This window comes from Epinephelus fuscoguttatus, linkage group LG3 (assembly GCF_011397635.1).
Source record: "Epinephelus fuscoguttatus linkage group LG3, E.fuscoguttatus.final_Chr_v1".
NCBI lineage: Eukaryota > Metazoa > Chordata > Actinopteri > Perciformes > Serranidae > Epinephelus > Epinephelus fuscoguttatus.
Genome location: NC_064754.1, coordinates 2,494,048 through 2,615,943, shown reverse-complemented (window position 1 = coordinate 2,615,943; position 121,896 = coordinate 2,494,048). Strand labels below are relative to the sequence as shown.

At 42.8% G+C, this 121,896-nt stretch overlaps 2 protein-coding genes across 3 annotated transcripts; one reads left to right on the top strand and one right to left on the bottom strand.

Moving 5' to 3' along the window:
- Positions 1-3,224: 3,224 nt before the first annotated feature.
- strn (striatin, calmodulin binding protein) lies at positions 3,225-83,934 on the bottom strand. Of its 2 annotated transcripts, XM_049572487.1 has the most exons (18): positions 83,556-83,933; positions 42,273-42,376; positions 36,360-36,433; positions 33,239-33,323; positions 23,835-24,005; positions 23,606-23,741; positions 23,167-23,329; positions 17,172-17,285; positions 12,789-12,932; positions 12,546-12,682; positions 10,689-10,864; positions 10,435-10,482; positions 8,684-8,805; positions 8,436-8,603; positions 7,768-7,908; positions 7,161-7,262; positions 5,643-5,729; positions 3,225-3,562 (listed from the first exon to the last, which is right to left on the bottom strand). In XM_049572487.1, exons 1-18 carry the CDS (start codon positions 83,775-83,777, stop codon positions 3,393-3,395), a joined length of 2,364 nt encoding a protein of 787 aa, XP_049428444.1. In that variant the 5' UTR covers positions 83,778-83,933; the 3' UTR covers positions 3,225-3,392. The 2 variants fall into 2 exon arrangements, with proteins under 2 accessions (XP_049428444.1, XP_049428445.1); XM_049572488.1 differs by lacking the exon at positions 17,172-17,285 and having other exon boundaries at positions 83,556-83,934.
- A 5,293-nt stretch (positions 83,935-89,227) lies between these two features.
- Positions 89,228-96,111, top strand: map1lc3c (microtubule-associated protein 1 light chain 3 gamma). The gene is made up of 4 exons (XM_049572579.1): positions 89,228-89,391; positions 89,469-89,524; positions 89,606-89,712; positions 95,812-96,111. Exons 1-4 carry the CDS (start codon positions 89,331-89,333, stop codon positions 95,972-95,974), a joined length of 387 nt encoding a protein of 128 aa, XP_049428536.1. The 5' UTR covers positions 89,228-89,330; the 3' UTR covers positions 95,975-96,111.
- The last annotated feature ends 25,785 nt before the right edge of the window (positions 96,112-121,896 follow it).

Sequence of the window (121,896 nt, the reverse complement as noted above, 5' to 3'; positions counted from 1 at the left end):
AACTACGCAAACAGAAGAGATTCAATCCAAAATATCTCACATCCACGTGAGGGGAAATAAAACTTTAAACCGGACAAGAATTCGATCCTGAAATATTTGTTATTTCAGATGCGTTAGTTTTTTCCTCCAGATGTTTTCAGGTGAGATTTCACTTTGGAGAGAAGTTCTGTATTTGATCTACAGCTATCAAAGTGTCACATGACAGCAGGTGTGTTTACAGGTGGAGGCTCGGTACAGTATATTACAGTTATCATTAACGACGTGTCACTGTCGCTGCCGTCCAAACACACTGAAGAGTTTCATTTCAAAATGACACATCTTTGTTTTAGTGTTCATGTTCAGTCAGTATGGATAAAAAGGAATACTTCACCCCACAAGTGACAATTTGTTGATCAGTTACTCGCCCATGTTACGTTACATTCATGAAGAAAACTCTTAAATGTGGGCGGGGTTGTTGTCACTCACTGCTCCGTCCAGCACTCGCTGTATTTCCTCATCAGCGGTGACACAGATGGAAGTCTGCACCTGGTTTATCGTCCACAGAACGAGGCTGCACGCCCACATTTTCACAACAAAATAGAACAGGCTGCAGTGAGAGTCTCTCTCCATGGGATATTTAAAAATAGCAGCTTTGTGCATTTAGTCCTTCTCAGGCAAGCTCAGGGGTTTAGTGTTGCTGTAGCCCACAGGAAGTGAGGATTAGAATATATGACCTTCACATAATCCGCTCCAAATAAATCTATATTTTTAAACTCCTCTTTAAAGCCCCTCTTACACTGCTTGTTCAGGCGGGAACATGGCGCTGTCATGGCGTCCCACCATGCTGAGTTGTCTCGCCTTTAATCTGCCACGGGAGGTAATAACAGCGCAGAACCAGTACTGTGTAAAAGGGACAGCTGGCAGGATAGGTGTGACGTTTTGATGACGAGTGCGTCATCACCGCAGGAGATTTAAAAAGCAGCTGGTAGCATTTAGCAGCTAACTCAAAGCAGGTCCAGGAGCTCCTTACCCTCTGAGCAGAGGACGAGATCAGCCACCATATAACAGGGATGGTAAACCTTGCTGAACACTGAAGCTGCTCACGCCCCGCTGCCTCCATCAGTTAGTCTGTTTGTGTTATTGTGCAACTTTAGTGTTTTAAAGGGTTCGTTTGGATTCAGCAAAGTCACACAGTAACACAAATAAACTAACTGATCAAGTCAGCGGCACAGCAGCCACTCCCATGTTCAGTGAGGTACAATTACTCTTTTTGTTAATGGAGTCTGGTGGCTCTCAAGAGAGCATGGATAAATTATATTTTCAGTTCATTTCTCTGCCGGAAACTGTGTAAATAACGGACGTAGCTTCTGTGACATCACCCGTTGGTTTGGGCTCCTGTTTTGAACCCTTGAGTTCGGCATTTCAGCTGTCGCTATCTTGGTTTTCGGAGCCAGAAGTGACCATATTTGGATGAGAGGCTGGAGCTGTGGATAAGTGCGGAGTGGATCTGACTCAAGAAGAACCAGCTCATTATTATGTGTAACTTTGGGCGTTAATGACATGTAAACAGGTGAGTTATATAAAATTCAACCCCTTACAGTTGTTGTGAATGTTGAAATTAGCTACAGAGACTGAAACTATTTTTTTGTTCCAGGCTGTAAACATGTTGTGGAGACATTTTAACATGGAGGTCCTCAAGTGGACATTAGAGGAACTGCAGTTTTTGGCACTTTTGGCTTCATTTTCAGCCTCTTAGGATGCTGCTTGGTTGGAAATAGCTGTTTGTTTGGGAAGTACTGAGCATATGCCTGTCTGAGAGAGACTTGGATTGCACTGCATTAGTTATGTGAGAGTTTTCGTCGACCCCATGACTTCAATTCACCAGGAATTTTCTCTGTTTTTGTATTTTTCGTTCACCGTGGAGGCATGCGTGAAAAACAGTTTTCTTCAAGAATTCAACATAACACGGGGTGAGTAACTGATGAACAACTGATCATTCAGGGGCAGAAGTATTCCTTTAAATAGATATTAAACTCTAGGACATGTTCGTGCACGTTCTGTGCTCAGGTGGGAATGTGGAGAACATGAATGAACCTGTGCTGATTTTTTTTAAAAAGGTGCAGCAGCAGCACAGTGTCAAAATTACTCAGACCGAAAGTTTGAATAACAGCCAATTCCCTTTTTTCAGCCTCCAGCTGGTTCCTGCAGCTCTGCTACTCTCAAAGTCTCCCATGACATCTAATAAATCTGTTTGATAACATTTCTCACTGCTGCTGCTGCCAAATTTCATCGATGTACAACCACAACGCAGATTATTCTTCTCTAAGCCACACCACAGCTCACTGTGCAGAAATAAAACTCCAGTTAATTCTCTGAATCACGTCTGCACTCAGCCAAAGACTGTTTGTTAGGGAAGGACCTCCACTCTGTGACACACCTGCTCTATCAGAGCGCAGTGAGCGTTACTGTTGCTCCAAATATATGAGCAGAGCTACACATGTTGACACATGTTCCATGTGTCAGAAACCGTCTGATTTTGAAATGAAACTCTCCAGATGTTTGTGATCTGACCTGCTGACAGAGTCTCTGAGTCCACCTGACACAAGTGTCGCTGATCTGGGTCATGACCTTTGACCTCTTACCTCCTGGCGTGGGCGTTTACAGGATGAAACTTGACCAGTCTCCAAAATCCGACCGATTAAACTTCTTCTTCAGGCTGCAGGCAACGACTTGAACAGGAAATAATGAAAATCACACCAAATCAATTTAAGAAGCAAAAATCCACAGAGTCCTGCGCAGAGTGTGATGTCATCATGAGGTGAAATGAGAGCGCTCACATGAGTTCTGATCATAAATGAGTCGACTCAGTCTCCACGTGTGTGATGAGCTTGTGACACATTCGGATCTGACTTGTTAAAATTGGGTCGTCTTGTTTTGAAAGCGAAAAAGTTGATCTTCTGATGCACAAAATCATTTTCCCTCAAAACCTAAAAGAATTTATGTCGTGAAGAAAAAAGGCACATTATCATGAACAATGTTTCAAAGCAACATCGACACGCAGGCTGTTTTTACTGGAGTGTTTGGGGTCAGTGACGGTGGAGAGTTTATATGTTAAAAGAAAAAGATTCCAGCTTTACTAAAATGTACCGAGAGTTCCTGTATGGATTTTTTGCCACTTCCTGTTTCATTCATCGTCTCATCCAGAGGTTTGTTTGTTTCGGGACCCGGGCCAGCCTAAGTCCGAAGGGGGGTGGGGGGGGATATTTGACAGATCTTAAAGGAGCAGTCCGGCTATTGTCACCTTCAGTTTTCTGCTTCCTCATCCAAACTCAACAGTGGAGACCAACTCCACCCTCCTCCATCTCTGTGACGCTCCACCCGTCCTCTGAGCTCCACACTCAGCTGGTGTCAGGTCATACAAACACCTTGGCGAGCGCGTCGGCCCCGGCGCTGCCGATGTAGCACTTAGTAGGGTGGAATGCCACGTCGTGGATCGACTCCTCGAACTTCTTGCGGTGAGCGGTGAACTCCTGGATGCACGTCTTGCTCTCCATGTTCCACAAACGGATCGAGCAGTCGTGACCTGGGAGGAAGAGAGAGAGAGAGGATGATGAGGGTGGAGGAATGTGTCCGTCAGCGTCAGGGGCGTGTCCAGGGAGGGGCCTGATTGGCCAACTCATTATCCTGAAATACTGCCTCATTTTCACTGCAGGGATCGGCTCGATTCAACTCACTTTTGGTACCACGTTCTTTCCTCTATTCTATTTTCCACAGTAGATAGCACCCCCTCAGTGTAGGCGGGATTTTTAGCTGATCGCCATAGTGATGCTGCCATGACATCATCTTTAAAGGGATAGTTCACCCAAAAATGAAAATTCAGCCATTATCTACTCACCCATATGCCGATGGAGGCCCTGGTGAAGTTTTAGAGTCCTCACATCCCTTGCGGAGATCGGCGGGGGGGAGCGGCTAGCACACCTAATGGCAGACAGCGCCCCAGACTAACGTCCAAGAACACAAAATTGAATCCACAAAGTATCTCCATACTGCTCATCCATAGTGATCCAAGTGTGCTGAAGCCCCGACATAAAAAGTTGTTTGGAAAAACGTCATATGAACTCTGTTTTTAGCCTCAGTGTGGCCTGTAGCTCTGACTGCTTCTCTGTGCTCCGCATTCACGTGTGCGCGCCTGCGCGAGACCAGCAAAAGCATGAGCTTTGCTCACCCGTGTTTACATCACGTGACACGTGCACCGCAGGGAGAGACAACAGTAACCACAGAGCTAAAAGATCATTTGCACTACAGTCTTTTAGCAAAGGACAGCCCAACATGTCTGAAGACTTTGAAACTGTGGAGGAACAGCATTTCTTTGTTGAGCTGTATTTGTTTGAGCCCGAGTATACGGACGGAACTCAGGCTACTGGACGAAGCAGCCACTGCAGCTCATGAGCCTAACCCTCAGCCAGCCGCAGAATATCGGAGTCGAGCACTGGAAACCTGGTGGTGTAGTTGTTTCAAATGCAAAGCAATGCCATCGGATGAGGAAAATCTTTGCTGCTCAGACTGGGAATTGGCGATGCCTGCACTTGAGAATCTGGACATCAGTACTGACGAGACTGCTGCTCTTCAGAGATCACCGATCACCCTGAGCGCGCACACGTGAGCGCGGAGCACAAAGAAGCAGTCAGAGCTACAGGCTACAATGAGGCTAAAAACAGAGTTCATATGACCTTTTTCCAAACAACTTTTTATGTCGGGGCTGCAGCACACTTGGATCACTACGGATGAGCAGTATGGAGATACTTTGTGGATTCAATTTTGTGTTCTTGGACATTAGTCTGGGGCGCTGTCTGCCATTAGGTGTGCTAGCTGCTCCCCCGCTGATCTCCGCAAGGGATGTGAGGACTCTAAAACTTCACCGGGGCCTCCGTCGGCATATGGGTGAGTAGATAATGGCTGAATTTTCATTTTTGGGTGCACCAAACAGTCAGTGGTCTGCAGTGTTTGACCCCATCCCTCGTATCCACTCAGCTTGCTTGGAACGTTGACCAAGGTGGTACCAAAAAACGTGCCAGGTACTGTGTGCAACTATTGAGAATGGACAACCAAAAAATAGCGAGTCAAAGTGAGTAGAGCCGAGCCGTGGAAATTCGACATAAGATCTGCTGTCAGCCCGTTCAGCAGCAGGACCTTTAGTTGGTATTTTGTTGTGTTGTTTGTGTTTCATCCACTCAGGCTCACTTTTTAAAGTTTTGTTGGTACTTCACACTGTGACAGTTTTCTAATGGCTCCCATGCAGAAACAACATCAAGGGTTTAATTTCATACACTATGCTGCTAATGTCATGTACATGCTGAGACGTCCATGTGGCCTGGCTTATATCAATAAGCATGTCTGAGCACCGCAGTACTACCTACTTTAGTACTTGGTGTGTGGACTTATTCGTTTTGTACTTTGCCAGACGTGTCTTTGGTCCAGGACCCGCTCCATCAGACGCCACATGTGCGTGTCTCTTGTACCGTTTTTGAATAATCGTATTTCCCAACATTCTGAACTTGTCCATGACTAATGACTTAGAAATATATGAGACTGGTGAATCAATTAGAATATATATAAATATTACATTCTTAAATTTGTCAGACAGCGTGTGGCTGAATACTCACTTCCAGACATGAGGTACAGTCCATTTGGATCCACAGCGAGACTCGTGACAGAGTCCAGGTGAGCGACCATCGAGTGGATCAGTTTACCTTCAATTCAAAACACAAGGAAAAAAAAGAAGAGACTTTGATCCGCTTTAATCAGAATGCACGGTAAAGCAATAAAGTAAAAAACACAGAGCATTTATGTCCCCATTTCCCAGTACGTACAACTGACAGTCAGTTCCTCCATTTTTAACAGCATTGTTTAGTTTTAATAAATTTCATTTAAGTAAAACACATTTTTAACAGCATTGTTTCGTTGTTTCTTAATTCAACAAATTAATTTAATTTAAGTAAAACATGTTTTGTACAACATTCGTCCGTCTTTAATAATACTGTCTGGTTTGGTTTTTTAATTAATTAATTTTATTTAAATAAAACATTTTTTACAACATTCATCCATCTTTAACAACATGTTTTAATATTTTTTTTAATTTAATTAATTTAATTTAAGCACACTACATGTTTACAACATCCATTCATCTAGTTTTTTTAATTCAGTTATTTTATTTAATTTAAATAAAACACACTTCATCCATCTTTAACAATACTGTTTTTGCAGTATTTTTATTTTATTTATTTATTTTTTATAGTTTTTATTTAAAACAAATAATTTAAAAAACTTTTTTTTACAGCATTCCTCCAACTTAACATTGTTTAGTTGTTTGTTATTTTATTTTAATAATTTAAGTAAAACAGGTGTGTAAACTTTCGTCCATTTTTAACATTTTTTGATGTCTTTAAATTTAATCAATTAATTTAAGTACAGCACATGTTTCTTCTATCTTTATCAACATTGTTTAGTTGTTTTTTAATTTAAATAATTAATTTCCTGTCATGTTAACGGTTGTCTGTTTATTTCACTGATGGGGTTAACACTGGAATCACAACACGAGCTGGAGTTTCAGAAAAAAGAAGCTTAAATCTCACAACCAGGAATCATGAAATATGACTTACAATCCAACACAGCGTGAATAACATCATGTTTAGATGAATATTTTTGAGCTGAACCACAGTCTCAGTCTCTTAATGTGGTAATATACGCTGATTTAGTATGTTGTTTCCATAAAGTAGAGAGATGGATTAAAAGATGAACCGAAGCATCTAAAAAATCCTGAATTTTTAGTCCCTGGTGTGGGTCAATCTCCAAAAACTCTGGAGCCTACATTTCCAAAAAACGCAAAACAAAAAAACTTCACCTCTGATTCGTGAATATGTTTTCCTTTTAGGAGTGTATAGTCTGCAAGACCGAGCCAAGATGACATCTTGACCCTGATGACATCACTATGACATCATCAGGGTTATTTTCTCAGGCTTGACAGACCAGGAGCTGAGCCACCAGGGGACACCACACGACTGCTAACAGGCTGAGAGGGATTGTTCATGACAAAGTCAACAGAATGTGACATGTAAAACTGGTGGTGCGTTCCTTTAAATCAGACTCCTCCTCCTCAGCAGCAGGTGGTGTTAGTGTGTTACCTGTGTTATTATCGAAGAACTGGATGTGCCGGTCCTCCTGAGCTGTGATGGTGATTGGCAGCGTGGGATGACTCAGCACTTTGTTGATCTTGCAGGGAGCTTCTGTGAGTGGGCGGACGTGAGAAGGACAACATTAGCATTTAATACTGACAATCTGAGAGCATTTGTGGGAGACGGTTCCCTCCAACAGCAAACTCAGAGACTTGAAGCATGAAGGGAACACGCTGCAGCAGAGAGAGGGTTCTCTCTCCTCTGCTGAAGTACAGCTCTCTTTATTGAGTTAAGATTCATTTGACAGGGAAACAGCAGACAGGAAGTCAGGAAGTATTGAGAGGTGGACTAACGTGTTGGTTTGAGACTTTTCATGAGATTTTTTGACAGCAAGAAAAGTAAAGAATAATGGCAGCCTGGTCCTTTAACATGTGAGTGTGAGGAAAGAGACAGAACGTTGCACTAAATACAGGATGTATTGTCAGCTGGTGCTTGTGTAACGCTGTGGACTTGTTTTCAGCCTCAGATGGAGCTGCAGTGATGACATCAACAGGCACTAAATGCTCCCTCCATGAGTGACCCTGTTTGGACTCGTGTGATTGGTTGGCTGATTTACCTGGCGGCCCGGCGGACTCCAGCTTCAGGACGAGCTGCTGCGTCTCCATGTTGAAGAGTCCGATGTGCCCGGTGGTGAAAGATGTCACCATGTGAGCCGGCTCGCTGCTCACCAGGTCCACCGAGGTCGGCACTCCCAGCTCTGACACACACACACACACACACACACAGCAGAGGTTAACTGTGTGTGTACCAGGGCTGCCCCCTAATGGTTGACCAAGCGTTAGTTGACCACAGAGGTCATTAGTTGGCAAACTATCAGGAGCTGCACCTTCTCAGAATAAATCCAAACCTATATGACTGGATCATATGTGACTTTACTTTGAAAGGACAGGCACAGGAAGTGTCCACGCTCAGCAGTCAGACAGGAGTCAGGTTAATCTCCAGGGCTGGTACCTGCGGTTATTCCACAGGCTAGTTAATAACATGTCGGGCAGGAAATCCAAAGTGTGGGATCATTTTGAGAAGGTGAAGGACGAACCCAAGGTGATATGTAAACTCATCTTCATTGGTCGACTACAAACATGACGTATCATCTGAAACATGGAAGTAGCTACATGCCCATTAGCCCACAGCGTCATTAACAGGCGGCTCGTAGGAAATGCAAATTTGAGTCAGCATGTTAGCACACATACATGACGGAACAAATAAAGGTATCGAGTTTCTCACCTCCTCTCTCGTTAAAGACAGCGAGAGATGGCGAGGTGTCGGCAGCGTTCCACAGCCGGACCGTCCCATCAGCCGAGCAGGAGAGGAGGCGCTGGTGGGCCGAGCTGTAGACCAGACCCCACACTGAGTCTGTGTGACCTAACAGCGCCCCCCGCAGGACAGAGGGTTCTGACAGAGAGAAGGGTCACGTGTCAAAAACACATTTACTGCAGCAGCTGTTGTGCTACTTAATTACTGCTGGAACGTACCATATGAGTCGTAGGGGTCGATGTTGGGGTTGGGGGTGTTCCAGCTCTGGATGGTGCCGTCCACGCCGCCACTGAAGCACTGCTCACCGCTGGAGCTCATGGTGACGCACAGCACAGCGCCGCTACACGGAGGGAGGGAGGGAGGCAGCAAATAAACCTTTTAACTTTCTGTGAAGCATCATGACCTTAAATATCCAAACATGTAAATATTAACAACACACACGTTCTTATTAAAGCTTTAAAATGAGACGTTTAAGGTTTTGATGGGATAAAGATGATGTCAAAATTATGACTTGACTTTTAGGATTACTCTGATATTATGATTAAAAGGGAATGTTGCTATTTTCAACCTGGAAGCTTTTCTGACATGTTTTTGTGCATATGTGCACCGTCACTGTACATCCATCATTTTATTACTGTAACAGGCCACGAAATCTTCAATTTGCATTTGTAATATTAATAATTTATGTAACAAGAAGAGCAATCGTGCCACATAAAAATACTACAGCGTATCATACTACGCTGCATCAATTTTTATCACTGCTCCTAGCTTATAAAATTCATCCTGCGGGTGCACTGTCAGTGATGCATCCAGGGGTCATCGGGGGTTTTGGGTCTTTTCAGACATTAGACATCCCCACCCAGGCGATCCAGCCGGGGGTGATCAGTCCCCAGTCTGCATCCCTCAGATTTGATGGTCCTGTTCTTAGCCAGCCCCACTGTCCTCAGTTGGGTGATGACTCTGCAGAGTGACCGGCCTTCAACATCGCACCTCATTAGGCTCACAGCAGGTGTTCAAACCCTGCCTCCTGCTCTGCTCTGTCGGCTCCTGCTACTTGGTGCTCCTCCCAGGGTATAATTCATTCTATCATGAGCGCTTGTTTGGTGCATTCAGAAAAACCTGACCGTGTGTGGACGCAGGGTTGTTGAGGCGATGTGTTCTGGAAACCGCAGCTGCCTGCCAAGATCAACTCTCCGTTGCCAGTCGGCTGCTGAGGCGAGGAGGTCAGCTGCTGATCTTGGCTGTGGGGTGTTTTTCTCTCCAGCTTTAACAAAGGTGATGCTCCTCTTTGGGCAGTGGTGTTTCCTGATGGTTATGGCTGAGGCTACTGTCTCTGCAACTGCTTTCAGGACTCGATCATAGCAACTAGTGGTTTGATGCTTCATTTATGCTCTGAATGTCACAAACAGAAAGCTCTTTCTCTCTAGGGATCCTTTACATAATGCTGTTGACACTTAAACCAACAGTCTGAGCCTGTCAGTGGCAAAAACAAACACTTTTAGTGGATGTACACTGACGGTGCACAAATGCCCTCAGTGGTTACACTGCAGCCTGTCTCACTGCTGTCGTCTGCAGCGCCCTCCGTCAGAACGGGACCAATTTCAGAACTTAGTCACTTAGACATAAGAAGCTCTGGATCCAAGCTAAAAATACAGAAGTTACCCTTTAAGACAGGGAGACAGAATTCTGTCTTCTTTGTACCTTTTTTCCAATCATTTATTTACCTTTTATTTTACTGAATATAATAAAAATCAATCTTAAACCTGAGAGTACACATACATTTTTGTGCTGAGTTCAACCTCTGGCTCATATATTGAACTGTTTTTCTCTAAGATATCAGGATAAGTGTAAAACAAGAAGTGTAATAGGGAGGATGATATTACTTTGCTTGTAGGATCAAAGACAAAGTGTGTAAAGTAAAATTCGGCCAGTACTGACAACCTTTTCAGACAGGTAAACAGGATCTCACCTGTGAGCTCTGAATGTGTAGATGGGCTCCACGTCTAAAGCAGCACATCTGAAAGATTAAAACCCAGAACAGAGTTTGTATCAACAGAAAATTAAAACACATTAAAACTCTAAAATATGATCAAATATGTGTTGTAAAACAGAAGCAAAGGCCTGCCTCTAATAAAGCCTGTTACAGATCACTGCAGGTGAAGTAAATGTACAGTATATGAATGAATGAATAAATTATATTTTATATATATTCTAAAGTCTTACTTCTTGGCGGGCGCCGTCTTCTGGAGGTTCCACAGTTTGAGGGTGTGATCTTCGGAGGCGGTGACCAGGACGGGCTCCACCGGGTGGAAGGCCAGACTCCGCACCGAGTCAAAGTGGCTCCGCAGGGTGAACTTTGGGTTCCAGGTCTTCCTCAGAGCGTCTTTGTTGTTGGTGATCTGAGGAAGGAGGGACGAGTCTCACTTACAATCCATGTGAAGATGATACTTGACTCTTTAAAGCAGCATGACACAGCTCTGGATACTGATGGGTCAGCTGTAGGTGTCAACAAACTGTGTGCCAACACAACTGGACTGATTTTATACCAAAGAGTGTAAGAACATCTCTGGGGTAGTTTTCTCTGAAAGGACACCTCACGTGTCGCTGCTTGGGACTTAGTTTGGATTTTAGCTGTGGGCTGTAATTTATTCATCTTATCCATCTGCCTGTGGAGACAAAGACTGTGGTCAGAGTTTAAAGGCCCAATCCTAATATACCCCTCAGCCCTCACGCCTCGGGGTGGGGTGTCCTGGTTCTTGCTGGGATAGATGGATAGAGCAGAACGGAGGTTTTTCAGAGGCACACTCCAACAGTGTTATGAAAAATCATTGGCCAGATGGCTGCATGCCATGTGTAACCCACAAATGTATTTTCTTCGTTAATAAAGATTTAAAAATTACAACTACCATTGTCTCAAAGTATTACTGTCCTTTACTTTATTACTAGAATCACTGCCCCATGGTCGTATGACTCCGCCCACCAGTCCACCCTGTGGTTGTATGACTCCGCCCACCAGTCCACCCTGTGGTTGTATGACTCCGCCCACCAGTCCAGTGTCTCTGACAGTCTCCATCCATGTCAGTGAAAACATGGATGCTTCACACACAGAAGATCTATGCAATCAGCACAGTTTCAAGATTAGAGTCACCAATTCAGTATCTGACCAAATGTCTCCCCTTCTGTTCCTGAGATATGACGTTAAAACATGATGATGTCACAGTCAAGCTGACCTTTGACCTTTTGACCTTCATTATTTTATCCTGTTAGACATTTGTGTCAAGTTTGGTCAGAATTAGCATCTGGGCCATTAACATGTTTTGTGAGTTCACACTGACCTTGGTTTTCAAGCACAAAAGTCTTATCAGTTTATTGTTGAGTCCAAGTGGATGTTTGTGCCAAATTTGAAGAAATTCCCTCAAAGTATTCTTGAGATATCATGTTCACGAGAATGATTAAGATGAGATGACTTTCGCTTTGCCCTTTGATCTATGACCACCAAAATCTGATCAGTTCATCAATGAATCAAAGTAGATGTTTGTGCCAAATTTGAAGAAATTCCCTCAAAGCATTCTTGAGATGTTGTGTTCATGGGAATAAGATGGATGCAAGGTCACAGGGACCTTGACCTTTCTTTGACCCTTGACCACCAAAATCTAGTCCAAGTGAATATTTGTGCCAAATTTGAAGAAATTCCTTCAGTGCGTTCTTGAGGAATCGCATTCACAAGAATGTGACAGGCAAGGTCACAGTAACCTTGACTGCTGACCGCCAAAATCCTATCAGTTCATTTTTGAGTCCAAGTGAAAGTTTGTGCCAAATTGTAAGAAATTTGTTGTGTATATACGTCCGGACAACCTGGCCTCTGGCCACGGCTACTGCCGGTGCGGAGGCATAAAATAAAACAGCTGAAACTGAATTTCGTTTTTTATCCCTCTGTAAAGGAGGAGGCCTGAAGGGTGGAGCTGACAGAGGGTGGAGTTCAGTGGAGTTCGGTCAGAAACACTCTGGCTGCTAAAGAGTTTTCAGTGTTTCCTGCCTCTGATCCACCGTAAGCTGTCAGACTGTGTTCGTTTTACTCACGTCATACGCCAGGGTTTCAGCCTCGTTGGCGACCGTCAGTCCTGCCAGTTCTCCCAGTCCCAGCTCGTTAGAAACCGCCTCGTCCACTCTGCCCAGTATGAACGACTTCCCAGACGATGGCAGGAAGGTCATTGCCTCTACGGAGACAAAACAGATGGCTGGGTTCAGAAAAACATGACTGAGTGTGAGTGAGCATATTGTACAGTTGTCAAATGTGACTGACTGAGAAAAAGGGCAGGTTACCTTCTTCTGGGCGTCCCAATTCGTGCTCATTGAGTCTGGGTACAGCGGGGCGGGAGGGGGGTGTCACAGGAGGCTGCAGGGAGGGAATCTCCTCAGCATCCCGCAGGTTAGCCAGCATGTCCTGGAGCTTAGACCGGTTTGGTCCTGGAGGAGGAGGGTGAGGAGGAGAAAAGAGAACATGGGAGACAGAAATCAGAGGAGGTGACTGTCATAATGGATCAGATGTGAAAAGGATTGAGGAGAGAATAATGGATCAGAAAAATGCACTGCTGATAGAACAAAATAAGTCTCAAGAGTTCAAACTGTCACAAAAAGGGAATGAAATCAGCATGAAGGATGAGAACAAAGCAGAAGATGATGCAGCAGCAGCTCTGCAGAGGATCCGACAGAGAAGATGAAGCAAATAAAAGCAGAGAAACAAAGTGACGATATACACAGGAATGAGAAGAATCTGCTCGAGAAGTGACACAGATGAAATGTGGCAGCTGCTGTTTGTTGAACTGCAGAATTCATCATCACAAAGACATGAAGAAACAAACAGGGATATGAAGAGATGCACTGATATCGTTACTGGATATTATCATGATGCATCAACATCAGAAAACTGCACAACTGTGACATCATGTCAACAGCATAATCCATGGAAATCTACATGAAGGTAGAAAATATAAAGAGGATAAAACAAAAGCGACAGACGACACAGACGTCCACACTGGATTCAGTCAAACACTAAACCTCTGAGAAACAGAGAGGGAGAGACACTGAGACAAGCTGTGTGTCTCAAATCACATACTTCCAGTAGTACACTATGTACACTATGCACTGCTTGTGTGGTGCGCTTATTTCACCAGGGTGGTGTTGTCTTAAATCACACACGTTTTGCACTTACAGGAAGTGACGACAGCTTTTTTGTTTTTAACCGCCTCTTCCACGTCTTCGTCTTTTTTTAAATCGGCGAATTGCAAACTAACTAAAAAATTCGACTCGTGCTTGCATGTTCTGTTCTTGTTGATGTGTTCACAGACATCTCTTTTAAATTGTATGCACTGTTTTTTGTTGTATTTTTGGTACAACAAAAAACATCAATCAATCAATCAATTTTATAAATAAAACTGATTGATTGATTGATGTTTTTTGTTGTATTTTTGGCAGCCTTGTGTAACATCTTGGCCAAGAGACTACAGATTAAAAATAGGCTCTTGGCTACTTCTGGCATTTTTACACCGAGTGTATTTGTTAACCTGCACTGCCCCCTCTCAAATAAAATAAACTGAAACTGAAGGTGAAGCATTACCGCCGACATTTAACTGCTATCTCCGCCTACACATAAACCAAACTTACGCTAGAACGTCAGTGCTGAATAAAATGTGCCAGGCTAACGTTAGCACTCGCATTATTGACTGCAGTACCAAATCATTACAGACCCAACAAACATTACTGACGGCTTCTCTTTGACAATAGTAGTGGTACTTAGTGCAAAAAACATGCACAACTAACATCTGTAAAACGTGGCGGTGGTCGCTGTGACGTAGCTTCCACTACGTCATAAAGATGGTGACCGTTGAGGGTGAGAAATGTCCATCGTTCCACACTCACCTTTGGGACCGTTTCGAGTGTGCCAGTACTACACTGCACTTTCCCGTACTGTGAAGTGTGAACGCACTTAGCGCACTTGTGCACTCAGAATATGAAGTGTTCAGTCTGAAGTATGCGATTTGAAACACAACCAAAGAGTGGGAGGGTGAGATTGGAGGCTGAGTTTTAGCTCAACAAGTAGAAAGGTGATGAGGGTGAGATTACAGGGTTATATGGTTGGTGAGGCAGAATACACACATCAGCTGAAACACTGAAAGATCATCTTGTCACAATAAAATGTTCTGCTGGAAACCTTTGGACGTGGAATTCGTGTGGATGCCACTTGACATTCTCCACCCACCCAACACCATTACAGTACATCTCCTCATGGCAACAGCACTCCCCACTGGCAGTGACCTGAGGAATGTGACAAAGAGCACAAGGCGCCGACCTGGCTTCTTTGGCTCCCAGATCCAAATCTGATGGCGCATCTGTGGGACAAGGCTGTATCCCAAAGGTCCTGCGTCCACGCCTTGATAGGTCAGAGGCTGCACAGCGGAGTGGACTTGGTTCTGGCATTGATACAAGACCTCTGGGGGTATCCGGTGGTGTGTGGCACTCAGGGCGGAGGAGGCAAATTTCCGTTTCCGACTTCCGTTTATATAAAAATAAATATGCTGAATCATTGCGATGGATTCAGAGTTTGCAGTCACGCCAATTATGTTCCGCCTCGTTAGTTCACCGCACGGACTGTTTAACCTGGCAACAACTGCAGCCGGCTCAAACGTGATTGATCAATATCACGCGGACTACAAACAGCCTAGCTCCGGAAACCAGGGCTCTTCCGCTCTTCTTCTGGAGGCAAGATCTCCGGGGTTTGCCTACAGACTCTATACTCACTGAACGTAGAGTCTGTATATAGAGACTACTGGGGTGTTGAATACTGATCCTTCGAATCCTGTGGGACGTAAGATGGGTTACTGGCACGTACCACAGATGCTCCATCAGATTGGGATTTAGGGAATTTGGAGGCCAGGTTGACGCCTTGAGCTCTGTGACACGTAACTCTGGCCATTGTTGAGCAGTTTTGCAGAGAGACGTGACACATTGTCCTGCTGGAGGGGCCACTGCCATCAAGCCATCAACTTGCTTTGTAGCAGTGTTTAGGTGGGTGCAGCGTGTCAAGTGGCATCCACATGAATTCCAGGACCACAGGTTTCCCTTTAGAACATTGAACTGTAACAAGATGATCGGTGTTATTCACTTCACCTGTCAGTGGTTCAATGTTTCGGCTGATGGGTGTATATGAGTTGGTCTATTAAAACTGAGGTCCTGCAGCTGAGTCTCCGTCAGGCAGAAAACATGCTACTCTCTCCTCCTGCACCGGGTCGGGCACAGTTAAAGATGGACTAAATGCGGGCGAGCAGCAGGTGAGAGCGAAAATGATCACAGATGCCTGATGTGTCTGTGGATGCTCTGCAGCTTCTGCCTGATCTGACAACTGACAAAATATGCAGAGGATGTTTGACAAAGCATCATTTCACAGCTGAGGATGCAGCTGACTGATAACAACAGGGCAGTTACTTTGGATATATGTGACAGATGATCAGCAGAAAATCTGTTATCTTTGTGTCACTTTAAATTAAAGTAACAACCAGTGGGAGTTTACTGAGCGAGAGCTTTGCACATCTTAAAGGGACATTATGTAAAACAGGGTAACAATAAAAGGGTTTCTTTAATTACACGTCGGGGTCGAGTTGGGTTGGGGTTGCATTTGACTTGGAGATAATTACTGGTATGACTGGGGCCCTGTGCGTGGGTTTCCTCCAGGTGCTCCAGCTTCCTCCCACAGTCCAAAGACATGCAGGTTAATTGGTGACTCTAAATTGTCCGTAGGTGTGAATGTGAGTGTGAATGGTTGTCTGTCTCTATGTGTCAGCCCTGTGATAGTCTGCTGACCTGTCCAGGGTGAACCCCGCCAGACAGCTGGGATAGGCTCCACCCCCTGTGACCTTGAATAGTAGGGCTGGGTGTCGCCACTGAAATCCTGAATCGATTTCGATTTGATTGGATATTAGGGATGTTTCAGTTACTGCTTAAACGTGAAAGAGATTCTCAGAGAGATAATACTGTACATTTTACAAGAAATTATGAGAACAGCAACAACAGTAATATTAGAACAGCATATTAAAACTACTGGTGTGATTAACACGGTTAAATCTTCACACATCCATGGGAAAAAGTGTAAATTAAAAGATTGATTGGATGAATCCACTATTTTAACTCAGCCCTACTGAACAGGATAAGCAGTTACGGATAATGAATGAATGAATAATTACAGGTAATGGGTCGATTCTGGTACTGCGCTTTGTGGGTGCAGGCAGATATGCAAAACTGGACCTGTGCAGGCCTCTGCTGTAGCATGTAAATGTATTGATTTTCTTTAACCAGACTATTGCAATAACAGCAAATATGCCAGATATAACTCATTGATTTTTGCTGCTACACAACACCAACAGATCGTTGAGTGTCGGTTCGTAAAAAGCCACTAACTGGCTGCACAACCCTGTAAGCAACAATGTGACTTTAACTTAAAGTACTTTAAGTAGCTGTAATGTGATTAAATGTTGTCTGACTTTTTAAGATACTGATCAACTTTTGCATAATTGCTGATGAAAATATTAGCACAGTGAAGCCCTGAGAGACTGAGAGGAGAGGAAACGTAACAACAACAAAGAGAGTCAGAGGAACAGAAACCAAACGAGGATGAGGAGAGAGGATGAACTGCAGGCCTGCTACAGGACTTACTCTTTACCCCCTTCTTGCCCTTGCGTTCCTTCCTGTACTGCTCCTTGAGCTGGGCTATCAGTCCCTGGTCCACGTCCCAGGCCAGTTCACCCAGAGGAGACTGCTCTTCCTTCTCTACAGGCCAGCAGGAGGAGGAGGAGGAGGAGGAGGAGGAGGAGGAGGAAGGTGGGGTAGAAACCTGTTGTAAGTGTCTGGATGCACTAGAGTACATAACCAACTTTACTCTGACAAACCTACTGAGGCAGACGGGATGAGGAGGAAGTTTCTTTTACAACCTGTTTCTGGGTCTTTTGTAGTTTTGGCCATAAATTCTTTCAGATATGATATCTTGGGGTCGCACAGACTCCACTTCACTCATCTTTACACACAAGCAACCTGAACCACTGCTTATGGAAAATGCAAATACAGACAAGTAGATAAAGTAATATTGCTTTAAATAAAGTCACTTTCTTCCCACGAGGTGGACGAGAAGTTCAGTCTAATTGCTGTGTTAAAAGGACAGACCAGCCCCAAATCAAAAACTCATATTTTTCCTGCACACCAAGCCAACGGTCGCCCGTCGGTTAAGGTTGGGCTGTTGGTGAGCACCTGTTACCCTGGCTTTTGCCGTGTGTCCCGCGTTGCTGCACCGCGGCCCCTGTTGGCTTTTTTTCTTTTTCAGAAGCGCCTGTCAGTGAATGGTATCAGACTCATTTGCATATCAGCTCAGTGCAGGAGAAGAGAATTGGAACTGAGGAAAGTTAATTCATCACTGGATTGTGTTATTAATGTGCTAACGGGCTAACTAGCGTCAAAACGGTCTTCTGGTTTCCTTATTTATATGACGATTACAGACTACCGCCATCTGCTGGTATTACGAGTTATTTCCTCTCACGCAAGTGCAGAACATGCGTGCTGGTTAGCTTTTGGCTGTAGTCTTTGTGATGTGTTTATGTGCAACTTTTAGGTCGACACACAGGTGGCGTGAAGTGGCCAAACAGTTGGCTTTCATTGCCGCTAGTTCTTTCATGTTGGTTTGGTGTGTCTGGACCTAGGGACTTCAAGGAACTAGCGGCAAAGAACGGCAAAAGTTGCACATGAACTGCAAAGACTACAGCTGACAACGAACCAGCACGTATGTTGTGCGCCTGCGTGAGAGGAAATAACTCCACACCAGCAGGCGGCGGTGGGTAGGAAGTGTGCATCTACTCATGTATGAAAGGCTGGCACACGTGACAGTGTGACATATAAACATTAATGGCATCCTCCTTAGCTGAGCTGTAACGTTAGCTAGCTTAGTGGTGCTAGGTGAGTTAGCAGTAGATACACACTTTCTTCTGGTTGGTAGAATGAAAATAGTTCCTACATGAAACTGCTCACAACAAGGTCTGTGGATTATCTCTGGCAACTGGGTCATGATTTCTGGAAAGAGACTTTGAGTTTTTCAACTGTATTTTTTGGCGCTTTCAACCCCACAAGTCAAGTGCCTTCTAGTTCCATCTCTGCAGCCGATAATTCCAACACTCAGCAACTCGACAAACTATCCAAACCAGGGATACTCAATGTGCCTTGCTTGGGAGCCACTTCTGCAAAGCGACAGGAGGCCTGGGCAGCAGCCCTATATATGTACACCGGGTGTTTCTAGGATTTTAGGACATTAAGGGCTTAGCTAGCACCTCTGTCATGGAGGTGAGAACTCTCTACTGGCACTTTTTTGATAAACAAGCTCTGTTTTAAAGTGTTTTTATGCACCCTGGCACCTTATGTATACTACAAATACAAGATAGACTGATAAATAGCATTACAGATAAGAGGAAAAATATATGTTTATGTTTTAGGGGTGTACCGTCCCTTTAAGTATGGAACTGGAGTCAGGACATTGTTAGCCTAGCTTAGCATAAAGACTAGAAACAGGCGGAAACAGCCAACCTGACTCAATCTTACATCCCACAAGTCCAAAGCGAGCTTTAGAGGAGTCGATAGGTGTATTTTTTTATACTCTGGACAGAGGCAGGCTAGCTGGTTCCCCCTGCTGCCAGTCTTTGTGCTAAGCTAGGCTAACAACATCCTGGCTCCAGTAAAAACTTCAACGCTTTTTTTTCAAATTAAACTAAGGCCAAATCTACAAAAGACACAATAAAAAGAATTAAATGCCTGTAATTTTCATCCTTTCTCAATAATTAAAAACCCTGGAGTGTGTGTACGACACAATCACCACTGTATTAGTGTGTGCTACTGATAAAAACCATATAATGAAGAATATGAAACACTGTTAATGACACTTCATGTTCTTCATGTTAAATTTTAGACTGAGCTGAGGAAACAAGAGGAATGCCAACACAACACGCTAAAAGTTTCTCAAAATGTCAAACAAACAAATATGAAACATAAAGAAGGTGCAGGAAATTCGTGCTGGTGGAAGTGAACAAACACAAATGAACACAAGACGAAACAAGATGAGACACAAGAAACAAACAAATGAAAACTAACAGCTGGAATCCAAATGGATCTCTGATGGTTCTCTGCAGATCTGGAACTGAAACATTAATGCAGTAGAGCAACATGTTCTCTTCAAGATGCTATAAAACATTAAACTCGAACAGTGAAGCAAATAACATTTCACCAAAATGATCATGTCTCTCATGGGGGATGATCCTGAGAGAGACCAACATTTTAAAGTCTCAGCAGCAACGTTAGAGCCCTAAAATCTACTGAGTTCCAAAAGTCAGCTTCTGTACTGAAGTTAAAGAAGCGACTCCACAACAAAGACACATGATGTCATTAATCTGAAGTCTCTGAAAGCAGCTCAGCCAATAATCATCCACCTGCAGAGCTGCAGCAGGTTCAGACATGTTGATGGTTAAAGGTTAACTGGTGATAAACAGAGGGAAAATACTCAATCTCTGGAACAAGAAGAAATAAAGCAGCGTATAATATCCACTGGAGCTGAGTGTGACACACAGATGCTTTATTCTCAAGTATTTTGCTTTTGCTACGTGGTGGTTAAAGTGTTAAGGCCCATCAGAGAACTAGCGGCGACAACGAAGGCCCCCTGTTGCATCGCCTGATGTCGCCATGTCTCGGCAAAAAAAGTTGCACGTGAACACATCACAAAGACTACAGCTGAGGGCCAACCAGCACGTACGTTTTGCGCCTGTGTGAGAGGAAATGACTCTTCAAACCAGCAGACGGTGATTGTTTGTAATCGTATTTCAAAAAGAAAAGCCAGAAGACGCTAGCTAGCCAGTTACTTCCAGGTCACTTCCTGTTGACGTTACAGATCAGAAGTACAGAGAGTTGTTGACTAGAGATGATACGCCGTCTCATGGTGGTGACACTTGAGTGAACTAGCAGGTTTTAGAACGTTGCAGAATGGCGCATTGCAAGAAGATGCCTGTTTCAACTCGTCTCATTGTGAATCTTCAGTCTTCGGAGAAAACCTGAGGCTGTACCACTTATCACCTACAGGTGGTTCTATTGTTAAACCTTCAACAGCTGTTTGTTCCTTTGCCTGTAGGGGGTGATGTCGACACATCTTCATCTGCAGGTCTAAACCATAGATGATGCATAATGAGACCTGGATACACAGCTACAGCTTTTAAGCCCTGCACACGTCCTGTGGGCTAAACTGTAGTTAATCTCCTTTGCTGTAGGTGGTGTACGTGAGCAGGTGTAGAACTAGAACTACAGCTACAGCTCTCCCTTCTGGAGAATCAAAAAGTAGAAGTTCTCATCTCTGTCTTAGTAAGTGTTATGAAAATAAAAATTAGAGATACAGATTTGCAGCTGTCACTTGAGTGAAAGGATTTGCCTTCAACTCCTCCTGACAGCTGAGCTGGTGCTGAAAATAAACTGGGTGTGCAGATGGTCTGAGGGCTCATGAGGAGATCCAAAGATAAGAAACATGCAGAAATCACTGCTGCATAATGACTGAGCCGAGACAAACAATGGGCCTCATCATCTGTCCTGGTAGCCCGGGGCGAGTGATGTGCCAGGTCGTGGAGGTGGTTTGGGTTCAACAAGAAAAGCCTTCAGAAACCATAAATGTGTTTCATAACGCAGCCGAACACAGAGAGACTGTTTTTAACCGTGTGTTCAGCTGGTTTATCCTCACTGTCTGTGACTCTAAACAGCAGCACGGCAGATGATTGTTTCACAGCTCAGAATAAAAAGATAGAGAGAAATCCACAAAGAGTTTTCCTCTCGGGGCTTTAACGCCTTGTGTGTGTGGTGAGACCTGCTGCACTGAGTCAGCACTCCTTTACAACTATCTGGACTGTGAAGTGTTGAATCACAAACTGCGTGGGGATGCTTTTTGTCATCGGCCGAATGACACTGGATGCGTTGCTAAGAAACAGTAGAAAAAGGGGGATTTTGTGTAAACTGCGGGGGCCGCCGGGTCGCCAGCTGGGAACTTCATTTTGTAAGGAGAGTTTTATATATATAGACAGGAAATGCGTCGGTGCAGCAGCAGCCTTGTGCTGCCACTCACGAACACATTTAAAATAAGATGTTTTAATTCTGCGTGAAGCAGTCAGACTGACCCTGCAGATGAATGGCAGCATATTCACCTTGATTTATACGTCAATACAAAGTTTCTCTGCTGAGAAGATTTCAGGTTTGTGTCGGTGTTTTTTACTTTTTCTATCTGCTGCAGACTCTTGACTTTATACTTTTTACTGGTGCATTAAAGTAGAAGACATGAGTGCGAATTTAATACAAAAAATAGTCAAATTCAGATCATTTTGACTGTTGTCATATTTAAAAGTGTAATGTCTAATGCCTGGCAACATGCTTTAAACTATTAAGAGGCAACTTTTCCCTCCTGCTAACTACGGCTGGACAAGAACATGCAAACCGACCAAACTGCTCAAACTATGAAAATTGGTCAGAATCACACAGCTTCTTTACGTGAGGCGGTGTTAGCAAGAAAACAGCCACATTAAAACCATAAATCAAAACTATCTGGGATGTTTCTCAGTACGGTTTGTGGTGTCATTAGTTGAATCATCTGTGCTTCATGTGTCTTCTTGTGTTTCTTTGCCTTAAATCAAAGATTTTGGGTTTTGGACCTCGCACTATTTGGCTGTGGACGTATTTTAGCTTTGACCAACACATGGTGCACGATAACAATTAACATCACAGACTTGAGTGGGCGACGAGCAGTAAGCCTGAGAGCTAGTTTAGCCTTGCTAGCTTAGCTTGGCTGTACACCAGCCTAAAGTAAAGTACCGTGGATTTCAGACCTTGTATTGTCTGAACTGGGACCCATTCTTGGTCGTGCTTGAACAGTGAGCACTGACTTTGACCAAACAGGGCTGGTGAGCCTGCTGGCTAGCTTGGCCCGGTTGGCTTGGCTGCACCTGGCTGTGTTGACACAGGTAGCAGCTGTGAGCTTTGTTTTGCTTTCTGCAGACGCTGTTGAGTCGAACAGTTAACCATTGATTTACTAACCACCGTCCAGAGGAGACTGACGCCATGTTTCCAGCTGTTAACGTGACCAGCTGTCTGTCAGCAAAACCAACAGAAACTAAAAGGCAAAATATTTACAACAAAAAATGTTATAATTTCACCACCTGTAAATGGAAAGCACTTTGAAATGCAGCCCGAAACCTCAATGAGTCAACAGAGTGCTGCACTAAAAGGAAAGGTCTCTTATATTTCACATCGTTTTGCGTTGTTGTTTTTCCCCTTAAAAATTAACTGGTTAGTTTCCAGTCGATGGGTGTTAGGCTATCAAAAGAAAAATTAACCGTAAGTGACATCCCTAATCTCAAAGCAACAAAAACTACAACTGAGCTTTATCTCGTCTTCCTCTCATGTTGGCTGTAGATAATGTTCTTTTTTGGAATGTTTAAAACTTAAATTCTGCCCATATCTCACACATTGCACCTTTAAATGTCTTCTGGATTTAATTTCCAGCTAATCAGTGAAACCTGCAGGTGTTTGGTGTAAAATCCTGAGCGCATGATTAAAAGCCTGTCACCTGAATGTTTTTAATGTCCCCTCGTCTTACCCCACTCTCCGCTGTCCTCCCCGCTCCTGGACTCCGGAGATCCGTCCAACTCGTCTGGACTCGCCAAGAAATCAAAACCCTTCAGAGCCTCCTCTGTGTCGGGGTCGTCGCTGAGGTCAGAGGTTGTGGACGAAGGTGTAGACGACTGTTTCTTCCTCACCATCTGTTAAAAGTTACAAAAATGAGGAAGACTATTGAAAATCTGTCTCTTGTTGTTGACAACATCAGACAGGAAATGAAATCACAGGTTACCACTGTCCGTCTTCAGAATGAGAGCTGCAGGTAGAAGAATATTATTTTAACAACTGCACGTAGGAGGTCAACTCTGGGCTGCGACTTTGTTTGCTTTAAATATTAAGAGCTGTGATTTGTGTTTACATTTCACTGTGAGGTTTAACAGAATGAGTCTGTCAAAGGACTTAGTGTGTTAATGTCTTACTGTAGCCAGGTCTAAGATGGTCTTATCCCGTCCTTCACTGTCCTCGTCCTCGTCCTCGTCGCTGAATTCTGCTGCAGCGCTCTCAATGAACTTGAAGGCCTCCAACACGGTGGCTGAGTCGGACATGTCGGGTTTACTGGAAGGAGAGATTAAAGAGAGAAGGTGAGTGTAGAGGTCAAAGCAGCGAGAAAATAAAAAAATCTAAAATAAATACGGTCTCATCTCATACCTGACCATGCCGCTGTCCTTCAGGGAGGACGGTTCGGTGCCGTTGACCATCGGTTCGACTTTCTTCTCTGAGGGTTTCTCTCCTGAGTCTCCGGTCAGACCGAGCAGCGCTCTCACTCTCTGAGACTTCACATCCAGGATGGTGTCTGTGTATCCGACCTCCTGCAGGTATCTGAGGGTGGAGACAGAGACAAGAGACAAGAGACAAGAGACAGGTCAGAGGAGGCTCAGGAGTCAATGTGAAGAAAAGGAGACAATCCAAGGTTTAATCATCTCATGATAAGCCGGTCAACATCAGCCCCCCAGGAGGTGCCCCGGGCTTTGAAGCCAATTTCCATTGCGGCCAAACAGTGGTACTTCAATTTCCGGGGTCCGGCTCATGATGCCACTGGGCCCACGAAGACTTACACTGGAAGAGAGACCAGGTCTGTAAATCAGTGGATGAATATTTTTGAGCGTCACAACCCCCTTGAAATGACTTGTTTCACTATCAGGATTTGATCCATTTGGTTTTTTCTAACGTAGCAGCATGATTAAATCATTTTATCCCCATTCAAGATAGCGGTGCACTAAACTGGAAGTAGACAGCCGGGCCGGTGGAGGTCTCTAATGCGCCCGCTCCATGGGACCAATGATGCAGAAACAGTGCTGATCATCTGCGTAATCTCACACCACAGAAACTTTTTGGCTTCATGTGCCACTGAGCAACTTTCATAGGAATCAACAGAGCCCCACCTCCGATGCTGTATCCAGGGGTCTCCTTTATAAATATTGTGCATGGACAAAACGAGGCCTGAAAGAGGCGTACGCCACTCCCCATGCAAAAGTTTGACCCATACAAATATTTTGGAGATGGGGAATTGGCAGATGGTGAGGTGGAAGCCTGACTGTAGAAATAGTGAATATTTTTTTGGCGCATACCATGTTTGGCTTTTGTCCGTACGTACATTTTTAGTTTTTCTTGCCCAAGGATACTTTGACATGCAGACTGGAGGAGCTGGGGATTGAACTGACAACCTTCTCGTCAATGGATGACGTGCTCGACCTCTGAGCCACAGCCGCCCCCAAAGATCTGAAGTTCAAATCTGTGGATATCTTTCCAACTGTACCACGCTGACTGAGGCAGGAAGTCGCTATCCCCAATTCCAGGTCTTCATCAGATTACCAATTCATACTGGAAGAGTTCTGGTGGTAAAAACGAAGCAAGTCTCACCTGATTTTTACCTGAATAGGACGTTTCTTTCAAACGTGTTCATACATTAATCCTAGCTATGATATATAATTTTTTAAATATGAAACTTTTAGGTTATTTCTGAATCATGTACTGTTACTTAGCCTCCTGGACAACTGGAGTTTTCAGTTGTATATAAATAAATAAAGTCTTTAAATTTTACTGGCTTAATTTAATATTCATAAATGGAAGTCTATGGATAAAAAGCCATTTCATCGTAGTCACAGAGGATGTCAAACTGACTCAGCTCCTTTTACCATAAATCCAAAGAATGTACAAATTATAATAATAGCTCTCTCCTTATTAGGTATACTCTACATTTGTTATATATGAGAAGAAACTTGTACATATTTGTCTGAGTCAATGACTGAGGGAAAAAACTTTTATGTTTCTGTTTCTGAGATTTTATACAAAGATCCAGCTGTTTTCTTTCCTCCCTGCAGAGTGACATCCCCACTGATGGATGCAGATTCATCTCATCTGTCCAAACCAAATTCTGATGCAGGCATGACTTACATCACAAAAATGTGGAGGATCTCCACACAGGAAGTGACAAATATGTGACAAGTAGCAAAAAAAATAAGTGACAAAAAATGCAAATATCCCAGCAGGCTGATCCAGATGTCAGATGTTGGTATTAATAGTGAACAGCGTTCCATCGGTCTTCTCTGAGTTCAGCAAAGACCTCCGTATAAACGTCCTTGTGTGGCCTGAGCGTCGCTCTTCATTCTGTTTTTCAGTGTCTTCCTGCAGCGTTGGTGCCTTGCTGTACCCACTGAGCTACACAACACCACAATTATATCAATGGAGAAGTGTCTTTAAAGGGCAGTGCCACCAAGTTTAGGACCTTAGACACACTTTCTGTCCTTCCTGTGGTCTGGTAAAGTTCAGTCAATGTTTGGCAAAATAAACACAGAGAAACAAAACTGAGGAAATCTAAAGTATTTGGAATAAAACTGACAAGAAAATTCGGATTTTGCTCAACTGACAATAAGTGAGGTGCTGGTTTCTTTGACCTGTAACGCCACAATCACTCACCTTTATATCTGTTAAAAATGGATATAATAAAAAGACATGTTAAAATGTGCACCGAGTCAGTGAGTCAAGCTGTGTTTAAACTCACACTTTTCTGGCTGATTTTAAGCTTTAGTTAAGACTTCTTATATTTCAAATACTCACAAAATACTTGAGCAAAAAAGTAAAGTTTACTCCTTATCTTAAAGTATCCAATCAGAATTGAGCAACAGGCCTAAAAGACGCAACTCAGAAGAAGTTCAAACTAGTCTTTGTACTGTACCTTCAGCCCGGGACGCCAAGAGAAGCAGGAGCCTGCTGACCTGAGAGCAGCGTTTTATGGAGAGGTTTTATCCTCAGTGGACGGAGGTTTAATTCTGAATAACGACTAGTGTGTTTGTTCACAGAGACACAGAGAGAGAGGAAGGTCGGCCTCCCTCGCTCTGTACCAGCCTCTCCGATCGCAGGAGGCCTCGACGCCTCCACACAATCCTCCATTCACTGTCACCACACAGCCACTGCTGACTGACACACACACACACACACACACACACACAGTCAAAGAAAGAAGCAAAAAACACCAACCACAATCACAAACAGAAGCTCGCAGTTTTCTGTTTCTTAACAAAAGTGTCACCTGGTTACATGTTTATATTTGTTGTGTCACATGTCGCCACTGTCAGATTTTTCAGCATCGCTGCGTTTCAACTCTCCAGAAAAAAAACAAAACCAACAGCTGCTTTATTGAATTTTTACCCTCAGATTGTCACATCCCGGCTCCTGTACTTTGACTTCCTGGTGGGACTGTAAGCAACTGAAGTTTTTAAAAAATCTTGACCTTCAGCATTAAGTAAAGTCTCTGTTATAATGACCTTGGTGTGGACAACTGGCTAAATAAATATCAGTTTAAAAAAATATCTGTATACCAGTACGTGCAGACAGGGTCTTTTGACTTGTGTGGAAAAAGTGGCCTTCTTTCCCAGAAGCATCTTTAGAACAAGATGATGTAAAATCCATCTTAAAAACGTTTTTAACCTTAAAGAAATACTTCACAGCCCAAATGACCATTTGTATATCAGTCACTCACCGAGTGTTACATTGAATTTGGGAACTTTTTTTTGCGACGGTGGCACGGTGGTGCAGTGGTCAGCATTGTCACCTCACAGCAAGTGGATTCCTGGTTTGATCCCAGGGTAGGGGAGCCCCTCTGTGCGGGGTTTGCATATTCTCCCCGTGTCAGCGTGGGTTTTCCCCGGGCACTGTGGCTTCCTCCCACAGTCCAAAGACATCCGCGTTTAGACGACAACGTTTTGATAACAATCGCCGTGCACACGGATCTGCAAAAATGACCAAAAATGCTGCAGTATACATGCCAGGCCAGTAGTTGGCGGTGCATTAACAGCGATGTATAAACAAACAAAATGGCAACCGCACGAACGTTTGTCTGGACAGACGACGAGGTGGAGTTGCTACAGTAAATCTACACTATGATGGGGAAGCGCTGATAAATCCAACAGGGTGAGCAACACAAACAGAGCTCGGGAGGCCGCCATTGTTGTTGTGATGGTCGACTTTCTCACACATGCCTAGTGACTGGAAGCGTAATGCGCATGTGCGGAAAGTCTCCGTTTTCAGAGGAACTGCATATTGCAAGTTTCCATGACAACGGAGACGGTGCCGTTTCCAAAAAACTGCAGTGTGGAACCCGTTTTCAAAATGTTGCATTTTCAGTCACCCAAAACGCCGCTGTCGTGTAAACGATCAGCCAAAACGCAACTAAAGTTTACCGTTTGGGGTTGAAATCACATTAGGTGTGAATGTGAGTGTGAATGGTTGTCTGTCTCTATGTGTCAGCCCTGTGATAGTCTGGTGACCTGTCCAGGGTGAACCCTGCCTCTCACCCAGTGTCAGCTGGGATAGGCTCCGCCCCCCTGTGACCCAACAGGATAAGAGGTTCCAGAAAATTAATGAATGTATGAATGAACGAGGAACTAAACTTCAAACCAAGCGGCAACCTCCAAGGCTGAAAAATGAAGCAAACATCAAACTGTAGTTCCTCTAATGTCCACTTGAGGCTGGCTCTTAGAGCGAGTCAATCCCCTGAGACCCCCAGTGTTAAAATATCCAACTTTAAAGCAGAAGTTAACATGTTTACAGCCTGGTACAAAAAACAGTTTTGGCCTCTGTAGCTAATTTCAACATTCATGACAGCTGTACGGGGCTAGATTTTTTGCCTCACCTGTTTCCATTTTATTACAGGCTAAAGCTACGCATATTTAAGGTTGGGCATCTCTGAGTGACAGGCTGTCTGCTGACATCGTCCTCGGCCTCTCAGTCAGATCACAGATACTGGATAAAGCGAGATACCCCACTCAGCTCACTTCCTGATTCAGTGACGTCAGTGCCACGCCCCCGTAGGAGACTTGCAGCAGCTCTGAATGTATTGTCGTCAATGAGGAAAATGAACGTGATCACAATTTATGGTCAGTTCTTTCGCCCTGTAGTCACTAAAGTAAATACTGGGTTCGTTTTCCACAAGCCACACATCTTACCAACATACTGACACTAAAGCTGCATTTTTCATCCGCACAGATCAAGAGAAAGTTAACTTTGTTTGAGCCCTGTCCGTCTCAGAAAACAAGTTCTCGCGAGATCTTGTGATCTTGATAAACAGGCGGTAAAATCACAGTTAGCTTACAAACAGTTATTTACTGCTAGTAATAAATAAAAAATGCCCAAGCTTTGTGCAGCAATAGGCTGCAATAATAGGAAGAATGTATTTTCATTCCACCTGCTTCTCGATCTGCATACACAGACATCCACAGAGGTGGTGGGGAGGGGGGGATTGAGGGAGAACAGGCTCTGATTGGAGGGAGAGCTAACCACGCCCACTTAGGAGACAGGAAGAGTAACCGTTTTCTTAACATTGGATAAGCCTACAGTGGGGTATCTCCTTTATCCAATATCTCTGGTCAGATCCACCTCTCGCCCCTCCACAGCGCCACCCTCTCACCCAAATATGGTCACTCTTTCTTTTTGTATAGTTTACTTATTTTGCGGACTTACATACTGCTTTGTCACATAGATGTTACAGGATTCCTCAATGAACATGGAAGCCACTGATCTACTTCTGCCTTTTTTTGGTATAGTTTCACTTTGGTGAATTTGTATTAAAGGGACATTGTGTAACATTTTCAGTTGTTTATTGGCAAAAATTGATGTCTGCATTCATAAATATGTCATCACTGGTGTACTATTACTTCCACCAATAATCTGACTTATTCTCGTAAAAGGAGAATTTCGGATTTGTTTGTACATTGTGCGGGTAAGTCGTCTGGGGGGTATCATTACGTTTCACCATCTTGAGAATACACCCGCCAGCGAGGGACATACAGCACCGCCTTCGGCGTTTTCGTTGAGAGCCAGGCCAGCACTGCGTGACTGAGGAGCCAAAGGAGAGGAGCAAGAGGTGCTTCGCTACTACCCTGGCAAATCTGAAACAAAGTCCCACTCTCTGAGCATAATGCAGGGTCATGCATATGCAGCATCATGGGAGACAGAATCCTTGTCGCCAAGAAAGCGCAAAAGGGAATAGAAAAGGCAGCGTGACCGGCGAATTAAAAAAACGAAGGCCCACATCGGGGTAGCCTTTCCCAGGTAGAGAGAGCTGCTGAGGGAGAATGGTAATGCAATCACAGGCCAGCGCCGCTGTTGGCTGTTAGCCGCTGTTAGCAGCTGTTAGCGGCCAGTCGCTAACAGCCTCATCCCTCTCCTTGCATCACTGCGCCGCTGTTAGCCGCTGTTAGCTGCTGTTAGCGCTGGCCTGTGATTGTATTACCTTTCTCCTTCAGCAGCTCTCTCCACCTGGGAAAGGCAACCCCAATGCTGACCCTTGTTTTTTTAATTCGCCGGTCACGCTGCCTTTTTGATTCCCTTGTGCGCTTTCTTGGCGACGAGGATTCCGTCTCCCGTGATGCTGCATAATACATGATCCTGCATTATGCTCAAAGAGTGGGACTTTATTATGCGGCAGTAGTGCAGCTGGCCACTAACAGCTGTTAGCGGCGCAGTAATGCGAGGAGAGGGATGAGGTGTGTGAGGTTGAGCCACTTGTCAGTTGTCAAAGGACAAGACGTGATTGGTTTGTTTCGATTTACACCCGCCCCAACAATCCTACATTGTAAACACAGCCAGCATGGTGAGGAGAGGGTTTGTCAACTCGCGTCGCGTGTGTCTGTGTAGGAGCCTGAATGAATACTCCATGTAGTATCTGATGACATGGTCTCATCAGTGTTATCATAGCTTTTTGGTGCACAGCGGCTACAGTTGCTGCAATACGTGTTTGAAACAGTGTGGCTTTAACCCTTTAAAACACAGAAGTATTGAGGCTAAAAACAGTTTAAAAAGAAAAAGAAATGCTTGGATTTCAGAGGGTTAATCTGACTTCCACACAGGAACATGGGTTATAAAGGGCTGCAACTGTTAGCTGCACACTGAGCTTCATTTTCACACTGAACAGTTCCAAGTATGAAGCATTTCTTTGTGTCATTTATAACTCGCACTTTGTGATGTATTTTTAATAAACAACACGGCTTACAGACACTATTCAGTATTCAGCATCAGCTTCAGCTCCACAGACAGCAGATGTTAAGAGGCTCTTAACTGCTGCTTTGGGAAACGTGTTTATAAATTAAAGAGCGTTTGTAGACACACTTGTAGAAAACACTCTTAACTTGTAAGATTGATCGTTGTTGAGAGATGAGGACTGAAAGGATCATATCTGTAGTTTTAGATGTTTTATCAGAAGAAATGAAACAAACTGAAACCAATCTGGAAGGAGTGAAACTGATCCAATAACTGATGGATGATTTACAGAATGGTCAGCAGGAATATAAACATGTGATTTGTTTAACCTGAAGCTGAAACATGAAAAATTCTGGTAAAATCAGGCACATGCACAGATAGACCCCAGCTGGCGCTCAAGTACCTGCCCTTTTGGCCTCTGACGAATTAAATGCCCTGTTTTGCAAGACAGACATTTTTTTCTAATTTTATATTTTAGTTTTTAAAATTTTGGACCATGGTACCACTTCTCATTCAGAAGCGTGTTTTAATTCTGCAAGGCTGCAAGAGCCCGTGCCGCTCCCTCTTCAATTTCCCTTGTCAGAGCCAAGTTAAAGCACGCAAAGCTGCCTTCATGGACAGTCAGGTAACGACAGAGTTTGCCTTGAGCTTCCGTATCGTTTGTAACTGCTGTGAGATTAAACCACCATTAAAACGTCTCAGTACAGTCAGACTAATAAAGGCAATAATAACCCACCATTAAGTTTAAAAACAAGTTAGCTAGTCTGGTGTAAAATCACAATGTCTCCCTCCAAGTCTCAGTCGCAGATTCCACTTCACCCGCTGCCCGGTGTGAGCGGAGACAGAAGTCGAATTGCTTTCCCACTTCCACTTAAAAAAACAACATTATTTTGAAATAAGGTTTAAGTTTCCAATTACACTGCTTTATAATTAATTTAAACAAATCTGACACGGGTTTGGTGCTGCACATGCTGTGCACAAAGAGCACAGAGGAGGAGAGAAGGAGCGTGGAGCTGCAACCCTGGTTATGGTTAAAACGCTTTCTGCCTCAACCAGACAAAACTTTAGGAGAACCTTGTGTTCATTTTGACAGCTGTTTTAGATTTAGCCTGAGTCTTAAAATGAAAATGTTTGTTAGTTTTAGTCACATTTTAGCCATTTTTATCCTTCTAGTTTTAGTCACAACATTTTAGTCAACTTTATGTCATTACATTTTCTATTTCTGTTTTTATTTTCAAACTAATCCAGTGAGGCTGATTCATGGATCATAAATCAGACTCAAGGTGTCAGGTTGTATAAAATAATGTGTGTGTCATGTCTCCAGCAGTGTGTGACAGGTTTAAGGGCTGATTTACGAGCACACACTTACTGATCATCATCTGAAAAGCTCAACATCTCTCTATTTCTGCTCTCAACAAATAACTAATGTGAGCCAACTAGGATTTGTCCCCAGGTTCATTTTAAACTCTGACTTATCCATGTGACTGTTAAGAAGCAGAAACATAACTTGTTTCTTCATGTGCAACATGTTAGTCTGGAGGTTTAAACTGGTGTCCTCTCACAGAGTTGGTGATTCAAACTAAACTTTCATCTCTGTCAGAGAAAACTGATCTGAGTTCAGACTGTTTACTTACAGCACAGCTACACTCACAGATAACTGAGCCTCCTACCTGCCTGTCAAACACCATCAACCCACAAACCTTCTCCAGTCCGGACTGAGTGGAGTCCTGCGGGGTGAAGCTGTGAAGGCTGCGAGCGGAGCTAGCTGCTAACAGCCACTGCTGCAACTAACAAACTCCACAAATCCATTCAGCAGCTCCACCATCCACAGTCAGACACACACGGCTGATTATTTACTGCTGAATTACAGCTCACAACTCGCACCAACCCAAACATCCTGGTGCAGACTATTTACTGGAGTTTACCAGCCTGTCGCTCATCAGGCATCTGAAGAGAATCACAAGCACGGCCGTTCTTGACTTTCAGTGTCTGATAGTCAACCACTAACATTTTCATCTGATCTCATAAATGAAAATCAATCATTTTAGTTTTTATTATCAAGATCTATTTTAGCTCATCGTTGTCTTTTTTTTTGTCCTGGAAAAAAGGTCGTTGACAGAAAACCTTCATCATAGTTTTCATCAACAAAATTTACACTGGAAGATCCCTGAAATGCACCTTAATGCATAAGTAAGAATAATAACATTATGAAAGGTATTATTTTCTCACCTATCAGCACTTTTACTTTTGATATTTTAAATAAATTTTGCTGCTGATACTTCTGTTCTTTTACTGAAGTAAAATTAGAAATGCAGGACCTTTCTTTGTGTTCTTATAGCGTAGTATTAGTACTTTTACTTAAGTAAAGGATCTCAGTACTTCTTCCACCACTGTCAGCTCCAACTGGTCGCAGTGGATTAGTCTGTTTGATTCCCATTAAAAGTGTTAATCTCCATTAAGAAGATTGACTCTGCCGCTTTCTGCTTTTTGTTCTGAGACACACACACACAGTCAGCTGTCCCATGACACTCTGAGAGTCTAAATGAGTGTGTGTGTTCATGTGTGTGTAAACTCACTGTCTGAGCAGCTGGCGTCCTTGTTTCCAGCTGAGCTGATGGCTGCTGTTCGGAGGACTGGGAGCCTCACTGTCATTCCCCTCATCTGTGTGTGAGACAGAGAGAATTAGCAACATGTTTCTATCCATTCATTCATCCAGACTTCGTTCTCCCCAGACACATCATCCAGCTCTTCCTGGGGATCCTGACGTGTCCCCAGATGGGCTGTATAATCCTCCAGAGAGAGTTTCTGGTCTGAAACAAACTCTTCTCTTCATTAGATGAGTCCAGAATACATCCACAGGGAGGCGTCCAAGAGGCATCCTGATGCTGATCCACCTTAACTGGCTTCTCGCAACACAAAACTCATGTGAGGAGAGGACAGAGGATGATCTTTGGCTGAAAGGTTCTTCATTCTTCGTGTGTGAAATCCTTAAAGCGTTAAGTGAAATCAAATGTTTGAACATCTAATCCATCTGCTGATGAAGACCATGAGATGCAGTTCAAAGTTCCAGAATAAACCAGTAAGTGGACCTTGAGTTTAAACTGTTTTGGTGGACGTACAGTCATAAATAGCTGATCTTTGTTCTGTGGGATAATCCACAGTTCACACTACACGACGTCTAACATTGTCAGATTGCTGCACTGTTCACACAACACAACTTGCAGTTTTGTAATCGTAAGGGCCGAGACACACCTAACTGACTTCAGAGAAGTAGCAGCAACGAAAGCCAATTGCTGCATCACCTCACATCGCCTGTGTCTCGGCCAAAAGTTGCACATGAACACAACAGCCGACATCCAACCAGCACACAGGTTCTGCACCTGCTTGAGAGGAAATAACTCCACACCAGCAGACGGCGCTAATCTGTATGCGTCATTCAAAAAGGGAAATCAGAAGATCATCTTGATGCCAGTTAGCAGTTGAAAATTTACTGTACACCAGTGAACAAAACACAAACCATCAGGAAGTTTCTGCTGAAAAAAAAAAAAAAATCTAACCTTATGTAACAATTTTGTTTCGTTCTCACTCCCTCTGGACTTTAGCTCTTTGTTTACTTTCCTCACTTTTGTTTCTCTTCTTGTGCACTGGGCTGAACAGCCAATCAGAGTAATTTTGTTCACCGACAGGCTTTGCTGTCTCTAGGGATGCACTAAATATTCGGTAACCGAATATATTCAGCCGAATATTGCTAAAAAAACACACATTCGGTGTTCGGTGGAATAAGTGAAAAACAAGGCCGAATAATAGCGGCGTGTTTTGATGACGTAATCTAACAGCGTGCTGTGACAGATGGAGTAAAATGTCAGCAGTTGCGACTAAAAATAGTTTTGTGTGAGCAAAAGAAATCATCCAGGAGCACGCTGTGCGAGTACAGATTTCAACCAGCAGCAGAAACGAAAGGCGAATCCTGCTGGTTGTGGGTTGAACGGGGGTCACAGACACAGACAGGAATGTATTCCTGTCAAATACGGTGGCCATACTGCTCCGCGGTGCAAGATAACGGCTTACCGGCGACGGAGAAGTCCGGCTCCAGGTCCAATAAGACTTCATTGGTGTCATGACTGCCCAAAAGTACCTGGACAGCACACAGGTATGTCACGTGTCAGAGGAGAAACGAGCCGATCACATTACTCTTTGTGGCAGGTAACGGCCCACAAACCTCACCGCACTTTAGGGACTGCTCTTTACTTATGAAGGGACTGTTCTTTACTTGTCAGGGGAGGAGGGTGGCTGGTTGATTTTTATTTTATTTATTTATTCTATTTTGATCCCCCCTATGTTAATCACTCATTGATGCTGTTTTTGAAGTATGAATAAGTCAATAAGTAATTTATTCCATTGAAATATCAGTGATGTATTATGGAAAAATGATTTATCTTTTTATAAATGACAAAAGGCACATCTGCCTCATTTTCGCTGTGGTATCGTGATACTACTCAGAACCGTGATACTTTCACTGATATCGTACCGTGGTTCCCAATTTTGGTACCGTGACAACACTAATCAGGAGGGGGTTCATCTGCAAAAACTAATGAAAAACTAAACAACGGCATTCGGTACTCGGTATTCAGCCAAGCGCTTAATATTATTCGGCTTCGGCTTCGTTCACAAATTTTCATTTCCGTGCATCCCTAGCCGTCTCCAATGCTGATTCAACATGCTGATTCGGCCAAAACAAAAATAAAAAAGCCAACAGGGGTCAATGAGGGGCAACAGTGTGGGACGCACTGCAAATACTAGGGTGACAGACGCTCACTGACAGCCCAACAATGACCAACAGCTTGGTGATGATTGGTCAGGGAACATCATCAGGTCTGTAATATCTCTTGGTCGAGTCACAGCAAGCATTTCTGACTCTACGATCTCATAATCTGACACAGTGATCATTTAAGGAGGCTTTCACATCAGGGACTCCAGCCTGGATCCAAGTTTACTCGACCCTGAAGTCCAGTTTGTTTGATTGATGGGAACACTGTGTACCGTACTCAGACATGGTTTGTGGATCCGTATCTGGGTCTACTTGCAAAGGTGGTCTTGAGAACAGGTCATGTGTACTCAGGTGTGAAAACCTACTGTTCTAAAACACGGAAGTGGACTGCTACTTAAATGTGAGTAGCAGTCGGCGAGCAGACTTTCAAAGGTATTTCTCAACACTGCTGTTCCCCTATGAAATCTGCATATGCCCGCAGCTCGTGTCGATCTCATCCTTTGAACTGCACAGCCACGAGTGATAAAGTGGGGAGGAAGGCAAGAGGGTCATTCTCCACATTGTCTTCAAAGAAAAAACAATAGTGGGCATGATGGGAGGATTGACTCCATTGTGTGGGCTTGGGATCTTGTGATTGGTGTTGTTTTCTTAACCGTGGCGACAACATAAACGAATGTCACATAGATGATGTACTCGGTACTCGGGTATGAAACATAATTTTTACACCACATTACTTATGTGAAAGCTGAGCAGTGGGGGCGTGGATCGGGAGGGCAATCGAATCAGTCGTACCTAAACAAAAAAAAAAAAAAGACCCTGAACAGCAGCCGGGTTCGACCACAAACAATCACCACTCAGACGGCAGCATTTCAATTTTTAAAACATTTCAGCAGATCATCAACAGAGAGAACACAGACGGTTTGTCTTACCTGAATCATAACTCGGAGGTTTGATCTCTCCCTGGTTCAGTTCTGTTCCATATTTCAGCTTATGGTATTTTGCCCTGAAGGTGACACACACACACACACACACACACACAATAAATTTCCTGTTAAATTATGTCTTTTTATTTGTCATAAACTGCTCAGTGAACAACAATAACATTCACTGTGTGCATACAGGTATGATTCCGAAAACCATCAACAGTGATGCATAAACTAGAATTACCACCCTGTGGTTGTATGACTCCGCCCACCAGTCCAGTGTCTCAGCACAGTTTCAAGATTAGAGTCACCAATTCAGTATCTGACCAAATGTCTCCCCTTCTGTTCCTGAGATATGACGTTAAAACATGATGATGTCACAGTCAAGCTGACCTTTGACATTTGGATATAAAATGTCATCACTACATTATTTTATCCTGTTTGACATTGTGTCAAGTTTTGTCATAATTAGTGTAGGAATTCTTGAGTAATGGCCAAAAAGAATGATTTTTGTGAGGTCACAGTGACCTTTGACCTTTGACCGTCGACCACAAAATTCTTATCAGTTTATTCTTCAGTCCAAGTGAACGTTTGTGCCAAATTTGAAGAAATTCCATTGTGGTGTTCTTGAGATATCATGTTCACGAGAATGAGACAGGTGAGGTCACACAGACCTTGACCTTTGACCACCACAAACTAGTCAGTTCATTGTTGAGTCCAAGTGAAAATGTGTGCCATATTTGAAGAAATTCCCTCGAGCTGTTCTTGAGATATTGTGTTCAGAAGAATGAGATGGATGCAAGGTCACAGTGACCTTGACCTTTGACCCTTAAAACACCAACATCTAATCAGTTGATCCTCAAGTCCTGTTCTTGAGATATTGCGCTCAAGAGAATGAGACAGACAAGGTGACCTTGATCTTTGACCCTTGACCATAAAAAACAAATCACTTGCTCACTGAGTCCAAGTTGACATTTGTGCCAATTTTGAAGACATTCTCTTGAAGTGTTCTTGAGTTATTACATTCACAAGCATGGGATGTACGTATGGACAACATGAAAACATGATGCCTCCAGACCCTGATATCGCCAACGTGGAGGCAAAAAAACACCAGAATGGTCCTTTAAGGAGCTGCTTACACTGAACCAATAGAGCTGAAGTGTCCCATCACATCCTAAATTAAGTTTCTCAACCTTTAAATTGGTTTCAATGTGGTAATATAATGTGTTCAAGCCCTGATATTTCAGTGACTGCTAAAGTTTTTCCAGGACCCTCCTCTTCCCAACGCTTCAGTAAACAGCATCCAGACCTGCCAATCAAACACTCAGACAACCAAAGTGTGTGAAAATCTGTCGCCAGATTATGAGATTTATCACTAATAATTCCATAAGAGGATAAGCTGCTCTTTGAGGTGGAGGGATCAATTTAACACTGATTATATTCATCAATTGGAGTCACTTTGATTCCATTGAATTCCTCATCACACTGCAGATTGCAACTGATGGTTGTCAGCAACTCTGCACATTTCTATTATTGTCAACTGAACTATGAACTGATTCTAATAAGTTGGAATTAAAAGGCAACGGTGTGAGAATCAGGTTAAATCAATCTAATTCTCTGACTGCATTTTGCAAAAAGAAACATTAAATTTGAGAATTGTCTCCAAGCTTAAAAACAAGAAACAAGATTTTATTTTTGGTTCGAGTGTTTAAGGGACAGTTCACCCCAAAACCAAAAACATATTTTTTCTCCTACCTGTCATTCTGTTTATGAGTCTAGCAGGGGTCGCGTTAACCGGATATTCTCAGTCATTGACCGTTTTTTTTACAACAATGACCGGAAAATCTGAAGGCCGTCGGTCATTTTGACTGGTTGCAATTCCCACCCCTGTCCACATGGCGGCGGAGTGCACAATCAGCGGCTGCTGTTTTCACACTGCAGAGAAAAAGTCATTCATCTGCTTCATGTAGCGTTGTTGAGCCCTGGACACACCGGACGCGTAGTGCCGTGGAAGTCGCAGGCGCTTGACTGTCCACACAGGCAGCGCATTTCTCCTGCGCTCTCCGCGCCGGTTAAACATCGACTCCACTTGTCTGTTCCCGTCAGTACTCGTTTTTTCACTTCAACAGGTCATTTTAAACATGGGTAAGGCCATATTTTAATCGTTTTTTATAACGTAATAAGTTAATTACAATTTGTCATTGCATGTCCATGTATTGAGCGTGTTGGATAAACACTGAATGAATAGGGCGTATTGTTCTGACCATTTAATTTATGTAGTCTGTAGGCTCGGTGACACAAAATTAAAATTGTAATGAAGTGATTAGGGTATTGAAAAATGTGTTTGGTTATATACTGTTGTGTTATTTTAAATTATAAACACGGTATTTTCTCCTCACATTCCTCAGTGCATGCTGTTGTTATTTTATTTTGAAAGTTGGCCGGATTCTCTCGTCTTTTCTGTGTCTGACTTCCTGTTTGGTACGATCCGCTCTATCCAGCTTGACAGAAGCGCTCGCGTGAAAAATAGACCAAACGCTCAGCGGCCTGTGAGGACAGTCAGATAGGTTAACATGGGCGCCGACTGAAAACTGCCTCCGCTGCTGGACGCTGCGCTTTGGTTCCGCGTCCGGTGTGTCCAGAATGGCATGGGTGTGGATGGCTGTCCATCTTTTCGTTCATGTCCTTATTAATGCACATTTTATAACTTGCTTGTTGGATTTATTAAAAACGAACGAATGAAAACTAAATGTTGAATATCTTAAAGGAAAATTAAAATGACCGGTAAAAATACAATATGACCGGATTTTTATGACCCTGTCGGTCAAAATGACCGGCGACGAAAAGGTCTAGCGCAACGTCTGCAGTCTAGATAGTTTTGTTGTGAGTTGCAGAGTGTTGGAGTTACCGGACGTAGAGGTGTCTGCCTTCTCTCCAATTCAATGGAACCAGATGGCACTGGTCTGTAAAAACATGGATGCTCCACACACATCTTGCCCCCCGGCAGCACAGGAGATCTGTACAATCAACTAGGGCTGTAACGATCCCTAAGATTTAAAGGTCCAATATCATCCATGCAAAGTGAAAACATCGATCCATATCATCATCACCTTGCGCCTTTATTTTCAAATTCTGTGTCAATGTCAAACAGCAGCAGGCAGATGACAAGCAGCCGAAAGGAACACGATGAGAATAACTTTATTTTCTCTGGAATAAATTAGCAGCGTGGAACATAATTGACTATGGAGAAAATACAGGTCAACAGACAGAGCGCATGCCGAGTGTAAACAATGACGTTACAAGATTAAACACGATGTAACAGACAGCCCTGACATTTTGGGAAACAGATGATGGTTTGGGTTAAAATGAAAAGATTTCTTCCATAAAGCGTTACCTTATCCCATGTGCTGTTTTATCTGAGTTAGCGGAGTCAGTTTAAAGTAAGCGTTACTGCTCTTATTATTTATGAGTTGGTTTTATCTTTTATAGCCAAAAGTAAAAAAGAGGTGGGAGCTTCTTATGTAACCAATTGTGTTAAATGGGCCGTCTCATATCAACTGCAGGCCCCTAAATCACATTGAATCGAAAATGTATCGTCGCAGACTTTGTAGTATCAACAAATAACAAATCATTGTCCAGAGAATCAATATAATATTATTTCATGATGAAACTGGTGATTTACACAACCAGCACAGTTTCAAGATTAGAGTCACCAATTCAGTATCTGACCAAATGTCTCCCCTTCTGTTCCTGAGATATGACGTTAAAACATGATGATGTCACAGTCAAGCTGACCTTTGAACAGTTAGTATGAGTGAAAAACATTTTGACCTTTGACCGTCGACCACAAAATTCTAATCAGTTTATTCTTCAGTCCAAGTGAACGTTTGTGCCAATATTTGAAGAAATTCCATTGTGGTGTTCTTGAGATATCAGGCTCTAGTTTCCCGGCGCAGTGCAGGCGGTGCAGGGTGGTGAACCCCGCGCAGAGCTACTTTCGAGCAGCGCAACCCGAGGCACGCTCAGTTTGGTAGTTTGGCAGACCGAGGTGCGCTGAGATGGGTGTGGCGGCGCAGCAGGGGGAGGTGTCGACAGATCCAGCTTGGCGCAGTGACAGTTTCGTGCCAAAAGGCTTCACCGAAGGTGCGCTAAAAGCTCACCATCTGAAACCAGGTCTACTGTCAGCGCAGGGGGAGCGCAGCCGGTGTAAGCCGAAGTTTGGCTGACCGGCGGACAGTGCGCACACGTCACCAAAACCTCACAGGCAGGTTTCCAGAATATCAGGCACATTAACGATGCAATAAATACCCACAAAACCACTATTCAATGCAACTATCTGCAATCAGCACATAAATGTATCTCTATATCGACTGTCCCGTCACATCTGATGTCAGATCAAAGGAGATTGGCACCGTTTGGCACGTTTGGCACGCGTAATGGAAACCCAACTTGATTTGATTAACACAGCTGCAAACTAATGAGTTCACATCCCTCTCAGCCAACCACAAACAGCCACAGCATCAGATAGGGAGTATATATTCAGCATCTGTCATCTTAGAAAAGTCAAAAGAAAAGAAACAGAGTGAGACTGCGAGAGAGAAAGAGAGAGAGTGAGCGCGCACAAGAGAAACGCAACACTGATTTGCAATTGTGGTGACCTCCTCCCAGGCTACCTTTGCATCATCAGCCCGTGGAGGTCTGCTCGCAGTTCCGTATATTCGGACACTGCGAGCTTGGACCTCCCGGACCAAAACATAAGTTTCCTCCTGGGAGGAGTTTGGCTGTGTGACGCTGCTGCTCTCTTCTGCCATGGCGAATTGAGTAAACTCTAATTACGCCTTCGCGCGGCGCATTTAAGGGTGAGGAGAGGGGCTCGTTTGATTGGTGTGATGTGTGTAAAACCCACTCCACGCCTGCTCTCCTCCCTCTCTCCGACTTGTGCCGGTAGGAGGGACGGAGGTGGGAAAGAGGAGTAGCTGCGCCAGGCGCACGGTGTGCCAAACTTACAAAATCCGCCAGGCCACACCGAAACTAGAGCCCATCATGTTCACGAGAATGAGACAGGTGAAAGGTCACAATAACCTTGACTTTTGACCAACATCATCTGACTCTTGATCAACAAATTTTAATCAGTTCATCCTTGAGTCCAAGTGGATGGTTGTGTCAAATTTGAGGGATTGCGACATAGCGTTTGCAAAAATACGACAGACAAGATCACAGTGACCTTGACCTTTGACCACTAAAATCTCAACAGTTCATTGTTGTCTCCAAGTGGATGTTTAAAGAAGTTCCCTCAAGGGGTTCTTGAGATATTGCGTTCTCAAGAACAGGACAGATGGATGTTCGGATGGACAACCTGAAAACATGATGCCTCTTGCCACGGCTCTCACCATCGCAGCGGCATAAAAACTCAACAGCAATGTCTCTTTCCACAAATCATGACCCAGCAATTTGAGATAATCCACAGACTTTGTTCTACCAAACCCACCGACCGTATCACCGTGCAAAGGAAGTGTGCATCTACTCATGGCTAAGACGCACATGCTCATGACACCGTGTGATGTACACATTAATGGTGTCCTCTGAGCTGTAACGTTAGCTAGCTAAATGAGCTAGCAGTAGATGCACTTTCCCTCTGTGCAGGGTTGGCGGGTGTAGTTAGGTTGAAAGAGAATAGTTCCTACATGCAACGTTGAGTTTTTATTAAATTTTCAATTGTATTTTTGGTGCTTTGAGCACCACGAGTCGAGTTACATCTAGTTCCATTATACTGGAGAGAGGGCAGACATCTCTACGGCCGATATCTCCAACACTCAACAACTCAAACCAAAACTATCCAGACTGATATTCAGCTCTACAGGTGAGATTTGTAGTTTTAATTTTTGGATGAACTGTCCCTTTAAGGTTAGATGTACTCACCTCTCTTGTTTGAGAGCGTACTCCAGCATCTTGATCCGCCTCACCAGGTCTTTCTTCAGGTTCTCCTGACCTCGCCTCTCCCCCTGCAGGAAGGCGATCTGAGCCTGCAGAGAACAGAGGGAACACTGAGTGATGATGGACGGCAGGGAGAGCAGTGGAAGCCACATCTGAACTTTATTCTCTGACATCTTTTATCCCTCCAGTCATTAAGATTGGATCCCTGCTGTGTGTTTTCCATTAAACTCCAAAGTGCAGTTAATTGCATGAGGCTAAAAATCAGCAACACACAAAAGAAGCCGGGACTAACAGACAGTGTGGATGAGATTAAACAGAACCTCAGGGGGTCCATAAAAACACCTAATCTCCATTAAACATGATGACGATGATAATGATGATGATGATGATGATGAGAAACCAAAACAAAATCACTGAATCAACAAAGTCTGAATCATTTTTCTGTTGTCGCTTTTCTCTGTCGCTGTAATTATTTGCCTTGATGATCCTCGGTGCTTTTACTTTCTCTGATCTTCGTCTCCGCTCTGTGACGATGTGACTCCCCCGCAAAGATCATTAAAGCTTTATCAAGTCTAATTCTGATTTCGTTTATCTCCACTTTGGTGCTCAGCTGCACTGCGGTCCCACAGAGGTTTGAGCAGCAGCAGCAGCAGCAGCAGCAGCAGCAGCGGTGGTTTAGTGGATTTAGAAAATGGTGTGTGATTTCTCTGAGGGGAAGTGGTGTGAAGGACCATGAAGGCTAAAATAACTCCCCACAATCACAAAGCCCTCAACAGTACGGTCTTCATCTGCAATGTCACGATGTCCATTTCAATGTGTGGAGCATACAGATGGGAAATAAAAACAAGAAGGATGGACAGGATGGATCTGTCTCAGCGGTGGACTACAGAAGTGTATGCTAATACCACACTGTAACTTGAAAAGTGCACTCAGTAAAGGACAGATCTCCACCTCCATCGCCAGCCGCGGTAGCTAATATGGGCCACTCTACAAAATACATCCAGTGGAAATGTCCCTCCTGGCTCCCTTACAGTCTAGATTGCAGCGCAGATAAAAGTGTTTTTGTATTTTCCATCTTGTATCATGCCTAACTTTAGTGGATCGTAACACATCGAGCACAAAGACTGTATAAAAAAGATGGACGAAATGACAACTTGTGAAGCCCAAACATCTCGATCACCCTCTGATGGCAGATGGGACATGGGCCAGACCAAAAACCCAAAAGCATATGCCAAATAATTTTTTGGGAGAGAGTTACTGCTCCAAGCTAAGGAGGTCAAGTACCGCGGGGTGTTGTTTATGAGTGAGGGTAGAATGGAGCATGAGATGGATCAGCGGTTTGGTGCGGCGTCTGCAGTGATGCAGGCGCTGTGTCAGACTGTTATTGTGAAGAGGGAGCTGAGCCAGAAGGCAAAGCTTTCGATTCACTGGTTCATCTACGTCCCAACCCTCACCTATGGTCATGAGCTCTGGGTAGTCACTGAAAAAATGAGATCACAGATACAAGTGGCCGAAATGAGTTTCCTCTGTGGGGTGTCTGGGTTCAGCCTTAGAGATAGGGGGAGGAGTCAGACATCCAGAAAGAGCTCGGAGTAGAGCCGCTGCTCCTTTTACGTTGGAAAGGGGTCAGTTGAGATGGTTCAACATACATGCTTTGCTTGGCCTGCTGCCTCCACGACTCGGCCTTGGATCCGCGGTTAAAAATGGATGAATGGATGGAAATAAATCTGTTATTTTAGGAAGTCCTTACAATGCTGCTGTCTGTTTAAGTGTTCATTTTCTCATGAGTTTGGTTTTAATTAGTTATTTGATACTATAAAAAGGCGGTCTGTCGACATGATTGACAGCTGTGTGTGCCAATCAGCGTGCTCGCAATCTGTGGCCCTGCCTGCTACTGGTTGGACCGGTGCAGGGGCAGGAAATCAACACTGCGGAGATCACTACTGCTCAGGTCTGGCTTCACATGATGTCACCAGTACAAGATGGCAGGGACGATATCCGGGATATTTTGTCTTCACTTTTGTACAGTGGGAGGAAGTTGAGACGCGTTGTTTATCTTTAAATACAGTTTACGATCGGGTGTGGAATTAATCTGCAGATGCTACAGTTCCAAATGAGAGCAAACCTTTCCATGGATGTCAGTTTTTGCACCACAATGGAGTGAAATATGTCCTGCAGCAGACAGTAACACTTGTTTTTAGCTGAGCTGATTTCTGGAAAGCTCGCAACCCCTACCAGCCGGTTAAGAGCAGTCTGCAGTCAATGATAGCATAAAATGGGTACTTTATTTTTATCAATGCTCACTGTAACTATTTTAATTGAACATATATTTAAGTCGATGTTTCACGTTTATGTTTCACCTTTTGTTCTACATCTGCATGTATCTGAAAACGTGTCTCTGTTTCTCTCTGTTTTCCTCTCTGTTAAATTTATTTCTCATGCATGAATGAAAATGTTTACATATATATTGCATTGTAAATTTCATATCTCTAAATAAACAAATCTTTACAAACAAAGAAGAGATTTGTCTTCTCTCAGGTCAGCAGGTATCTGAGGCTCCCAAAGCCTCCTGGGAAATGGGACAGGAACTGAAAGGAAACTTGTGACCAACTAACACGTCGTGTCTCTGCGTCTGATCTGTCTTAACGTCTCCTCTCAGACATGGCTGGACGTGAGGCAGCGACTCAGTGAGCAGCGTGGGAACAGACGACATGTGACCGACCTGGAGTCAAGGTCAAATAATGAGGGAGGAGGAGGTGAGCGCAGCAGAAACCCACAGCTGTAAACTTTGTGTGTAAGCATCTAAATGTTGGTTCAGTTCGCTCCGAGTCTTAATTTAGACACATGTAAAGAAAAAGTTTTCTGGTCTAAAACAATGAAATGACAGTTTCAAAATAAATAATAATTATAGCTGCTGCGCAGCGATGGGTCAGGTCCGGGCATTTTTAGGCAATTCTGAGCAACAAGCAGAAGAATTGGAAGACATTTAGGAATTTAGCAACACAATCTGCCTTTTGCATCAGCTGAGGCTTGAACTCACAACCTCTGAGACTAAGAATCAATTTCTATCTCACTGAGCTAATTAGTCAGTGACAATTCATGTGTAGCTTCACAAATTGACTAAGCCAGACGTGCAGGTTTAGCAGCCGTCCATGCATGGAAAAGCAGATTTCAAACCACTGTAGAAAATTCAGTTATCGAAACAAAAATCTGAAAATACACATATTGAATCTAGACAGCATGGAGATGTTGGTAATTTATTTTAACAATGATTGATTTGCTTCATAAGTGAAAAACTGACGTTTAACTAGTTGAGCTATGTGCAAAGTGAGAAGCCTCAGATGGTTTCACACTGAAGTATTGACACTGGATCTTTGTGCAAAGTTTGGTTTATTTTCAAGCATGAGAAGGCAGATTTTCTAGCAGAAAAAAGACTTGCAGATGCTGCACAGTGATCAGTCACGCTCAGGCAATTTTAAGCAATAAGCTGGAGCACAAGAAGATGATTACATTACAATGTGGATTCTGCACCAGTTGAGGCTCAAACTCGCAACCTCTAGAACCTAAGACGGTCATCTACCGCTCTGAGCTAATTGGCAAGTAGCAACTCAACAGTGGCTTCACAAATTGAGTAAGCCATTCAGTGTTGTGTAGGAAAGCAGCCATCCGTGCATGGAAAGGCAGATTTCAAACCACTGTAAAAAATTCAGTTATTAAGACAAAAATCTGAAAATACACATATTGCATCTAGACAGCATGGAGATGTTGGTAATTTGTTTGTAACAGTGATTGATTTGCTCCATAAGTGAAAAACTGATGTTTAAAATTGCCATTTTTACATTGACTCCAATTGTTCACATTAGAGCAAAATTCAAAATGCTGTCAAAAATTCAGTGTCTGAGATAAAATTCTGAAATGTGCCACACATCATCTACCATGACTCTAGAATTTTGACATTTTTTTCATGAACATTGAAGATTTATTTAGCAAGAATTTGCATGTATATGTTTACAGTACCGTTTACAGTCAAACATTTTGATGCACTGTAGGCTCAAGTTTTGATAAATCAAAAATCTGAGAAACATAGTTTTTGTAGGACAGTCTGAAGATGCTCTGTAGCAAGTTTGGTGTCAACAGAGCAAAGATTGTGGGAGGAGATAGGTTTAAGAAGTTTTACAGTTTTTAAAAAAAACAGAGTGATGGACTTCATAATTTTTAATAGGTTTAAATGTACAAAAGTTTCTTCAGTATTGGGGCTACAGTTTGATGAAAGTTGTGAAGTTGTAGCACGTATGGTTGATTTGTTACAGATGAATTTTCAAAGTTTTGAACTTTAGACGCTTGCTGTAGCACCACCATCAGGACTATTGGCTTGAGTTTACAGCTGAGGATATCTGGCATGAGACTGGACCTTTGTGCAAAGTTTGGTGAGTTTTCACCCATGGGAAGTAGCTGCAGGCTCTGTGTGCAGAGACCCAGCTGTTTCCCAGCAGGATCCATGACATCAGCGCTGACATCACCACCACCCCCCCCCAACCCCTCTGCACCCCTGAGGTTCAACCTTCCTCTGCTTTACTGCTTCTCCTCCTCCTGCTCACACTGACAGTTGTTTGTGTGTACAGTCGCTATAAAAACCAGGTCAGCTGTTATATTTAATATGAGAGTTCACAACAAACAGTTCCAGCTGGCAAGAAAGCTGCGATGCTGCCATGCAGGACTGTTTTCCTCTCTGTAATCTCTGTAAACAGATATCTGCACATGAATGCAGTGTCTGTTGGCGACGGGACAAGACTCAGGTATCGGAAGTGTTCTGGTTTTAGTCTGTAGTCCGAGAGGTATCGATCAATCACATGTGAGCGCCACCTAAACAGACACATCTGAAACACTGAAATGTCGTCTCAGAACCCATCAGCTGTGATCTGACGATGATTTAGCTTTATAATGTTTTTTGTAAGTCATATGCAGATATCAGTTTATAGAGATTGGCTGAAATGACCGGCACATGGAAGAGGCTTTATTGTAGTCAGATTGATAGCCGCTGGTTTCCAAGACTGACCCCTCGTCCATATTATAATCAGCACAGTTTCAAGATTAGAGTCACCAATTCAGTATCTGACCAAATGTCTCCCCTTCTGTTCCTGAGATATGACGTTAAAACATGATGATGTCACAGTCAAGCTGACCTTTGACCTTTTGGATATAAAATGTCATCACTTCATTATTTTATCCTGTCAGACATTTGTGTGAAATTTGCTTATCATCAGTGAATTAATTCTCAACGTATGGTCAAAAACATGTTTTGTGAGGTCACACTGACCTTGACTTTTGACCACCACATTCTGGTCAGTTAATCTTTGAGTCCAACTCGATGTTTGTGTCAAATTTGAAAAAAAATCCCACATTTACAAGAATGACCTTGACCTTTGTCCACTAAATTCTAATCAATTGATCCTTGACTAAAAGCAGATGTTTGTGCAAAATTGGAAGAAATTCCCTCAAGGTGTTCTCGAGATATTGAATTCTCGAGAATGAGACGGATGCAAGGTCACTGTGGCCTTGACCCGTGACCACTTAAGTCTAATAAGTTCATCTTCATGTCCAAGTGAACGTTTGTGCCAAATTTGCAAAAATTCCCTCCAGGCGCTCTTGAGATATTATGTTCACAAGAATGAGACAGACGAGGTCACAGTGACAATGACCTTTGACCACCTAAATCTGATCAATTCACCACTGAGTCCAAGTGGATGTTTGTGCCAAATTAAAAGAAGTATTCTCAAGGCATTCTTGAGATATAACACAAGAATGGGACGGACTGACGGACAACCTAATAATTTTTGTACTGTATTTAACTGAATATAGGTCACGGAGGATTATTGCATTTTGTATTTACACTTTAAACAGCGTCCCACCTTTTTTGGAATTTGGGTTGCAAATTTGATTTTTGGCCCTTTTCCTCAGAAAATGCTGCACCAACTTTAAAACAACAAAATGAAACAATTAATCAGACATCAAAAGACTTGCTGATTCATTTTCTGTTGACTGATGAATTGATTCATCTGCAAATTGTTTCATCTCTAGTTTGAGTGCTCATAATATTCCAGAAAATGGAGGAGCAGATACTGAATACATTCATCTGTGATCGACTGTGTTGATCTGACAGATCGGACGCCGCAGGCTGCTGCTCTGACGCTTCCAGGCCGCTCTACACACTGACTGACTGGACTGCATGTTTGCAAACTAAACCCCCTCTAAACACACACACACACACACACACACACACACACACACTGAGGAGGAAGTAGGACACTCAGCCCTTCATTCATGTCAAACACACATTATAAGTGGGTCGCTCCACACTCGAGGCGACTGCATGTGAATTCACTGAGATGATGACGGTGAACGAGACGAACTCTCTGTTTGGAAACAGTTTATGTTCTCGGAGGAAAAGCTTGATCACGCGAAGCTGAACATAACGACGATTCCGTCTGATTCCAGAGTCACAGAGATCAAACCTCTCTGCACACATACAAACACAAATATCCCGTGACCGCACTGCATTCTGGTCTTTTCTTGCTCCTGTTGGTGCAGTTTTTGTCTCTGTGACTCTGTGATGGATTTCTGGATGTATGACTGTTTGAAAATCAATGCCTTTTGATGACATCATCAACGGCTGAACAACTGCTGTTGTGTTCAAGAACAATCTGACATCTGAGATATAGTGAACTGTAGTTTAAGGAAGGAAATGATCCAAATCTTACAACATATTTCAAGACGTTTCTTATGGTTTGTGTGTGATTTTTAACAATGTAGCTCATAAATGTTGGAAACTGGATAATGACGGGGATGTTCCTGGCGACTAAACAAAAATTTTAATTAGGACTAATCGACGAGTCTAAAAAAGGAAAATACTCAGAAAACAGTCAAAATTTACTATTTGGTAATAGTATCTGAAACATTGTCCCAAAAAATACTGTGTGCATTCAGAGCCCTTTGAAGCCTTTAATCACCATCTGCAACAACCATGTTGGGTTTTAAATGCTACTGAAGTACGACACACTTTGGGGCGGAGCTAAGCCCATGGAAGCCGGTGACATGAAACTAAAAACTGACGCTCGATGCACTAGAGATAAAAGCTGAGTTGACCTCAACTGTTTTCAGCTCTTGAATGACACATGAAGCATCAACCAATCATATGTTGTTTCTAGCTGCAGCAGTGTTATTCAGCTGAGTTAGCCGACACTGTGCTGGCTTTATGTGTATGGTTGCACATGGGGATGCCATGGGGCGGCAAAATGTGACGTTAAAGGAAATGACCATGTTAGAATGAAAATACAGACAGTACTTACTGACCCTCACGCCGACAAGAAGTCCAGTGTAGTTTTGTAATCCACAAAACTTGTTCGGGGTATCGGAGGATAACGGCTAGCCGGATTTTTCCATACACTTGAAGTGCACGAAACCCACGTCCAAAATCATTTTGAAAATGTAATAAAACTCTGCTAATGCATTTCAAAAACGTCAGAACAGCTTGTCCATCGTAATCCAAGTGCCCTGAAGCCGCGGCATGCAAAATTGACTTGAAAAGACGTAATTAACTCCACTTTTACAACGACCACACAGAGTACGTTTAGAGCAGCTAAACAAAAGTTGTAGTTTTTGTTTCAGTGGCTCAATGCAGACGTTTTTAAACTTCATGGTGGCTTTAAAGCAGGTGGAGGAGTTTGGGCCGGCTCAGTTTTAGAAAGAAGAACCATCTGTCAGAGGAGTCTTCACTCTAAATGCAGGACAAAGTGGGTAACCCACTTTCTTTTCTTTTTTCGGAACAAACCGGCGCTCCACATCAGATCACAGACGGAGCAGAAATGCAAATGTGCTGCTTTGATTCATAAAAGCTGCACAGAGAGGAGGAAGGTCCTTAAAGTGACAGTTCAGGTTTTTGGACATGAAGTTGTGTGAAACGCTGACCATCTGTAGCTCTGATGTGACGGTGTCACTACTCTCAACGAGCCTCCTGCTCTGAGAAATTGCCCGTTGCTTACCGGAGAAAAAGTATTTCTGAAGATGCACGGGGGACACGTAACCAAGACGTAATTAACTCCACTTTTATAGCATATAGCGACTCGAGAACGCTCAGAGACGCTCTTGTTCTCGAGTCTCACAAGTTGCCATGTAAACACAGCACGCCTGCAGGTTAACTGATCACGGTGAGAAATTATGCTATCAAAGTGGAGTAAATTACGTCTTTTCAAGTCATGGAAAAATCCAGCTGGCTGTTATCCTCCGATACCCCGAACGAGTTTTGTGCATTAAAAAACTACACTGGACTTCTTGTCGGCATGAGGGTGAGTAAGTACTGTCTGTGTTTTCATTCTAAAGTGGCCATTACCTTTAAAATGGGACTCAGACATTCGTCAAAATAAAAGATATTTATTTGACCAAATACAAGCTTTAGATGCCGTTGGGAGTCGAGGTGCTTTGTGGCAGGTAGCAGACACACACAAGCCCAGGACAACGTAACTACGTTAATGAGCGCTTGAGCAAACGCTGACTTGGCGAAAATGTAGCTGGTCACAGTGTTGCGTTGTTGTTCGTTGTGTGATCGCAGCACGAGACTATTTTAGGCCCTGATCCAAAGCATTTTAGCAGCAGCAAGCAGCTTTTTGTAATAGTCTTTAATATAAATAAAGCTTTTTGCTCGCTGTTTTTGCGTTTCTATGTGCCAGCAGTTGGCCAGCAGGGAAAAAATGTTACATTGGACACTGTCATCTATGAATTAAACACACAAATCCCATTTCTGTTCCTTCCTGGCAGCAGTGACAGGGAACTAATACACAAGACAAAAACTCACTCAATCACTACAAACTGTCAGATTCTTAAACCTCCATCACTTGAAACTTCTCCTCTCTGAAGGATTTATGATCTCTGCCTGCTGACACATCCATCTGAAGCTAGACGCGCTTACAAAACAAAATAATGCTAAATTTAAACCAGAAAAGGGGCTGCAGTCGAAGTTCACTGAGTTTTAGTCGTGTTACAGATGTAAAGAGTTTACACGCTCGCAGCGACAACATCGTCTGAGTCCCTCGTCTGTTGCCATGGCATCCGAGGATGACGGTGAACTCGGTGGGATGGGTGACGTTTAACGAGCTCGTGTGTAGGAAGGCATCTGCAGCACGTCGGGGGCGTCTTAACTTATAATTATAGATTTTACTGAAACATCTGAATGTCATGTTTTAGCAGCAGCCGGTGAAAAGCTTCACAGAGAGCAGAGCTGGACGTGGAGGCAGAGGAAACAGGCCGACAGCAGAGGTCACACCGTCACAACAACTCTGCACGATTGCAAGACTTTCCATAGATTTTCTATGAGAGCACTTTGTTGTCCTCACACTGCTCTTCTTCTCTGGTTCAGTCATGTAGTTTTGCACTCCGGTTTCCACTCCAGTTGGGCCGAAAATCAGCTGATGTAGTGAATATGTTAATCAGGTTGGAAAGTACATTGTGCTGTACACTAATTCCCTCATGTTCTCTGCCTGGAGTATTCGCTTCGAAATCCCAGGATGTGAAACACCATCAGAGAGGGAACTCTGGAGTAAAACAACGTATTATCTCACAATCAGATCTGACTGTTAAAACAGCAACTCAAAAAGAAAGCCACATCCTGAGACTTGTGATTCAGCACCCTAATGAAAGCAGCAAACGAACATGTTTCTGCTTCTCTGTTACACAAACCTGCATTATAAAACAGGAGATGTACATATTTTCATTGGCAGGATGAAAACTAAATCAGGTCAGTAAAAAGCAGACAAGTGTTCCTGTCAGTTTGTGCAGGTTAGTCAGGGATGAGGGATGATAAAACCCTGTTGTCACCTGGTGTCAGTAACGTGTGTCCATTGTCTCTGCTTCTACTTTTGTTTGTACTGCTCTCTGCCTGCTTTGTAGGGGTCGGGTAAAAAACCGATACAGCACAATGCTGCGATATTCTTGTGTGGTGATATCGTATCGTTACACAGATGCCAATTTTTATAATTATTAAATCGACACTCATCTTTCTGGAAATTTTATGCTTTTCTCTGTTTAGGTTAAAATGCTATTAATAAACTGATGGCACACTAAAATGTAAGTGAATTCCACCAGAGATAAAGATTATATCATAATTATATACATAACATATATACATATACATAATTATACCACTCTCATATGGTTCTCAGAAAACTCTGCCCATTGAAAGAGACCAGAAAGAGAGCACACATCAATTTTAAAGTCTCTGCATTGGCTTCCTCTGTGTGCTTCAGAATTGATTTTAAAATCCTTTTATTGGTATATAAAGCTCTTAATGGTCTTAGTCCTACCTGTTTATCAGATTTGCTTTTATGGTATGAACTCTCTAGAGCCCTCAGGTCTTCTGGTAGTGGCCTTTTAATCATCCCCAAAGTTAGAACAAAAACTCACGGTGAGGCATCATTTCATAGCTAACTAGCCTGCGTGAAGACCTGAGAGCTGCAGAGTGTGTTGATATTTTTAAAAGCAAACTCAAGACGTACCTTTTTAGCCTGGCTTTTAATTGAAATGTCTTTTATTTTATGATTATTATTATCATTATTATATTATTTTAATGTATTACTTTTATTTTATTTATTTTTTATTTTGTATTTATGATCATTGTGTATTTATTCATTTATTTGTATTAATCTGTCTTCTTAGCTGGCGTATTCTTCTATTTCGTCACTTATTCATTTATTAACTTATTTATTGACGGATCTAAAATTGTTTTCTATTTTAAGTTTTTTTGTTTGTTTTTTTTGAGATATTTTTTGGGCATTTTTAGCCTTTAATGTATAGGACAGATAAGCGTGAAGGGGGGAGACAGAGAGGGAGTGACATGCAGCAAAGGGCCACAGGCTGGAGTCGAACCCGGGCCGCTGCGGCAACAGCCTTGTACATGGGGCGCCTCCTCCACCATTAAGCCACCGACGCCTCCTATTTTAAGTTTTTTTTTCCTGCTTCGGGTGTTTCTCCACTCATGATAGCTTTTCCTAAGCCTGTTATAATAAGTACTTACAATTACAGTCTTTATATGTGTGTGTGTGTGTGTGTGTGTTTTTATTGTGTGAAGCACTTTGTGTTGCATTATTTTTGTATGAAAAGTGCCATATAAATAAAGTTTGATTGATTGATTGATTGGCCGAGCGTCCTGTCGGTCTTCCCCACGTGGAGGCTTCTGACTGACGTAACCGCTCGCATAACAAATAAATAAATAATAAATAAATTGTTTCTTCAGTCCACTGGACTCATGTTGCTGCAATAAAAATGAGTGAAGTGAGATGAGCAGACTGAAAACTTTACTAGATAAAACAGACGTTGACAAAGACTTCCTTTGGGGACATCATAAGAAGTTGAAAAAAGGAAATAAATCACAGTTTATCATAATATATTTTTATCGCAATACTCAGCATATCACATCACGTTTAAAATTGTAATAATATGGTGTCGTTAACATGCTTTCGCTGGTCTAGTCGCAAGCGCACACGTGAGCGCGGTGCCCAGAGAGGCAGTCAGAGCTACAGGCTACAATGAGGCTAAAAACAGAGTTCAAATGAGGTTTTTCCAAACAACTTTTTATGTCGGGGCTTCAGGACACTTGGATCACTACGGACGAGCAGTATGGAGATATTTTGTGGTTTCAATTATGTGTTTTTGGACGTTTGAATCTGGGGCGCCGTCAGCCTCCATTAGGTGGAGTTGTGTTGCTACCTCCTCTCCCCTTGGATCTCTGCAAGTGATGTGAGGACTCTAAAACTTCACCTGAGCCTCCCTCGGCATATGGGTGAGTAGATAATGGCTGAATTTTCATTTTTGGGTGCACTATCCCTAATATTGTTGATAATATCGTACCACTGACATTACTGACCTAACTTTATATACAGATCTGTTGACCGTCTTTGCTGCAGTGCGGATTTTCTGCCTCCAGCGTCTTACAAAGTCGGTGGTTACCATAAAACCCGGATTTGAAATCCCGTCAGAAACCCGAGGAGGAGCTTCATATAATGTGCTTGATTTTCATTAATGCCAAACACCCATTTCTTCCTCTGTTTGCTCAAAACACTCAAAAACTAAAAATCACTTTCTGTGCAGCAGAAACAACGACCACACAGAGTACATTTAGAGCAGCTAAACAAAAGTTGTAGTTTTTGTTTCAGTGGCTCAATGCAGACGTTTTTAAACTTCATGGTGGCTTTAAAGCAGGTGGAGGAGTTTGGGCCGGCTCAGTTTTAGAAAGAAGAACCATCTGTCAGAGGAGTCTTCACTCTAAATGCAGGACAAAGTGGGTAACCCACTTGATAAAAATTCCATCAGCCTTTTCTTTTCTTTCTTCAGAACAAACCGGCGCTCCACATCAGATCACAGACGGAGCAGAAATGCAAATGTGCTGCTTTGATTCATAAAAGCTGCACAGAGAGGAGGAAGGTCCTTAACTTCTGATAAGGAGATTTATGTTTAGAACTCCAGTTAAAGTGAAATAAATTTACTCCTGTGATCTCTGTGAAGCTAAGTCATACAGTTGCAAACATTGTTGTCGTAAAAATCTTAAATTTAGCAGCTTTAAGGAAAGTGTACCATAAAAACCTGTGTTTTCAGACTGAGCAGAAAATCAGTGTTTCACTTTGTGCTGTTTAACGTTCTAAAACATTTGGTGGATTTGAAGACAGCGACTCTGAGGTTAATCTACAGAAAGTGAACATTTCATCCTGATAATCATGTTTGCGCTCCGCTCTCCCTCACTGAGCTGCCGTCTGCTCACAGAGTGGATGTGTCGGACTACAGAGTCTTACTTTGTCTTCTTTAAGACAACAGGGATTACAGGAAGATTAAATTGTGTCAGCCTTCAGTTGCCCTCAATACAGGAAACACCACACAGAGAGCAGGACGACACGGCAGCTCTGAGCTACGACGCAGCAGCTCTGAGCTACGACACAGCAGCTCTGAGCTACGACACAGCTCTCACTGTACAGTCAGAATACTTAGATTCATCAGCCTCTCACAGTCTCACATTAGCTTCAAATAAAATTAGATAATGGTACCTTGAGTTTGGTGCCTCTTCTTAAACTTTCCTCTCTATGCAATAACAAAAATCTAATTTCTTAACAAGCTGCAGGGGTGATATAGCTTGGTGTGTCCAGACCCAATTTGCCAAACGCGAATGGGTCTGGACACGGAGTGTACATTTCCTCTATTCCCGAGGGGCGGTATCAACGGCTGTCACTCAAAGTGCCCCTTCATGCAATTGGAAAGACGGAAAACCAATCAGAGTAAACGAAATGTGTGAAGTAGGTTAGCACAACGCCACTGTGATGAGCTGTGATGATGTCTGGGAAGGAGTGTTGCCGTCTTTGCAGATTTCCTCCTCACTGTGGAGAGTTGAATGGCTGTGATTCCCAGCTTGGTCGCTTTCCTGACCTGCTGCTCCCGATCATAAATTAAACTTTTACCAAACCCCGTAGGAAGGACGGCAAACACATCATAACAGGTCACATCCATGTCTGTGAAAACATGCTTCACACACAGAGGCAGCACAGAGCGGCTAACATCCGACACCGAGCTGTTAAAAGGTCCCTCCAGTTTCACACTGAAACGGCTCAGGGGCCTCATTTATAAAGCTTGCTTACGCACAAAACAGGGCTTGAAAGTGGCGTACGCCACTTACCACGCAAAGGTTGTGATTTATAAAAATAAACTTGGCGGGAGAATACGCGCACCTGTAAGCAAACTCTGAGTCATGCGTGCTTATTTTGCGCTTGGAGTGAGTGATAATTGTTTCATAAAAACGTTGTAAAATCCAACTCAAATCCTGAATTGAAATTCTTTCTAAATACGTATTTAATCCGCACTGCCTCTAACGTCTCATTGTCCACTCTGTGAGCGCAGGAGGGGGAGAGGACAGCGCGACTGCATGGAATATATTTATTTATTTAGCTAAATATTTCCAGTGCATTTATCATGTCTCGAAATACAGCCATTAAGCACAACCGTTACACTCATTTCATCAGCCCTACTTAGACATGTGCTGTTCATGACAAAACTGGCATGAAGAAACATGTTCGCCTATTACACTTTCATCTTTGAATTGTATTTCAAATTACACATTGTATTTTGGGACAGGGATACCCCTGGTCCATGCTGTAATTCAGGCCGAGTGTCTGATCAGACTGATTGCCATAAACATATAAATACTGCGCTGACCCTCGTGCGTAATTGCGCAAGATGGCACTGGCACATCCTCCTTTTTGCCTCCACCTTTAATAAATGTGATTCTTTATGTCACACATCAATGTCAAACATCCTCAAATTTAAAAGCAACACATTAACTACATGTTGGTAAAGGAGTAGAAATATTTGGTCTACCTTTAGATCAGACCACTTTTTTTTGTTCCATCACTGTCCGTGCAGTGCCACAGACACAGCTGACAGCATCAGCAGCGCTGATGTGTTGCCACCCGTTAAAGGGTCTCGAGCTCAGTCTCGGAGAAATTCCGTTTTTTGGTTCGTTTCTCACACCTGTCGCCGTGACTCACAACGAGAGGACACTCGCATGCTGGCTTATTTATATGCAGATCGCATTCATGAGGTGATTTGCATGACCATTTATGGCTGAACTAGGGCGTGTAGAGGGCGGAATATGAGGCGGATCTGGGTGCGCACAACTCCAGGAGGTCTGTGATTTATAAAGAGAACATTGCGTGCAAGTGTGCGTGTGCACGGTTTTATAAATAAGATTATTTTTTGGTGCACGCCATTTTCAGCTTTTGGGCGCACGTCGACTTTTAGTATGAATCCTAAGCACTCTTTTATAAATGAGGCCCCAGGTCTGTCGTTAAACCCTTTATTAACTGTGCGGGGATGCTAGCTGAGTGATGCTAACAGTTAGCCCTGTTGTCCCGCAGCAGTTGTCTAATGATAAACTGATAGAAAGAGAGTGAGACAGCGGGGCTCAAGACGCTGCATGCAGCTCTACAACCACATGAGATTTTACCTGTTTAAAGAGTTGAATTTGCTGTAAAGTTGTGGTGATTGTACAGAATTGCAAGTTTTCACAGGGGTTGGCTGAATCTGTGTTAGCTGTTGGTAACACACCATCCAGGAGGGATTGAAAGGAGGACTTCCAACCATGCATGAGAGCTTAATTTTCTCAGAAGCACAAGGGATAGACCATTCGATTTGTTCGTGAGGCTCAGTTTAACAGATGCCTTCACTGATGCCTTTTGTTGAGGACACAGTTTCCAGATTATGGATGAGCACAGGCCACGGCTTCTCTACACACTAGTGGGATGACAGATTACTAAAACTGATTTTGTTTCTCCATAAAAATCAATATCCACTACTGTACGTTCCCACACACCACAGCCCCCCCGAGGAGCTGCTGCACTCCACTTCTTCACCTCTGAAAGATACTGTAAGAAACAAGCAACACCTCCGTCCTGCTGGACAGGCAGCGTGGGAGGACACACAGCCGAGCGGCTCATCACAAACAACAAATCAACTCTACCTAATGTGATCTCTGAATCAAGACTGAAACTATTTCAGTGGCGTTTCTCAGGATTAGGGCTGCAACTAACGATTATTTTCATTGTCGACTAATCTGTCGATTATTTCTTCGATTAGTCGACTAATCATTTCATCAAAAAATGTGTTAAAATGTTGAAAAATGTCGGTCTGTCTCGCCCAAACCCCAAAATTACGTCATCTAATGTCTTGTTTCATGCTCACGCCAAAGGGCTTCAGTTCACTGTCACGGGAGAGTGTGTAAAGCTGCCAATATCTGAACATAAGAAGCTGCAGTAAGAGTATTTTGGGGTGCTTTTATATGAAAAATGACTCAAACCGATTAGTCGAGTACTGAAATAGTCACCGATTATTTTAACAGTCGATTAGTCATCGATTAGTCGACTGATCGTGGCAGCCCTATTCAGGATATTCCCTCAAGGCGTTCTTCAGATATTGTGTTCATAAGAATAGGACGCACATACCTACATCCATATGTTCCTATATACGGTAGGACAATCTGAAAACATAATGCCTCCTGCCGCAGCTATCACCACTGCGGAGGCACAACAAAACTATCAGACTTAAACCGAAGAGACAAGAGAGGAACGTGACCTGATGGTGATGGAGGTCACTGGTGAGTTCAGCTTTTTTGCTTAAAAAAAAGCTGCTGTCTTCTCTCTGACGTGCAACAAGAGAGCATTAAGTTGATGGATTAGCTGTTTCCTGCAAGTTGACTTTTATGGAAATGAATGGAAACAAAAAGCTCCCTGGAAGGAACGAAATCAATCTAAAGTAGTATGATTTGGAAATCGGCAGGCAGTGATGAGCTGCAGTAAAATAAGCTAAAACATGTACAAACAAACCTCCACTTCATGCCGAGCAGAAAGGTCACACAGTTGTCTTTTCCCTCTTCATAATACAGTCACCCGAGTCTCTGTAAACCCATTTAACCACCTTCCATATTCATAAAACCCCATCATTTGCCCGACAACTGTGTATGACCCCTCACTGACGTCGCATTAATGTTGCAGCAATATTTTGGGACACAAAGAAGAGTCCTGTGGGAGAGGGATTTCCCGCTGCTTAAATCTGGAGCAGTGAGGGGATTATTCTTCCAGGGAGCCGGAGAGGAGGAGATGAAGAGACGGAGAGATGAGAGGGTGGAGGGGAGGATAAGCTGCTGAGAGAGAGGAGGGGACGGAGGGGTGGTGGTGCTGCTGGGTGAAGGGGTGGGGGGTCTGTCTGTCTGATAAACTCTGTCTGAGTCTACAGAGAGCTGGATCTTCACTCTCAGGGAGAAGCCGTCAACGCAAACACGAGGTCAGGAAGGAGCCGCCGGTGGTCAAAAAGCGACTGAAGCAGCGTAAGATCAGAATCCTTCATCAGTGACATTCATCCATCTGTGCTCGGCCGGTTAAAAGTAAATGTCAGACTCTAAAACATTGTGTGCTGTATATCCAGCATACTCTGCACCATGGCAACAAAACTTCCCTCAATCTAAACAGATGCTGGGTCGCCATAGCAACCGGGTAAAGTGGAGGTTTCTGGCACAACTTGGGCTGTTTGAAAGGTGCACAGAGACGGGGGAGCAGTCTTAAAAGGGTCAGAGGAACGAGGAAGAAAGCTTTAAAGCCAACACACGGCTGTGAGCACGACTCAGCTGGAGATTTGTACGTCTCTCTACTCGCGCTAACAAATAACTTACGCCTTTCATTCATCTGATGCTCTGGTCAGTTGGGGTGTGTTTGTAAATACAAACAAGCAGAAGTGCCTGACTGATAAACATACAGTACAGTGGTGCTGGTGTGTACCTATCAATTACACAGGGGGGTGTTTCTGTTATTTAGCCTCACTGATATAAATGGATGGACGAGCTGCTTTATAAAACACTTTTCAACAACTAAACAATTTAAACACAGAAAGGCATGAAGCAAATATATAAAGGAAACATAAGGCCATACAAAAGACACGTAAAGAGGATTTAAAAAAGAAATTAGAATTACCATGCCTCTGCGAACCGGTCAAGATGCACTCATGCCGGGTTCGCACTACATGACATTTTAGTCTGCTCCAACTCTTATTGTCAGATCAGGCGGCTGTGGGGTCATTAAAGCGTGCCGTGACTTGGCCGACAGACATGGCAGACTACATGTTGGTCCACCACCAATCACCCCTGGTCATCTTTCACGATGTGTGTGATGACATCAGATTATTCTTTTATTATCTATTCTCTATTTTTATCATAATAAGTATTATTTCAGTCACTATGGCTGTTTATGTTCCGGCCGAAATGTTACTGTAGTAACGTAAAAGTGCTGCACACAAACTATGACAGTCACTGAATCCTTCGCAACAAGTTCTGCAAATGTTTCACAATAAAAGCCTTTTTAGAAAATGGAGGGACCGGAACAGGAAGTGTTGAGATTGAAAGCTGCTGACGTACAGTTTCCATGGCAGCAGATCGCTCTGTGTTCCTATTGGTCCAAGTGACGGCTGTGACGGGAGAAGTCGTGAACTACAAAAAGAAAATCAAACATTCTAGACTTTCTGTCGGGACGTCCAGAGGCGTCCAGAGAGAATATGCTGACATGGTAGACTGGAGTTGTGCTTTCATCCAAATGTAGCTCAAAAATTGGCATAAGAAAATGCTAATTTATGCACTTTTCCATCAACTGCTGTTATGGGACTAAGAGAGCTCACAGTGACCTATGCAATGACAGTGCATCATGACTGTACATCATTTATTGAATTTATTGAATATGAATTTTCTTCCTCATTTCATTTAGAGCAACTTCACTGCGGCCTCAGCTGGTGCGATCTTTATTTTCACCATTTCTTTCATGTCTCGTCATCTCCTCCCAACACCACTCACAACCTCCACATAATCATTTAACACTTCTCTAGCAGAAGCCAGTATTCCTCTGTTTGTTCGCAGCACCATCACTGACAACTCCTCAGCGGCCTTGGGGAACACAACAAATCTGACTGTGTTTGTTGTGTTAGTGAGCTCTAATCTGTCCCTGTTATAATGAGCAGTGTTACGACTTTAATGCAAGTAAAATAACCTGGTTAAGGTGACAGTAGAAATGACTGCAGTATGGCCTTCATGAATGCATGAAAACACACCAAATTACATCACAAGAGCCTCACCGTTATGTGTGCATGGCTACATGGACTGACTGACTGACTGCTTGTTTGGTTGAAAGATTGATTAATGAAAGTGGATTTCTTTGTTCTGCATCTCTGTGGTTTACTACGCAGCTGTGATAGAACACAGAACCTCCGGAGAAACATCCGGATTGTCACGGGGGATAATCGTGTCTAGAAGGAAGATGAAAACAAAGCTTCCTTTATATAATCCGTCTTCTGCTCGTTCAAATAACGAGCTCATATTCCCCACAACCCTCCTTTCTCTTCATTTCTCTTCTGCAAAGGAGTCTTGGCACATCCGAGCTGCCGCTGGTATCACCACAACGCCGCCAAACTTCACGGCTCTTGGTTTTACAATGGAGGTGAAGCGACGGATGGAAGGAGGGGAGGCGTAAATGAGACGGAGGATGATGGGAGGAAGTCGTTTGATATGAAGCCCTGAGGAGCAGAGATCAAGCAAGAGGCAGAGATGGGGAAGGCGAAGGGGGGGAAGGGGAAGCGTTGGGATGAACAGGAATAGCGGCGTGACGAAGCCCCTTGCCCACTTACGTCTTTCCCTCAGGGAGCGTCGACGACACGCGCGCTCCTCTGAAGCCCACAAGACTTTAATTAGAACAACATAAAGCCTTCAAGAGTGGAGCAGAGGAGGAGGAGGAGGACGAGGAGGAAGCAGAACAATGAAAGTCCTCACAAACCATCCAGTCTGTCTCAGCTCAGTCATCACAGAATGTCTGCAGAGAGTTCTTGTCATGTCTTGCAGGGTAAAAAAAGAAAACAACGATGCAGGTTTATTTAAACATGCTGATGTGTATCCGTAACCACCAGTTTAACTGTTGTGTTACCAAACAAGGTACAGGTTTCTTAGTGAAATAAAACTTTTATCTTCTCTCTTGTCACCAGTAAGAGTAGCGCTAATTTGGCAAGTGCGGTATGTATTTTGTCATACCGTAAATACCTTCCAGTTACTGTGTTTTTGACGGTATTGAAAATTATACCCTCGGGATCTCTAAATACCGTGATTTACCATAGTACCATGATACTGCCCAAGCCTAGCATTCGTCCACCATAATCCACCACGTGATCGTCATCACATTCAGTCCTCTAACCCCTCCCAGCCTCCTAAAATGCTCGTCAGATGTATTAACAGCAACACAGAAGTGGTCTGCTGAGCAGACACTCAGCAAGGTAACAGACATTATCACCATCTAAGCATCAAATTAGTCCGAGCTGTCAGTGATGGAATGATCAGAAACAGACCTGTATTTCTGGTATTTTTCAAGAGTTTTACTCTCGTTGGACAAAAGAGAACGAAGCCTCGACTGAAACCTTTCTCGAATAACTTGTAACTCCACCTGAACTTAATGCAAACAACTTTTGACTTGATTTCTGGACTTTTAAATACTTTGACACTTGACTTTGGCTTGCCGAAAGGCGGAGCCCTCAATTTACCTGTCTATCTACATTTCAACCATCACCTATAGTCATGAGCTTTGGGTTGTGACAGAAAGAATGAGAATGTGGATACAAGTGGCCGAAACGAGTTTCCTCCATAGGGCGGCTGGGCTCAGCCTCATAACATTTTTCCACCAATATCAGCGCAGGTCTGCAGGTTTTTCTGGAAAATCTGCTAAAAACAGACAATCACATCCGATCACATTGCGAGTAGACCAAAGCCATGTACACAGATCTGCAGCAGGTGAGTATGCCTTTCTGTTGTTGTTTTTTTTGTCACGAACAGGTCGACAACAGTTTAGTAAACAGTACAAAGTCCATGGAGGCCTGCGAAAATGTTACAGTGGTTACTTCATTTTTTTTTTTATCTCTTACTTATTCAGTCTCTCTCTCAAACTCACTGCTGACTAATTTGGAACGATGTTCGAACACTGCTCAGACGGAGATGGATGGTATTCTGTAGCGACCTGTCGTTGCATTGTGCGTGCAGGGGGGCTAAAACTGGAAGCTGGAGCCAATAAATACCTGAGTATTTTACTGTGCTTCTGTCTGTCCTGGAAGAAGGATCCCTCCTCAGTTGCTCTTCCTGAGGTTTCTAGTGCCAACTCTAAATTTGCGAGTTTTTGCAGGTCCATGAAAGCAACGCAGGCGGAACTCTACTTTTTTTCCTCAGCAGCAGTTTGTGGAATTTTAAGTCACGGGGTGGATAATTGATTAGTCGATTCGATAGAGCTGATCAGATCAGATCGATAGATGAGAGGAGCACCTGTGTGTGAGTGAAAGCAAAACTTCACTTTAAACCACGTGCAATGAACGGATAAGTTTCACTTTCACTGTGACTGTGGGCTCTGCTGCTCCGTCTGCTCCCAGGGTCCACTCTGCACTGCGAGAATCAGGAGCAATCAATAATTAGGCGGTGTATATATTCTGACAGCGCTCCTAAGGAACAGTCCAGCTCCAAAAAATAGAAAGTCAAAACGTGGTGGCAGATGTTTTAATTGTGGCGGGCCGCCACAAATAAATGAATGTGTGGGAAACCCTGTCAGAGATATAGTAAGGAGCCCAGACATCTGGAGGGAGCTCAGAGTAGAGCCAGTGCCTATTCACATTGAAAGGAGCCAGCTACGATTGTTTGGGTGTCTGATCAAGATGCCTCCTGGGTGCCTCTGCTTCAAGGTTTTCCAGGCACATTCAACTGGTAGGAAGCCCCGGGGTAGACCCAAAACTTGGTGGAGGGATTATATATCTAATCTGGCCTAGTAACGCCTTGGGATCCCTCAGAAGGAGCCGGAAAGTGTTGCTGGGGAGAGGGACGTCTGGAGCACTTTGCTCAGCCTGCTGCTCGCGCAACACAGCCCCGAATAAACGGATGAAAGTGAGTGGATGGACTTGGGCTTGCCATCACAGAATTGAGACTTAGACATATCCCACAAGACTTAAAATCAGCTGTGCCAATATGCCAGAGTGAGCGTAGCATCACCTTAAAGCCCTTAATATCCACCAGAGAATGATAAGTGTGACTCTGTGAGACTAATATACACAGGCTGAAGCTTCGACCTCCTCAGGGACCGCAGGAAATTGGCTGTTTTGGCCATATTGGAGGTCGACACTGAGCCACAGTCAGAGGCAGTGAATTATCAGCATCACACTGCAGAGAAAAACACAAGAACGTGCCCTCATATCAGCTCCCCAGAGAAAGAAGGGAGAGAAATGAAGACTATTATCGTACAATATAACACCAATCACCCCACAGGGACCATTTGTGTTTAATCTCATCTTGCTGTGCTGTGACTGATTTGCTCCGTACGCTTGGACATGTTAGAGGAGAGAGAAAATAAACTGCACTCACATAAATATTTAAGGTGCAGAGTATGAATGAAAACCGAGAATCAAGGCAGCAGGTAAAATGGTTTTCTGTAAGAGTAAGTAACGGTGAGAGCAACTCACTGCCAAGCCATCCTGATTATGTTGCTTCAGTGGGATTGAGGAGTAAATTGCCTTGTTTGCTTTGCGCTCCCCTCAGCTGTTGCTACTGGCGGTGTTATCCGCTGCCTCGAGACTCTGATCAGACTCCTTTCAGCTGCCAGAGCTTTCCCGTCTGTGCCGAAGAGGTTTTGGATCGGCTTTTTAAAGTGTTAGTTGAGCGATGATCCGCAGCATCATGAGCAAAGCTGTAATGGGCTTCACCATTTTTTTCACAGCCTATGTGTAAAGATGTGTTTATATATTTATAGATATTCTTTCTGGGTCTCCCATAAAATTCATGTAGTGACTGTGGATCTGGTGTAGCAAGCAGCATCTGTTCATCTGCACCACGAAAATAAACGGGCTGCCCCCTAATAGTCGACCAAATGTTAGTCGACCAGAAAGGTCATTAGTCGGCATTAAGGATAGACCGATACATCGGCTGGCCGATATATCGGGCCGATATTTGAGTTTTTTACTTGTATCGGCATCAGCCGATACGCGCGTGGGTTCGCAGATTTATTTTTCCCTGGCACTTTTTTTCATTTGAAACTATGTGGTTAAGTTGAACAAAGCTGTTGAATCCTACTGTGTACAGTAGTTGTTGTTTTATTTATGCTTCAGCTTAAATATTTGTTTATTTTATAAAGACATTACTGGAAGATTTAAGAGCGCTGAACTCTTTTTTTTATTTGAATGTATAATAATAATAATAATATTCTACCTGTTCTACCTCAACTTTCCATCTTGTTTTAGTATTTTTTACTGTTCAATAAATGTTTCTTATTTTAAACTTGAGACCTGTAATATTTGTTATCATTGTGTCATTTTTTTTTAATGTAAATTGAGGGAGCAAAAGCAGTATCGGCCCAAAATATCAGCTCAAGAAAATCAGCAGTCCATAATCAGTCATCGGCTAAGGGTGATGGAAAAAAATCGGTATCAGCATCGGCCCTAAAAAATCCATATTGGTCTATCCCTAGTCGGCATGATTTCATTGGTCGCGTAGATGCAGAAAAAACAAACAAACAAAAAAAAACACACTGAAACTCTATCAGGAGCTGCATCTTGTCAAAATGAATCCAAACCTATATGACTGGACCATGTGTGACTTTAATTTGAAAGGACAGACACAGGAAGTGTCCACGCTCAGCAGTCAGACAGGAGTCAGGTTAACGTGACGTGTGTGTGTGTGACGTGCACTTGGAGATAAAATATAGGCCTATATTAATGAAGGCTCATTAGTACGGTTTGTATTTCTCTGTAATGTAGCACAGTGTTAACAATGTTACTGATACTATTCTTTCTCACACCTTCAACTCAAACCACCAAAATATATCATTTAATCATTACATTCATATCAGAAACATGCAGGAGACTAGTCCACTGATGGACCCTGATGAGGACTGTTGGGTGACTAGGAACAGTCTTAGTCGTTGGCAGCCCTAGAAAATATTGAAATTCAAATACAGTTTTCGGCCAACAGCAGTTCTTTGGAGGTATAATGCTTCTTTCATGACTGAAAAATCAGTTGATTATTCTTCTGATTAATCTTTTGGGTAATAAAATATTTAAATCAGCAAAGCCCATGGTTAACTCTTCAAATGTCTCGCCTATCTAACAGCTCAAAACCACAAAGTCTATAATAAAACAGAGAAAAGCAGCTTTAAACCCAGAGGCTGCCTCAGAGGAGATGTAGGTTTGAATGTTTCTCCTTGACTTTGAGGCAGAAACCTGCGACTGTGGAAAGACTGTTATTATCCAATATTATTACCATCATTATCTCTTCTGATAAGCACCCTCATTAAGTGGATCTAATTTCAGCACTCCAGTGTGTACGCACATTATCCACTGAGTCTGAGGCAGGCTGGGAGTCCTGCTCAGTCTCACACACACACACACACACACACACACACACACACACACACACACACACACACACACACACACGGCATCTATCAGACCAGAGGAATTCACTGTGTGTTTGTGTTTCAGCACTCACCCCAGATACCACCTACGCTTGACACTTTTAAACTCCACTTACTGTGTGTGTGTGTGTGTGTGTGTGTGTGTGTGTGTGTGTGTAACAGAGAGCCTGCCAATCCTCACGCTCACTGCTGAAAGTATGTGTGTGTTTGTGTGTCAGTGTGTGTGGGTGTATTGAGTACTGTGTCGTGTGTGTGTGTGTGTGTGTGTGTGCAGAGCAGGCAGGAGAGCCCAGGAATTTTCTCTTCACACTGATACAACTGTGTGTGTGTGTGTGTGTGTGTGTGTGTGTGTGTGTGTGTGTGTGAGAGAGAGCTGTCGACACTTCCTGGTAATTCTCAGCCTCCCACTTTTGCCTCTGACTCCGAGCTGTCAACTCTCGAAGGTCAAAGGTCATTAAAGCCAGTAGGTGACGATTTACCCTCCTGATGTTACAACGTCAACCGGCTCAGGATTTTTCCTGGATCACCATGGACGTACATCACCGACCACGAATGCATTAGACAGGTCACCATATCTCAGACACACTCATCGCGCGGTTTGAAATGCATCTCGGTTCAAATTCGTTCGAACTTGACTCAACAAGCGATTTATTGGCGGCCATTTTCAGTTAGTCTGACGTTAAACCAACAGTTTGAACCTTTGTTCCTGCCTGGTTCCAGACCTCTCCATCACCACCCACATCTCTGATCTGTTCAGTGAAATAAATAGGTCTAGTGTTATGCTCACTGACAGCAGTTTCCCTGGTTGGATAAACAATATACCAATCAGATCCTGGAGACTGGCTAAAGGAGGGATGCATCATCTTCCCAGCAAGATGCATCCATGGAAAATTGTGACAGGAAACCTGCGACAAGCGTTGGTGATATCAAAAGAGACAGTTTGTTCTCTTGTCAACTTACAGAAAATAAAAATTCAAGTTAGCTGCTCCCGGCGAACGTTACTGCCTCTTTTTAGGGCGAAACTAAATATCCTCCCTCAACCACAAGTTCAGTTCACGTGAAATGCATAAAATGACAATATCGCAGAAATCAAGAATAAATTGTCACGCCATTTTTTTAAGCCACTGCGTTTTGCTTCTCTCGCCCTCTCCTCTGGCTCTCTGCCTCTTACAGACACAAATAGAAGAATAAAAATCAGGAACATGAAGCATCACACGTACTCCCCCTCCCATCCAGACCACCTTCTCCGAGGCGACATTTTGAGGCGGTGAGAGGTGTGTTTCTGTATCTGCAGGGCTCCAGACCGAGACTATCTCGCCACATTTTGTGACCATGGAGCACCACTGTGACTTGCAGATATTATTAAAACAAGGACTGGAGAGCTGTTAGTTTGTTTCCTGCTCATGGTGAATAAATCATCACATTTAATAGCGTGGCATTACCAGTTTATTTCAATAAGATTAACAATAGCGTGAGAAGGCGAGGACGAGTTATTGTATCTGCAGAGCTCCAGACTGCAACTATTTAGTCGCATTTGCAGCCATGGAGCACAAGTGGGACTTGCAAATATTATTTATACATGGACTGGAGGGCTGTTAGTTTCCAGAGCTCCAGACCAGCATTATTTCATCACATTTACAACCATGGAGCACCACTTTGACTTACAAATATAATATATGGACTGGAGAGCTGTTAGTTTGTTTCCAGCTCACAGTGAATAATTCACCACATTTAGCAACGTCGCGTTAACAGTTTAACTCAATAAGATTGAAAGTGTGAGCAGGCAAGGGTGTGCGTTTTTCTATCTGCAGGGCTCCAGACTGCAAACATTTAGTCACATCAGGATTATTTAGTCACATCTGCAACCATGGAGCACGACTGCAACTTACAAATATTTTTATTATATGGACTGGAGAGCTGTTAGTTTGTTTCCAGCTCACAATAAATAAATCATCACATTTTACAGCATTGCAGAATAAAAGCAGCTCACATTTGTGTGGTTTAACTTTCTGTTAACATCTAACTGTTGACCTGAAGCTTCAAGTTCACAGCAAAAACATCAACACATCCACAGAATAAAAGCACCAGTGGTTCAGTTTTGATTTACTTCATTATAACATTTTCTAATTTAACTTTATTAGAGAACAGTCACTACTTACATTAACTTTATTGTAACTGTAGTTTATTTAGTAGTTTAGTAGTCTACAGCAGTTTAAAGGAGATTTCAAAATATCAAGATATGTGTCGTGTATCCTGATACAACCTAAAAATATTGCAGTATTATTCATTGGCTGTATCGCCCAGCCCTGGTCCAGATATTTGATAAATTTTACATAAAAGAACCATGAATTTCTCACAGAACATGTCCCTCCTACTAACTGGCAGTACGGATGAAGGATCCAGTCAGTTTCAGACTGATTTGACCCTTGTGTGCCGCCCTCGGGTCAAAACCGGAGGACTTCCGCTCTCTTTGACCTGCATCAGTGCTGTGGATCCACAGTGGGTTTGATCTGTTCAGAGCAGGTCAAACTGGAATCAGGTCAGCAGTCTGACTGAATCAGTCATCAGAGCTTCACAGCAGTTTGGAGAGTCTGGTCATGGCTGCTGTGCATCCATGATGCCCTGCAAGATTTCCCACTGACTTACACTAAATGTCAAGTCAGATCCACAAGCTTCGAGACAAACGCTGCTGGCAACACGCTCAGGAGGTGATTCACAGCCACAGAGAAGAGATGACTATCAGCAGAACAAGCTTCAGGACACCAAGACTAAGGACATATCTTCAACCTCACAGGCTTGGAGTTTATATTTCTCTGTGATCATCCTCAGTTTAAACCGTTCATGTCTCTGATTTACACTTTCAGTGTTTCAACTTATGCTGCTGTTGAGTGTCTCCTGGTTGTTTGCTGGTAAAACACTTCCGAACCTAAATAAAGATTTCTTTACTAACTCACAAAATATTAAATACACTGTTGTTTTTATTAAAAGAAAACTAAAGGAAACACACCTAAAAAATATCTAAAATATTAATGATGGAATGTTTACTTGTGTGGACCCCTGGAAGAGGAGTTGCTACCCTGGCAGTGGCTAATGAGGATCCAAATAAAAATATAGACAATATTCTGAATTTTATATGGGTTCATGTAAACAGCATATTTTATCTAAATATTCGGAATGTAGCATTGTTTAGATTAATGCTGGATTCACACCGTGTGCGACACAACAACAGGCTCCGAGTCATTTTCAGTGGAAGCCGATGACACGAAGCTACAAAACAGACACTTGACACTTGTCGCTGCTGCAGGCCTGACGCACTACAATTCAAAGATGAGCTCGCCTCAGCTTTTTCAGCACTCCAATGACTCAGTGAAGCATCAACCAATCATTAGTTTTTGTTCAAGACGTGTGGGATGTGCCAATATTAGTCTTTAGGCAGGGACGCAACAATATGGATTTTTTCAACTGATACAATAACCAATAATTTCATATTTTTGTATTTCAAAAAGAAGCGTACAACCCGTAGTGTGTGTACACCTGAGGGTCAGAGAGGCTAAGATGCAGTGAGAAAATATGGATGATTTAATATTCTGTAGCCCTGACTGAACCAAATCACTATTGTTAACACAGCAAACACAAGGAACAGTTCTGACTCTTCATACCTGCCAACATCAGGCTGTGAAAAAGACAAATGGCCTGCCCTCAGTGCACCTGCCCCCATTTACCCCGACACTGCAGATGAGCATAATAACATGGTGAGGTGTTGGGCAGGCAGAGATCAGACCCTCGGCACAATCCTGTTGTCTTTCTCTGGAACTGTGAAAGACGTCCACACCATGACATGTGTTGCCCTCTGGACAGCGTGCTGCAGCTGTTCTTCTTCTCTTTGTCGATTTTGCAAGGCAAGTTTAAAGGTACATGTGCGGCCACCCGCTGTGTCAGGTGTGAAGATGCTGCCCCGATTCAGTCAATCAAAGCAGTCTGGCTTTGTATTTTAGGCACTATTTATCAGCTATAATTTTAATTATCGGAGTAACGCATAATAATAAAAATGTCCCCTTATTGGCAGATAATTCATTTGCCTGATTGTGCATGACTAATTTCAGGAGCATTCTTTGGACATATACACTACATTCTGAGCATGCGTCTCAAATGGGGATTTTACCGCAGTTTTCCATGTGCAGCCTCTTGTGTGTTTATGGCTGGCTCTGTGCGTTCTCATTGATGCCATGTACAAAAATCCCAACAACATCTGAATGCACCGTGACAAGACAACACTAAAGTCAAGCCGTCATTCACCAGTTTCCTGATTTAAAGTGAAGGACAAGTTACTGATTTACGGCACACACCTGATCTGTGGAGGTTACTCTGTAAGAGACCAGCGAGTTCTTTTACTGAACCGGTTAATCTTAGGACGCAGGGCACGAAACACACTCTTCACTCAAATAAGAAAAAAACAAAACAAATAAAACTGTGTTATCTTGTGCAGCAATAGAGAATAACATCTAGACGTCAAGTGTGTGATGACATCTGGCTGCTACCTGACCTGTTTCAATCCTGTTTTTACTTTTTAAACGTCACTTTTGGCCCCGCCGTGCAGCCCTGGCCCGGCTGTAGTGTAACTTTTACTGTGCTGGCTGTATCCGCTCCCAGTTCATGTCAGGCTGCAGGGAAAGTGTGCTCATGTCACGGGAAATCTTGGCTGAAGGCCTGGTTAAACAAAGCCTGGTTACAGTGCTGAGGCGTGGCTCAGGGTGGCATTCTCCTCTGCTGCGGACGCCCGTCTGAAAAACAAGCAGGTGTGCATGCCATTCCTTATACGGCAGCTTTACACAGACAGACAGACAGACAGACAGACAGAAAAGAAAGAGTGTTGAGGAGGAAGGAGAAAGGGAAGGAGGTCGTCCAGCTGGGTTTCAGAAACTTGGGCCGAGCCCTGTTTGTGTTGTTGTTGCACAAAGAGAAGGAGGATTGTTGTCGCAGCTCGTCGTGGCTGAAGGCGGAGGATCGTCAAGTTCACTGGTTACATAAGACACTTTTCTTTCCTTCTCATGCGTGTAACTTCATACACTGTAGAAGCCTCCAGCTGCATTATTTAGATATAAAGCAGTGGAGTGGTGCTGTTGAGTGAGAAGTGACGCTCTGCACTGGGAGGCTTCTGCATAGCAAGAGGAGTAAAACTGGAGTTTGATATCATTTTGAATATGATTGTGAATCCAGAACTGACGCCATTTACCAAGTCAAAACAAACTCTGTGCAGCTGAGAACATAAAGCAGTTTGCAGGGAGCACATTCACCAAACAACAGCCAAAACATTAAGGGTCAGGGAGGGACGGCCTCCCAGAGTAGGCATGGCAGAGTTGGTTGAGTTAGCTGAACGTGCTGGTGTTTTGGAAGCAAAAGTCAGTCAGAGAGATGAGCTCCTTCAGAGGAAACTTCACATGTTGGCACAGAGAGGGAGAGAGACAGCCCAACAGTCACAACAACCCAAACATAAAGAGCATCTGTGCTCACACAAGATGTCTGTGGGGTGGTGCTGCTTTGGCTTCTCAAAGCCCTGCTGGGTCCAAAGTGGATGAGACAGTCCTACAATGGGATATGAGCTACTTAAAAGAGCCTGGAAAGCTTTTCTCACACCAGCAATTAGACTCATCCCGTGGAATGAGCACAATGCTTTAATAATGATAATAACAATAATGAAAGATAAAATCATTTCGAGCAGATTTAGATCAGTGAATCTGGTATTTTTCCAACTGGAAACTGGATCCAAAATGGAGCTGGCTTTCAGTGCTTCTGTGTTAGTGAGTGTTAAGTATAAAAAGGTGTGTGCAAGTTGGGCAGAAGTTGAAGTTACTTTACAGGATGAGCTCCTCCATTTTAACCTTACTATGATCCTCCACATGTGAGAATTACAGGAATGAAAAATGATGTTTCTGTGCTGGATGGAAGGTCTTTCATAACATGGGGCTGTCTGTGTCTAAATTGAAGCTACATGATGACCAGAGAAAAGAGTTTAGTTACATTTGAGACATTTTTATCCTTCATAGTTTTAGTCGACAAAAATACATGACATTTTAACTTTTAGTCCTGATGTTTTCTATCTTTAAACTAATCCAGTGAGGTTAATTCATGGATCAAAAAATAATGTGTGTGTCATGTCTCCAGCAGTGTGTGACAGGTTTAAGGGCTGATTTACGAGCACACACTTACTGATCATCATCTGAAAAGCTCAACATCTCTCTATTTATGCTCTCAACAAATAACTAATGTGAGCCAACTAGGATTTGTCCCCAGGTTCATTGTAAACTCTGACTTATCCATGTGACTGTTAAGAAGCAGAAACTGTTTACTTACAGCACAGCTACACTCACAGATAACTGAGCCTCCTACCTGCCTGTCAAACACCATCAACCCACAAACCTTCTCCAGTCCGGACTGAGTGGAGTCCTGCGGGGTGAAGCTGTGAAGGCTGCGAGCGGAGCTAGCTGCTAACAGCCACCGCTGCAACTAACAAACTCCACAAATCCATTCAGCAGCTCCACCATCCACAGTCAGACACACACGGCTGATTATTTACTGCTGAATTACAGCTCACAACTCGCACCAACCCAAACATCCTGGTGCAGACTATTTACTGGAGTTTACCAGCCTGTCGCTCATCAGGCATCTGAAGATCATTACAAGCACGGCCGTTCTTTTAGTGTCCGAGAGTCCACCTCGAACATTTTCATCACGTCTCATCAACGAAAATCAAACACAGATTTTAGTTTTTATTATCAAGATCTATTTTTAGCTCGTCATCGTCTCGTTTTCTTCACGGAAAAAAAGTAATTTATGAAAAAAATTTCGTCATAGTTTTCCTCAGTGAAATTAACACTGATTTGTGTTTGATCAGCTCTGCCTAGTTTCACCGTTTGATCTCGGGTTTTTTCAGCCTCCGTTTTCACTATGCAGGAAACAGTATGGTGCCCACTTCCTGTCTAAGAACTCTTACTATTACAACTAAACAGGGCACTAAAATCTGTTTCTAAAGAACATTTTAGGCGAAAAATAGGCAGTGCAGTAACATAATCTTGGTTTATATTTGACCTGCACAGCCTAGTTTTACAGTTTGATTGGAGTATAGTCTGAGTCTGAGAGAGACAGAGGGACGGGTCTGTCTCAGACTCAGACTATACTCCAAGGGAGATCTAGGCACTGGTAAGATGGAGGGAAGTTTAGGACAGTTCATTTACACATACTACGCACAGTATTATGATACAAACTTCATTTAAAATTGGCGAGGTATCCTTATTGAGTGAGTCTATTCAGCTGCACAGCCCTCAAAATTCAATATCTTAATATGATGTTTGGATCTCGAGGGAGTATACGTCAGTACACCTAATGTTTGCTGTCAGATATCATCATCTGATACATGTGGCAGGTTTGTCTATTCAACTAACTGGAGCAGGCCACGAGCAAAGAAAAAAGCAAAGACACATTCAAAAACATCTCACAGTGTCGACAATCTTGGAAAATATTTCTGGTCCATGTTCTTCAGCCTCTACAGTCTAAATTTTCACAACATCTAAATCACGTCTGTTCCACTGTCTGTGAGATATCTTCAACTAACAAACATTTTTTGTTGGAAAAAATGAAACGCAGCAGAAATCCTTTACTTTCCATTGGTGGTATTAATTCTCCATCTAACACCTGGATGTGTACACCATGTTCATTTTATTGAGGTAGATGTTTTGTAGGGTTTGTTTTTGCTACACGGCATTAATGCAGCAAATCCACTGATACTTGCAGCACAACCTCAAACAGTACAGTAGATATCTCGTCTGGTTCCAGACCTCTGAGTCACCTCCCACGTCGCAGATATTTACAGTTTCCCTGCTCGGAAGGTGCAGATGAGTAACCACAAAAACACTACATTACTATAAAATTATGAGCATCTGCTACATACAATGTCAAGCAAAACAATCGGGGGCACCTCATTCACTGTTCTAACTATGAGAGTGTATTGAGACACAAATCAAGTTAAAGACGCTGCAATAAACAGAATGCAGAATGAACACTCTCCAGAGCACACTGAAAATGAAAACCAAAGAAACACAGCTGAAAGACCTCTGCACTAAATTTACATCAGGTACAACACAGATCGTGTGTGACGCAGTGTGTCTCCTGTATGAAGCACGTGCAGGGCTGCAGAGGCTGTACTAACACAGTGCGGAGGACTATGAACAATGTGTCAAACCGTCTGCACACACAAGCACAAATGCACACAAACAAACACAGAGCAGCAGAGGCCCGAGCACATGAGCACATCTGTCCGCCTGTGCGGGGAAATATCATTTAATTAGTGAAGGAAATGGGCTGCAGAAACAAGGCAGCGGAAAGATAAGAGTGGGAGAATTACTCATCGCTCCAGCAGTGATGCTGCACATGCCGAAGGTCCCCCACCCCCAAGACATCACATCCTTCACTATCTGAACACTTTACTCTGACGGTACGGTGGGTACATGTGCAAGCTCGTCGAAGTACATCTACTCTAGTGCTGCACTTAAAGGTCCAGTGTGTAGGACTTAGGAGGATATATTGGCAGATATGGAATATTATATAACACAGATGTTTTCTTTTTTTTTTTGGTTTAGTTTACCTTAGTTTTTGGTAACTCAGAATGAGCTGTTTAATCTACAGATCCTTGTTTATGGAGATCACCATGTTGAACCGCCATGTTTATACAGTAGTCCAGAACGGACCAAACACGAGCTCCAGATAACGACATTCGCGTTTTCACATCGGCCACTGAAGATAGCAGCCCCTTTGTAATGAGAGCATCAGAAAAACACTGATTTTCTAACTGCTTTATTCTGTGTTTCTATTGATTTAAAGGGCCAGTGTGTAATATTTGGCATGGTTTATTGTCAAATATGAATCTGAATATTCTACCCATTAATATGTTTATATAAGTGTATAATCACTATAAAATAAAATTAGTTTGGTTTTCGTAGCCTTATAATTATGCTTTTATATATATATATATATATCAAGGGCCTTGCTTTAGAGAGGTCGCCATCTTGCGCCATCATGTATGTACGGCAGACCGAACGGACAATCCAGCCAGCCAGAGAACGCGTTTCGCGTGTATAAATGAACCAACGAAGACAGCGGAAGGAAGGAAGGAGGAGGAGGAGGAAACGGCAGAGAGTGTTAGTAGTTCGTCGATAGAGAGTATTGAAAAGTTTTTTTAGTTATAAAGTTTGCGAATGGACCACACTTACCACGCAACAGGAGAGAATGAACCCGAACCGTCATCTGCGAGGAAAAGAAGACGCAACTTCACTCCTTGTGATGCACTCTCTGCGGCGCTTTTCCTCCTGATGATATATCTCCCCAACGATGGCAGCAGTAGCACCGAATCCCATTCTGTGCATTCAGCCTCTCTTCTCGCCCGCTCAGCATCAAACACATGGAGTTCCTCAAAATCGCGTTCAAAGTCGTCCATTGCAGCTACTATAGTCCGGAGATATTGCTAGGCTAAATAAACAGCTGAGCTCTGTTTACAGGCTACGTCTGTGCCTGCTCACCGGTGTATCCCTCCGTGGATCACAGCGCAGGACATACTGGAAATTTTAGTCTTACGTCAAAGGCATAACAGACAATAGGATAGCAGTAATGTTACTCCTGTGTACCCTGCTGATTGGATTCAGTACAACTAAAACCACTGTGTATTACTGAACAGTACAGGTTACTGTTGGCCGTAACCACGCCAAAACAACCAACAAACAAGAATTTAGCTGTAACTCCAACTATGCACTCCTGCTCTCTTCCAGTTCGCTCCTACACACACCAGCAAGTGCACTCATATAGCCCTCGCCCCCCACCTATACTCATTCAATCCCAAACATGCCATTAACTCACAGAACACTGACATTATAACAGAACATTTACCACAGTGGTGAGTGTGGTAAGCTGTCAGTCAGTGTGCGGGCTGGAGATTGGTGGAGCAGAGAGGGGAGGGGGTCCCCACTCGGGATGGTAAATGAGTAACCTATGTGTGTATGAAGTGTGTGTGTTACGCTAGAAGAGTCAGAGTTTGGGACGGAGTCTTTTACTCCCTCGTGAGTGATTCATTACAATATCGTAACATAGTTTAAATTTCTAAATAAACATTCACCTCGTCACTAGATAGACCTACTCCTGAAAAACTCGTGTCTGCGCAGAGCTTTTGGTCCTACAAGGCCACCGTCATTTACCCGACAGGAGGGGTGAGCGAGTGAGCCCTGCAATCTAGAATTTGACCACTGATGTCACTGTTTTCAACGGTTTTCAACCCATTTTACACACTGGCCCTTTAAGTTACCTGGTCTGTTTGTTTCTGAGGAGGAAGACATCTCTGCAGATAACTCAGTTCCCAGAAAAAACTCCTAAACGTCTGGATCCGAAGCTATCAGAGAAAAAAGGTGAGCATACGTCAGCAGGTTCGGCGCTAACAGCCCGTCTGCGACAAAGCTGCACATTTTAAAACACCCATCACTAACATCTTCAACATGGCAGCACAGAAGATCTTTACAATCAGCACAGCTTCAAGATGTCACTAATTCAGTACCTGACCAAATGTCTCCTCCTCTGTTCCTGAGATGTGACGCTGAGTAATGGACAGAAAGTGTTTTTGGAGAACATTATGATGTCACAGCAAAGTTGACCTTTGACCTTAGACATCTGTATGAAATTTTTGTCATAATTATCTTATTAATTCTGGCCAAAAATACACTGTGTAAGGTTACAGTGACCTTTGACCTCTGACCACCAAATTCTAATCAGTTTATTCTTGAGTCCGAGGGGATGTTTGTGTCAAATCTTAAGACATTCTCTCAAGGTGTTCCTGAGATATCACCTTCACGAGAATGAGACAGACGTGAGGTCACAGTGACCTTGACCGTTCCTAGTTAAATTCAAGTGCACGTTTGTGCCAAATGTGAAGAAATTCTCTCAAGTTCGAGTACTTGAGATATCACGTTCATGAAAATGAGACAGACAAGGTTATAGGGACCTTGACCTTTGACTCATGACCATAAAAACTGAATCATAACATCCTTGAGTTTAGGTGGATGTGTTTGCCAAATCTGAAGAACTTCCCTCGAGGCATTCTAGAGATAAAATGTTCACAAGACTGGGATGCCAATGACGAAGCTTAAGAATAAATTAAAAAAATAAAAGAACTGTAATGTAACGCTCCGTCATGAGACTCTGACCAGCTGATAATTCCTGAACTCTACAACTTGCACTCGTTTAAACAGGGCAGGCACAACAGACTGCCTGAAAAGCACCATGAAGGCACACTGCAGCGGGGCTCAAGCACTTTGACCACGTCAGCAGTCTCTACGTTGTACAGTATGTGGGGGGTGTGGTCTGATACCCACAGTGATTAACACTCTGTAGGGACAGTTATCACTTCAGCACAGTCTGAATCTGCAGTGAGAGGCTGTCTGAAGAGGTTACAGCTGGTTAATGTCTCCTGGTGTTATTGTAACCACTTTGTGATAGGTGACTCTTCAGATGTAATTCATCAGGTGTGACCATGTCAGACGCTGTACGCCATCACTCCATGTCTCCTCACGTTGGTGTGTCCTCGTCCTCTCGGCAGTGTATTTATAGCCGAGGCCGGAGAGGAAGGAAGCTGAGCGGCAAACATCCTGTGTGTAACCCACTCACAAAGCTCACGCATGACTTCACCTCAATGTCGCATCCCTGCACCCCCCCCCACCCACCCAACACACCACCACCCGCCCCCAGGCCCAAAACTGCTCTGTATTTTGGTTTGAAATTGACCGATGATAATGTCCGTAAAGGTTTACTCAGAGTTCCTCTGTGCTCAGGGAGAGATGGTCATCTGTCCTGATACAACACCAACAGGTTTGATTTCTTTGTGAGAAGTGATTTTCTCACACTCCATTCTACTCTCACTCGTGAACAAGTCTCCGAGATACTTAAACTCCCTCACTTGAGAGCAGTAACTCTCTCCCAACCCAGAGGAGGCAATCCACCGGTTTCCGGCGGAGAACCGTGGCCTCAGATTTGGGGATGCCGACTATCATCCCGACCGCTTCAAACTCAGCTGCATAGGCCTACCGCCCCAGGTCATACTGGAGGTCACGGTATGATGAAGGCAACAGAACCACATCATCTGCAAAAAGGTTTTAATTTTATAGACCTCTAATATTAATGATCAAATGTACCTTTCTCTGTGTGTCTGTATTTATTTCTGTCTGTCTCAGGCTGCTGCAACACTTGGATTTCCCCTCTGAGAATCAATAAAGGATTATCTTATCTTATTGACGTTATATTGGAATCAGTGTATATCTGCCAATGAAATGTCTCTTTGAGGTAATTATCCATCTTGGTCACAACTCTATAAAAAACTAATAAAATAACTGATTTTCAAAACTTTCAATTTAGAAATCAGCCTTAAAAATTCAGAATTGGTTAGAAATCATGCCAAATGTCCCGATCTCAGTGATCTTATCTTCAAAGAGCAATCTGCACCAACTTAATCAACAGGTGAAAGGTAGCAAATCTTCAACATCTCACACTGTCTGATCATTTTTCCAGACTTTGATCTCCAGCTCACCCGCTCCTGAACAAGCCAGATCTGATCAGTCGTGACGATTAAACCACAGCGAGAATCAGACCGTACCACCTCTCTCTCTTCAGGAAACTTCCTTCACACAAGATCTTTTCTTTGTTTCTGGATAATAAACTCTGAGTAATCTGTCCCGTCTTATGTGCCAGCTTCCCCAGTTTCCTCTTCCTCTTCCTCTTCCCTGCAGAGGATTACCTCAGAGGAAGTGACACTCAGCTTCAGACACTAATGACATGCAGACCGTCTGCAGCACCACATTCAAACAACATGGCAGCAGAACAAATGGATTTACAGCTGAAATTGGTTTCCAGCCCCGGCGGTCAGTCGGCTCCGTCACGCTCTGATCGGCTCCCAGTTCAATGGGAAGGAAAATTAAAAATCAAACGGTGCTGTAGAATGGCGGTGTGACACAGTCTCTGCTCTGTGGAGCAAAACTCCCGTTTCCTTTGGTACAAAAGCCCTCAAACGGCCAGGAGACACACAGGACGCTGCTCTGTGATTGGCTGGGAGGTGGCAGTAAAGGTAAATGGTGCACAAACGCCACATAGAGCCACTCGTCATTAACTCACAGGAAGCGATTCCCTTTATGGATGCACTGTCATCACACCACAGGTCGGCTGATGACTCTTACTTATGTAATATAACAGAGAGAGTGCTCCTTTTATAAGACCGCACAGAGCTTGAACACACAGTGGAACTACGTTTGGTCGTCAGTGCATAAAAACGAAAGGCTCCTACACACTTTATGATAACAGCATAAATGTCTGGTGAGCTGCAGTGATAAGAAGCTAATGGAAACTAGAATTGCCAAGAATTGCGGATGTGTGTCTCTGCGAACTCGTCAGTCTCCATCCATGTCAGTGAAAACATGGATGCTTCACACACAGAAGATCTATACAATCAGCACAGTTTCAAGATTAGAGTCACCAATTCAGTATCTGACCAAATGTCTCCCCTTCTGTTCCTGAGATATGACGCTGAAAATATATGTATGAAAAATATACAAAATATATGTATGAATTCCTTAGTTACAGTCAAAAACATGTTTTTGTAAGGTCACAGTGACCTTGACCTTTGACCACAAAATTCTAATCAGTTCATCCTTGAGTCCATGTGGATGTTTGTGTCATATTTGAAGAAACTCCCTCAAGGTGTTAATAAGATATCACGTTCAAAAGAATGAGACAGATGCAAGGTCACAGTGACCTTAACTTTGACCACCAAATTCCAATCAGTGTGTTTGTGCCAAATTTGAAGAAATTCCCTGAAGATGTTCATGAGATATTGCACTCACAAGAACAAAACAAATGCAAGGTCACAGTGACCTTGACCTTTGATCACCAAACTCTAATAATTTCACTGTTTAGTCAAACTGGTTGTTTGTGCCAAATTAGAGGAAACTCCCTGAAGGCATTATTGAGATATATTGTGTAAGACAAATGAGTCCCTGTGACCCTGAGCTTTGACAACCAAAATCAAATCAGTTCATTATTGAGCGCAAGGGAACGTTTGTGCCAAATTTGAAAATATAAAAAACCCCTTAAGGTCTTCATGAGCCATCCCGTTCACTAGAATAGGATGGACATACATACATGCATATGGACGGACAAACCAAAAACATAATGCTCCAGCAGCAGCTATCGCTATAATAATAATAAAAAGGATGCCCTGTTGCCATGTTTTAAACAAACATTTTAATTAATGACCTTAGATGAGTTTAAATCTGTATCAAAAATTCACATTTAATGTGGATACAGCAAGAGTGCTTTTAAAATCACTCAGCAGTGATCTATAAATCAATATGAGTGATTCTTCCACTCACTTCCTATCTGCCATTCATAGCTGCTTTATAAACAATAAATAAAATAAAATACAGTCTGAGACTGGCCACATTTTATATTTACATTATGAACTATCTGATCAAAGAATAAACTGTAAAGCAGCATCCCATGTCAGCCTTCAGTTTGGTACGTTGGTGCCACAGAAGTACTGCGGTTTGATACCCTGCTGTAACTAGTTTATGGATTTACTGTACAAAATGGTGGTGAACACTTTTTTTACTCTCATTCAAACAGTTTAATGTCTGATATTCACCTTTCACCTGCGATTCAGTCTCTGTGATTTATCAGCGCTCAATATGAAGTCAGCAGATCCAGAACAGGACCCAAAAACAGGCTACGTAATGAAGATCAATATTTCCTGCTTTGCAAGTATTAAAAACTGTACAGAAGTACAGAAGGTTAGCTTTAAATGTTAGCTGTGTTGGGTCAGGACAGATACTCTGCTTGTGTTTAAACTAACTTTAAAGTTGATGGTTTGAATTATTTTGCTTTTATGTTAAAATGACCACAAAAAAGGGTTCAGGAGAAAAAAAAAAGCTGAAATGTTAAAAAACTTGTCACAGTCTGAACGATCTATGAAAACATTCCTGGATCAAATATTCCTTCTTTTTCAGTCTGTGAACTAAACTTCCACTTTTCAATATCGTCTGTTAAAGCTGTCTGACCTATAAACAGGACTGAAAACAGTTGTTCATGTGTTTATAATTCTGACAATTATTTTCACAAAGTTACAATATGTGACTGTAATATTTCACAGTAAATTACATCATTATCACCTTGAAGGCTACAACTGTGATATTTAACTGTATTTGTAATTTTATTGTGAAATTCATGCAGGTAAATATATTATTTTACAGACGCATGCTGCTAAATCACAACAATTTATGGAGTTTGTAAGATTACAGAGAAACACAGTAACTTCACAGGATCATACTGCTGCACCACAGTCATCTAACGGGCTCTCACTGTGAAGTTACAATTGAATATAGTCATTTTACAGGAGCATGCTGTTATATCACAGTAATATGCAGTCATAACTACAGTGAGATCACAGTATACAGCTGTTATTTCACAGTAATTTACTGTGAACGTACAGACATAAATTTTACAACGTACAATTCAGTGTGGCAGAAATCCTTTATTTTTATTGTGTTCTCTATCTAGCACCTGGATGTTTATAGCACACAAGATGTTTTACATCTCGTACATGACATGAATGCAGCAAATCCACGGCTACATGCAGCTCAGCACTGTAGATATCTCGTCTGGTTCCAGACTTCTGAATCACCTCCCACGTCTCAGATTTTTAAAGTTTCAAACACTTCCTGGTCTCCATGGTTTGCATGCCAGGTCATGATTTTTAACTCTTTCTTTCGTTTTGTTTTCCAGCGAGAAAAAGCACTATGAAGATATTCACAGGATGTGTTGGCACAATCATCAACTAAAATATTGAACATCATCAAAATCACATGAGTCTTTTTTAAATCATGACTTTCCTAAGAGATGATTCTGATTTTGTATGAATATAAATATGCTCTCCTGGCTGTGCTAATTCTCCAAAGCAGTTTGTCACGTCATCTTAATCATCATGGCTACAGGACATTCTTTAAAAAAAAATAAGGTACATTGTGTTAGATTACTCATCATAATGAGTGTAAACAGCTTCCAGGCCTGAGGCAGACTACCTGCCCTCCAGAGGAAGCACTGGACCCGGTCAGCAGACCGCCTCAGGTGGGTTGGCTCCTAATATAAATTTACAGCTGATACACCAGCACGCCAACGTTTCGTGACTCAACTAAATCACGCACTTCATGGAAATGCACCGTCTGTGCGTCCGTTATCGGACACCTCGCTACTGCACGTCCATTATCGGACACCTTCCAGCAGGACCCTCGTGTCAGGGCCCGGGCTCTGGATGGTCCCGATTGTTTTGTTCTGGTCAACATATGATTGTTAGAAAGAGATTAAAGTTCCCCGGGAAAACACCAAAATAATGCCAGGCACTGGCAGTACGCTGCATGTCCGATAATGGACCTCACACACAGGGTTTTCTGCGCTGCACAGGTAATCGACCAGTAACAACAGAACAGCGCAGGCTGGCTGAGTTGTAGCTCATTATAAATATATAAGCTGACACTACAGTGTCACACAACTACTTACAAAGGACACAGTGACGTTTACCAAGTCTGAAATCACAGCCACAGCTAACCTGGTTAGCAGGTAGCGCAGATAGAGCACCGAGTGAGGACAACATTGAGCCAAACAGCCATTTAAATATTATGTAATTATACGTCGTCAGGCTTGACATTGACACACAAACCTCGGGTACAGTGTTGGATGTATTTACATGGTGCACACGGGCCTGTCCTTTAATTCGGCATCAAAGTGATGAGCAGTACAGCCCGTATAACGACACAACTTTACATTTCAGAAAGAATGTGCGTCATTCCGTGTGCAGACCAACGTACTCCACAACAGAGAGCGACACACAGTGTGAAGCGCCACTGAAAGTACAAATGTTATAAAGCATGTGTTGGTTACTACATTACACTGATGCCGAATCAAATAATAAATGTTTCTCACTCAAACTATGTTATAATTGTGACTTTACCGGGAATATCTATCCACCGATAAGCGATGAAACAGTAAATCCTCTGATTCTTCAATGCGGTTTGGCGCAACATTCTCACCACTCGGGACGAGGCTTAGCTAGCACACCACACAATGTCCGACAATGGAAACCTGAGTGAGTGAGGCTGCTTACCTGCAGCTCGGCCCGCTCGACCTCCCAGTGTGACCTCTCCACCTCGAAGCGGGCCCACTCATGCTGGAGAAAGTGTAAAATCCCCGGGATGTTGTACTGAGCCCTGGCCGCCTCTCCGCCCCCGACTTCGCCAGTCTGCGGAGCTTTAATATTCCCAGCGCCGGGCAAACCCGAGTTGTTGTTGTTGTTGAAGAAGACGCCGGGGCCCGCCTGCTCGTCCATGGCCGGACCGGGGCGGTACAGCTTCTGGTTCGGTCCGGTGCTCTCAACCGCTTCGGTAAAATATCCTGGGGAAGGAAATCTGGTCCATCAACAGTCCTCTCTGCTGGCCGACACAACTCCTGTCTGAGCCAGCTGTCAGACGATGAGACGACCGCGGAGCTACCGGAATCAACACAGACACGGGACTTCCGGTGAGACATTTCAAAATAAAACAGCAACGTCAATATACATGTCGCAGCAACGCACTGTAAATAATTAAATACACAACAATGAAATACATTAAAACACCAAGAGACTAAGACGAATTAAAAATCATGTATTGTGATCTCACTGTCGCTACATGCTTCTTTTCACACTTAGGGACTGTTCGTTATTTATTAGGTGGTGTAAGAAGGGGGAGGCATGTCAAAAAAAAAAAAAAAAAAGCACTGGAGGGACTTTTATTAAGTCCAGGACTAGATGTTGACATCGCATACTTGAGACTGTGAGTGAAGGTAACAGTGCAGTCTGGGGGTTTCTGAGTGGGAGCCAAAAGGCTAGGGGCCGTACACATGCCGCATTGTTTTCAATAAAGCCGCCAGACGCTAACGTGCAGCTAGCGTCACTCTGGCGTGCGGCGCCCATGCATTCCTGAGTGTCCATTTTCAGCCGCTCTGAGATAAACATAGTTCATCTTTTGCACACTGCACGTCATGTGACGAGGAACAACCAATCACAGCCGACAGATATCTTTCCAATCTTCCATAAATCGGCTATCAGTCTGTTTTAAATATGGAGGAGTTGATCGTGTCAGTGCAGGGCTACCCAGAGCTTTACATCTGCCCCACGGACGATAGGCCGACACACTTATGAACAGCTCCTGGAAGAAGATCAGCTCTGACCTCAGGACTTCTGGTAAACAGGCCACAATTCTGTGCCAGCTTTAAAGAGCGTGGTGGCAGGTTGCGTCTGAGGTTGCTAAGCAGTCTTAACAAGGACTGTAAAGGCACAAGAGTGGCACCCAGCGCCTGACCTCGCGTTTTCCAGGCAGTTAAAGACGACAGGCCCTTAGATGGATATTAAGGTAGGAGAGAGCAAGGCAGAGCCGAGGAGACATCTGGGTGGACTGAGCTCTCCCCCGTTGGACTGGGCCGTACACTCGACCTCCCCTTACTCCTTCATTTTGATGAGGGAAGAGAGAAGAAACTACCAGCAGAAAAACTTTCCTAACTCTAATCGAGGTGGAGTTTAACTGATCAACTGTTGTTGCACATATTTGCAGTTGTGAGTGAAAGTTGGGGTGATGCCGGGGGAGGTGGTGGAGGTTCAGGAAGGGCAAAAGCTTCAGATGGGTACCGTCCTTCACTGGTGTTTCGACAATAGGCCCACAGCACCGCCAGAGGGCTCATCGGCAACACCTGGCATCCCAGGTGTGCTCCCCTCTGCTTCTACTCCCCTGTACCCTGCTGTTGTTAGAGGTGTTTCATGGTCCATGTGGCGTCTTTCCTTTTAATCCATGACCACATGACCTATCCCGCTGGACTGTGCCAGAGAGGGCTTTGATAGCCTGACGTTGGACATTTCTTTAAGCAGCCTGGTAGTTGACTTGCCTACCAAGCCTCTGCAGCCAACTTCAACTGGGCAAACCTTTGCTTTCCAGTCATGTTGTTCAGCGTCAGCTGCCAGCATGGCGTACTGAAGGCTCTTGAGCTCTTATGTTGTGTTCACACTGGGCGTGAATTAAATAATTTGTGCAAGTGAATTACACGTAAAGTCAATGTAAAGACGGGATTAGACGCAAAATACCCAAACTACGTGGTGTGTACAGAGTGAGTAGCACCATTTCGCATCATACGCCCTTTTGCAAGAGTTGAAAAATCTGAGCTTCAGCGACTAATTCACGCTACGATAGCCAATCACAATAGCACATACGATGTGAGTTATTCGCATGTATGAAGTGTGTCAACACAAAATATTCTAGCGTTCAAACTCGCAACACGTTTGGTGTGAACTCAACATTGGGCCTCCTCCACAGCAACACCCCAGGGCACAGTGAGCTCAGCGATGCAGACGAGGTGCAGTGAGGAGGAGCAAAGCACGACGTCTGGTCTGAGGTGAGTAGAGACGATCTCAGATGGGAAGCAAAGACGCTGATTCAAACCCGTCAGTAACCTCCAGTCTCGTGCCCCTCACAGTTGGCTGGTGTCTGATTTTGGAGGAGTTCAGGCACTGATGGAAGTGTTGTGTTGTATGTTTCCTACTTTGGCTGTGAGCGGGGGCATACAAAGTGAAATGGTTGTATTTTGTATTCATTTTACCGCAGCATTCTTTAAAAATCACCAAAGCTACATCAGTTATCACAGCTGAAAACTGTAAAAGCAGAATTCATCGTTGGATTTTCAAATTTGCGATGGCCCTTGGAAACATGATGTGCAACAAACGCTTCTGCCAAAGAACACATACCCAAATCTGAGCTTAAAATAGTGACATCACATCAGAATAGCTTTATTCCACGTCTCATTTAAAACTTGGCCAAAAATAAATGGTTGGCACAAACTAACCAGCACGACAAGAGTGAAAAAACAAGACTTTATTCAGCCCCAGGATTTTGTTTTCAACTTTTAACTTTCAAACATCAAAGAGTAAGTTTGGAAAATCTAATAATTAATCTATGGTGGAGGGAGGGTCATGAACTTTCTCCAGTCACTCAGTGAGGCTCTAGGAAAAATATCTGTAGCTTTGGGGAGCATAAAATAAAATAAAAAATAAAAAACAGCCCCTTATACGCACTCATTATCACACACTACCGAACTCATTAAAAAATAAAATGTGTGGGTTTGTTTGTTTTTTTTACGGTTTACTATAAATGTATTTCTAGTTCTCATTTTCCCAAAAAGCGTCAAATTATCGTCAGAATACTGAGCAATTTTAGCTAATCTTAATTCTTTCAGTATTAAAACGATGATCCATTTTAACAGTCACAGGACCCAATTTTTAATACTTTGAGTCTCAAAGCAAACTTTTATTTTGAAGGTACAATTGTTTCATTACCGGCATCACTGTGTCTAACACAAAATCACTTGACGCACCTGTGCGGTGACGTCAACCCCGCTTAGTCCCACCCACTACCGTAAATTCTCAAACACTATTGGCTGAGCTAGTGAGTGGCAAGAATATCATCAAATCGAAGAAGAGCGCGCGGTACATCGACAAACTTCAACGTTTTGTGTGCCACAGATTCAAATATGGATCATGTTTATCATTACAAATTAATTTTTAGAAAGTTTTGGCATATTTATTTTCCTATTTATGGTTTTAGAGTAAAAAATAAATTAAAATAAAAAGTAAATACAATTTCATAAAGTCCAGATTTATTATGAACAATCAGTCACTGTGGTCACATCTGAGTCTAATTTGGCTTAGTTATTGGCTACGTACCATGAATATAAAACAATTCATTTTAATTAGTGTGCTGGAACGTAGTCCATGTAGTGTGTTCAAATGCAACTGACACAGGGCGACGTGAGGCGACGTAGACGACGCAACAGTTGGCTTTTGTCGCTGCTAGGTCTTTGATGTCGGTTCAGTGTGTCCGCACCTTTAGACACAGACGGCAAAGACATTCTTTCATGTCTGCATGATACACGGCTGGTTGCCATTATTGTTTAACAGCGCCAGGCAGTGTAGGAGGGAAACGGGTTGGGGCAACAATGAAAGTTAAGGCGGCAAAAACCCGAGTAGGGTGGGCGGGAGGGGTGATGGATGTGTCCAACAACCGCTGACTTTCACCCAGGAGGCTGGTGTTCACCTCCTGGGTGACTGTAAAGCCAAACCTTGATCTTATTTCCTAAACCCAACCCTGAAGGAAAGAAACATCAATTCACCGTGTTGTACTGATGTAGTGCTTTAATTTTGAAAGAGACTGTATGCAAACTGTACATCTTATTTTGAAAACAGACAATGCATGTAACAGGCTGAAGTTGACACGGCGTCCCAGAACGTCAACAACCAACACACCCAGGGTACCTTGGACTAGGCCGACCAAACGTCCTCTTTTGCCCGGACATGTCCACTTCTCACGTCCTGTCCAGGGCATCCGGGGGGTTTTATAAACTGATGATAATGTCCGGTTTTCCTTTCCGAACCCGACAGTCATTCTGTTTTGTTATGTTCGAAACTGAACCGAGCCCGACATTATTTAATGACTAAAGCACTGAGTTTGTGTCACACAGTTGTCATGGTTACAGGCTATTTAACAGGCCGGGCGTGCTCCGTGGGTGCTCCGCGGACAGGGAGACCTCTGTGTTTGAGACGGGAGTGGGCGGCGGGAGGTCCAGCGAGAGGAGAGGGAGAAATATAACAAAAGAGGATAAAATAGGAGAAACCTGTCTCCCTCTTTGATTTTATTTTCAGCGTTTAATCAAGGCGGAGGCGGGCGGCAGAGAGGTAGAAACAAACAGCCAATGTGTGTGTGTGTGTTGTGTTCAGGTGCTGTCACGTAAATAACAGTGCCCAAGCAATAAACAGGACAGACAATAGGATTTTATTTATTTTTACACTACATTTTCACTGAAAGCTGACCGAACCCGGCCTGTAGTCGGGTAGGCCTACCGTCAGGACCCGTCGGGCTCAGATGGGGTAGCCACACTCTAGTGTGTGTATGTGTCCCCTATCTATTGGGGCCTATCTGAATTTCTGTCTCTGAGAGATATTATTTTGTAATATAACTGAATTTTCTATCTATACATAGAAACTTTAAATATATTAAAATGATAAGGCATCTTTGAGTAAACTGCGAGTATCATTTAAGTAGGCTATGTCGTGGCCGGGCCGAGTGTCCTCTTTTTTGGAAATCAAAATATGGTCACCCTACCTTGGACGTCATGTGTGGACGTGGAAAGTCCACACATGACCAAACGTGGACATGTGACGAGGTCACAGTGAAGATGAAAAATATTTGTAGCTTTGGGGAGAGTCAAAAACAAAACATCACACCCCAGCAAAGACAGTCCCTTAGAAAACATCTGTGTACATTAACACATATTAGTCATAGCCTAACCTTTCATTTGCTGCTGGTGAGAATAGTCCAACAGTCATTAGTTCAAGGTCCAAAGTTTAAAAAGTTATTCTTGCGTTTGGCCATGAAACAGCACTTCAAAATAAAAGACCTGTGCCACATTTGCGAGTCACTTCCGGTCCATTCAAAATGGACACGAGACCCACTTTTGGACCGCGACCCACTGGTCTAACATAAATTCAGCCAGAGAAATAACTCCGAGAGTGAAAGGTGTGTCAACCAACCCCGGCCTCCCCTACTGTAACTTGAACACTGTGTGCGGGGCAGTGGGGCCTCTGTCCCCCCTCTGTGTGTGTCTCTGTGCGGGCTCTAATGTGATTAAACCCGCAGATGATTCACGTTGTGTCTGCGGCCATGTGCTAATCAGCTGATGCGCCACAGCCGCCTCTCCTCTATTTAACTGCTGCTCGGCTCAGACTCATGCCCAGCCTGCTCTGCCTCTCTCTGCTGCTGCTTCCTCCGTCACACACGCGCACACACGCACACACACACACAGCATGCCTCCGTTCAACAAAACCCAGCTGCAGAACAAACCGTTCAAACAGAGGAAGAGTTTCGGTAAATGTCTCAAACATCTGTCAGTAAACTCTCTCAGGACCTCGACAGATATCTGATGGTGTTCATTTTCTCTGCAGCTACACGGAAACAAGAAGTGGCGGGCATCCGGCTCAAGTTCCCCAACAAGATCCCGGTGAGTTTTCTGCAGAGATGTGTCAGCGTGAAGCTTTGCATGTGATGCTGTGTGTCTCACCTGTCGGACGGCTGCTCGCAGGTTATAATCGAGCGCTACGAGAGGGAGAAGTTTCTGCCTCCGCTGGATAAAACCAAGTTCCTGGTGCCGCATGAACTCACCATGACTCAGTTTGTCACCATCATCAGGTAAACTTCACCTCTCTGTGTTTGTCCCAGCAGATCTCAAATAGATCAGGCTGTAATGTGAGGCAGGGGTGTGTGGCATGATGCTGCAGGCATGTGGGATATGACTATTTGCTGGAACAGTGCGGTTTTAATATTTTAGTTTGAAGTGATGTAACTAAAGATTATTCCTGTTGTAATTTATTGTGCTTTATTGTCTGAGTCTTTTAAAAGGTCAGAATATGGTGATAATGCATGAAACAGCTTCTTAATGTTAAACCAGCCCTCCAAAACTCAAATATATTGATTGTCTCATAAAACAAAGACAAGCAGCAAATCATCACAATTTAAAAGCTGGAACTATAATTTTCCCTTCGTTTGTATTCCAGATGGCTTCAACAGTTATTATTAAGTAGACCCCTTTTTAATCTGCCTATCAATTAATTGCTTCAGTTCAAAAACAGTGTGTGATTTATTGTGGGGGAAATGTCTCCTTTAACTTTAAAGCTTCTTAAGGGGAAAAATCTTAAGGATATTCACTGCAAAGTTAAGTGGTTTTTTTTTTTTTTTAAAATGTCTTTATGTGTGATATGTTTGCTAACTTACTGACAAGTTTTACCTTAAAGTGTAGCAGAGACTTAAAGATCTGTTGGGTCAGTTAGTGAGTTATCAGATGTAGGGATGGGGCTAATTACTGGAAATGTTAGGCTAATATAAACACCAAGCATCACGCTGAAAGCTGAACATTGTGAGTCCTCAGATGTTTGTTGGTCATGATTACACAGCACAAACGGACGGTGTGTCCCTGTCAGTCCGTCTGTCCATAAGTCCTTAAATCTGTCTTAAAACAGGTCAAACAGTCAGTGAGACGAGAATTCCCCGTCATCTCTCTGGACTTCTGGTGCAGCAGTCTGCCTTATGTGAAGTTTAATTTCTTCATCATGTGGTGAACATCTGATAACTTCGACACAGCCACTTCAGATTTTCTCCTTGTTATCTGGGTCAGAAAGTTCAGTCGTGTTCTGGTCTCTTATAGAAACCTCTTTGCTCTTAAGTAAATGGACCATTAACATATTTCACTTAATGTCACACAGCTTTTTAATAGACTGTTTAATTTGAGCTCTGCATGGAAGCACATGTTTCTTTTAAATTCACTTAAAGAATGATGTTTCTTGTCTCTGTATGCAGAGAGTTTTGATTATTTATCATGCTGTCTGTCTTTGGGACGTCTGCCCTCTGTTTTATTTAAGGGGAGGTAAATGGAAGTTGAAAATGATGATCTACAGTGGCCGCTGGCACAGAACACCAAGTCTTAGTTCAGGTTTCCTATTTTTCCAAAATAAATTGGTTGCACAAAAAACCCTTAAGTCTTCTTAAGGTTTCCTTTTAAAATGCTCACTTAAGTATTAATGGTTTTCTCCTTGTCTTGATCTTGTACTTAAGGAATCCTTAGACTGTTGCACAAAAGACCTTAGCAACCAAAGCAAGGTTAAAAAAAACTTAAGGTACCTCTGACTCTTAACTGCAACATTCTTTATTCTTTTATTCTTATTCTTTATTTCATTCATTTATAAAATAAAACAAAACAATTTAATATAAATACAAACATTCTCTGATCTAGAATGAAAGGGAGCAGAAAGAAGACTAATCTTATTTTGTCTAATAAATTAAAATAAAATAAAATAGAATAGCTGCCGGCCACCACAGACAGTCACACCTTTTTAGTTCCCAAGTAACAATTCGGTTAATGCCATTCCAACAACAAAATTACAATGGCATGACAATCAAATATAGCTAACATATTCCATTATATTTCCTTAACATGCTGGCTTTAATTATTCTTTTAAATGTAATGTTTGACTTAGATTCTTTAGTTTCTTTGTTCAGATTGTTCCATAAATTGATTCCTTTTACAGAAACACAACGTTCCATCAATTTAGTCCTGAATCTTGGTTTTTTTTAAAGATCTCCGTTCCTTTAAGTTATACATACTTTCTCTTTTTTCAAATCTTTTCTGAATATTAATTGGCAAAGTTTTTTTATGAGCTTTCAGCATAATTTGCAGAATACTATAATCTACTAATTCATTAAATTTCAACAATTTTAACTGAAGGAATAATGGATTTGTTGGATCTCTATATTGTTTTCCAGTGATTATTCTTATGGCTCTTTTTTGCAAAATGAAAATTGACTGAGTATATGTTTTACAGGCATTTCCCCATACTTCAATGCAGTAGGTCAGATATGGAACAATCATGGTGTTATATAAAATGTACAATGCCCTGTTATCCAATGAATCCTTTACTTTGTGTAACAGAGCTATTGTTTTCGATATTCTTGCCTTTGTATAATGTATATGTGATTTCCAACACAAATTCTCATCCAGAATGACACCCAAGAACTTGGTTTCCCTTACTCTATTAATTTCAATACCATCTATATTAATTGAGGCACCAGTGTCTCTGTTACTGAATATCATGAAGTTTGTTTTTTTCAAGATTCAATGATAATTTATTTACATCAAACCAAGTTTTTACTCTTTCAAATTCTTGTTTAACCACATTTAACACCTGTGTTTTATCTTCTCCACAATAAAATAAAGTAGTATCATCCGCGAACAGAATACATTTGAGCAGTTTGGATACATGAACAAAATCATTAATATACAAAATAAACAGTTTTGGCCCGAGGACCGACCCTTGAGGTACTCCACACTGAATATAATGCGATTCAGATTTTACATTATTTATCTGCACATATTGCTTTCTATTTTTTAAATAGCTTGAAACCCATTTATGTGCCACCCCTCTGATACCGTATTTGCTCAGTTTTTTAAGAAGTATGGTATGATCAATGGAATCAAAAGCCTTTTTGAGGTCAACAAAAATACTTACAAAATATTGTCTCTTATCTATTGTGGTGGATATTTCTTCAGTTAATTCCATAAGTGCCATTGATGTGGAGTGATTGGTTCTAAATCCATACTGACTATTACTTAAAACATTGTCTGTCTAAGAATTTGTTTAACCTGATTACAAACAATTTCTCTAATATTTTTGAAAATTGTGGAAGCAAGGATACTGGACTGTAGTTGGAGAAAACATGTTTATCTCCATTTACCTCCAACATGACTGACCTTAAGGTGATAAATAAGAAATATCTAACCACCCTGAGAGGAGTGTTCTGCGACCAGGAGAACCTGATGGATATGTTTCTGATTTTACACTTTAGATTTGACTGAATTCATTTTTGTTGCAGTTTCTTCCTAGAGTCGTTTTCTGTTTCCTGGTATTTGGGGATCAGATTTACTTTGTAATTTGTGCTGTCTATGACTGTATTCCTCCAGATGTTAATCATTTCCTCATATGACCAATTTAGTGTTCATGTCTTCCTTTCTTCTGCCATTTTTCCTTAACTGTAAACCAACTTTGAAACATTAACAGGCGTCACAGGCGTGAGTCCAAGCAAACAAACAATCTCCATGAACTTATACGGCTGTAAAATCTCTTTGAACACAGTACATTAATCAAAGTTTTTCCTCAACAAAGGGGATTCTGTGCAACTGTAAGTCCCTCAGCTAAGAAGAAAGTAAGCCTTAATACTTAAGGGGACAACTTAAGGTGTTTTGTGCAACCCATCCCAGGCTCTAAAGTTTTTATGGGGACTATTTCATTAGCAGATGTCAGTGTTTCGTTGGCCCTAAAAAGGTTTACACATCCGAAGAACTTGTATAATAATGAACCTCAGGGTGGCCGGACCAGGCCTTCATAACCAGGCTATTAGAGGGGACCAGGATTATACCTGAAGGCTTACAGTCAGATAAGTAACTGGTAAAACATACACATTGGTCATATTAAAGTGAATAATATCTGTTGAGCTGTTTCAGCCTGAGCTTTACTGGTCCTCAGGTTTGAATCTTTTCAGTTTCATTGCTTTTCTTCAGGTTTCTGTGAGGTTCCTCATTCTGTCTCGGTCATGATTACACAGCAGAAAATGTGCAGGAGAAAAAAACGTGTCCGTCTTCTGACACGAGTCAGATGGCTGCTCTCGGATCAGTTACAGCTTCAGGTTCAATTACAGCAATTATGTAACATGTGAGGGAGAGATGAGAGCGTTTCAGTCTGCTCTGATGATATTCTCACCACACGAGACTTTAACTGTGCCCCAAATCAACACTGCATGCTGACTGCTGCACACTGTGTATGATGTTCAGGCATTTATATGATGTGCTGCCAGACGTTAGACTGTGACGCTGGAATTAACTGAATTATGAAGTGACTGAGTTTGTTTCCACATGAATCTGCTGAAGGAGGAAACTTTCTCTGAGCTCGCGTTAAAACACTGAGTTGGACCTGCAGGATTTGTGACATCAGTTTGTTTGGAGCCAATCAGCGTGCAGTATGAAAGTGTGACGTGAAGCCTGCAGGCCAAGTGAAGTCGGACATTTTGCATCGTAGTTTAAATTGGAAATGTTTTCATTCTGAATGTTTCTTTTAAAGGAAGGAGGAGCGAGTGTAATTTAAGACCTGTCAGGAGTCGAGCGTGACACAGTCTCGTCCCACTCCCACAAAAAAAACCTCCTGCTCCGTCCCAATCTCAGGAGAATGACTCCTTCACATTCCTGAAAGAAAACAGTATTTACTTATATCAGAGCTGCGCATCACTTTATCTGTTTCCTTTCTTGTATGATGCCCTTTGAACTACTTTGACCTATGTCCTGAGAGAAGCTCTATATTTACTTATTTATTGGTTAAAAACTGACCTATTGTTATAATTCCCATCCTGCCCGCTCACTTTTCTGTCCCATCACATCCCGTTGGAATCTGGGAATCCTAAAAAATGTCAGCCCGTAGTCCAGTGATTCCCAACCTTTTGCCTCAGCCCTTTGAAACATGGAGCAACGTCACTTTTCTTGTGCGGCTCTCAGAAGCCGTTGACGAGTATTTTTAAACCTTTGAGCCCCGAGCAAACTGGTGCCACTTCTTTCAGAAACATGTTGGTAAGAATTGTCCCATGAATTGCTTAAAAAAAAAAAAAAAAAAAAAAAAAAGATTTAGAAAATTATTTTTTAAAAAAGCTGGGGGAAAATGTCTAATTACATTTCAAAATTATGTTAGAGTAATAATAATTTTTTTTAAGGTACTTTTCTTGTTTTGTTCTCTTTTACTCATTTTCTTTCATCTTTTTACTAATTTATTGCTCATTTTTGGGGTCGTTTTTTTTCTTTCATCAGGAATTACTTTCTTGCCTTTCATTATTTTTAAAATCAAGCCATTAATTCAGTCAAGCCAATTTACTCAGGTTTCAAAGGGTTAACGGACCCCTCTTCTGTCATTGAGTAAACTGACGATCCCTGACTATGACATTGTATGAATATTTCAGTAGAGATGCAGGATATTGAAATTTTTGCAGATATGTAACAACTTATTGGGCTGATAGATATAACCTCCTTTTTTTTTCTTTCCTCTCCTAATTTTAGTGATCATCAATTCTCTTCTGTGGTGGAATTAACATCATATTATACATTCATCCACCAGCAGGTGGAGACACATAATACTGTTCAGTGTCTAATGTTCAGTCATTGTGCACAATAAGAAAAAGCATGTTGGCAGATTCTGATAGTTTATTTTAAAGCCAGTAACGTAACGTTTCAAATGACGGTTGAATTAAAGAAGCAGTTCAGCCTCTTGTGTGCCGGGCGTCTGCTTATTTACTATCAGTTATTGTTGGATTAATCTCAACCTCGTGTTCAGATCATTATCACATGATGTTTTTCCACATTAGTGCTGTTTTTGTTGTGTTCAGTGTAGTGTTTCATTTTCTTTGCTCAATGCATTGTGGGACAGTGTTCCATCACGAGCACATTTAAAAATTGCACTTTCAGTCTGCATACTAACATTCTCGCATTTTCCAATGTGAACACAGATACTTAAAATGCCCAGAATTCTGAGCGTAATCTGGAGCCAGCTGACACGTGCAGCCGCAGTGGACGGTGATAAAACAATAGTCGATCCACGTTAGTGCTGAACCAGCGTCACATGTGAGAGGTGCAGGTATGTGAAGCAGCTGACGGTCTGCAGGACGTCCCTCATTAATGACTGCTGTCTGTCCTCTGTCTCTCAGGAACAGGATGGCTCTGCTGCCCACTCAGGCCTTCTACCTGCTCATCAGTAACAGCGGGCTGGCCAGCATGTCTCTCACCATGGCTCAGGTGTACAAAGACCACCAGGACGAGGACGGCTTCCTCTACATGACCTACGCCTCGCAGGAGATGTTCGGACACTGACGCACAAACGGCTCCCTGCTTTAGATTTTATTAGATGATGAAGGTTGCTGTAAATAGAAAAAAATACTTTGTATATATTGTAATATTTGTTGTACTTGTTGATTGTGAAAGACAGATTTTTAGTTGAAGTATGTGGATCCAATAAATCTTAACTATGAGAAATAAACGGGTGCAGTCTGCTGGTTCAGAAGGATCACACAAACATCTGTTTTCATCAGTCAAGGCTGCTCTTAAATTTATTTTACACTACAAATTGTTTACTTTAAGCTGGTTAGTTCAGGACTGTTTTCCTCCCCAGTCTCCAGAATAAATGTTGGCATTGTACATTTCAGCGAACCATGGATACGTTAAATTTCTGTGTAATGTAGCCGATAAGTTGAACCTTTGCCTTAAGTATCAAGTTCTTGCGGACTTGTGACACGTCATCAGTCGCAGCCCAAGTACTGTTCAACTCAAAGTCCACATCCAGCCAAGTACAGTCCAAATGCCCGGATGTGGACTTGCTCTGCCCGTTTCATCGGGAGGTGACTTGTGTGGACTTTTTATAGCCAGGTATCCCAGAATGCGTTTCTCACAGACCAGCGGCCATGGCAGCCGTCCTTGGGAGTTCGTACTCCCGAGTCAAACTTGCCAAGTTCGAACTCTGCATACTTGGTATTGAGAAATGCCTATGATGTTAGAACATGATGTCACAGTCAAGCTGACCTTTGACCTTTTGACCTTCATTATTTTATCCTGTTAGACATTTGTGTCAAGTTTTGTCATAATTAGTGTGTGAACTCTTGAGTTATGGCCAAAAACCTATTTTGTGAGATCACAGTGACCTTTGACCACAAAATTGTAATTCAGTCCAAGTGGACGTTTGTGCCAAATTTAAAGAAATTCCTTCACAGAGTTCTTGAGATATTGCGTTCACAAAAATGAGAGACAAGGTCACAGTGACCCTGACCTTTGATCTACCAAAACAGTCAGCTCATCGTTGAGTCCAAGTGAATGTTTGTGCCAAATTTGAAGAAATTCCCTTGAGGCATTCTTGAGCTATCGTGTTCACAGTGATGGTACGTATAGACAACCCAAAAACATAATGGCCACAGCTGTCACTGGCGTGGAGGCAAAACATCTATCAGTGGCACTGTCCTGGCAGGAAACGCAGTGATGTCTGGGTAACAAACGCTTTTCGTGTCATTATCTCAGGTACAAACGCAGAAATGCTTGCTTAGAAAAATGACTGATTTTTGTGTCACCAGCCCGACAGGAAACAACAGGTTGCTGCTAAACACCCACATTTGATGCCTAAAAAAGCTGCAGCAAACACAGCAGTTACATCACAACTGGTTTTGTTTGTTGGTCTGCAGCTGTGCCAGCGTCTCACCTGTATGTGTCCCATCATCCCCTCCGCCTCCTGATGAGACAGTCAGCTCATACTCATCACTTTAGAAACATTCTCACGATGCATATGAAATGTGCAGTGCTAACAAATGTTGGCAGCTGGGCTGTGTTTTCGGTAAACCCTCTGTTAAAGGGTTCGTTTGGGAACTTTTCTTACATTTGTTTCCTGCGTGGTGTCAGACAGACGTGTGAGAGCCTTCTTCATATCTGTTTTGTGACTCACAAGCTGCGCTGAAAAGAAACATTCTTATTTTAAAGTGAAATTGATGCCGTTCACAGCTGCACAGATTATACAACTTTGTTATAAATCCAGCACAGAGCAGGTTTAGTTTGATTTTATTTGTCAATAACCCGTGTTGCCCTACAGTAGGACAGTCGTTCTTTCTTTCTGAGATCTGAATACTCTGCAGTCACAGCACATTAAGTGTGGTACACTGATAGAAACCAGAGAAGTGTTTCAAATGTTTTATACTGTGTATTAGTTAGTTTATACCTTAATTTATCTGTGCCTCAGAGGTAGAGCCGCCACTCGGAAGATCAGCGGCTTGATCCCCAGCTCCTCCAGGCTGCATTTCGAATGTCTGGTGGCACCATGTGTGGTAGCCTCGGCCACCAGTGCGTGAATGTGTGTGTGTGAATGGGTGAATGGGACTCGTAGTGTAAAAAGCGCTTTGAGTGGTCAGATGACTAGAAATGAGCTGTACAAGTGCAGGTCCATAAACCTGGAATATGGTTAAGTCAAGGCTACGACTGAGGGCATGACCTCATTATTTTGGGTGGTGTGGGGCCTTATGCTGCGTTCATATCATATTGGAGCCTCGTAAATGAAGCTCTCGCGAAGAAAGTCAGGAAGACAACACTTTTCATGCTCAAGCTGTAAGTTTCTTTCTCACTCTGTGATTCTCTCCCTGCACGTACGCTCACTCACTATCACTAGGTGACATTGTCTGTGTAGGTCAAATGAGTCATCAGCTGATTCACAATCATCAGTTACACAGCGACACACCTTCTGTGTCAGCCTATCATCTTCCAGCTCCTCATTTTAAATATGTTTCTTTCTTGCTGCAGTTGTGCGCGCCCTCCTCCTCCTCCCCATCACCACCCAGTCTTTAAGGTCTCATCAGCCTCATATGCCTCATATGCCTCATCAGCCTCAGAGTCATCAGCCACCACCACCACCACCAGTGTCTGGACTGCACTGGGGGGATTTATCCTGCTGCTGCTCAGATGTGCCTCGATCACAAAGGGCCAAAGACTTAATCAGCACAAACCACCTGTAAATCTGTACGCTCATAGTCTGTATCTTTACTTCATTCTTCTGTTTCTCCTGATTGAAATACCAGTTTCTGTAAATACTGTTAAAAAAAAAGTCACAACTCAACGTGGAAGCAGGTTTTTTCCAAAAGCTCCAATATATCAAATGTTGGGCAATAAAAATATAAAGTGCTTGAAAAGACAAACATGAACACCTCACATCAGCCTGTTAAATGTTATTAAATCCAAACATAATGATTTAGTGTTAAATATAACTTTATATTTTCTTGGGCATCTGTCTCAGGTCTTGTGGTGGACTTACTGTATATTACTCTGTCAATAAAGTGTCAGGAATAATGAAATAATAAAACCCAAATCCTTCTGTTTAATCATAATCCATATCAAACCAGAAAAGAAGCATTTGTTGGCTCTTAAAGTCACATGAAGAACTCATGACCTTAATATTTCTTAAATCCCTGTTTCCTCCTGAGCTTGGGGTTAGTTTGAGTTCACACAGTCTTCCTCCTGCAGCACTTCCAGAACCTTTACTGCAGTAACAGTACTAATGCCACACTGTAAAAATACTCCACTACAAGTAAAACTCCTACATGTATCTAAAGTATTTAAAGTCATTCAGAAACTTTGGGGTCCCTTTGTTAACACTGTGCCTTCTTTGGATTCAACCAACCACAGTGATCATCATTTCTGATCCATTCATGACTTTATTAACATGTGTTTGAACGTCCAAATGTCCCCTAGCTTTAGTTACAGTACACCCTCTCAGTGGCCACTTTATTAGGGACACCTTGCTGGTATCAGGTTGGACCCTCTTTTTAATTCTTGGTGTCACAGACTCAACAAGGTGTTGGAAACATTCCTCAGAGAGTTTGGTCCATATTGACATGATGACATCACACAGTTGATCTATGATGAGAATCTCCCGTTCCAGCACATCCCAAAGGTGCTCTACTGGACTGAGATCTGGTGACTGTGGAGGCCACTGGAGTACAGTGAACTCATTGTCATGTTTGAGATGATGTGAGCTTTGTGACATGGTGCGTTATCCTGCTGGAAGTAGCCATCAGAAGATGGGTACACTGTGGTCATAAAGGGATGGACACGCTCAGCAACAATACTCAGGTAGGCTGTGGTGTTTAAACCATGCTCAGTTGGTACTAAGAAAATCTCCCCCACACCATTACACCAGCAGCAGCAGCAGCAGCCTGAAGCGTTGATACAAGGCAGGATGGATCCATGCTTCCATCTGAATGTGGTTTTTCCAATCTTCTATTGTCCAGTTTTGGTGAGAAAACCCGTGTGAATTGTAGCCTCAGTTTCCTGTTGTTAGCTGACAGGAGTGGCACCTGGTGTGGTCTTCTGCTGCTGTAGCCCATCTGCTTCAAGGTTGGACAAGGTGTTGTTGCTTCAGAGATGCTCTTCTGCTGCTGTAGCCCATCTGCTTCAAGACATCTGCAAGTTGATTTAGTATAAAAGCAGCAGTAAGAAACACTGTTGGATAAATATAAATACACCTAGAACTGTGTGTGTGCTTCATATCCAGCATTCCCAGCAGTGCTACATTTGTCACTCGTCTCACCTGCTCACCTGTTCAGACTACAGGCTCCTGCAGTGGATTGTGGGACACAGTGATTCTGGCACATTTTATTTTACTACAACAGATTTCACAAGCAAAGTTGTTACAATAAATGTGACAGGAGTTTTGGGTGTCAGCTGGTTGAATTAACAAACAGCAGCTTCAGTTGATCTTCTGATGAACTGATTCCTCAGTTGTTTGTCTCTCTGGACACCAGGTGGCAGCAGAGATCAGCCAAACTGAACACAGTCTCCTTCCGTTCATCAGTCAGTGTTTTGAGTTCAGACATACATTAAGAACATAACCTGTGAGAGGAGCTGCCTCCTAACCAGCTGATCTGTGAGGTCTGTCCTCAGTGGTGGAATGAATACATTTACTCAAGTACTGTACTTTACTATTTGTCCTTGCATACTTTCACTTACAGGTTCTGTATGTGACAGTCAGAGCATTAATGCAGCAGCAACCACAGTTACACCAGATATAGTGGAGCTAACAGAGTCCTGAGCAGACAGTGAAGTTACGCTCTGTCTGTGTGTGTTGTAATAGGAGCTCCTCTGTGGTTTGTAGTGGTCACACGGTACGGCTTCCACCACACATTAATGGTTGTTAACACTGATACCAGGATGGCGTCATTGTGAAAGCAGAGTGCCCACCCTCTTGTTCTCCTCTGTCAGCACTGTTGCTCTGTTTTTACACTGAGTGTTCAAGGTGTGACGCTTCTTTATAAAGGGTATGACCACAGGATAGGAGGGAGGGATAGAGCTGTCTCGCCTTTAAGCCAGCAGTGGAGGTAGTGACAGTGCCAAACCAGCGGTGCTGAGTAGCTCACCTGGTAGAGCAGGTGCCCAGTGTTCAAAGGCTGTGTCTGTGCTGCAGCAGCTGCAGGTTCAATTCCAACCTATGACCCTTTGCTGCATGCAATCTCCTCTGTTCCCAAAATTAGGGACACCAATTGTGCACCAAATTAACACCTGTGTAAATGGGACAGCCGGCAGAACCGGACCATGGACGGGACAAGTATGGGGAGAATTCAAAAGCAGCTAGCAGCAGCTAGCAGCAGTGGCTGAAAATGTCCGCAAATTTGGAAAACAAGCTCTTGGAGCTCCTTACCCTCCGAGCAGAGGACGAGGTCAGCTGCCATATAAAGGCCCTGACACACCAAGCCGACGGTCGGCCGTCGACCAAAGTCGGGCCGTTGGTGAGCGTCTGTCACCCTAGTTTTTGCGGTGTGTCCCGCACCGTCGGCACTTCGGCGTTGGCGGCTTTTCGGTCGATCGTGCATGTTGAATCGGTGGCGGAGCTCGTCGGTGAGAGAGATCGCTACCGGGCTAACCGGTGCTTCCTCCTCAGGCTCCACTTCACTCAGCTGCCCCACAGACCCGCTGCTTCTTCCCACTTTAACCTGAATAACAAACCAGAGCTAGCTGGGAGCGGCTAGCGGAGTGTTAGCCGCAGCATGACCGGAGGGAAGCACAGCCAGTTAGCCTCCGCTAGTCTCTGAGCTAGCCCCAGCTCTCTATTTGGATCCAACCGGAGCACCGAGCCCTGGTTTGTTATTCAGGTTAAAGTGGGAAGAAGCAGCGGGTTTATCGGGCAGCTGAGTGAAGTGGAGCCTGCGGAGGAAACACCGGGACCGTCTGGATGTAATAGTCCGTGGAGGTGCTGCGGTGCTCAGCTGCACAGATAGGAAACCCCTCGGCTGACAGGATGTACCACTCTCTCACTCCGCTCTCTCTCACACAGGCGCAGAACGTACGTGCTACTTGGCCGTCGGATGTAGTCCGTGTAGTGTGTTCAAATTCAGCTGACACAGGGTGACGTGAGGCGACGTAGACGACGCAACAGTTGGCTTTTGTCGCCGCTAGTTTGCTAGTTCTTTGGTGTGTCCGCACCTCAACAGGTACAGTAAATGATTGTTATTGACATGTTAATGCCATTGTTATTGTTTATAAAGTGCTGCTGACACGTAAGTTATATATCACACTAGAGGCTGATAACAGCACGGTGGTGCAGTGGTTAGCATTGGCACCTCACAGCAACAGGGCTCCTGGTTCAAACTCAGGGTGGAGGAGCCCCTCTGTGCTGATGTGAGCCGCTCATGTTTGTCTTCCTCCCACAGTCCAAAGACATGCAGGTCAGCTGTGTCAGCTTGGAACGGCTCCAGCACACCTACGACCCCTAACAGGGTGGGCAGTTACGGAAAGTGAATGAATGAACTAGAGGCTGATGATATCGTGTTGCACTTCATGCCCCTTTTTGCTTCCAGGATACAGCACGTGTCTAAAATCACACACTGGAGCAGAATGACGCTGCTGTTGTTTCCTTCTGTGTAGAAATGCAAAGGCAGTGTAAAAAAGTGGCGTCATAGCGACCCTTTATGTTATGTTAGCACCGTTAGCTGCTAGTGTGTGCAGACAAATAACACGCTCTGAATTTTACACTGAGTCTTTAAAGTAACATTTGCGATGCAGGACTTTAGCTTGTAATCAGCGGTGTAGATAAACGCAGGTACACCCACCTCTTTTCTGATGGTTTACAACACACTCACCCATCAGCCAAAACACACACCCTTGTTTTGAAAGGCCCATGAGGAGGCGCTCTCTCCCTCCCTCTGCTATAAAACATGAAACAGTTTCATCAGTTGTGAAAGGGACGCGCACTGATTAAGTCGTTTCCTAGATTTCATTACAGACGTCATTAGAAAAGTTGACGACAGCGTGTTATTTTCCTCTGGATCCTACTTGCTCCTCAGAGTTGCAGAGAAGTTTGGGTGCTAGTTTACGCTCCATTAACTGTAATTGAATCAACAAAAGTGATTACGTCCCCTGAATCTCCAGCAGCTGCCTCACTGAGGAGGAAACACAGAGGCTCATCAGTCGGCCATCATACAGCCTTTTATATGCGGGGTGGGTTCAAGCGCATTTTAAATCTGAATCCTTTCTTTTAGCCTCATTTTCCAGCATTTGTCATTAAGTTATGTTAAAATTAAATCTCATAGATTCACTTTTGATCCGTTAACGACCCTGATTCCAAAAAAGTCAGGACACGTGAATAAAATCAGACTGCAGTGATCTGTAAATCTTTTTCGATCTATATTTAGATGAATACAGTAGAGACAAGATATTTAATGTTCAAACTAATAAACTTTGTTTTTCAAAAAATATATATACACTCATTCTGAATTAGATGCCTGCAACATGTTAGAATAAAGTTGGGACAAGACAGGAGCACGTTTACCGCTGTGTGTTCACCTTGTCTTCTAACAACACTCACTAAGTGTTTGGAAGGGTTAGGGTTTTTTCCCGTTCTTGCTTAATATACAACTTATATATGCTGTCGTATTTTGTGTTTTATAATGTTCCACACATGTTCAGTGGGAGTGTAAGGTTATAGTACAATACTGGAATTCAGCTGCAGAGAAAAACACCAACACCAAGAACAGTTTTTCAGATCCAAATCTGTACTGAGGAGGTCAGGGGTCATACACGTGACGCCAGTCAGTGAAGGCAGAAAAATCTGTTTAGGGAAATCACACAAGAAGCAAAGTCCATAAATCCAAGCAGAGTCAAAAACCAGGGAATCAAACGTGAGGAAGAGGCTGGAGCGCATGAACACACTACGGCAACAACGACAAACTGGCAGCTGAGTGGGGAAACACTGGGCATTAGATACACAGGGGTGCGTCCCAAGTCTCTTATTTTATACTGCTAACTCCTGACTTGAACCGGAAGTCGTTTGAGGTCCGCCATCTTTAAGGCCGTCTCATGTCTCTTATTCCTGCCAGTCAGGAGTTAGCGTTAGGTGTTAGGAGGGATCTGTTAGGTGCGATGAGTAAGGTAAAACAAGAGGTTCCTAACAGGAAGTCTTTTTCAGCTTGAGGCCCTGATGTATAAATACCCGCCCCCTACGTCTGGCTCAGGGATCCCTCCTCAGTTGCTCTTCCTGAGGTTTCTACCATTTTTCCCCCGTTAAAGGTTTTTTTGGGGAGTTTTTTCTGATCAGCTGTGAGGGTCCAAACGACAGAGGGATGTCGTATGCTGTAAAGCCCTGTGAGGCAAATTATGATTTGTGATATTGGGCTTTATAAATAAAATACGGCTTTGATCAGCGAATATAATGGGACATGGGGTGTACGCCAAACGCTGGCTCCGTTATGCAGCAGATCCAGCTGTCGCGCCGTCATCAGAAAAGGACGTCGCTTTACGTGACGCTACAGAGTAAGGCCGTCTCATGTCTCTTATCAGCAATCATCGCTCCTCACTCCTAACTCCTGACTCCTTAAATGTTTTCCTAAGTGGGAGGGACTAAACAGTTAGGTAAGGTGGCTAGGTTAGGTGGTTAGTAGTAATTTTAAGGGACTTGGGACGTACCCCAGGAGCTGATTACTGACTACACACAGCTGAGTGGAACAAGACACAGGTGAAACACAGGAGGTAATAAACAAAGGCGGAAAACACAATGAGAACACATTTCAAAATAAAACAGGAAGTGGACACAAACACATGAACATAAACGTGACAGAATATCACAGGGAGACAGGTGTGGACTGCAGACAGGTCAGTCTGGTACCTGCACTCTGTCACTATGAAGCCACGCTGTTGGAACACGTCTCGCTGGAATAAGCAGGGACGTCCCTGAGAAAGACGTCGTCTGGATGGCAGCATATGTTGCTCCGAAACCTGTATCAACCTTTCAGCATTTATGGAGCCTTCACAGATGTGAAGTTATGATGCCATGGGCACGAACACACCTCCGCACCATCACAGATGCTGGCTTTGAACTTTGAGCTGGTAACAATCTGGATGGTCCTTTTCCTCTTTAGCCCGGGGGACCTGACGTCCATGATGGACTCGTCCGACCACAACACACTTCCCACTTAGGGCGCGTTCACACCAGGATAGTCCGGGGGGCTCGGGTCGATTGAGCGAGGAATGCCGAAAAATTTCACACCTTCATTTGGTTCGGTTCACTTTCACACTGCACTTTTCAAAGCGGACCAAACTGCCTGGACAATGTCACGCAGTTACAACAGCTGCTCGTTGGGGGCGGTATTGCCCGAAACGACCACTGACCAGGAAGAAAAAAAGCATGAGGAAGAAAACAACCCGGCTCATGGATTGGCCAGGACCCAAAACGGAAATCCATCTTCAGCCGGCTTGGTCACCACAAAAACAACAGAGCAATGGGTTTTACTGTGGTGTTCAAACCTAATTGTTTTTGCACAAGAAGCTGCCCAGTATGAGCAGCAGGCGAGGCAGGGAGCTATGTCACTTCCTCTCTTTGGTTCACTGGATAGTCCGTTTGCATTTCCGCACCATGGTTCACTTGCAAATGAACCAAGACCCCCAGTTTTTAAGTGCACCAGAGTTCAAATGAGCGTTCACACCACTTCAAACCAACCGAACTATCCATGGAAGTGGACCAGGGCTCGTTTAACACGGACCAAATAGCGCCAGTGTGAATGCGTCCTCAGTGTCATCAGATGAGCTCGGGCTCAGAGAAGTGGGCGGAGCCGTTTTTAGAGACGCGAGAAAAACAAAGTTTTCTCCTCATGAATTCAACGTGTTACATTGCGAGTAATTATGATCCTGTGAGGGGGTGAAGTGTTCCTTTAAGAAGCCACACACGCCCAATAAAAAGCTAATTGATTTCTCGCTGTTGTTGCCTGGTGTTATTTTATTAGCAGAGTTAACAGGTTAAATAAAGGTGAGTCTCAGGCAGCAGAGCAGATGAACTGACTGATTCGTGTCAGAAGGTTAGTTAGGGCGGAATCTGTTTTGTTGGGAGAGAAACTTTGTTTAATGGAGTCGGAGGTTCTGCTTAATGTCCTGCAGCAATCAGCCGGTGACCGCAGGCCTCTGGAAAAGCCAATCGCTGCAGTTAATGAAGCCTGTTGTTGTGCAGCTGTAATGGTCCCAGCCTTGCACACACTCATTACGCCTGTCTGGATTTGCTCTCGTTTGGGAAATGGGTTTTGTCTTACTCATCAATTAACAGCGCTGGGAGCCTCTGGAGTTTAGAGGGGAGGAAATCAGGGAGTATAAACTTGTACATTAGAGACTTTTATTCTTTCACTTTAGTTTCCCAAAGTCAGTGAAGCCTGCGAGCATCAATTTATGACTTTCTGACCAGTAATATCAGCCATTTAGCGCTGGCCTCCATCCAAGTACTGCACACTGACACAGTTAATAAAAATGATGAATAAATCAAAAGTTATAAAGCAAATTATCAGAAAGGGAGAGTTTAATATTTTGGAAAATGTGCCGACCTGGGCGAGAGTGAGACGAGAATATTTGTATCAGTCTCATGTCAGGACGTCAGTGATGGAGAGTAACTAAGTACATTTATTCAACTACTGCACTCAAGTACAAGTACCTCAAAATTGTACTTGAGTATTTCCATTTAATGCTACTTAATACTTCTACTCCACTGAGTCTCAGAGGGAAATAATGTACTTTTATCAGACTGGTATCGACAAAGACAGGACTCAGAAACACAAGGTCAAACAACTGAGGATGAAGCATGTGGACTAAATACACAGGGGAGGAAGTAATGAGGGACAGGTAAGACCAATCAGGGCGGGGCAGGTAATCACACAGGAGGGAAACACACAGGGGGCAGGAAGTGAAGTCCCTGAAATGAGAGACAACGGTGAGTATCAAAATAAAACAGGAAATACTAACAAACACTGAAAACAAGGAAAGCATTACCTCGATGGGTGTAGCAACTTTATTTTGAAACTTTGGTTACTTTGCAGATTCGGATTAATAATACAGCACTAGGCCATAGCCACTGGTAGCTGTGTCACCTTCTACGTATGCCAGTCCTCAATGCCTATGTGCAGTTTCACATAGATTGACCATGTCAGTGAGTAGAAAAACGTGGGACAGACAGAATGACTGACTGACAGAATGACACACTGACAGTTTCCGTGATTATGTACAGCATACCATACCATGACTTAGTCATACCAAACATTAGAAACAACACCAACATTGGTCCACAGGGGGAGCCACAGCGATCGGTCGCATTTTAGCCATTTTGAAGCATTTTTCTGTTGTTATAGCGCCACCCAGTTGCCAATTAGAGTTAAATTTCTCCAGTCACCTTGAGGCGTCCTGTTCTACATATCTACCAAGTTTAGTAAAAATCCATATGGCGGTTAGGCCTAGATAAGAAATGAGCTCTCTAGCGCCCCCATTTTGTTTGATGGGGTCAATAATGGAGGGGTCCCCTCAGATTATGTGTGGTCATATGCCTACAAAGTTGCGTGGTGATGGGTGAAACCCTTGAGATGTTATACACCTTTCGCCAAGAGGGAACTTTAGATATTGCTCCCTAGATTATGTTCACCCAGTTTCATGCAGATCGCTCAAACTTCCTAGGAAGAGATCCATTTGAAGTGTTTTTCAAAAAATTCAAAATGGCGGAAAATCTATATAAGCGGAAGTTATGGGTTCTTGAGGCAAATGTGTTCCTCATGAGGAGAGGCATCTTTGTGCAAAGTTTCATGTCTCTACGACATACGGGGCACGAGATATGCCCATTCAAAGTTTGACATGGGTTGCTATAGCGCCCCCCTTTGGCCAATTGATGTAATATTGCTTCATTGGCATCCTCCCATGACCCTCTACCACTGTGCCAAATTTCACATGGATTGACCAAGTCAGTGAGGAGAAACACGTGGAACACACACACACACACACACACACACACACACACACACACAGAGTTTTCCTCATAGTAAGATATCGCTAACAGATAAATGATGATGTATTATTATAAGTGAAGGTGACACTCTAGGTTGTAAACGCACAAACTACCCATCAGTATGTGAAGTAAAAAACGAGCTCCAGCTGCAACATTAAAGTGATGCGTACAATAATCTATCAGTGATTATAATCCAGTAATTCTGCATGATGAGTACTTTAGGTACTCTAAGTATATTTTGATACCAAAACTTTTGTGCTTTGAAAATAAGAATCTTTGTGTTTTCGTTACCTTAGAATGAGACATTTAACCAAAACACAAAGATTCTTGAAGTAAAACGTCTTCCAGCTCTGCAGGACTTGGTTAGCTTAGCTTAGCTTAGCATAAAGAGTGGCAGCAGGGGGACCAGCGAGCTCGGCTCCGTCCAGAGTTAGAAAACTCAGCGACGCATCTGACGACCTGCGCCGCTGCTGAACAAGTCTGTAACTGAATTATTGGCATGAGAGTCACGTCATCAGTGGCTGATGGAGCTGTTAACTAAGTGTGTGAGGAGCATCTTAATACTGCAGCTGTGTCCCCCCCCCCACCCCACCCCACCACACACACACACACACACACTGACTCTAGCTTTGCGTTTAAACACCAAACATTACAAGATTTTTAAAATCTTAATGTGTCAGATTTTATTTCATTTTTTGTGGTACTGAACCATAATTAATTATTTAAAGGTAGGATCTGGAGGATTTTCAAACAAAACAAAATAAAGACATATACAGATGAAATCCTGCTTAATCATCACCTATGGGCTTCTACTCATGTGTGGTGGTGACTCTGTTTGCAGAGCTCCTGCCCTTTAACTGTATTTTGATGTTTTTGTGAGCTCGGACCGCTTCTGGGCGGAGATTTCCCCAGCCAATGAGAGAGCACAGGTGCCGTGCCCGAGCGTGTCCGAGCGTGTCTGAGCGTGCACCAGCGCGAGCCTTGCCTGAACCTCTTCTGTGAAGCCTTCTTCCGTACCTCCGGGCTCCGTACACCTGGGAGAGTTGAGCCTGATAGGAGGGGCAAAATTTGAATGTGTGTTTACAAACAGCAACTGGAAAATCCTCCAGACTCTACCTTTAATTAATTAATTATTAAATTACAACCTGTCTGATTATCTACAATACTGAATATGATATTATCACTGACAGAAATTAAGCAAAAAAAGCTATAAAAAATAAGACCCAAGTTATAAATCCATCCTCATCTATGAACGTACATGAAATATTAAATGATGGACTTCAAATGTTTACCTTTATCAACACACATATATATGTGTGAAGTATGCAGTGTGCTGTAGCAGGAGCAGGACTCACAGACTTTATAGTTTTTAAAGGGAAATTTCGGTTTATTTCAACCTGTCTCCTATCGTCCTAATTTTGTTTCAAGTGACTAGTGACATAAAAATAATAGTAATATATAATAATACACTGACGAAGAGCTTCGTGAAATTGAAGAACAGAGGAGGAGAGAGAGAGAGGCGCAACAGGTAGAGGACGAGAGAGGAGGAATGGCTGCTGCAAGGCTGCGTAGCTCTGGAGATTGGTGGTGTACCTGTGAATGCTGTGCCCCAGTGCCCACAGAAGAGGAATGCCTCTGTTGCAAGGAATGGGACCGGTTGCAGCCTTATTTTCAAGGTCTGGATGTGACCGAGGACGAGACACCTCCACCTGGAGTAGTATCCAGCTGGGCTTTATCTAGAGCTCGCCAGATATATTTCGGCCGCGCTTTGGAAAGCAGAGCTAGATGGTAAACAAACATGGCAGCACACCGGTAAGGTAAGACAACACGTTTACATGTCGTTTTCTATATGTTCTCTGACATTTATCCTAACGATATGAGGCGGTCTTTGTGGAGAAAAAGCTTGTTTAGTGGACTAACTTTGCACTTGAAGGTTGCCCGTTCACTTACGTTTTAACAGGTCTGATGCTACTATGCACCCCGGCTGTATCTAGGCTAACGGCTAACATGCTAACTATTATTTTTATGTCACTAGTCACTTGAAACAAATTTAGGACGATAGGAGACAGGTTGAAATAAACCGAAATTTCCCTTTAAGCCTCTTTTGTTTTCTCCCAGTGTCTCTGTGTAGTGATGTGTTCTTGTCTGTGAGTGTTTTGTACCTTTTTGTCTCCGTGTCGTCACTTCTGTTTAGCTTGTTGTGATTATTTTGCCCCTTTGTGTTGTTGTTGTGAGTCTCTTTGTTTTTTTGTTGTCTCTTTCTGCTCATTTTATGTTTTTTTTTAAATTGTTTTGCTTCTTTTTGTAGTCGTTGTGAGTCTGTGCCTCTTATTGATGTTGTTTTGTGTCTATCTGCGGTCATTTATACCTTTTTGTGTTTGTGTGCCCATAGTCACGAGTCTCTGTGTCTCTCTGCAGTAGTTTTGCATCTTGCTGTAGCTTTTTTGTGTATTTTTGGGTCACTTTATAGCTTTTTGAGGTTGTTTTGCCCCTTTTTTAGTCATTGTGAGTCTTTCTGTGTCTCTTCGTGGCTCTTTTGCATCTCTGTGCAGTTGTTTTGGTCCCTCTGTGATTGTGTTCTGTATCTTTAGGGGCATTTTATAGTTGTGAGTCTCTTTGTAGTTGTTTTGTGTCTCTGTGATAATTGTGAGTCTCTTGTTATGTTAATTTGAGTGAAAGAAAAACAAATGTACAAGTGTACAAAACATGGTGTTCATTAGGTGCAGGGAGGGAGGAGGTATTGAAAATCACTAGGTGTCAGGGGTTACTGGTTATTTGGCTGTTTTCTGTGTTATGTTTATTTTGTTGTGTGTGTGTATAGGTCAATATTTATTGATCGATAAATAATTACTGTGGCATTCTAGAGATAACAAATTATCAAATGAACAGCATATTAACTTAACAAATAATAATGTACTGTATAATTATTAACATTATTATTATTATTACTATTAATTATTAATGAATATTAGTGGAGGTATACAGTAATGTATTTGTCACAAAAATATTGTGAGATTCATGAAGCTATTTAATAACACATAAAAAAGTCATATTGTATAGATATATAACTTAATCTATGATGGACATGGAATATTATATTTCCTGTAATTCATGGATGAGAGGTGAGAGTATTCAAGTTTTGCTTCTTCTCATTCCTTTTTGAACATGTGCATTTTTTTCTCACTCTCTCTTTCATTTATTTATTTATTTCCTGTTCATTTGTTGCTATGCTTCTGTTATACTTGCTTTCCTTGGTTTTATATTATTTGGATATATTCAAAATAAACTTATCAAATCAAATCAAGACATTCTGCAGGTGAAGGTCAGGCCATGCAGTAATCACCCATGATAGTATATATACAGAGCCTTACCTGGATTTTTGTATGGTAAATAAACAATATTTCATCTTTTTTCCCATCAGACAGATTTTCTGCTGATGTTTTATTGTTGAGTCAAAGTGAAGCAGATGAGACGGTTGAATTCAGAGTGAACTCCAGTAACACAAGTGGAGTCTGCAGAGGGCTGTGTTCAGTCACAGGGAGGAAAAGTGACTCCGTCCTTATTGATATTCACCCAACATTTAAGCCACACTTGATGAGCCATTTGCGGACATAAAATGTCCCATTTAACCTGCGGCTCATTAAAAGTTCATGTGTTCCCTTCACAGCCCCGCAGGAACCAGCTTTAAATATTCATGACGCACTCACCTCCACCAACCCACACTCTGTCCTTGTTTGGCTCCAGTTTCCTGCTCCTCGTCTGCTTTGTGTTTTCATTTCAGTCCTGTCTGTCTGTCTGTCTGTCTGTCTGTCTGTCGGTTGTGTTTGAAACCAACAAGTTGCAGATTCAAACTGCTGGCTGGTGAAGGGAGTTTTTTCTTTTTTGTTGTATAATATTTTTTAAGACATGATCTGTTTCAGTTTCGTTTCTTCTTAGTTGCTTCGAGGGGTCAGTGAACAGTCATACAAACAAGTAAAAACCAAAAACTCACGGGGCTGTGTTGGTGCACAGGAACGATACAGGAAGTCAAGTTTAAGGTACAGATCTGTGAGTCTGAAGGTTTATCAAACACCAGCACTCTGCACGGGTTTAAAACAGGATTTTTCTGCTCTGGAAAACTTCAACAAGTCCTTCACATTAAATGACATAATATATCATTTACCCATGACCTTAAGAACAGGACATGCAGGTGTTTTCTGTCAGGAGTGTGACATCATTTGTCGAATCACTGTTGAAAAATAAGTCAGTTTTCTGTGTCTGTGTGTGTGAAAAAGTGGTATAACCACAGTGGAAAAATACTCTGCTGACACGTGTGTCTTGAACACACCGCAAAGACTAACGGCCATCTAGCGTGTAGGTTGTGCGTCTGCATGAGAGGAAATAACGCTCTATAGAAACAGAGCGCAATGCGTAATACTCTGAAAACCATGCTGACCAGAGAGGAAAACTATGAGTGCCACAGTGCAGCCAAGGACTGAATCTAACAAAATGCCTGTAGCTAGCTGAAACATTACATGTCAGCATGTCAAAGGATTATTTTAGCATCTTGTGTCCACCAGAGGAAAAGTTACGCTGACAAACTTCAGTTTGTTGGTTTATCTCAGTGTCTGTTGCTTAGACTGGAGAAATGATCCCACTGAAAGGCCTGAAGTGACCAGAACCACAACTTGTTCCAGTCAACAGGTAAAACCTTCAACAGAGATTAAAACCATGCAAAGCTTAGTTAGGTTCAGCCTCCACAGTCTGTCTGCCCAAATGCTGCATGTAGACGTACTGAGTGTCAGGATCTCACAGTGTTTCGTATCTTCACGTCATATCGCTGAAAAGCTCTGTTTTCATTTCTGAAGCTTCGTCACATATTGACGTTTGGTCGTAGACTCTCCACGTCAACATTTGACGTGCATGTTACCCTGGTTGTGTTGGTTGTTTAGGCAGCAAAAGCACAAAAAGAACAGGCTTTGGCTCTACAAACACCAGCCTCCTGGGTGATGTCACCACCCCTCCAACAACCCTAGTTGGACTTTTGCCGCCTTAACTTTCCTTCTTATTCTTCTTCCCCCTGATCCTGTCGGCTGCTGTCGTGGTGACTGGCCGTGTATCTTGCTGACGTGAAAGGATGACTTTTTTTTGTCTGACGCCAGACGTCACTGACCAAGCGCTGCTATTTGACAACTCTGTGATCAAAGAACAAGAGCACAAACAATTACAAACCGTTGCTGTTTTGATCTCACTCTCTCTTGACTTTATCAATCAATTCAATCAATTTTATTTATAAAGCCCAATATCACAAATCACAATTTGCCTCACAGGGCTTTACAGCATACGACATCCCTCTGTCCTTATGACCCTCACAGCTGATCAGGAAAAACTCCCCAAAAAACCCTTTAACAGGGAAAAAAAAACGGAGAGAGAGAGAGAGAGAGAGAGAGAGAGAGAGAGAGAGAGATGCAGGTAATGACAGTAGCTTACAACAACATTATTGAAAGTAATAATATTATAGTTATAGTTCTGGTTACTGCGGTACAATATGTTGAAAGTATGTATTAATATCTGGCAGTATACATGTGTGACAATAATCATATGTGTATAATAACAGAAGAAGTATGACTAATGACTAATGATGGCAGCAGCAGCAGGAGGCATCTGGCAGGACCACGGCAGCAGCACAACCACACACGTCACGCTGTCCAGGCACCGCTGTATGGGGTGCCGTTTGTAAAGTGTCTCACGCTGAAAATAACATCAACATTTTGCCACATTTAGCTTCAAACAATGTTTAAAAAAGTATTGTGATTTTTTTAACGTCACCTTTTACCACATTTACAGCAATATTTGTTAACTTAGAAATATATTAAATAGTTAAATCTAAATATTAAATGTGGCACCTAAATGTTAAATGTTAAATCTAAATATTAAATCTAAATCTAAATCTAAATGTTAAATCTAAATATTAAATCTAAATCTAAATGCTAAATCTAAATCTAAATATTAAATCTAAATCTAAATCTAAATGTTAAATCTAAATGCTAAATATAAATATAAATATAAATGTTAAATCTAAATATTAAATCTAAATCTAAATGTTAAATCTAAATGTTCTGGGTGAAACTAAATATTTAGCTAATATGCAAATTCACACTGCCGGTCACCGGAAGTACCAAAATAAAAGCTCGAGATGGTCAGACTGTGTTTATAGAATCAAATAACGAATTAAAACCAACTTATCGGAAATGGACACTTGAACATACATTAGCGTGATAATAACTACGTAAAATAACAAGAAAGCGTGTTTGGAGAAATTTTATTTGACGTGTACTTTGAGTTGTTAGTGTCCCTTCGAGGATTAACAACCTAAGCTAAGCTAACAACCGTCAGTTCTTAGCCCCGTTAGCAGTGTCTGTAATGACTCATTAACTCTTAAACGGTCCGTGAAAAAAATATTTTTTTCCAGCGGATATCTTAGTTACAACATGATTGACCTAGCAAAGCAGTTTTGTGTTGCTATGTGTGGTATTTATTCAGTTTTGGGAAATCACGATGTCTAGAAAGCATCAGTGGCTGCAGCAGCAGCAAAGCTAACATCAGGACGTCATCTGTTAAATGTCTCCCATTGTCGGATACGACATTAAACTACTCCAGTTAGCTCAATCATGTTGTAACTAAGACATCCGCTGGAAAAAATATTTTCTTCACGGACCGTTTAGAGGTAGTGAGTCATTACAGACACCGCTAACGGGGCTAACAGCTAACAGTTAGCCCCGCTAATCTACGATAACCATGTTATTAATTTCAGACCGTGATAGTAATGTTTGTTCAGTCATAGTGTTTATAGACTTTACAAACACCAGATTAGTCTAAACGGTGATACAGTGACGTGAAAAACGTGAGATGTGCATATATATATGTTGCTAAACTCCGCTGGTTTTCTACCCGGAAGTATTTGTAAACAACAAGATGATTCACTCAGAAGGGACACTAACAGCTCAAAGTACACATCAAATAAAATTTCTCCAAACACGTTTCTTGTTATTTTAGGTAGTTATTATCACGCTAATGTATGTTCAAGTGTCCATTTCCCGATAAATTGGTTTTAATTCGTTATTTGATTCTATAAACAGTCTGACCATCTCGAGCTGTTCTTTTGGTACTGCCGGCGACCTGCAGTGTGAATTTGCATATTAGCTAAATATTTAGTTTCACCCAAAACATTTAGATTTAACATTTAGATTTAGATTTAGATTTAATATTTAGATTTAACATTTATATTTATATTTATATTTAGCATTTAGATTTAACATTTAGATTTAGATTTAGATTTAATATTTAGATTTAGATTTAGCATTTAGATTTAGATTTAATATTTAGATTTAACATTTAGATTTAGATTTAGATTTAGATTTAATATTTAGATTTAACATTTAGATTTAGATTTAGATTTAGCATTTAGATTTAGATTTAATATTTAGATTTAACATTTAACATTTAGGTGCCACATTTAATATTTAGATTTAACTATTTAATATATTTCTAAGTTAACAAATATTGCTGTAAATGTGGTAAAAGGTGATGTAAAAAAAATCACAATACTTTTTTAAACATTGTTTGAAGCTAAATGTGGCAAAATGTTGATGTTATTTTCAGCGTGAGACACTTTACAAACGGCACCCCATACCGCTGTGATATGAGTTAATCTGAGAGACAGTGGAGCACAAAGGCTCCGGAGAAGAAGCCGAGTTAGTGACATCCAGAATGGCCGAGTTAGCAAGATGCAGTAATAGGATACGAGAGAGAGAGAGAGAGAGAGAGAGAGAGAGAGAGAGAGGAAGAAGGAGAGAAGGGGCCCGGTGTATTATAGGGAGGTCCTCCGGCAGACTAGGCCTAAGTCAGCCTAACTAGGGGCTGGTACAGGGCAAGCCTGAGCCAGCCCTAACTATAAGCTTTATCAAAGAGGAAAGTCTTAAGTCTAGTCTTAAATGTGGAGACGGTGTCTGCCTCCCGGACCGTAACAGGAAGATGATTCCACTTTAGTTGTTTGCTCTCCTCACTTCTGTTTCTCCACCATCTCCGCCACCGATTCAACGTATGAATCGCCAATAAAAAGCAGACAAGGGCCGACTCGTGCCATCAGTGCAGGACACACTGCAAAAACCAAGGTGATAGACACTCACGAGAAGTAAAAGCCTTGTAACTAATATCTTATTGAAGTAAAAATACAAAAGTATTAGCATCAAAATATATTTAAACTATTTAAACTAAAAGTATTCATTAGCATTTGGTCAATTTCAGAATAATTCACATTATATTATTGGATCATAATCACTGATACATTAATAGGTTCATGACTTTAGTGCTGCAGCAGGTGAAGGTGGAGTTCATTTTAATGCATCTATATATTCTACATATATTACTTTATACTCTGCCGGGTAGTTTGTGAATAAATGAAGTGTTATTAATATACATACATAACACATCCTCATTTGTGTTGTTAATCTGAATCTGCAAAGTGACTGAAGTTAGAAATAAAAGTACAACACTGACCTCTGAGATGTTGTCGAGTGGAAGTATAAAGCAGCAGGAAATGGAAATACTCAAGTAAAGAACAATCAGTACTTGAGTACATGTACTTAGTTACTTTCCTCTGCTGGCGACAGCTTGGAGCGAGACGTCCTGCAGTGTGTCAGAGATCTGTCGTCAAACCTCAATCTGCCTTCTGCTGAGAGGACAGACGCTGACACACACACACACACACACACACACGCAAATATATGCACCGCCACATGTTGTTTTTGCACATGTATATAAGTAATGCATTCATAAACACACACACAAACACACACTTTGGAGACAGTGCATGCTTTATAAGAATCAACGTGTTGATAATTAATTTTTCCAAAGTGTCGTCACAATATTCACAAACTGTAATTATTGAAAACCCTGATTTAAAGAGACGACACACGTCATGTTTGACATGAGCGTCATTTTATGTTTTAATAAAACTTGACGCACTTAAAGCATAATGCAGAAATGATTCAGTGACGATCACTTTATTTGTATAAAGTGTCATATACAACATTCATTACACATTTCTACAGAGAAGTAGGTGACAGTGTATGAGCATATGGAGCCTGTAGATCTTAACACCAGAGAACAGTTAAAAGTGCGTTGGTGCTTGACAGCAGAGCAGCATGAAGGTACTGTAATGCTGCTGCAGCTCCTCGCTGCCTCTGCAGGGGGCGCTGTGGCTCCAGGCAGCACACTGCCGTCCCAGCATCCTCTCTGTCTGTCTGACAGAGGAGTGAAGTCTGTGACATCACATCTCAGTGGAGTTTCTCAGGAAAAACAGTGTTTACCCTGAGAGGAAGTGACCTCTAAAACTCATCCAGGCTCTTCTCAGTTTTACATTTTTGCGTCTCAGGTGTTTGACTGCAGCTTTCATTCAGAGCTCAGTTTGAGAAGTGCTCAGGGAAGAGTCAGATCAAATGGCTGAGACTGTGTGGTGTATTAGAACTGGAACAATGTGGGAATGCATTTGTTAGATTTCTTTCAGAGGGTCAAATTAATAAAGTGTCGAAGGTTGAAGAAGCTCGGTGACACAGTGATGACTCACAGGGTTAGCTGTACCGTCGACTCGTCTCTTTAACTGTCTGAAAATCACTTCTCCTTTGTGGAGCAGTTTAAGGTCGGGGGGTCAAGGTATCAGTGGATTCTTTGTGATTCATTTGTAATTAAAAACAAACCAAACCAAAATTCAACATGACAAAAGTAAAAAACTGAGTCTTTTTTCTTTTTTGTTACAGAATCAATAAAAACAAAAACAATTCAAAGCGGTTCATTTTTGGTTTGATGGTAATTCCCTTTTTTCTTTTTTGTTTTACGATGAAAAGCAGAAGTAATTTTAATTTTAAACCAAACTAACTAACTAAACCAAAAAACTAAATCACGTGGTCTATTTGTGTTTGTTGCCAAAAGAAAAACAAAAATGCCCATTTTGGTTTTTTTTTTAGAATTTCCTTTTTGCCATTTCTCATTTGGAACAGACGCCATGGACAGGAAGCAGAAGTGAAGTGTAAAAAAGTCAAAATAAAGGTTTTTCAGTTATTTAAAGGGATAGTGCACCAAAAATGAAAATTCAGCCATTATCTACTCACCCATATGCCGAGGGAGGCTCAGGTGAAATTTTAGTGTCCTCACATCACTTGCAGAGATCCAAGGGGAGAGGAGGTAGCAACACAACTCCACCTAATGGAGGCTGACGGCGCCCCAGATTCAAACGTCCAAAAACACATAATTGAAACCACAAAATATCTCCATACTGCTCGTCCGTAGTGATCCAAGTGTCCTGAAGCCCCGACATGAAAAGTTGTTTGGAAAAACCTCATTTGAACTCTGTTTTTAGCCTCATTGTAGCCTGTAGCTCTGACTGCCTCTCTGGGCACCGCGCTCACGTGTGTGCATTTGCACACGAGACCAGCGCCATGTCTCATGGTCCTGCACAAGCTCGGCATATGGGTGAGTAGATAATGGCTGAATTTTCATTTTTGGGTGCACTGTCCCTTTAGTGCACAGCCAACAGGGCACGTCATACGACATTATAAACACAGATTACAGTATTAAGTAACGTCATAGTCTACTATGTCATGAAACACACAATGACACAAAGGTACAAACCTGTGTTTGTAGCAGTTCCAACATGTAACTCCCCTTAAAAACACAAATGATCATTTTTATATTTCAGTTTTTATTCAGATTAAACAAACAGGATATAAGATGTAAATTAAAACATTTTGGAAGTGTTGGCTTTTTAAATGTTAACTATTTTACCCTTTGCAAGTACACCACGCACTTACACTGATACTGATGTTTTAGGTTGCTAAAACATGCTTTGCTGTGCTGCTGTCTTCAACACTACGTTGGTTAAGCTGGGTTTGGTTGATCAAGAATGACAGCAAGGCAACACAGGATATAAAATCAGCACAGCAGAAACATCACTAAGGTCGGACCATCGTGTTTAACTGTAGAGCTTTAAAAAACGTTACAGATAAATGACAATGGAAATAAACAAGTTTGCAGATGACACATTTCTCTGCAATTGAAATAAATTGCCAGTTGTCTACCTGGAAGTGATCACTGTTATTCGGTCAATATTTGCACTTCCTTCCATTTTGTATTACAACTGCTGCAAAACAACATCCAACAACAAAAGTTTTATCTGTGTTATCTTTTTGGACAGAGCCGGGCTAGCTGCACGTAATAACAGATCTGGATACAGTGTTGATTCAGCGTCAAAAGCAAGACCTCGTTCATTCCTGTGAAAGTTGCTCAGTTGCTCATGAAGCCAATAAAGCTTTATTCCCGCAGTATGAAATTACATGGATTATTGGCACTGCTTCCATAGAGTGAGCGCACTAGAGTCTGGTTTGCTGCCCAGCTAACCAGAATGGGGATGACATGATTTAGTCTTCTAGATTTTCCAAATGTTATTGGACTGAATGAATGAAATCCAGATAATGAAATGAGTCATTTGGGGTGTGATGCTAAAAAAACGTATCCACTGATTTACAGATGTCTCTGTCATCACGTTAATTTATGGGAAAAGTCTTTAGTAATGACATCAGTTATTGAAAACCAGCGCTTGGTCAGTGGCATCAGACACTGATGATAAAAACCGTCCTTTCAGGTCACCATGACACACATCTGGTTGCCGTTATTGTTTAACGGTGCAAGGCAGTGTCAGGGAGAAACGTAGCAGGACAACAATGAAAGTTAAGGCGACGTAAGTCCGAGTAGAGTTGGAGGGCTGGTGGATGGGTCCAACAACCACGGACTTTCAACCAGGAGGCTGGTGTTCACCTCCCATATCAGTTTAAAGCCAAACCGTGTTCTCAACCATGTGTGTTTGTTGTTAAAGACAAAAAATGTCAGATGGCGGTGTTGTACTGATGTACTGCTTTTATTTTGAAAGAGACTGTATGCAAACTGTTTGCTGTGAAAACAGTAGCCCCTTTTACACTGCCAGATTTTCCGCGAATGTTGGGCCGTTTTGCCGGCAAGCTGCGAGTGTTTAGACACACAGAGGCGGATTGGTGAGTTGATCTGAGGTGCCCAATTTGGAACCTTTTTAGTTTAAACAGACTGAGGTGGCCTTCCACCACAGGAGGAGCTGTTGATGACGCCACACGTGCGAGCCACTGGCGGTGGATAAACAGCAAACAGCTGATAGCAGGAATTAGCGAGCAGCTAGTAGCAAGAGGAAAACACAAACCTGACAGACACTGTAAAGATGAGCAACGCGTCCTCCTTGTCCTTGCAAACGAAGAGGCCATTAACCGTCAGATGACGGGGACGGTGAAGAACAGGCCGACTTATGAGAGAATCACTCAAGGACTGACCAGCCGCGGCTTCCCTCCCACGTCACTGTTTACGTCACACGCTGAGCTACACGTTTTGTTACTTGCTCACGCCCCCCATTGGCCCGAAAAAGGCACATTCTGTATAAACAAAAGTAGGTAGGCGGCATTTTGCTGCACTCCCCGATTTTGTTTTTATACTGCCAATGCTGAAAGAAGACTGATTGGGCTTTCCTGCAAATTTGCACAATTCCTGTTTAAAAAAGGCCTAGACAATGCATGTAACAGGCTGAAGTTGACACGGCGTCCCAGAACGTCAACAACCAACACACCCAGGGTACCTTGGACATCATATGTGGACGTGGAACCAAACGTGGACATGTGACGAGGTCGCAGTGGAGAATTTGTAATTCCATGTTTTGGCCATCACTAAAATTGGCTTCAAAGCCCAGTGCACTTCCTTGAGACCTGGCTTCTTTATGCTAAGCTAAGCTAATCACATCCTGCCTCCAAAATATTAAACTATTCCTTTAAAGCTCTCAGAACTTTTATTTTATCAGTGTGTTTATGAGATTATTTCTGCCTTCACAGCACTTTTCATTTTGTGTCATGCATTCAGAAATATAATAGCCTACATATTCATTCATCTTCTTTAATGTAATTCAATCTATCATTTATCCTCTCATGAGGTCATGTGGGGAAATTCTCAGATGATGAAAGCCTTTGTCCTCTTTTTCCTCTCGCTCTCTCTGTTTCCTGTTTACATGGTGGAGAGCTGACCAGCGCCCAGCGAGAGGGAAACTGTGATGATGCAATCTGACCTCCGTGACTCTCTGTCTCTGTGACACGCTCTCTCCCTCGCTCATTCACTCTGTTTTTTTCATACACCCCTCCTTCCTGTTTACGCTCTGAATTCAGCAACGGCATCAAGAGATAGATGGGAGGACACAGGGAGAGCTTGTGCTTTCTGCTTCTTCCTTTACTGATGTTGTTTGACTCTGAGGTCACACACACACACACACACACACACACACACACACACACACACACACACACAAAGTGGAAGTGATGCTTTGCAGCCAAATGTATTTGGATGTAGGTCTTCTGGCTGTAAATCTAATGTGGCTCCTGGGGAATCTGAGAGCATCATCCAAAACCTCTGTCATCCAACATGTCTGCTGGAGAGAGGCATCACCTCTTAACCAACTGCATGTGTCATCACATTTGTCATCACCACTACATGCTTCATCACGGCTGCCTGAGAGGCACAACTGAGGGCAGGAAATCCCCAGACAAACACAAACAAGGCTGTTAAACAAGCAGCCGCTCAGTCAGAAATGGCTCCTCTTTATTCTCTGAAACTCTGACAAAGTGAAAGGCATCTTTTCAAATTATAACTCGTAAAAACCCAGCGATGGCAGCGTCAGCAGCCAGAATCGGGACCATTGTTTGACCCGATTCTGGGGCGTAATTCTTGCTGAGTCTTGGCCAAGTTGGGCAACCGGACATGGCCTGACCAATTTCTTCTGGCGTGCTGAGATTGGGCCGATGCTGGGCCAGGTCTTTTTTGACAAAGGCCCAGTGATGGCAGTGTCAGCAGCCGGAATCAGTACAGCATATTTGGCCCA

Coding starts and splice junctions, on each gene's coding strand:
- strn (XM_049572487.1), bottom strand. CDS start 83,777: ATGGACGAGCAGGCGGGCCCCGGCGTCTTCTTCAACAACAACAACAAC. Junction 23,330..23,605: donor CCATCTTAGACCTGGCTACA/GTAAGACATTAA, acceptor AACTTTTAACAG/ATGGTGAGGAAGAAACAGTC. Junction 10,483..10,688: donor AAGACGGCGCCCGCCAAGAA/GTAAGACTTTAG, acceptor TTAATCTTTCAG/ATGTGCTGCTTTAGACGTGG.
- map1lc3c (XM_049572579.1), top strand. CDS start 89,331: ATGCCTCCGTTCAACAAAACCCAGCTGCAGAACAAACCGTTCAAACAG. Junction 89,392..89,468: donor CAAACAGAGGAAGAGTTTCG/GTAAATGTCTCA, acceptor TTTTCTCTGCAG/CTACACGGAAACAAGAAGTG. Junction 89,525..89,605: donor AGTTCCCCAACAAGATCCCG/GTGAGTTTTCTG, acceptor GGCTGCTCGCAG/GTTATAATCGAGCGCTACGA.